We start from the raw sequence: 102,468 nt of genomic DNA, 5'->3' as shown, positions 1-102,468 counted from the left end.
CTGGTCTTCAGTGTCCTCACTTGAGAAGTGGGGCAATAACATCCACCTTGCAAGGTGGTGTTGAGGAATGCAAGTGATGTGAATAAAGCATCTGCGCTTCCTCTATGCCTGACACACTGGAAGCAATCTGTTGATGGGGTGGTGATGGCAATGATTAATAACAGTTGTGTGTATGGCCAATATATATTCCAGGAGAATTAAGTGCTTTTAGCTTCAATAGAGAAATTTTATCTGAAGAGTTAGAATGATGACCGGCACATTCTCATAGCCTCCTTTCACCTATTGATGCCCACTCACATTTTAAAAAATTCAGAACTGTCCACTTGTCATTAACATCTGATTCTCTCAGGACCTGCCCGCAGAGTTTCCTCTTATCCGGCTGGGTCACCTCAGGATCTATGGGTCTAATAAATAAGCCATTATTGACCTTGTCCTGTCCCAGGCCTGTTGTCAGCATGGCCTTCCTCCTTTTCCATGCCTGTCTGAGGCTTTTAATTACTCCAGGAAACTTTGCTGCATGTTCTGGTCCACAGAATTTGTGAAGTTCCCCTTCTTTCCTGACACCCCCAGAATACTTAGTGACTGGCCATTCATTAGCTCATTACTCATAAACTCTTCTTTTTGTAATGGTTAATCAATCTCAGCAAAGTCTTGAACTTAGGGAACATGACTTCCATTTCTTGTGTTCCATGCAGCACCCTGTCACATAGAGCTCTTTAATTATCACTGAATTAGTTAATTCGATTCAATTGCAGAAACTAAAAGGTGTTAGGCAGCTCAAACGATAAAGCTTATATAGCTTTCTAGGCAACTGTAACAGGACATGAATTTGTCCTGGAGAGAATTCAGTTTTACTTAGAAGGAAGAATGTGGATTTATCAAGTATCTCTGGATGTCCTTTCTAGGTGGATTGCTCTGTCTTATGTGTTTGCCATCTGGGCAACCCTAGGCTGTCTGTGGATGAGCTGGGGTTGACCTTTAACATGAGTCACCAGTCTTCACATCTGCTCTATCCATGTTGACTCCATTATCTCCTAAGGAGCTCACGCGCAACATGAATGGCAACACTAGCCCAAGTGCCATGTAATTCGGAAAGCAAGGCTTTTTACAATCAAAAGTAACATGAGAGATTCAAAATCCAAACAGAACGTGTTTGTGGATTATGCTCTATTTGTGCTCATGTTATTCTCCTCTCTCTTCTCCACTAACACTCACTTTCTCTAAGTTCCTTCTACTGCTGCTGTCCCCTGCAACGATGGAAAGCTTATATCAAGGTTAGTAACTCTTATGCAGCGTATTTGTAGGATGTTCATTCTGAGTCTTGAGTTTGTGAGTCCTGAAAGCAATGGAATATTCCATGTATCCCCCCACACACATGTATCCTGCTGCCCCTGGGGTCTATTTCTCATATAAAATGTCAGAGCTACCTGGCGGAGGCTAGCTGAAATCAGAAGAATCCTGACTTTCAGAAATGTGACCTAGTGTGTGAGAAATGAGGAGGAGAAGGCAATGGCACCCCACTCCAGTACTCTTGCCTGGAAAATCCCATGGACAGAGGCGCCTGGGGGGCTGCGGTCCATGGGGTCACAAAGAGTTGGACGTGACTGAGCAACTTCACTTTCACTTTTCACTTTAATGCATTGGAGAAGGAAATGGCAACCCACTCCAGTGTTCTTGCCTGGAGAATCCCAGGGATGGGGGAGCCTGGTGGGCTGCCGTCCATTGGGTCGCACAGAGTCGGACACGACTGAAGAGACTTAGCAGCAGCAGCAGCAGCAGCAGAAAGACTTGGAGTCGTTCCCCTTCTCTATAAGGGGTGTTCACAACTGTGACTGTTATTTTTCTGACTATTGCTTCATCTATGTTTCGTATAGCACTTGGAACACTACCTCTGGGCAACTTAAATGAAAGCTTGTTTTACAGCTTGAAGCAAATTGGCAGAAATTTCCGTTGTTTATCAAGTCTGTTGTAGATGATTTGCTTGAGCCAGATATTTCTGGATCCTGGGTTCGCTCCTTAAGAAATAACTGCTGTTGTTCCAAGTAGAAAGTGATCCAGGAAACTTGGAGCTTTTATTTTCTATCACTGATCTGTGAAAAGATAGCCAAATTTGTTTGAGAAGGAACAGCATTTAGCAATGCTGGATTCCCAATGCTTCCCAGATTTTGTGCTTTTTGGGAAGTTAAAATGGAGGAGGTCTCGTTCAGGATTCAGATGCAGGAGAGCAGGACCTGCCTGGACATCTGCCTGCATGCACAGCAAGTCAGGTGATACCTCAGATAAGAGAGGGAGTGGGTCTTGGAGGCATTGAACCCTGAAGGTCAGGCCAATCCCTGGGGTCTAAGAAGTCTTCTGATTCACAAGGTGAAACAAACAGCATTGTAAAAAGGTTAAGATACAATCAGAGCTGCATTTTTGCACACAAACTGATAGTGATAACAAACTGTGACCTTTGATCTTGAGTGTTCTAAACCCTTTTGATATATTTTTTAAGTATAATTTTCATTTTATTGTCTTTTCAGAAAACCAGTATTTCTTTAGTCTTTAAGGACTTGGATTCTTAGATGGGCTTTGGTGGAGGACTTGATGGAGGACGTGGAGCAGCACCCGCAGGTCTAAATCGGGGTTGAGGTGTCCTGTTTTCCCAGGCTTCCGGAGAGTGATTACTGACTCCCTTGCTGTGAATGGCACAACTCACATGGTAATGTAGTTTCACATGCAGTTGGGAAGCAAGTAGGCATCAAAAACACTTGCTTCAGAAGTGTCCCTGATGGCTGCGGCCTCTACCATATTCTGAATGATGAACTTCTTAATGGCCTTATCCTTGGGCATACAGGTGCAGCGAATAGGGTGCATGAGGCTGTGGCCCTTTTGGGCACCATTGTTCCGTCTTTTCTTGGTCATCTTGGAAGTGCAGAGACAAGAACCCTTTGATATTTATTGACATAGCTTAAATCAAATTCTAATGAAGCCCTTTTGACCTCTAGCTAACTTTGGGATGCTTCAAAGAGCCCGTGTGTGTGTGTGTGTGTGTGTGTGTGTGTGTGTTAGTCGCTCAGTCATGTCTGATTCTTTTGCCATGGACTGTAGCTTGCCAGGCTCCTCTACCCATGGAATTCTCCAGGCAAGAATACTGGAGTGAGTTGCCATTCATTTCTCCAAGGGACCTTCCTGACTCAGAGGTTGAACCCAGGTCTCCCGCATTGCAGCAGATTCTTTACCATTTGAGCCAACAGGGAAGCCCTCAAAGAGCCTGTAGGACATCCCAAAGAGAGAGATTAAACTAGTTAGGTTCATGGGAAACATTGTTAAACGCTCCTTGGAAGGAAAGCAATGACGGACCTAGACAGTGTATTAAAAAGCAGACACATTACTCTACCAACAAAGGTGCTTATAGTCAAAGCTATGGTCTTTCCAGTAGTCATATACATTTGTGAGAGTTAGACCATAAAGAAAGCTGAGTGTCAAAGAACTGGTGCTTTCAAACTGTGGTGCTGGGGAAGACTCTTGAGAGTCCCTTGAACTGCAAGGAGATCAACTCAGTCAATTCTAAAGGAAATCAGCCCTGAATATTGGAAATCACTGGAAAGACTGATGTTGAAGCTGAAACTCCAATATTTTGGCCAACTGATGTGAAGAGCTGACTGATTGGAAAAGACCCCAATGCTGGGAAGGACAGAAGGCAGAATGAGAAGGAGCCAAAGAGGATGAGACGGTTGGGTAGTATCACTGATTCAATGGACACAAATTTGAGCAATCTTGGGAAGATGGTAAAGGACAGAGGAGTCTGGTGTGCTTCAGTTCATGGAATTGAGAAGAGTTGGACATAATCTTAGTGACTGAATAGTAACAAATTGTCAAATGAGCAATAAATCTTCTCAGGTTATATTGTATGGAATATGTTATTAATATAGGTATTTTGGAAATTATATAGATTTCATAAAGATCTCACATGTCCTGGTAAAACATTATCCCGTCATAATTCTAATTGCTATCTTAAAATGCTACATGTCACAGCAGTAACCAAGTTACTTTGTCAATTGCATTGTAATCAGACTTTAAAAAAAATAATTTTAAGAATTTATTTATTTTTGGCTGTACTGGGTCTTTGTTGCTGCTTGGGCTTTTCTCCAGTTGGAGTGAGCAGGGGCTACTCTTCATTGCATTGCACAGGCTTCTTATTGCAGTGGTTTCTTTTGTTGTGGAGCATAGGATCAAGGGCACTGAGCTTCAGTAGTTGTGGTACATGGGCTCGATTGTTGGGCTTCCCAGGCTCTAGAGCACAGGCTCAATAGTTGCAGCCCACGGGCTTGCTCTAAATTGCTCTAAGGCAAGTGAGATCTTCCTGGATGAGGGATTGAACTCTGAGTCTCCTGCATTGGTGGGTGGATTCTTTAGTACTGAGCCACCAGGGAAACCCCTGTAATCAGATTTTAAACATGCCTTTTAAAGCCTTTTTTGTCATATAGAGAGCTATGGGTTTCACTCTGATGCCTTTGCAAAAATACTACCTCTTCAAGATTTATAGAAAGGATTTCTTAAGATTAAATTAAAACTAACTAGATATGTCACCCAACACATATTAATCTTGTCTGATCATAAATTCTTGTGGAGATAAAGTAATATCATGAGTGGGAAAGCTCTTTGTAAAATAAAAAGTGATTTTCAAATATGTTATTAGAATTTAGAATGTGTGTGCATATGTGTGTGAATACATGTATAGTTGGTGAAGAAATATTTTAATATGGAAAAAATTTATAATAAACAATGGTAAAGTGAAAGTGAAGTCTCTCAGCCATGTCCGACTCTTTGCGACCCTGTGGACTGTGGCCTACCAGGCTTCCTCCGTTCATGGGACTCTCCAGGCAAGAATACTGGAGTGGGTTGCCATTTCCTTCTCCAGGGGATCTTCCCAACCCAGGGATTGAACCTGGGTCTCCCGCATTGGAGGCCAACGCTTTAACCTCTGAGCCACAATTTAAATCAAGAAAATATATGCAAAGCATTGAATGCAGTGCCTGACACACAAAGCCCTCAATAAATGTCAGTTGTTATTTTGTAAGTTATAGTACTGCTGCTGCTGCTGCTGCTAAGTCGCTTCAGTTGTGTCAGACTCTGTGCAACCCCATAGACGGCAACCCACCAGGCTCCGCTGTCCCTGAGATTCTCCAGGCAGGAACACTGGAGTGGGTTGCCATTTCCTTCTCCATAAACAATGGTAGAACCTCTAAAAAAACAAAAAAACTAACTAGATAAGCAAATTTTGTTATTAACAGTAAACTGGTATTGCACTGGATTTGGTTTCCTCTCTCTGTTAAGAGAAAAAAAGTTTTCTTATCATGTGACTTTTCATAACAGAATATATGAATTTCTTTGCCTTTAAGTGATTTATATTTGTTTTTAAAATCTTTTGGTAAGTAAATATTATTTCACAATGATCTGTGAAGTTTGTGACACACATAGATAAAGCAACTTGTGTATCTACAAAAAATTAACCTTCATCATCAGACTTTTGCTATCCTGATGCCCTTAGGACATGGCAAGAGTCTACTACTAAATCAAGGAATTTAAAATGGGTAAACAATAGCTGTAAATCAAGCAGCCAGGGCTATAGGAAATCTAAGACTGCTTGGTTTTTCCTGATTCCCTGACAAACCTCATTTTTTATTTGATGGGATAAAGCCTTCCCTGGCTGCAGGGTTAATGTCCTCACAAGAAATTTCTGTTTCACTGGGTAGTAAATTCTAGTTTTGTTAGCTGAGATCTATATTGGGAAGACTCACTTCCCAGATAGTTCCTTTCTGTTATGTTTGATTACTAAAAAGTTTAATTGAATTATTCTAAAGCTCATCTCAGTAATCTATCTTTGGATGGAGATTAGCTTCCCTGGTGGCTCAGTTGGTAAATAATCCACCTGCAGTTCGGGAGACCCAGGTTCTATCCCTGGGTCGGCAAGATCCCCTGGAGAAGGAAAAAGCTACCCACTCCAATATTCTTGCCTGGGAAATGCCATAGTCAGAGAAGCCTGGCAGGCTACAGTTCATGGGGTCGCAAGAGTAGGATACAACTTAGTGCGTAAACCACCACCACCCCATGAGCTATACCCAGGGATTATAAAATTACATGTATCTATCATTGAACTATGTGCTAATTAGAGCTTAGGGAAAAAATAAGACAAAAGAATGTCCTTGGATTTCTGGAATACGAAATTTCCAGAAGCTGGAAAGAAGTATACCAAGAGTAGTCAATTTGAATTATACATAGTATGCTGTTGTTGTTCAGTTGCTAAGTATTGTTTGGTTCTGGCACCCCACTCCAGTACTCTTGCCTAGAAAATCCCATGGACGGAGGAGCCTGATGGGCTGCAGTCCATGGGGTCGCGAAGAGTCGGACACGACTGAGCGACTTCACTTTGACTTTTCACTTTCATGCATTGGAGAAGGAAATGGCAACCCACTCCAGTCTTCTTGCCTGGAGAATCCCAGGGTCTGGGGAGCCTGGTGGGCTGCTGTCTATGGGGTCGCACAGAGTCGGACACGACTGAAGTGACTTAGCAGCAGCAGCAGGAGTGTCTGATTCTTCGCAAACCCATGAACTGCAGCAGGCCAGGCTTCCCTGCACTTCACTATCTCCTTGAATTTGCTCAGACTCATGTCCACTGAGTCAATGATGCCATCTAGCCATCTCATCCTCTTTGGCCCTCTTCTCCTTCTGCCCTCAGTCTTTCCTAGCATCAAGGTCTTTTCCAATGAGTTGGCTCTTCACATCCATTGATCAAAGTATTGGATCTTCAGCTTCAACATCAGTCCTTCCAGTGAATATTCAGGGTTGACTTCCTTTGGGATTGACTGGTTTGACCTCCTTGCCATCCAAGGGACTCCCAAGAGTCTTGTCCAGCACCACAATCCAAATGTGTCAATAGCACATGCATGCATGTGTGCTAAGTCACTTCCGCCATGTCCAGCTCTGTGCGGCTGTACGGATTGTAGTCTGCCAGGCTCCTCTGTCCATGGCATACTCCAGACAAGAATACTGGAGTGAGTTGCCATGCCTTTCTCCAGGAGATCTTCCCTACCTGGGAACTGAACCCATGTCTCACATCTCCTGCATTGGCAGGCAGGTTCTTTACCACTAGCGCCACCTGGGAAACCCTGCTAACAGTAGGCTTTAAAGGAAGAAAATTTGACTGATACATATACACAGATTCTTGGTGAGTAGCCAATGGATTGGCCACTTGCCTTCCCCTGTGGGTAAAGAATGGGGCTTCGCAGATGGCACAGCGATAAAGAATCTGCCTGCCAAGCAAGGGACACAAGAGCTTCAGGTTTGATCCCTGGGTCAGGAAGACCCCTAGAGAAGGAAATGGCAACCCACTCCAGTATTCTTGCCTGGGAAATCCCAAGGAGATAGGAGCCTGGCAGGCTATATAGTCCATGTGGTCGCAAAGAGTCAAAGACTTAGAGTTGGCTATGACTTAGTGACTATACAACAACAACACAACAACAACTCTTGTGACAGATTATTCTTGGAAGCCTGACTATAATACGGATTGTCATTCACACCTCAATCTTCAGGGATACGCTACAATTAAAAGAAAAATATGAAGAGAAGTGTCCCAAATAGGTTTCTTCATATTTTTGTTTTACTTGTAGCATATCCTTGAAGGCTGAGGTGTGAGTGACAATCCGCATTATAGTCAGGCTTCCAAGAATAATCTGTCACAAGAGTTGTTGTTGTGTTGTTGTTTAGTCACTAAGTTGTGTCCAATTCTAAGTCTTTGAAACATGAGCCAGACCTAGGCTCAGGATAGTTTTGCATTCCTAGCAGACAAGGTCTGTCCTTTCTTAACTTAGACTTTCTATGGGCAAAATTTGTCTGTTTGCTAGATTACACAGTGCTGATAAAGATATAGCTCAAGCCCTGAACACAAATATTATGTGCTGATTGACTTTAATAGCTGTACCCACCTATTGATAGGCTGTGACAAGACTAGTGAGGAACTGCTATGTGGACCAACTTCTTGCCTTTAGGGGAACCAACCAACCATTGTGAATGAACTATCTTCCCTAAATCCTGTAAGAATTTTTAAAAATAGCCCCTTAATTAGTATGTATTGTAACTGACGATGTAAACACAACTTCTATATATCAATTAGTAACTCCGTTTTCCAGATGTCTAGCACATCTTTTTTTTAAAGTTGCTCAGTCGTGTCTGACTCTTTGCGACCCCATGAACTATACAGTCCATGGAATTCTCCAGGCCAGAATACTGGAGTGGGTAGTCTTTCCCTTCTCCAGGGAATCTTCCCAACTCAGGTCTCGAATGCAGGTCTCCCACATTGCAGGCAGATTCTTTACCAGCTGAGCCACAAGGGAAGCCCAAGAATACTGGAGTGGGTAGCCTATCCCTTCTCCAGCAGATCTTCCTGATGCAGGAATCAAACTGGGGTCTCCTGTACTGCAGGTGGATTCTTTACCAACTGAGCTATCAGGGAAGCCCAAAGATTGGCCCATTGCTTTGGCCAGGAAACGAACCAGAGTCAGCTGCTTGGAAGGCAGCTATGCTCACCACCATACCACCAACGCTGCACAAACACATATCTAACATACTTTGATCATTTATATTGGAGGGGGACCACTTATTACTTTCCCCCCATGAGAAATTAGGTATTATGGACCCAAATATTATTCCTTACTTTATCTGTTCCTAATATTAGCTTCTTCTTAGAACTGTTATGTAAGATTTTACAAGGAACCAAAGAGTTACAAAATTTCATAGATAAACATAATTGTACCTTGATAGAACATTCTGTTTTTACTACCATTGCTGCCAATAAGTTAATGGATGTAGAAGTTGATGTACAAAAGCGTACTTCTCATTCATGGTGGGATTTTTTCTTTTTTTAATATAAATTTATTTATTTTAATTGGAGATTAATTACTCCACAATACTATATTGGTCCTGCCATACACCAACATGAATCCGCCACAGGCATACACATGTTCCCCATCCCGAACCCCCCTCCCTCCTCCCTCCCTGTACCATCCCTCTGGGTCGTCCCAGTGCACCAGCCCCAAGCATCCAGTGTCATGCATCGAACCTGGACTGGCGATTCATTTCTTATATAATATTATATATGTTTAAATGCCATTCTCCCAAATCATCCCACCCTCTCCCTCTCCCACAGAGTCCAAAAGTCTGTTCTATACATCTATGTCTCTTTTGCTGTCTTGCATACAGGGTTATCATTACCACCTTTCTAAATTCCATATATAATGCATTAGTATACTGTATTGGTGTTTTTCTTTCTGGCTTGCTTCACTCTGTATAATTGGCTCCAGTTTCATCCACCTCATTAGAACTGATTCAAATGTATTCTTTTTAATGGCTGAGTAATACTCCATTGTGTATATGTACCACAGCTTTCTTACCCATCCATCTGCTGATGGACATCTAGGTTGCTTCCACTGGCTATTATAAACAGTGCTGTGATGAACATTGGGGTACACGTGTCTCTTTCAATTCTGGTTTCCTTGGTGTGTATGCCCAGCAGCGGGATTGCTGGGTCATAAGGCAGTTCTATTTCCAGTTTTTTAAGGAATTTCCACACTGTTCTCCATAGTGGCTGTACTAGTTTGCATTCTCACCAACAGTGTAAGAGGGTTCCCTTTTCTCCACATCCTCTCCAGCATTTATTGCTTGTAGACTTTTGGATTGCAGCCATTCTGACTGGCGTGAAATGGTACCTCATTGTGGTCTTGATTTGCATTTCTCTGATAATGAATGATGTTGAGCATCTTTTCATGTGTTTGTTAGCCATCTGTATGTCTTCTTTGGAGAAATGTCTATTTCATTCTTTGGCCCATTTTTTGATTGGGTCGTTTATTTTTCTGGAATTAAGCTACAGGAGTTGCTTGTATATTTTTGAGATTAGTTGTTTGTCAGTCGCTTCATTTGCTATTATTTTCTCCCATTCTGAAGGTTGTCTTTTCACCTTGCTTATAGTTTCCTTTGTTGTGCAGAAGCTTTTGAGTTTAATTAGGTCCCGTTTGTTTATTTTTGCTTTTATTTCCAATATTCTGGGAGGTGGGTCATAGAGAATCCTGCTGTGATTTATATCGGGATTTTTTCTTTACTAAATCCCCTACTGCTTAAAAACTGTTTTCTGCATTGTATAATTCATTTCTTGTTTCTTTGATCACTTTATTTCTTTTGACTATCTGGAATTGTTATTTGACTTACAGAATTAAGAAGACTGCCCATTTTATTTTGCCCTATTCCTATGTTATGTAGCTTAAATAATCCTAAGGCCAGCTGTTAGGGAAATTAAAATGGAGGAAGTCTTGTTCAGGCTTCAGAGGCAGGAGAGCAGGACTCTGACCTGCCTTGGACCTGCCTGGACATTGCCTGGATTCCGTGCCTGCCTACATGCATAGCAAGTCAGGTGGCACTTTAGATAATAAGCAAAGGAGTGCATCTTGGAATTCTTGAGCCCCTGAGAGTCTGGCCAACCCCTGGGGACTCAGAAGTTCTGTGATTCACAAAGTGAAATATATGGCATTATAAAAGTTAAAAAAAAAAACAGAGCTGCATTTTTGTATGCAAACTGATAACAATATCAGATTGCAGCTTGGGATTATAAATGGGGAGTCCCTGAAACTGCAATTTGAAGTCTCACCCATGGGGTGGATGCACCCTGGAACCCTTTCCCAACTGGAACTCCAGATTGCTGTTAATGAGACTTCCCAGTGCTGTCTAAGTCTGGATGTCTGTCATCCCAGTTTGGTGATGTATGTGCTGTTACTTTTCTTTATTGTTTCTATTTCTCTTCTTTTAATGACTGTATATTGAAATTAAGTCAAATAATCCTCTAATATATATTGAAATTGTATATTTGTGTGTAACAAGTGATTTCTTTTGTTAACGAATCCTTTGAACCTAAAACAAAATAAAAATTTTGGCAAAACATAAACTGGCACTGTGAGCAGGATTTGTGAAACAAAATGCCACTCTTTAAAAAGAGAGAGATTAAGACTATTCAAGTTTTTATTCCCAGGTAGGAAGATTTGCCTTACTGCTCACTAGCTACTGAATAGGGCGTATCCATTGGATTGTGTGAGAACTGGGACCTGAAATTAAAGAGGGCCCAACTGTTAGAAGTTATTGAATGTCTGCAGCTTGTGCCACCTGAGAAAGGATAAGAATGTACTGCGCTGGGTTGGAGAGGCTGGATCCTCCTCTCTGCCTACCATAAGGTAACAAAAGTAAAACTTCCAGCAGAACAGTGCTATTAGCTTGTTTTTTTTCCAGCACTGCTCTGTGATAACAGTCCCCTCCTTTCCCTGCGCTCCTGGCCCCTCACGGTGTTTTATCATGGTCCTGCTGCAAGAAAGGGTGACTATGCATACTGTAACTCTTCATCTGGCATCAAGGATTTCCCTTTGATTTGGAAAGAATACTCTTTCAAATTTCGCTATAAAATATACGGGAGGGAGAAAGAAAAAGCTCCAGGAATGTGCGCTGGTGTTGACATTCACTCACATAACAAACTGAAGGTCAGTTTTCTTTAGTATTGCTCAGATGAATGATCAATTGCTCTAAGTCTGCATTATCAGCAGTGCTGTTCACCACTAATTTATACGACATGATTTAACGTTGTCTGCATCCTGCCAGATGTTAAAAGCCAATATTCAGCAGGTACCTCCAAGACACCAGAAGCAACTTCACAGCACCCCTCATGGCTCTTTACCTGGTTTTGCCCGGAATGCTCGTGGTGAACAGTCAGCTGTCTCCTTGGCAGTGGTACCCACTTTCCTGGAGCATGGAATTATTTGCAAACAGAGGCTCACTAAAGTGTTACTAAAGGAGAGGGGCAGAGTCAAAGAGGCTTTAAAAAGGAAAGAGGAGTCATTCTACTTTTCAAAATGAGAAACCATGTTTGAGGAGGAATCGTATGTCCTTATTTTATCAAGGGTTGTGCTGGGAAGTTTCCACCAATTCTTCCCTAGTTTCCTTTTTCTCCCCTTGGCCCTGCAACTCTGCCTTGTCACAGTGAAGACAGCAGCAGGCCTCCAGTGCATGGCTGTTCAACTCTGTGTAATTTGTCGTAAGGCTGTCAGATATTTCTTACAGCTTCCCAAAAATTTAAAGTAATCTTTCCCCTCAGGCTGCATCTGGATGCTGTCTTGAGTTGAAGGAGAAGGAGCAAAAGGGCAACAGCAGAGCAACAGAGGAAAAGATACCCCAGAGCTGCAGGCCAACCTGAGTGGACACACTGAGAGTCAGACATACCTACCTTGCCAGGGCTGTGCTCAAGCAAAGTCAGCTTATTTTCTATTGAGAGTTCAAGTCCATCAACATCATGCTGCATTTCCTTGTCATTGTGTTGCTGGTAGTTTTCAAATTTAGTTTTGTTAGCCTCTTGGCCCTGCTGCACTGGAACTGTCCTGAAGGCTCTCCCTCTGGAAATGGGAATTCTACTTGTGCAGGTAAGTAATCTAATCAACAGGAGTTCACATCTTCCCAGAAACCCTTCTTATACCTGTTCGTTCCATCTTGTATACTTGGCATTTGTTTCCGATTTGTCTTTGGATGTGTATATTTGCTTCCTTTTTGTTTTCAATGCATGTTTATTTCCTTATTGGCTGTTAGGACTGTAACATCCTATTGGCTGTTAGGACTAACTATAATAATTCAAACTATTCTTCTGTGTGTGAGTGAATAGGTCTCATTTTTAACTAGTTGAACATAAACCTCTGTCTTGATTCTGATGTGATGAGTGATTAAATACTTAGTTGACCAGCTTTATATGGGAAACTGGGGAAACAGATGACTTTTTTAAAATTTTGAAACTGTCTCTAAGCCATAAAGGAAAAAACATCCTTTGAATAACTTTGTGTAGGAACTAAGAGGTTTCTAAAAACCAGTGAAAAATGAGGAGGGAACTGGGAACAAATGTGATTCCTTCATTGTGAAAGTTAAGCTAAATTTCAGATTAAACCTCCTTGCATTCTCCCCCACAGCTGTTTCTGAAGCTCTGATGCAGCGCCAGTTTTAGTAACAGGTGCATTGTAACTTTGGAAACTGCTAAGAAATGATAATATGCCACAACCCCTCTCATATTAAATGGGCTCTTAATCAAGAGGAAGTGGGAATTCTACTGAATGCAAAATAGCAATCCTGAGTAAGAATTCATTTTAATCCTTGGTGGCTCTCCAACCTGTTGCTCAAATAGGGCAGTCATTTCCATTAACTAAAGGGCATAAACTGTCCTGATATTCCTTTCTTGTCATTTTACCCTTTTGAGAAGAGGTCTGGCTCCCCAAAAGAGGTAGATAGAGGGAAACAGTAAATTTTCCAGAAGAGAAAGAGAAGCCTCTGGAAATTAGCACAAAATAATGGGAGTAAACGGAACAGTTCTGAGCCAAACTGCTGACATTGGGCTCCTGTCCTGGCTGTAAAGGAAATTACAGGGATGAGGAGGTCAAGGCTCTGTCACCAGGCAGCACTCACTGGAATGGGTGAGCAGAACCCTAGGGTATTGGAAGGAAGGACTGAGTTCTAATTATCTCTGGGTCCCCAGCACCTGGAACATATCCACTGTCATAGTTTATACTCAGCAAATTCTTGCTGAATGAATGAGTATCCCTGACTTGATAATGCAAGTCCTAAACAATAAAAGCAAAAAAGGAATGACAGAAACTTTCCTGGAGGTCCAGTGGTTATTCTCTAAGCTTCTACTGCAGGGGGCTCAGGTTCCATCCCAAGTCTCATTGGGGAACTAAAATTCCACACGTTGTGCAGTGCAGCCAAAAAAAAAAAAAGACAAAAAGCAAAAATAACCCCATGAGCCGGTGACTCAGCTGTTGGAGGCAGAGCTTTTAAGCACAGTTTTTGTCGAGTGGCCTGGACCCTCTTGGGTTGGGAGAGAGTAATTGGCAAGTGACCACAGCCAGGCATCTGCATGGGATGCAAAGAGAGAGTGGGAACCAGTCAAGAAGCAGAAACTGAGAGAGAAAAAATAAGATGCAAATGAACTTCTGTACAGGGCTTTAGAGTCTCAAGGAACTCGCTGCTAAGAAGGGAACCTACACCTTGCACTTCTCACTAGTCCCTGCTGGTGGCTCAAAAGTGCCTTCACTGGGGCTGGTTGAAGAAATAAGCCTGAAGCCCAGGATAGAAACAATGAGTTAGGAGGACTGTGTCACAAAATGGAAGGAACCAAGGTTTTAGAGGCAAACAAACCTCATTTCAAATCTATGCTACCTAGTTAATACTGGAGCTATAGTGGAATATATTGTAATTCCCTGGTGGCTCAGTCAAGTGAAGGATCCATCTGCAATGCAGGAGGCTGCCTGCAGCACAGGTGACTGGGGTTCGATCCCTGGGTCTGGAAGATCCCCTGGAGAGGAAATGGCAACCCACTGCAGTATTCTTGCCTGAAAAATCCCGTGGACAGAGGAGCCTGTGGGCTGCAGTCCATAGGATCGCAACAGTCAGAATCGACTTAACAACTAAACCACAACTACATAGTGAAATATTGCTGAAAAATAATAATACACCCTTTCAGAATTGTTGTGTGGATCCCATGGGATAATATGGGAAATGAACTTACCACAGAGGCTGGCAGATTGTGCTTAATAAATATCCTCTTGGCTCCATATCTTGGCTAAATCTCTTTGATCAAATCATGTCACAAGATGCCTTATTTGAACACTGCAGTGACATGGCCCAGACCCCATGGAGGGTGGAATGCCTGGATGCCACTTTGTGACTCTGACTCTTTGCTCCCTCATTCCTTTCAAGTCAAAAGTTTAAAGCCTCTACTTGACACTCCATGTCTTATGTTAGCCAATAACTGCCCAGGTCGCACCCTATGCCCATGCATTTCAGAGGATATTATCTCTCCTCTCTAAATAGATATGGTGCCATCATCTATTTTTCCTCTAATTAAATTCTTCTTGCCTTATTCCTCACCCTTGGCATTGAGACAGACCACCTGTGGCCAGCCTGACCCAGGAGGAAGAATCCTTTGTGGTCTGATTCAGGTAACTTTATGCCATGTTGTCTTGAATGTGACTATGAGCCTGATAAACCAAGTGGTAAGACAGACATGGGTTTTCTTTTCATTTCTCCCCTCCCCCATGCCTCCTGCTGCTATTGCTTCTTTTTTTTGTTGTTGTTGTTGTTTTTTTTTAATCACTGAGTATTCTGTTAGCTTCTGTTTGGGCTACACTACAAAAGGAGAGCAATAAGGAAAAGTAGCTTTTGAACGAGTAGCTTTTGTTGAGTAGCTTTTGAACTTTCAAGCCTATTTTCCTTGGAGGAGAAATAGCAATTGAAAAGGAAATTTTCCTGTTTGATGTCTCTGCCTGCATTATTTATATGAACTTTCCTGGTAAATAGAGTGATGAAGAAATGCAGGCCAAACCTCAGCACTAGTCAGCCATCTGGGGAGGCCACCTTTAGCAGTGAACAGTGAAATCACTGATTTCAGCACTGGCTAGGGTTTGGTCAGCTTCCCCATCACGTGTAAACCAGAGTAATTTCATGATCAAAATCTGGTTTATTTTTTCAGCTAGAGTTATGCAAAAGCTTTTTCAAAAAAAAACCTAAGTGCTCAGAAATTACAGGAATGATCTTTTATGTATACCATATGAATAAAACCATCCCCTAAGTCCTCAGTGGTTCCCGGTCTTTGAAGGGGTAGTAGAGCTTAGTGGTGAAGTCGCTCAGTCATGTCCAGCTCTTTGTGATCCCATGGACTGTAGCCCACCAGGCTCCTCCATCCATGGAATTTTCCAGGAAAGAATACTGGAGTGGGTTGCCACTTCCTTCTCTAGGGGATCTTCCCAACCCAGGGATCAAACCTGGGTCTCCCGCATTGCGGGCAGATGCTTTACCATCTGAGCCACCAGGGAGCTTAGTGGTAAAGAGCTTCAGTTTTGGAGTCTGCTGGCCTGAGTTCAGAACCCAGTTCTGCTGCTTGTGAACTGTGTGTCTCATTGTCCTCATTGTAAAATAAAGATAATTACCCCTTCCTCCCAGGACTGTTGTCAGGATTGTGTTAAAGCATTTGTTTTCAATTCTGGCTGCATGTTAGAACCACTAATAGGGTTAGCACCTGGACAATGTGAGTCAGAGACTTCTCTGGTGGTGGAATCTGGGCATATTTTTTTATTACCCTCCCTTGGTGCTTCTAACAGGCATAATGGGCAGTTTGGGTTCAGGACCGCTCAGTTATCACATAACTGAGTAAAGTGCATAAGAACATAAAGTGCATAAAATGGAGCCTGGAATGTAATGAGCACTCAATTAGTCTCGTGTGCATGCATGCCAAGTCACTTCAGTTGTGTTCAACTCTTTGCGACCATATGCACTGCAGCCCACCAGGCTCCTCTGTCCATGAGATTCTCCAGGCAAGAATACTGGAGTAGGTTGCCATGCCCTCCTCCAGGGTATCTTCCCCACCCAGGGATCGAACCCACGTCTCTTGGGTCTCCTGCTTTGGCAGGCAAGTTCTTTACCACCAGTGCTACCTAGGAAGCCCCTCCATAAATCTTAGCTTGTATTAATATTTTTATTATAGTTGACATTATTTTATTGGTGGTAATAGTAGTAGTATTCTCTAAAGCTCCAATACTTTGGCCACCTGATATGAAGAACCAGCTCATTGGTAAAGATCCTGATGCTGGGAAATATTGAGGGCAGAAGGAAAAGGGGGTGGCAGAGGATGAGATGGTTGTATGACATCACTGACTCAATGGACGTGAGTTTTAGCAAATTCTGGGAGATAGTGAAGGACAGGGAAGCCTGGCCTGCTGCAATCCATGGGGTCACAAAGGATCAGACATGACTGAGCAACTGAACAATGACAACAATTTTATAAATGTGACTTAGTTTCTTCTATAATAATTAAATTTCTTTTACACATGGAAAAATGCCATGTTGAAAAACCTGATAATAGTTTTATAACATTACAATTTGTATTCAAAATAATTTCAACATACATAGCTTGTATTTTGTGTTCAGAAGAAATGATTATTAAAAATATAAAGCCATATCAAACTGGTTTGACTGAGTGCCCTCATGGAACTGCAGCTCCAGCATTTGTCTTTCTGTGACACCAACTGATAAAAAATTTCACCAAGTGCAAAGTAAGTCTGCTTGTTAGATATCTTACCAGTGGTCATTTAAACAGTAGCAAAAACAAGCCACTATGTATTTAAATCTCTAATGTATTCTTTCCTATGTTTGGAGCCAATTTTTAAAATATTTGTAAAATTGTTGAGGGCATATAAAGAAATGATAAATTAGTTCTTTAAATGAATTTACATTTTGGAGCTTGTCGTGGTCTGTCCCTTTTATTTGACGTTCAATTTAGAAATTGGAAGGTGAGAAATATTTGCTTATTTGAGTAAAGCAAGTGCTTCCCAATAAAGATAAATGGATCCGTAATTTGGCTTTAAATTCAGAATCTTACTTTATCATCTACAAATTTGCCTTCATGAAAATCTAGTGACATATTTCCTTGTATAGTATAAATGGCTGGGTTTTTTTTTTGTTTGTTTGACCTTCCTTAACCTCCAAACTCCCTTCCACTTTAAAAAAGTTAAAATGTGAACTTATGCTCCCAATACAGTTTTATCTATCACTTACATTAGTTATATACACTATTATTATGAATATTAAAACATGTAACATTTCTGACGTTTTCTTTCCACACAATAATGAAGCATCTTACAGTCTCTAACGGGTACACATCCTACTTGGGAGAGACTGTTTCAGAGAAGTAGTAGAATGATGGAATAAATGTTACATCCTTCTTTATTAGCTCAGCTCCTTTCACTTAAGCGTGAAGAGATAAGCAAAAGGATGGCTAATTATTTTTCAAGTAAAGGGGGGTTTACAAAAAAGATCTTCATGACCAAGATAATCACAATAGTGTGATCACTCACCTAGTGTAAGGTCAAGTGAGCCTTAGAAAGCATCACTTTGAACAAAGCTAGTGGAGGTGATGGAATTCCAGTTGAGCTATTTCAAATCCTGAAAGATGATGCTGTGAAAGTGCTGCACTCAATATGTCAGCAAACTTGAAAAACTCAGCAGTGGCCACAGGACTGGAAAAGGTCAGTTTTCATTCCAATCCCAAAGAAAGGCAATACCAAGGAATGCTCAAACCACCGCAAAGTTGCATTCGTCTCACACACTAGTAAAGTAATGCTCAAAATTCTTCAAGCCAGGCTTCAGCAATACATGAACTGTGAACTCCCTGATGTTCAAGCTGGTTTTAGAAAAGGCAGAGGAACCAGAGATCAAATTGCCAACATCTGCTGGATCATGGAAAAAGCAAGAGAGTTCCAGAAAAACATCTATTTCTGCTTTATTGACTATGCCAAAGCCTTTGACTGTGTGGATCACAATAAACTGTGGAAAATTCTGGAAGAGATGGAAATACCAGACCACCTGATCTGCCTCTTGAGAAACCTATATGCAGGTCAGGAAGCAACAGTTAGAACTGGACATGGAACAACAGACTGGTTCCAAATAGGAAAAGGAGTATATCAAGGCTGTATACTGTCACCCTGCTTATTTAACTTATATGCAGAGTACATCATGAGAAACACTGGGCTGGAAGAAGCATAAGCTGGAATCAAGATTGCCGGGAGAAATTTCAATAACCTCAGATATGCAGATGACACCACCCTTATGGCAGAAAGTGAAGAGGAACTAAAGAGCCTCTTGATGAAAGTGAAAGAGGAGAGTGAAAATGTTGGCTTAAAGCTCAACATTCAGACAACTAAGATCATGGCATCTGGTCCCATCACTTCACTTCATGGGAAATAGATGGGGAAACAGTGGAAACAGTGGCAGACTATTTTTGGAGGGCTCCAAATTCACTGCAGATGGTGACTGCAGCCATGAAATTAAAAGACGCTTACTCCTTGGAAGGAAAATTATGACCAACCTAGATAGCATATTCAAAAGCAGAGACATTACTTTACCAACGAAGGTCCATCTAGTCAAGGCTATGGTTTTTCCAGTGGTCATGTATGGATCTGAGAGTTGGACTGTGAAGAAAGCTGAGTGCTGAAGAATTGATGCTTTGAAGTGTGGTGTTGGAGAAGACTCTTGAGAGTCCCTTGGACTGCAAGGAGATCCAATCAGTCCATTCTAAAGGAGATCAGTCCTGGGTGTTCTTTGGAAGGACTGATGCTAAAGCTGAAACTCCAATACTTTGGCCACCTCATGCGAAGAATTGACTCATTGGAAAAGACTCTGATGCTGGGAGGGATTGGGGGCAGGAGGAGAAGGGGATGACAGAGGATGAGATGGCTGGATAGCATCACCGACTCGATGGACATGAGTTTGAGTGAACCCCGGGAGTTGGTGATGGACAGGGAGGCCTGGCGTGCTGCAATTCATGGGGTCGCAGAGAGTTGGACATGACTGAGTGACTGAACTGAACTGAACTTACATATTGTCTCTCAGTCCAGACAGTTAAAAAATCAAATATAACACCTCAGATGAAAGGAAACAAAAATTCCTTAACTGGAAAATAAGTCTTCTAAAATCTGTTCAACATTCTTAATATTTTAGTCACTTTGATTATAGTGGAGAAAAATTGGAGAAGAAACTAGTAACCTTCCAATATATGTAAACTGCCTAATCTATTTCAGCAGTTATTTTAATGAAGCAGTTTTGTTTGTTGTGAACAAAAAAAGACTCAACAACTAGTGTGAATAGCTAGAGAACTTACAATGTACTTTTCTTCAAGGAATTCCTCAATATTTTTCAAGACATTCTCAAATTCCATAAAACAGCTTAGTGTTGTAGTAATAACTCCAAATTTGAGAAATCCTAGAGAGTTGAACACGACTGAGTGACTTCACTTTGACTTTTCACTTTCATGCATTGGAGAAGGCAATGGCACTCCACTCCAGTACTCTTGCCCAGAAAATCCCATGGATGGAGGAGCCTGGTAGGCTGCAGTCCATGGGGTCGCTGAGGGTTGGACACGACTGACCGACTTCACTTTGACTTTTCACTTTCACGCATTGGAGAAGGAAATGGCAACCCACTCCAGTGTTCTTGCCTGGAAAATCCCAAGGATGGGGGCGCCTGGTGGGCTGCCGTCTATGGGGTCACAGAGTTGGACACGACTGAAGTGACTTAGCAGTAGCAGTAGCAGAGCTAGGGTAGAGAAGGCAAAGGCACCCCACTCCAGTACTCTTGCCTGGAAAATCCCATGGACGGAGGAGCCTGGTAGACTGCAGTCCATGGGGTCGCTAAGAGTCGGACACGACTGAGCGACTTCACTTTGACTTTTCACTTTCATGCATTGGAAAAGGAAATGGCAACCCACTCCAGTGTTCTTGCCTGGAGAATCCCAGGAATGGGGGAGCCCGGTGGGCTGCCATCTATGGGGTCGCACAGAGTCGGACATGACTGAAGCGACTTAGCAGCAGCAGAGCTAGGGAACAAAATGTGAGCTTCATTATGTTGTAGTTTCTAATGTTAAAATTAACTTTAAGAAAGAACCAGGAACAAAAATAACAGCAACAACAAAACCTTGACCATCAGAGCATAATTGTCCCCACTGTCTGTTTACTTCTTGCCTATAGGTCAGTACTTTCATCCAGAATGCTAATACTACTCACCATGAAGGCAGTATTACCTGGATATTAGGTGAACCAGGAATGAAGGTTTATTTTGTAGAGATTCTTTTTTAACAATAATGTTAATAAATATTGGCTTCGTATATTATCACTCCAGGCATGTCCCCAGCTGTCCCAGTTGTTGGGATCCATGACAAGAAGATGACTGAGATCTGGGCCTGGAAGGATAAGTGATGTTCTTGTCAGGTGAGAAGAAGAAAAAATTACTTTAAATAGAAGTGAACTTTATATTTCTTGAAAGGTCTTGCTGTATCAGAAAATATTTTATTTTATATGGCCAATGTTACTAACCTCTGCGGGCAGTTGTAGACAAAAACATACAAATATGTTTTCCTTTTGGAGATCTTTCTCCTTAACATCATCATTCAAAGCTTTCCTTTGATGCTGGAAATTAGTTAATGTGCAGAAATTTCAGTCTCTTTAGCTAAATACAAGGCAGGAATGTCTGTTCTCATCACCTCTTGACCTTTCTGAGTCTGGAGTTTGAGTTGGTGTATGCACCTGTCTTCACTTATGACCTTGATTTTGGGATTCTCCCAAGCTCAGCTGTGCTAATGTCACTCAGTGTCTGGATTTTCCAGGATACTTAGTACCCTGGAGTTTATGTGAGTGTGACAGTGATTCATGGTGTGCATGGATTCATTTGCTAAGCCCCATCCAGTGTAAAATAGATGAAGGCTTTCAGAGGAACACATTACCTGCTTCCTCGCTTCAGAGCTGCCTATCAGGGTGCTATGGACCAGCTTTGTGTGTAGTGAGTAGATCTCATTCATGAGGTGGTTCTTTTTGTGGATGCTTGGTAGCTAGGACACAGACAGCTAGGATACAGACATCAGAGCAGCTGTCTTATTCTTTAGCACTTGGTTTGTCAGTTGAGAAATAGTATTTTATTTCATTCATTTCAATGCTTTTCTGGTTAAACTTTCAGAAGCTTGAAGAATCATCTTTCTTCTTCTATAAACTATCCTTGAATAAATAGGTCAAAGATGGAAGGTTCTTAAAACTTAACACTGTCATAATGTATGGCTGCTGACACCAATCCTCTGCATTTTGGGTCCTTCCCTAATGAGGTTTCAAAACATGCCCAGAGGTAGAACCTACTAGGTATATTTTGGTGTTTCTTTCCTTCCCTCTGAAGCTTACAATTATTCTGTTTACCATAGGAGCTTAATTTTTTCTTGGTTTGCAAGGAAATTGCAAAAGTTACTATCATTAATGGTGATTTACCCAGTGTGTGGAAATGTATATTTTTTAAGATTCAACCAACATTGTTGAGAATTTTTAAAGTGCTAAGTGGATTACAAGTTATTATGTTTTGGAAAACATATTTGAAACAAATTCTGAAACTTTTATATTTCTTGGCTATTCTAATGAATCATGGCAAAAATTTCATGTAAGAGGGGAAAAAAAAATAAGGTATGTGAAGAAAACTTCATTGTGAGCCTCAGTGCATTTAAGAACCACCCAACAAGGTTCATGAAGGATAATAGGAGATTGTCTTCCAACATCAAGGTGTTATCTTCTGCAACAGAAAGCTAAACAGAAGCACCTTCTGCATGGATATTCCTCTTTAATGCAGATTATGTTGACACATGTGAAATGACCAGGGTTTTGCTACTAAAGGGACAGGATAAAGTGCCATTTTCAAACAGGATATATTTTAGACAGAGTGAATTTTGGTTGGTGCTTTACACAAGTGGATTGATTTTGTCCCAGGAAAACCTGGAGCTGTTTCAGACAGGTGGTAGTTCCTGTGTCCCACTCGCTTATCACTTTGCATTGTGTGAAGGGATCCTGTCATGGCTGGTCAGTGCACCCTGCCTATCAGGTCCAGCTAGGCCTCAACTCCTGAAATGGATAAGGTCCAATTATATAGTTGATATGAGATGTTAATACTTAGCTCACAGGATTGTTGTGAAGACTAAATAAATTTGTGTAAGGTGCTTAGAATCTTGCCAAACACACAGTGTGTTCCCACTAAATATTATCTATTATCCTATCAAACACAGTAAGATAAGGCATATTAGAAACACCTTTGCTTTGTGTAAGTTTTCTAATACCTATTTCTTCAGATTTTCAACAATTCTTAGAGAAATGTGAAGTTTGTTTCTTGACATGAGCCAGGTCCTAGCAATCATCTTATCCTGGATGTTCTCTGGTAGAATATGAACAATGGAGTGGTAACTTAGGAAATAACTAAATTCCAACCCTTCTTATTTTCTTTTTGTTTCTGTCAGTCTAGAAACACTCAGAATGTAGTACCTATAGGCAAATAATTGTTCAACCTTTTGATGTGGGGAATATTGTTGTAAAGGTGGGAGGAGAAGGTAATTGTGTTAGTTATAAATAAGACCAATATCAAATTTTTAACCTTTAATAAATTTTTACAGATTTAATCAATCAGTTAATTTTTTAGACTTATTTAAAAGAGTTGAGCTTTTTTTGTCTTTTGGGGGAGGTTGTTTGTTTTAGGTTATTATTTTCTTTTCTTAATCAGAGCTCATAATGACACATTATTGATTTGGTATTTGAAGTTTAGAGAAGCAAAGAGAGGAAACCTTTCATAGAAAATAAGGGTTAAGATGGATAATATCTATTTATGATTTACCACAAGCTTAGGCTTCTTTTTTTTTCTTATTTAACTTTATTTTACTTTACAATACTGTGTTGGTTTTGCCATACATTGACATGAATCCGCCACGGGTGTACATGAGTTCCCAATCCTGAACCCCCCTCCCACCTCCCTCCCCATATCATCTCTCTGGGTCATCCTAGTGCACCAGCCCCAAGCATCCTGTATCCTGTATCGAACCTAGACTGGCGATTCGTGTCTTATATGCTAGCATACATGTTTCAATGCCATTCTCCCAAATCATCCCACCCTCTTCCTCTCCCACAGAGTCCAAAATTCTGTTCTATACATCTATGTCTCTTTTGCTGTCTCACATACAGGGTTATCATTACCATCTTTCTAAATTCCATATATATGTGTTAGTATATTGGTGTTTTTCTTTCTGGCTTACTTCACTGTATAACAGGCTCCAGTTTCATCCACCTCATTAGAACTGATTCAAATGTATTCTTTTTAATGGCTGAGTAATACTCCATTGTGTATATGTACCACAGCTTTCTTATCCATTCATCTGCTGATGGACATCTAGGTTGCTTCCATGTCCTGGCTATTATAGACAGTGCTGCGATGAACATTGGGGTACACGTGTCTCTTTTAATTCTGGTTTCCTTGGTGTGTATGCCAAGCAGTGGGATTGCTGGGTCATAAGGCAGTTCTATTTCCAGTTTTTTAAGGAATCTCCACACTGTTCTCCATAGTGGCTGTACTAGTTTGCATTCTTACCAACAGTGTAAGAGGGTTCCCTTTTCTCTGCACCGTCTCCAGCATTTATTGTTTATAGACTTTTTATAGTAGCCATTCTGACTGGTGTGAAATGGTACCTCATTGTGGTCTTGATTTGCGTTTCTCTGATAATGAATGATGTTGAGCATCTTTTCATGTGTTTGTTAGCCATCTGTATGTCTTCTTTGGAGAAATGTCTATTTCATTCTTTGGCCCATTTTTTGATTGGGTCGTTTATTTTTCTGGAATTGAGCTGCATAAGTTGCTTGTATATTTTTGAGATTAGTTGTTTGTCAGTTGCTTCATTTGCTATTATTTTCTCCCATTCTGAAGGCTGTCTTTTCACCTTGCTTATAGTTTCCTTTGTTGTGCAGAAGCTTTTAATTTTAATTAGATCCCATTTGTTTATTTTTGCTTTTATTTCCAGTATTCTGGGAGGTGGATCATAGAGGATCCTGCTGTGATGTATGTCGGAGAGTGTTTTGCCTATGTTCTCCTCTAGGAGTTTTATAGTTTCTGGTCTTACATTTAGATCTTTAATCCATTTTGAGTTTATTTTTGTGTGTGGTGTTAGAAAGTGTTCTAGTTTCATTCTTTTACAAGTGGTTGACCAGTTTTCCCAGCACCACTTGTTAAAGAGATTGTCTTTACTCCATTGTGTATTCTTGCCTCCTTTGTCAAAGATAAGGTGTCCATAGGTATGTGGATTTATCTCTGGGCTTTCTGTTTTGTTCCATTGATTTATATTTCTGTGTTTGTGCCAGTACCATACTGTCTTGATGACTGTGGCTTTGTAGTAGAGCCTGAAGTCAGGCAGGTTGATTCCTCCAGTTCCATTCTTCTTTCTCAAGATTGCTTTGACTGTTCGAGGTTTTTTGTATTTCCATACAAATTGTGAAATTATTTGTTCTAGCTCTGTGAAAAATACTTCTGGTAGCTTGATAGGGATTGCATTGAATCTATAGATTGCTTTGGGTAGTATACTCATTTTCACTATATTGATTCTTCTGATCCATGAACATGGTATATTTCTCCATCTATTAGTGTCCTCTTTGATTTCTTTCATCAGTGTTTTATAGTTTTTTATATATAGGTCTTTAGTTTCTTTAGGTAGATATATTGCTAAGTATTTTATTCTTTTCGTTGCAATGGTGAATGGAATTGTTTCCTTAATTTCTTTTTCTACTTTCTCATTATTAGTGTGTAGGAATGCAAGGGATTTCTGTGTGTTGACTAGCAATTTTCTGGTGGAGTCTTTAGGGTTTTCTATGTAGAGGATTATGTCATCTGCAAACAGTGAGAGTTTTACTTCTTCTTTTTCAATTTGGATTCTTTTTATTTCTTTTTCTGGTCTGATTGCTGTGGCCAAAACTTCCAGAACTATGTTGAATAGTAGTGGTGAAAGTGGGCACCCTTGTCTTGTTCCTGACTTTAGGGGAAATGCTTTCAATTTTTCACCATTGAGGATAATGTTTGCTGTGGGTTTATCATATATAGCTTTTATTATGTTGAGGTATGTTCCTTCTATTCCTACTTTCTGGAGGGTTTTTATCATAAACGGATGTTGAATTTTGTCAAAGGCTTTCAATTTGTTAATGTGGTGAATTACATTGTTTGATTTGCAGATATTGAAGAATCCTTGCATCCCTGGGATAAAGCCCACTTGGTCATGGTGTATGATCTTTTTAATGTGTTGTTGGATTCTGATTGCTAGAATTTTGTTAAGGATTTTTGCATCTATATTCATCAGTGATATTGGCCTGTAGTTTTCTTTTTTTGTGGCATCTTTGTCAGGTTTTGGTATTAGGGTGATGGTGGCCTCATAGAATGAGTTTGGAAGTTTACCTTCCTCTGCAATTTTCTGGAAGAGTTTGAGTAGGATCGGTGTTAGCTCTTCTCTAAATTTTTGGTAGAATTCAGCTGTGAAGCTGTCTGGTCCTGGGCTTTTGTTTGCTGGAAGATTTCTGATTACAGTTTGTATTTCCGTGCTTGTGATGGGTCTGTAAAGATTTCCTATTTCTTCCTGGTTCAGTTTTGGAAAGTTGTGCTTTTCTAAGAATTTGTCCATTTCTTCCAAGTTGTCCATTTTATTGGCATATAATTGCTGATAGTAGTCTCTTATGATCCTTTGTATTTCTGTGCTGTCTGTTGTAATCTCTCCATTTTCATTTCTAATTTTATTGATTTGATTTTTCTCCCTTTTTTTCTTGATGAGTCTGGCTAATGGTCTGTCAATTTTATTTATCCTTTCAAAGAACCAGCTTTTGTCTTTGTTGATTTTTGCTATGGTCTCTTTTGTTTCTTTTGCATTTATTTCTGCCCTAATTTTTAAGATTTCTTTCCTTCTACTAACCCTGGGGCTCTCCGTTTCTTCCTTTTCTAGCTGCTTTAGTTGTAGAGTTAGGTTATTTATTTGACTTTTTTCTTGTTTCTTGAGGTATGCCTGTATTGCTATGAACTTTCCCCTTAGCACTGCTTTTATAGTGTCCCACAGGTTTTGGATTGCTGTGTTTTCATTTTCATTCATTTCTATGCATATTTTGATTTCTTTTTTTATTTCTTCTGTGATTTGTTGGTTATTCAGAAGCGTGTTGTTCAGCCTCCATATGTTGGAGTTTTTAATAGTTTTTCTCCTGTGACTGAGATCTAATCTTAATGCATTATGGTCAGAAAAGATGCTTGGAATGATTTCAGTTTTTTTGAATTTATCAAGGCTAGATTTATGGCCCAGGATATGATCTATCCTGGAGAAGGTTCTGTGAGCACTTGAGAAAAAGGTGAAATTCATTGTTTTGGGGTGAAATGTCCTATAGATATCAATTAGGTCTAACTGGTCTATTGTATCATTTAAAGTTTGTGTTTCCTTGTTAATTTTCTGTTTAGTTGATCTATCCATAGGTGTGAGTAGGGTATTAAAGTCTCCCACTATTATTGTGTTATTGTTAATTTCCCCTTTCATACCTGTTAGCATTTGTCTTACATATTGCAGTGCTCTTATGTTGGGTGAATATATATTTATAATTGTTATATCTTCTTCTTGGATTGATTCTTTGATTATTATGTAGTGGCCTTCTTTGTCTCTTTTCACAGCCTTTGTTCTAAAGTCTAATTTATCTGATATGAGTATTGCTACTCCTGCTTTCTTTTGGTCTCTACTTGCGTGGAATATCTTTTTCCAGCCCTTCACTTTCAGTCTGTATGTATCTCTTGTTTTGAGGTGGGTCTCTTGTAGACAACATATATAGGGGTCTTGTTTTTGTATCCATTCAGCCAGTCTTTGTCTTTTGGTTGGGGCATTCAACCCACTTATGTTTAAGGTAATTATTGATAAGTATGATCCCGTTGCCATTTACTTTATTCTTTTGGGTTCAGGTTTATACACTCTTTTTGTGTTTCCTGTCTAGAGAATATCCTTTAGAATTTGTTGGAGAGCTGGTTTGGTGGTGCTGAATTCTCTCAGCTTTTGCTTGTCTGTAAAGCTTTTGATTTCTCCTTCATATTTGAATGAGATCCTTGCTGGGTACAGTAATCTGGGCTGTAGGTTATTTTCTTTCATCATTTTAAGTATGTCTTGCCATTCTCTCCTGGCCTGAAGAGTTTCTATTGAAAGATCAGCTGTTATCCTTATGGGAATCCCCTTGTGTGTTATTTGTTGTTTTTCCCTTGCTGCTTTTAATATTTGTTCTTTGTGGTTGATCATCATTAATTTGATTAATATGTGTCTTGGGGTGTTTTGCCTTGGGTTTATCCTGTTTGGGACTCTCTGGGTTTCTTGGACTTGGGTGATTGAAAACTTCCCTAAAATGGGGAAGGAAATAACCATTATCTCCTCAAGTATTTTCTTCTGGTCTTTCTTTTTGTCTTCTTCTTCTGGGACTCCTATAATTCGAATATTGGAGCATTTCATATTGTCCTGGAGGTCTCTGAGATTGTCCTCATTCCTGTTAACTCGTTTTTCTTTTTTCCTCTCTGATTCATTTATTTCTACCATTCTATCTTCTATTTCACTAATCCTATCTTCTGCCTCTGTTATTCTACTATTTGTTGCCTCCAGAGTGTTTCTGATCTCATTTATTGCATTATTCATTATATATTGACTATTTTTATTTCTTCTAGGTCCTTGTTAAACCTTTCTTGCATCTTCTCAATGCTTGTCTCCAGGCTATTTATCTGTGATTCCATGATTTTGGATCATTTTCACTATCATTATTTGGAATTCTTTATCAGGTAGATTCCCTATCTCTTCCTCTTTTGTTTGGTTTGGTAGGCATTTATCCTGTTCCTTTACCTGCTGCGTATTCCTCTGTCTCTTCATCCTGTTTATATTGCTGTGTTTGGGGTGGCCTTTCTGTATTCTGGCAGTTTGTGGAGTTCTCTTTATTATGGAGTTTTCTCACTGTGTGTGTGTGTGTGGGGGGGGGGTGGTGTATCAGTGGCTTGTCAAGGTTTCTTGGCTCGGGAAGCTTGTGTCGGAGTTCTGGTGGGTGGAGCTGGATTTCTTCTCTCTGGAGTGCAATGAAGTGACAAGTAACGAGTTATGAGATGTCAATGGTTTTGGAGTAACTTTGAGCTGCCTGTATATTGAAGCTCAGGGGTGTGTTCCTGTGTTGCTGGAGAATTTGCATGATATGTCTTGCTCTGGAAATTGTTGGCCCTTGGGTGGTGCTTGGTTTCAGTGTAGGTATGGAGGCGTTTGATGAGCTTCTATCAATTAATGTTCCCTGGAGTCAGGAGTTCTCTGATGTTCTCAGGCTTTGGACTTAAGCCTCCTGCTTCTGGTTTTCAGTCTTATTCTTACAGTAGCCTCAAGACTTCTCCATCTATACAGCACTGATGATAAAACATCTAGGTTAAAGATGAAAAGTTTCTCCACATTGAGGGACACCCAGAGATGTTCACTGAGTTACATGGAGAAGAGAAGAGGGAGGGGGTAGTTAGAGGTGATTGGAATGAGATGAGGTGGGATCAAAAGAGGAGAGAGCAAGCTAGCCAGTAATCACTTCCTTATGTGCGCTCCACTGTCTGGACTGCTCAGAGATGTTCACAGAGTTATACAGAGAAAAGGAGAGGGAGGAAGGAGACAGAGGTGGCCAGGGGGATAAAAGAGGGAAATGAAAAGGAGAGAGACAGATCCAGCCAGTAACCAGCTCCCTAGGTGTTCTCCACCATCTGGAACACACAGAGATTCACAGAGTTGGTTAGAGAAGAGAAGCTGGAGGGAGGAGACAGAGGCAACCTGGTGGAGAAAAAGGAGAGTCCAAAGGAGGAGAGAGTGGTCAAGACAGTAATCTCGCTCTCAAGTAAAAATGGGTACTGAAGATTGGGTTTTTAAAGGTATAAAATTTATAACAAATACCAAAAAGCAAAGATTAAAAATCTAGAGTAGAGGTTGGATTTTCAAAAATACAATATTAAAGAAAAGAAGAAGAAAAAAAAGTCACAAGAATTATTAGAAAACAACAACAACAGCCACAAAAAAATATATATGGCATTTGCTTTAAAAATAGTCTTTTTTTTTGAAAAGGAATAGTAGGTTATAAAAATAAAAATTAAAGGAGAAATAGAGGACTTAAAAATTTAAAAATGTTGAAAAAGAAAAAGAAAAGGAGAAAAAAAAAACAAACAACAACAACAAAAAAAGAATGATCGTAAAAATAGTAGAGGTATACTGAGACTTTCTCTGGTGGTGTTGTGGGCAGTGTGGGGTCAGTTCATTTTTGGATAGTTCCTTGGTCTGGCTTATATTTCTCAAGATCTATATGCCCCTTCCTATGCAGTTGGTACTAACGACAGGGTTTTAATCTATTGCACCTGTCACTTCCAAGGTGGTTCCCTCTGTTTTAGCTTCTTCTGTTTGCTGGTCTCTTCAGTGTCAGATTTCTGCCCTGACACAACAGGAGCGGTGGTGGACACTTTTTTTAGGCTCACTTGTTCAGTCGCGCTGTGGGGAGGGAGGGACACTGCAAACAAATAACACTGGCGTGTGCTCGCAGTGTCTCAGCCACGCTGGGCCTGCTGCCACTCAAAGCACACACCCCTCAGGCTCTAGGTTGCTCAGCTAGGGAACCGTCTGAGGCTGGCTCTGGGCTGCGTGCACCTCCCCAGTCTAAGCAGCTCAGGCTCAGGCACTCAGGTAATCCTCAGAGGCGCAGACTCGGTTGGGCCTGCGTTTTGTGCCCTTCCCAGGTCCGAGCAGCTCAGGTGTTTGGTGAGCACAGTCTCCCAGGTCCGAGCAGCTCAGGTGTTTGGTGAGCACAGTCTCCCAGGTCCGAGTAGCTCAGGTGTTTGGTGAGCACAGTCTCCCAGGTCCGAGTAGCTCAGGTGTTTGGTGAGCACAGCTTCCCAGGTCCGAGCAGCTCAGGTGTTTGGCGAGCACAGTCTCCCAGGTCCGAGTAGCTCAGGTGTTTGGTGAGCGCAGTCGCTGCGACTTATTGCCTTTCCCGTCCCTACTGCCCAGTTTTCTGGGTGTACAGCTGGCGCCCCTTCTCAGGCGGATGGTGACTGTCCAGAGCCCCAAGAAGTCTTAGTTAGCAAAGAAGCTTGCTTGCAGTTTGGTAGTTAATGTCTCTCTGGGGCTGCGACTGCCCCCTTCCAGCCCTTCTGGCTCTGGCTGCCTGTCACTGGAGGGTGATGGTCTGCAGCCGGCTAATTCTGTTCTGTCCTTTGTGCTGTGCATGGTCCTGGTGGTGTCTTATGTTAGAGCTTTTTGCATGGTAAGCTTAGGCTTCTTTACAAAAATTATGCAAACAGGGAAACTATTGAGTTCTGTAAGACAGGCGGGATGGGAATTGATACGTTAGATTAGAAAGGATCTTCAAAATCATCTAACTCAACTGCCTCATGTTACAGATGAGAGGTTGAAATCCAGAGAGATGAGGTAACTCACCAGGATCCTAAGAGAACTAGAACTTAGGACCCTCAACTCATTGTACAGAATTTACCAAGAACATGCTGCCCACCACAAATGGTTGTTGAAAGCCCACCAATGTAATGATTTCATTACTTCTTTCTACTGAAAAGTATTAATAATGTTAATTTGGCTTTATTAGGTCTCTATATTGAAAGCATTTGGAAAGTAGGACTATGTCCTCATAAATACACAAATTACACCAATGAATTAATTTAAATCAACTCAACAAATATTTATTAAACATCAGTTGTATGTTTGGACAGACAGTGATGACATCACTGACGATGACCACTATCCTGAGGGGACAGTGAGGTTCCCAGCTTAGAAGGTGAGGTGCAGGGTAGGCTACAGTTTACCTCATGATTTATGGACTTTTATCAAAACTAACTCTTACAAAATCTGACAAGTGACTTAAAAACCCTCCTGCAAGGAAATAAATATGGCAGATAATGCTAATAAGCCCAAAAGGATAATGAGTGAAGAACAGCACTGACCTCTTATTCCTTGTTGACTGCATAAGGGATAAAAATGTTTAGATTTGACAAAAAAAGAGAAACTAACAAGAAGGAAGTCTTGGATTTACACTTATTATAGTTATTATTAGTGATAAATCTTGAAACAAGTGAAAATTTGCCTCAAAACATTAGCTAATGAAGCCATCAAGACAAGCAAGATATTTGGTAATGAGAATCCAGAAGGTGAAAATTAACTTTTTCTGATTTTCACAATTATATTCAAAATTACAATATGTAAGACTACACTTATTAAACTTACTGATAAAATGTTCCAAGGCTTCCTTGAGGTTCTTGACTTTATAGCAAAAATGGTAAAGCCTCACACTATTAGGAAAATACTCGTTCTTCCTGCTTTCCACTATGGTAAACATGCCTAAAACAATACATGGAAAACCACATAACAACAGATTAAATGTGTTCTTTTGTCAGCAACTACTACTGAAAGCTTCACGGAAAGCATTACTAAAATTTTAAGAAAAATAATACAGTTTGAGAGTAAAAGTGTTTCTGATATATCTCAGGTTATGGTATTTTCTAGGGACTACTAGGGAACATTTTGGAGAAGCAAATGGCAACCCACTCCAGTACTCTTGCCTGGAAAGTTCCATGGACTGAGGAGCCTAGTAGGCTACAGTCCATGGGGTCGCAAAGAGTCGGACACGACTGAGCGACTTCAGTTTCAGTTTCAGTGAACATTCACTGAGAACTCACTATATATAGGGGAAAATTCTAAGGACTTGGCATGAATTTATTTAGCCTTCATAATAAACCTATGAATAAATACGATTATCATTTCCAAGATGAAGGAACCTATGCACAGAGAGGTTAAGTAATGAACTGAGAGTCACACGGCCATTATAGCTAATAGCAGAGCCAGTAACGAGTCCACATGGGTATTCTGTCTCCAGTGCCAGTGATCTGAGCTACATTTGTGTCACCTCTCTGCTTCAGCAATGAAATGTACAAAGAACAGAGATACCTTTCCATAAGCCAGTAAAAGAAAAACGCATCAGAGAAATTTTTTCAGTAGTCAATGACTTCTTGACTTCTTTATGTATTAACAAATATATTATGAAAACAATAGTTCACCTGTGCCCAGAAGCAGTAGAGCCACTGCGTTTACCGGAGCAGCAACAAAAATTCTTGGGTGAGATAATAGTGGACCCTACAGTACAGTCTCCACAGTTTTGCAGGGAAACAGGGCAGCAAAAACACTGAAACTGGAATTCCACAAAATGCAGTGGGATGTCACTCATGTCATTACTCCTATGAAAGCAAGACTAAACTAGATTCTTTATAATACTTTGCATTGAATAGGGAGTAACCATGAAAATGTTAATATTTGCCCTACATGCTTTCTGCAGAGTATCTGGAAGTAAAGCACTTATAATAATAATAATATTATATATTATTACGTATTATGATAATAATCAAATATTATGTATTTTTCTTTTAAAAAGAGACAAGTATTTAAATTTTTTTTTTACCTTTTCTGTGATAAGTTGATGTCACAGGTGTGCTACTCAAAAAATAACTAAAACAACAGAAATTTATCCCTCCAAGTTAAAAGTGATATTCTAATTGTTGAGAAAGTGATTTGCTGATTGTAGGCAACTTATGATGAAGAAAGTGGTTTGAAAACTGATGTTGGAAATGTTTTTTTTTTTCCCCCGTGTGATTTGGTTGTTGAATCAATGTCAATATGTCATTTATTAAAGACACTCAGGTATGCATTCTTTAAATTACTCCTGTATGCAGAATTTTCCAAACTGTTTTTAAACTTCTAAATAAAGAATTTTTGTCCCTTCAATTCCACTTGCTTAAAATGTAAAATGCAACACCTGGTTAGTTTATATTTACTGATTAAAATTACGGGAAGGAAGAAATTTGCTAGTCTAATTCAATAAAATTTGTGAATAGCTGAAAGATATAATTAAAAAGGCATATTCTACAATTTTATAAATACAGCCAGTGAAGCATTTTCTTGTATTTGATATAGATATAATTGTGAAATATCCTTTTTGTCTATTACAGTTATCAAAGACTAAATAGCAAAACACAGTGAACTTTAAACCAAAATTTTGAATTCCTATATCATATTTACCCTGGAGGAGGCATGGCAGCTCACTCCAGTATTCTTGCCTGGAGAATCCCCATGGACAGAGTAGCCTGGCGGGCTACAGTCCATGGGGTCACAAAGAGTCGGAACAACTGAGTGACTAAGTATGTATCATATTTAATTTTTTAAGTCGATGCAAATGAATCAGGAAATGATGCATACTCTCAATTTACAGCATGCAGAAGGACTTTTGGGGCTGTGTAACATCCCCAGTTGGAAATGTCCAGCAGAAAATAGAAAATATAAGAGCAAAACTCAGAGAACAGGTCAAGATAGTGACTTCTGAGTCGTGTGGTGTGTGTGTGTAACATCTGGAAAAACTTCTGATGCTTTAATTTTTTTTAATTTAAATTTATTTATTTTAATTGGGGGCTGATTATTCTACAATATTGCATTGGTTCTGCCACACATCAACATGAATCCGCCACGGGGGTACGCATGTTCCCCATCCTGACCCCCCTCCCACCTCTCTCCCTGTATCATCCCTCTGGGTCGTCCCAGTGCACCAGCCCCAAGCATCCTGTATCCTACATAGAACCTGGACTGGCGATTCATTTCTTATATGATATTATACATGTTTCAGTGCCATTCCCCCAAATCGTCCCACCCTCTCCCTCTTCCACAGAGTCCAAAAGACTGTTCTATACATCTGTGTCTCTTTTGCCGTCTCGCATACAGGGTGATGCTTTAATGTTAAGGGAATGCATTTTAGTCTGGTAGCATCAATCTTTAAATAAGATTGAGCATAGTTTATGCTGATGAGCTGAGGGATAAGCCTGCTTACTTAAGATGAACAATTACCTATAGCATAGGAACCTTCTAACAGTGTTCACTGCTCTTCAAAACAGCATTATTTTTTAAAATATTTATTTATTTATTTGGCCTTGCCAGGTCTTAGCTGCGGCACATGGGGTCTTGAGGCTTTGCTGCGGCATAGAGGATCTTTAGTTGCAGCATGTGGGATCCACCTCTCTGGCCAGAGACTGAACCTGGACCCCCTGAAAGCAGAGTCTTAACCACTGGACCAGCAGGGAAGTCTCCCAATCTGCATTATCATTAGTTTTTGTAAAAAGTTATACTGAGCTGTGGTATTAGCAGAGTGATAGACACATAAATTAATGGAACAGACTAGAAAGTCCAGAGATAGACTTACATAAAAAGTCATTTGATCTTTGACAAAGATGCCAAAGCAATTCAACAGAGAAAGGAGAGTCTTTTGAACATGATGTTGAATCTATTAGACATTTACAAGCAAAATAATTAACCTCAACCTAAACTGCACACCTTATTACAAAGGTTAACTCAAAATGGATCATAGCTCTAAATTTAAAATGTATAAGTGTAAAGCTTTTAGAAGAAAACAGAAATCTTTATGTCCTGGAATTAAGAGTTCTTAGAAATGACACAACAAAAGCATAATATACAAAGGAAAAATTTTGTCAAATTGTATCTCATAAAAATTAAAACTTCTGCTCTACTAAAGGCAATGTCAAGAGGATGAAAACACATGCTATGTGCTGGAAGAAAACATTTGCAAAGCATGTGTCTGTCAGAGGGGGTTCCCAGGTGGCTTAGTGGTAAAGAATCTGCCTGCCAATGCAGGAGACACAAGAGCCTCAGGTTTGATTCCTTAGTCAGGAAGATCCCCTGGAGTAGGAAATGGCAACCCACTCCAGTATTCTTGCATGGACTGAGTGAGCACACGCACACATCTGACAAAGGGCTTGTATTCAACATATATTAAAAAAAAAACTTTCATATGCAATAATAATAAAGAATCTAATTAAAAATGAGCAAAAGATTTAAACAGATATATTCTCCAAAAGGATATAAGGATGGTAAATAAGTCCGTGAAAAGATACTCACCATTGTTAATTATTTCAGGCTGAATATGGACCCCCAAATATATCTATGTTTTAATTACTGGAACTTGTGAATGTGACCTTACACAGCAAAAGGGATGTCACAAATGTGATCTTGAGATAGGGCAATTATTCTGGACTTTTAGGTGGATCCCAAATGTACTCACCAGCATCCTTATGAGAGGGAGGCCAAAATATCAGAGGAGGGAGATGATCGAAGCAGAAACATTTGAAGATAATAAACTGATGGCTTTGAAGATGGAGAAAGGGACCATGAATGCAGGGGTTACATTATATGTGGGTTGCAATATATTATAGAATTAGGTATAAAAATATACAGGTGATATAGAAGCCATTGAAAGAACCCACTTTCTAATTAGTTCCTAGAACACGGATGGATGCAGAGAACCCAGGCTTTTGGTGAGATGCCTAGAAAATGTGACCCAAAGTGGGTGTCTGGACAGATATGAACTACAAGATGCTCAACAATGAATTCCGGATGAATTCAGTTCAGGATAAGCATGATATTTAAAAGTTAAACTCTGTGATCAGAAAGACATGGCTTTAAATCTCCAGTTGTTATTTATTGGACATGTAACTTGTAGCAAGTTAATGGCTCTAAACTTCAGTTTCTTTTGTAAAATGAAGATGCCAAGAGCACCTACTTCCTAACATTACCCAGTGAAACCAAATAATGTGTTTAATGTGCCACCCCAGAGGTAACACTCAAGAGGCTGGCTCTTCCTATTATGGTGATAGGCACCACCCACCCTCTTGGAGAATCAAAGTGTATGATAGCACAGGAAAGGCTGAGCAACTCTGTTGAACAAGTTCAATTTTGTGGAACTTGGTAGCCTCGGTTACTGTCTTGAGGACCTGGCGATGGGTCCTCTTTAGCTGATAATCAGCAAGAGGTTGAGGGTCAGGAAGGGGCTATTTTTTGCTTCAGGTGATTTTTACTACCATTTTACCACAATTCAGGGTTTAGAGTGGCAATCTTCACATTTTTCAGAGCTTTTCTTACAGAATTAAGATTTTGTAACTGAGCAGGACCCGATGGGACCCCTCCCCCTTACCCTCTGCTTCAGGTCCTCTCTGAAGTACCTACATAACAGATTTGATGCACTTTTCCTGAGTTGTTTTACAGGTGTTAATCCCCCCCACCAAATGGAAGTAAATAACTATTTGATGACCATGAGCATGTAGCCCTCCCTACACACACCTATTGGTGCCTAAGGATTGATATGTTAACCCCTGGGGCACTGCCCAATTACCTCACCAATCAGAGAATTATGTGCGAGCTGATCTCACAGTCTGGGACCCCCCCCCCCCGCCCCACCCCCTCACCTTCCATTATAAATGCTTTGCAGAAACCATGGGGAGTACAAGGTTTTTGAACACTAGCTGTTCCAGGCTTTGTATGGCTTCCTACAATAAACATTGTGCTGTCCTTCACCACAACCTGGTATCAGCAGCTGGGCCTTACTGCACACAGGTGAGCAGACCCAAGTTTGGTTTGGTAACAGTTTAATTTCACATCTCTTTTCTCACCTTTCTAGATGTGTTATTATTTTCTAAAAAATTTTATTGAAGTATAGCTGATTTTCAGTGTTGTGTTAATTTCTGCTGAATAGTGATTCAATTATACCTATATATTTATAGTCTCTTCCATTATGGTTTATCACAGGATAATTCCCCATTATGACCTTACTGTTTATCCATCCTATATATAATAGTTTGCATCTGCTAATCCTAAACTCCCAATCCTTCCCTCCCCACCCCTCTCTCCACACCCCGCCTTGGCAACTACAAGTCTGTTCTCTGGGTCTGTGAGTCTGTTTCTGTTTTTTGTAGTTATCTTCATTTGTATCGTAGTTTAGATTTCACATATAAGTGATACCATATGGTATTTCTTTTTCTTTCCTTCTTACTTTGCTTACTATGATAATCTCTAGGTCCAACCATGTTGGTGCAAATGGCATTAGTTCATTCTTTTTATGGCTGAGTATATTCCATTGTATATGTGTACCACGTCTTCTTTATTCCTTCATCTGTTAATGGACATTCCACATCTTGGCTATTGTGAATAGTGCTGCTATGAATATATGGGTACATGAATCTTTTTGAATTATGGTTCTCTCTGCATATATGCCCAGGAGTGGGACTGCAGGATCATATGGCAATTTTATGTTTAGTTTTCTGAGGGCCTGCCATATTCTTTTGCCATGGTGGCAGCACCAATTTACACTCCCACTAACAGTGTAGGAGGGTTCCATTTTTTCTATACCCTCTCCAGTATTTGTTATTTATAGACTTTTTAATGATGGCCATTCTGACTGGTATGAAGTGACATCTTTTTCTTTCCTACTTACTTTGCTTTTCTCTAATAATTAGCAATGATGAGCATCTTTTCTTGTGCCTATTGGCCATCTGTATTTCTTCTTTGGAGAAATGTCTATTTGGGTCTTCCCATTTTTTGATTGGGTTCTCTGGGTATTTTTTATTATTGAGTTGTATGAGCTGTTTTTATTCAATGTGTTACTTCTGAGTCATCCTGCTTCTCTTTCACCTGTCCTGAGTTTTGACCCTAATGAATAAGTTGAGAATAAAGCTGTGATTTCCCAAAAAGTAAATGTATGTCTTTTTAAGTCCTGTAATTGAAAAAAGAGGATAGACTTTTAGAGTGAAGTAAAACTTTTGCACTTCATGAGACATAGATAATATTCAAGTCAGCTCCTTGCCGGGGAGAAACAAATTACTCCTATCGGGAGCTTAGGCAGGAACAGGTGAGGAGGCATCAGGCTTTTTTACACCAGACCCATCAGTTTAAATCTACATTCTTTTCCCAGGGTGTCATTGAATCCTGAAGGTCCAGAGCTCTATTTTCTCTTTTGTCCTGTGAGCCTTCTTCAACCTGTCTCTAGATTTAGAACAAGAAAGCTGTGGTGTTGAAGGCAGGTGACTGTGTGGGCCTGAGAAGACCAAGGTATCTTGCTAATATGCTTGCCAGTATCCTTGATGTGTTCACTTGGTCCCATGACCTTTAGCCCCCAAGGCTCAAAGTAGACAGTTGATTCCTCTTCTCATTTACCTGGGTCGGGCTACTCTCCCAAACTCGGAGCAGATGAAGAGGTGCTGGTTGTGCAATAGTGCCGCCCACCCACCTACCCCAAACCCCGCTTTTTGTGATTAACCTCTGTGCTATGGAAGCCCCAGATCTTCAATGTGCTCCAAACATCCTGGACTCCTTTCTAATTCCTGACGATCCCCTATTAATCCCCAGGTTGAGAGGTCAGAGTTTCCGTTTGATTTGCTGGGACCTGTTTGCTGTCTTTGGGTTTGTGTTGCTTAGAAGTGATTTTCTATGCACTTCCTTCTCACTGAACTGCACCCAAAATAAATGCTGTAGGCTTTGACATGGGAGAATTTACTTGTTCAAACAGGCACACCCTGCCAACACATCCACAGATTGTACCACTTACGAGTCCTTGACAGGACTTAAAAACCACTAATGTATTTATCATTTCCAGCATAGTACAGACTAATGACTATTTCACCAAGACTAATCTTTTAACTTTCTTTTAAATCATATTATAATTCATTTTTACAATACTCAGCCTAGGCTCTGGTTCACACACAGCGATGCTGACAGTATAGGAACGGTGTTTGGAGGGGAGAAGAATTAAAATCAGTTACTTGAGTAAAATGAAGCTTGTGATGTCTTGACTCATGACAAACCAGAGCGAGGCAGGAGAGAGTGCTGGATTGAGAAGATAGTCCTTGAGTTCTAAATCTAACTCTGCCACCAACTGTTGGTGGGACTTTGGGAAGCATCATCGAATTTCTCATTTGAACTAGATCTATGATTTCCACATTCAGTAGGATAAAAGAATCATCTGGATTATCTGTTCAAAAAACAGATTCCTAGTCCTCAGCCCAACCTTACTGAATTGGAATCTCCGGGGAAGTGATCTGCCAAAGACACACACACAACACCCTGTGTGATTCTTTTGAACAATTTTGGGAAACACTGAGCTAGGTAATGTCTAGGTCTTCTAGTTCTGAGAGCTAGGATAAAGCCCTGGATGCTAGAATTCGCCCATGAATGAGAAAAATCTTGAGATAATATTTGCTATATTTAGTATTTTTATAAATATTTTTGAAAAGCTGTTGAAGTTAATGCTATGGTTTATTTTGTGGATTTCAATGTTTTTCAGATTTCTTTTTTTCCTCTTTGATTCATCAAATGTGGTATATGGCCTATATAGCCTGTGTTGTTATATTAAGGGTAAATGAGATCAGGATGTAAAAGTTCATTATTATTATTGTTAGTAAAATAACTACCATAGGATAGATTCTGCTTTTATTAATTTGGTAGGTCTGCTAGTTTCTTTGACTTTGTTCCTATTGGTGAAAATATTAAAACAGAATGGAGTCACCCTGGCAGTGCAGTGAGAATATGTTGGAATTCTTTCTTAATCCTCCACTCATCTTTGTGGTTACCTGGTATTGTTATCTAAAGGCAGAGTGGCAGAAACCTCCCCAACCTCAGTCAGGAAAGATCAAGAAAACCAACCTTTTCTAACCCTGGATGCAGGGATTGAAATTGTCCCCTGTCTTGGAGCATCACAGGCAAGCTCTATGTGAAGTCAGCTAGAATTTCTGCTGAAATTTCCAGAGAAAGGTATCAAATTCCCAAGCAAGTATTGAGTACTTGGGAGTCAAAATGGGTAGATGGTTATCACCTAGAACAGAACAGAGTCTCAGGTATGGGGTTAGGATACAGGGCAAGGCCTTGTAGAAATCAAGATGTCCAGTGAAATCCACTACTCAGATTTGGCAAATAAAAATATAGGCCACTCAATTACTTGAGTTTTGAATTTCAGGTAAGCAGGGAACAATTGTTAAAGGTAAAGGATGTCCCATGCAGTATGTATGCAATTTGAATTTAATTAGGTGTCCTAAATTTTATGGCTTCCCTGGTGGCTCAGAGGTTAAAGCGTCTGCCTCCAATGTGGGAGACCTGAGTTTGATCCCTGGGTTGGGAAGATCCCCTAGAGAAGGAAATGGCAACCCACTCCAGTATTCTTGCCTGGAGAATCCCATGGATGGAGGAGCCTGGTAGGCTACAGTATATATGCAATTTGAATTAAATTAGGAGTCCTAAATTTTATGTGGCAATGTTAACAGGAACAAACTATTTCAGAGCTTTCATGGATGGCATTTCAGTTTTTCCTGCTTCTGCCTAAGACCTCTAGGTTTCACCATGTTCTTCTCTGTCAGTAACCTGGAGGATCTATTCATAAGGTAAGACTAGAGGAGGGAGGGAGAAGGCAGTGGCCCCCCACTCCAGTACTCTTGCCTGGAAAATCCCATGGACGGAGGAGCCTGGTGGGCTGCAGTCCATGGGTCGCTAAGAGTTGCACACGACTGAGAGACTTCACTTTCACTTTTCACTTTCATGCACTGGAGAAGGAAATGGCAACCCACTCCAGTGTTCTTGCCTGGAGAATCCCAGGCACAGGGGAGCCTGGTGGGCTGCCATCTATGGGGTCACACAGAGTCGGACACGACTGAAGTGACTTAGCAGAAGAGGGAGAGATCCATTTCCCAAACAGTAATATCTGCAATTTTATTTCGATTTACATAATTAGATTTGACACTCATACAGACCCTCTGTATAATAGAATACAGTAGGTGGTTTTTCTTTGAACATACAATATTACTAAGCCAGGAAGTATCTTTCTCTTCAGTCGTTTTTCTTTTCATAATTTGGCAACATTCATTTCTTACAATCAATTTGTGGGATGATTTACAAAATTAACTGTGAACATCTACAGGCATTCTTTATCCTCTAAACAATGGTATTTATTTAAAATATAAAACCAGGACTTAAAAATTAATTCTGCTTGTGTTATTTGTCATGGGGAAGTATTTTGTCTAAATCAGATAAAAAAGCATTGAAAATACACTGTTTGGTTTCTTCCCATGCAGGTCTTGTGCCCTTCTTAATTTTCTCCCATGGAAATAGTATCTTTAGGATTGACTTGGAAGGAATGAATTACGAACAGTTGGTGGCAGATGCTGGCGTATCAGTGATCACGGATTTTTGTTACAATGAAGAAAGAATCTATTGGGTTGATCTACAAAGACAACTCTTGCAAGAAGGCAAGAGGTAAAGTACCGTTTCCTGTGTCATTTGAGGGATTTTTGAACAGGCTGTCAAAAATGATAAAGCAAAATTTGTTAGTATTCAGATAAATGAAAATTATTACAATGCAGATATGCAGCCAGCATATGTAGGTATTTAATCTGCATCTGTGCTGTCATGTTATTGAACAAGCCCATGCATGCGGCGTTGATATTCAGAAGTCCCCAAAGGAGAAAGTGAGGATGTCAATGTAATTTTGGAAAGATATAAGTTTAATAAGCCAGATCACCATTTAATGATTAAGACAGATTATTTGCATCATTATTTTCTATTCTAGTGGTTCTCAGCTGGTGGCAGTTTTGCCTCCAGGGACCTTTGGCAATGTCTAGAAACATTTTGGTCGTCACAACTAGAATGGAGAGAAGAGAGAAGGTGTTAGAGGCCAGAGGCACTGCCAACCATCCTACAATATATAGGACAGTCCCCCAAACAGATAATTATCAGGCCCTAAACATCAGTTGTGTTGAAGCTGAGAAGCCCTGTTTTATTTGTTTAAAATCTGGCATGGGTTTTTGCACCTGAAATTTAGGAAGAAAATTTTTTTTCTTCTCAAGGTATTTGCATGCTGGAAAAAAAAAATAAAGCAGGTGATATAGCAAAGACTTTGGTTCAAGAACATACAAAAGATCTTTAATCTTTCTTCTTCATTAGTAAAACCCTTAAATGAGTCCCAATAGGAATGTTTTCTCCTGGAAAGTGAATTATAGAGAGCAGGTGGCTTCATGTTCAGTATTTATCCTCAACAAAAAGTACACACTGTTTGCTTTTGTGTTTTTGTTTAATTTTTGTTTTTAAGCAAAATTTTCGCCCTCCTAAAGCCTTCAGTTAGGTGCTAATTTGTTTTATCACATCTCTAATACTTGCTAATCTCACTTTTAACAAAAATGGCCACTCATTACTCTCCAGCCATCTGTAGACTAGCTTCAAAATCTTGACTTTAAGAATCTGGAGGGTTTACTGTCACAAAAAAAAACTGGAAAAAACCATTAGATGGTTGGGAATTTGTGGCAAATCATTAGGAACAGATTGGCCTGGAGCCTAAAATCCACTTGTATTAGTCCGTCCTTTGGGTTAAAACATTGTTTATAGAAGATAACCATTAAAAAGCAAACAGTTTACCTGTGTGAATTAATATATTAGCAATTGATTAAATGGGTTGGCTAGATTACTTTGTATGAGATGTGGGAATAGCACAGATTCTGGAGACTGATTTCTGCCCAGCTCTGTGGCAGAGAACTGTGGGACTATTTCCACCACGGAAATTTGCTGTGGTGCAAACCAGGGCTTCCTCCTGTCTCTCACCCGCCACCCTGTTAGAGGACTGGTTTACTTGCACAGCCTGAAATGAGAAGAGGTTTAGTTAAGTTGTTTTTATCACAAGAAAATATAAAGAAAAGCCCTGCTATGAGGATCCTGGAGTCATAGCCGGAAGGGTGAGGGCTTGTAGAAAGAGCAGGACCTGGTGGAGGAGGTGCTAGAAGAAAAGTGGGCGCCCTAATGCAAAATCTACTTCATGACCCTATGCACAACCTCCAAGGCAGTCTTGCTAGAATTTAGCAAAGCTTGAAACTGGATTCAGGTGAGAATCTGGGAAATTCCACTGGCACATGGAATTGAATAGACTAACTGTAAGGTAAAATTGAAATTCGGCCATTACTGTAGTTAAAATTATTCACACATTATGACTGACTGCCTAATTTACATAAATAGAGAATACATTTTCATTTCAAAACTGTGATATAAATACTATGCCCAGAAATATTCACATGGGAGAATGAATATTGCTGCATCTGAACAATGGCACAGTATCTACAAATAGTTTATCATTTAAATAATTTTGGGAAAGTACAAAAATGACAATTACTTAAAACAATAAAGCTTGTTATATAAAATAAACAATTTTGTTGTGAATGAAGAAATAATAATAATTTTAAATTTTGGTTTTACAGAAAGTATGAGATATAAATAAAAATGTTTCAGGAATGGCAATAAATTGGATCAATGAAGAACTGATTAGGTCAAATCAACAGGAAGGAATCATTACAGTAACTGATATGAAAGGAAACAATTCCTGGGTTCTCTTAAGTGCCTTAAAATAGCCTACAAATACAGCAATTGATCCAGTAGCAAGGTAAATTCTGTTGGCTTTGGACATTGAAATATATTTCAAAATCTGATGAAAAGTCAAGGAATCGTAACATTTTGACTCAAAGGGGCCTCCTAATAGAGACAAAGACCCTCTTTTATGGTGCACAAACCCCATTTTCATTAGGGCATTTGCCTGGATTTCAACCGAAGCAGGCTTCCTCTACCAATAGCATCTTGACTACCAAGTGTAAGAAACGCAGCGGGAAGAAAGAGCCACCCCTATGGACCGTTGATAAGGGCCTTTTATTGGGCGGTCTCTCTAGGGCAGAACTCCCGGAGCAAGGGAGCGAAGGGGGTCTGCGAAGCAAAGGGAGTCTGCGAGGTGTGAGGGGTGGGGAAGGGTTTTATAGCCCCGGCCGGGCTCCCATATAAGGAAGAAAACGCAGGCTCAGCGGTGATTGGTGTCCAAGGGCTCCGTGTCGGCTCCTGATTGGACGGCTCGGATGTCGGCCCGCCTCCGGGGCTTGTCTGCGGCTCTCTGCCGGGACATGTCCCAACATGCCCAGACATGCCCAGGCATGCCTCAACACACCCGACCTTGCCCTGACCTTTCACCAAGGTTTCCCACTAGAGAAGCAAAATTCTCCTTCTAACTTGAAATCACATGGAATTGCAGTAAGTATCTGTTGAACTGAATTTTCATTCAAACAGTCAAACTTGTCCTGTGCAGACATCTGCGGACTAAAACACTGAGAGAGTCGACCACTTAAGTGGCCTGACACTCACTGAAGTGTCTCTGTGGTATGCTGGCCCTCAGGTTTATGTTTTGGTCTTCAAAGGTGGCTGGCAGCCTTCACAGAGCAGCTCTTGGTGGTATGGAAGTGAAGCTTCTGTTAGAGACATCAGGGAAAATCAGCTGTATCATTGGATGAGCTTGATAAGCGGCTCTTTTGGATTCAGTACCACAGAGAAGGAGGTGATCCTTGTATTTGTTCCTGTGATTATGACGGAGTTCTGTCCTTTTTAGCAAATACCCCCTGTGGTAAGTTTTGCTTTTGGTGTAAAATAAAACACTTGCCATTTGGAGTTTGTGTGATAAATAAATTTTATTTTTGTCAGCTAAACTGGTGTAGTGGTTTAGCACAGATTTGGGGGTCCAAAAGACTTGAGTTCAAGTCCCAGATATACTATTTATTAGGTGAGTGACTTAGATAGGTTGCATGACTTCTCTCATCCTGCTTCCTTTAATGTGGGTATTGGAGGATGGAGAGAACAGAAAGTGCCCACTGAATTGAAAAAGTATCTTGAGACTGAAAAAGAAGGCAGGCCACTCCATACAATCAGTGGATCAGTATATCTTTGGGTAACTTACAGGGTGGAATCAGGTGGAAATGATCCAAAAGCAATTGTAACTGCATACTGTGGCTTCCATACTGTGAAGGGGCTGTTGAGACAAGTTTATAGTTAACCTAGGGTCTAGGAGTACATACTTGGAAACAGAAAGTGCATTCCTAAGTCAAGAGTCATGAATGAGTAACTTAGTCTTGTGGGTGCTGGAAATACAACAGTGAAGGTCCTCATCACTTTTTGGTGACTAACAGAGCATAGAGACTACTCGATCCTAATGATTATTAAACCATATCTGTTGATTACAAGATGCACTGGAGAAGGAAATGGCAACCCACTCCAATATTCTTGCCTGGGAAATCCCGTTGACAGAGGAGCCCGACAGGCTATGGCCCATGGGTTGCAAAGAGTTGGACATAACTTAGCGACTGAACAACAACAATTAATTACAAAACCCTTGACAACAGAAGTTATTTGCTGCACAGAACAGTCCTGAGTAGGGTAGGGTCAGTGGAAAGGCAGGAGAAACTATACAGGCCTGATATGTTATCAATTAAGCTGACAGCCATACAGTGGGATAATTTGTTGTTGCCCAGTTGCTAGGTCATATCCAACTCTCTGTGACCCCATGGACTGTAGTATGCCAGGCTCCTCTGTTCCCACTATCTCCTAGAGTTTGCTCAAATTAATGTTCATTGAGTTGGTGATGCTTCCGAACCATCTCATCCTCTACTGCCCCTTCTCCTTTTGCCTGTACTCTTTCCCAGCATCAGGGTCTTTTCCAATGAGTCAGCTCTTCACATCAGGTGGCCAAAGTATTGGAGCTGCAGCATCAGTCCTTCTAGTGAATATTCAGTGTTGATTTCCTTTAGGACTGAGTGGTTTAATCTCCTTGCAGTCCAAGGGATTCTCAAGAGTCTTCTCCAGCACCACAGTTTGAAAAGCATCAGTTCAGCACTCAGCCTTCTTTATGGTCCAACTCTCATGTTCATATATGACTCCCGGGAAAACCATGGGCAAAGTAATATCTTTGCTTTTTAATATGCTATCTAAATTTGTCATAGCTTTCCTTCCAAGGAGCAATTGACTTTTTTTTTTCCTTTTTTAAAAAAATTATTTATTTTAGTTGGAGGCTAATTACTTTACAATATTGTAGTGGTTTTTGCCATACATTGATATGAATCAGCCATGGGTCTACGTGTGCTCCCCATCCTGAACCCCTCTCCTACCTCCCTCCCCATCCCATCCCTCTGGGTCACTTTTAATTTCATTTCATGGCTGCAGTCACCATCTGCAGTGATTTTGGAGCCCAATAAAATAAAGTCTGTCACTGCCTTCACTTTTTCCCCTTCTATTTGCCACAAAGTGATGAGACGAGAAGCCATGGTCTTAGTTCTTTGAATGCTGAGTTTCAAGCCAACTTTTTCACTCATCCTTCACCCTTTTATTAAGAGGCTCTTTAGTTCCTCTTCACTTTCTGCCTTTAGTATCTGCATATCTGAGGTTGTTGATATTTCTCCCAGCAATCTTGATTCTAGCTTTTGATTCATCCAGCCTGGCACTTCACATGATGTACTCTGCATATAAGTTAAATAGGCAGAGTGACAATATACAGACTTGTTGTACTCCTTTCCCAATTCTGAACCAATCAATTGTTCTATGTCTGCTTCTAACTGTTACTTCTTGACCCACATACAGGTTTCACAGGAAACAGGTAAGGTGGTCTGGCACTTCCATCTCTTTAAGAATTTTCCATTTTTTTTGTGATTCATTCAGTCAAAGGCTTTACCATAGTCAATGAAGCAGAAGTTTTCCAGTAGGAATAATAGTAGCACCTATTTCTTGAGATTATTGTGAAGATTAAGTAAAGAAATAAAAAAATAATAGAGTACTTGGCTTATAGTTTTCACAAGCTGGTTAGTTATTTTTAATTATTATGTCCTGTGGTTTGTAAAACATCTGTGTTTCATTTGATTTGCTATCTTGCCAGCAACTAATCTAGCTGCCTTTAGTGAGAGCAGAAATTAAGCCTGTGAAAGGGATGAAACCAAAAATCCACTCTTATCCTGTGTCTGTTTTCTTCAGTGTTTTATTTTCAGCACAATTACATGCTGAGTAGCAAAAAAATAAAAAAAGAGATATTGGATCTGAAGCTAAAAATATATCCTATTAATTCAGGTTATGGCTACATAAATACAAATTTAAACTTAATGTTTGTTTCTAACCCTAAATGAGAAACGATTGAAAATGTAGGTGATTAAAATTCAGACCGTAAGTTGAAGTGAAACTGTAATAAATCCAGGAAGAAATATTCTGCCATTCTTTATGCTTTTCTCCTGTTGTTTTAGGCACAACCTGCTTGCAGCCTCCCTCTTTGGTGATCGTATCTTCTATTCAACATGGAAAAAGAAGACAATCTGGATAGCTAACAAGCACACAGGGAAGGATATGGTTAAAATCACCCTCAACTCGTCATTTGTGCCACCCAGTGGAATTAAAGTGGTTCATCCACTCGTACAGCCCAAGGCAGAGGGTGATGCTTGGGCATCTGGTGAGTCATCTTACCTCAAACAAGGTCCGGCACGTAGTCCCCACTTCTCCACGTACTCAAGACAGACATTTAGGAGTCATCCCTAATTTCTCCCACTGCTGCTGCTAAGTCGCTTCAGTCGTGTCCGACTCTGTGCGACCACATAGACTACCTCACCCCAATTTTCAGCCTCCTGCCAAATCCTTTCCATGCTACATTCTAATATATCTCAAATGTCCATTTCTCTCTTCCACTGCCACCACCATAGTCCAAACAGCCAGCTTGTCTTTTCTGGCCTGTTGGAGCTGCCTCTTAATCTTTTCATGTTCTCCTCTTGCTTATAAATGGTAAATCTGCTGGGTTAAGTCCTCTACTTAAATTCCGTCAAAAGCTTTCCTTTGCAGTTAGATTGTAATTTAACATTTAACCAGGCCTATCACTATTTGACCAATTTGATTTAGCATTCTTTCCCCCTCCCCTCATTGGACTCTAACACAAAGCTTCACGTAGTTGCTCAGACATGCCAAGCAAGAGGGCACCGTGGATGTACATATTCAGGCTCAGCTCACTTTTGCCTCTCAAGGCCCACGAGCATTATCTGCCTTCTGAGCATTTCTACTTGGATTTCTTGCAAGTGCTTCAGGTACAGAAGGAATAACTGACTCACTCACTTTCCCTTCCATTCTGCCCAGCTCTTTTCCCTCCAGTGTCTGGTTGAAGACCTCCAGGTGTAGGCCTCGGTGAGTGGCATTTTATCTCCATATCCCCAGGCATAGATCCATCCCTGTGAGATCACTCTCCACCTCCTAGCAATTCCACCACCTACCGTCTTGTGCCCCTCTCTGCAGCTCTCCATCCCTGGGGTCCACTTCATTAGTGTCCCTGACTCCCTCTGCCATGCTGCAGGGGACATCACCCTTCAAAAAGGAGAACCCAATCTTGTCATTCCTGGGTTAAAACACTCTCAGTTGCTAGTAATAAAACCCAGTGTCTTTTTTATTGAACTGGCTCCCCAGGGCCCCTGTTTGTTTCTCAGTTTCATTTATAGTCAGGGCTGCAGCCATCCTCAAAGTTTTGATTTTTCTCTGACCCTAGGAGGCACACTTGCTCTCTCCTCCAGCCTTTCAGCATGATTGGGAACATGGTTTCTCCTTTTTTTTTTGGCTGCACAGCTTGCAGGATCTCCGTTCCTTGACCAGGGATTGAACCCAGGCTGAGATAGTGAAAGCCATGAATCCTGATCACTGTTCCCTGGTGGTTCAGACGGTAAAGAATCCGCCTGCAGCGCAGGAGACCTGGGTTCAATCACTGGGTCAGGAAGATCCCCTGGAGTAGGAAATGGCAACCCATTCCAGTGTTCTTGTCTGGGAAATCCCATGGAGAGAGAGCCTGGCAGGCTACAGTCCACGGGGTCACAAAAAGCTGGACATGACTGAGCAATGAACAATTTCTTTGACTTTCTTTCAGGCTACCAGGGAACTCCCTGGGAACACTCTCTCTCATTCACAGCAGTGACTTACTCTTCATCCTCTAAGAAATATTAATAGCTCCAATATCTCCTTTCAGGAACCCCTTCCCTGACCAGCTCACTGGAGCCTCAGTAGCTCTTTTTAGAAAATAGCAGATTTCCCATCACAGAGCACCTATCATGGTTTGCTATAATTGTCTGACTTCCTCAGCTTTCTTAGTCCTGTGAGGACAGAGAATACATCTCTCCATTGTATTTCCAGTGCCTAGAGGACATTTAATAAACTGTAGTAGGAAAAAAAAAAATTACAAAAACACCCTTTGACACCTTCTCCCCTAAATAATACCACAAGGAACAAGTTCTAAAGATATTTAATATCTGAGTACATGCTGCCTTCCTTACACGTTATAAGCCCTACCCCCACCCTTGGCCAGATAGTCTTCAGGGGGCTGCTCCCTTTTGTATATTATGAATGAATCCCAGTGTTTTAAATCAATTTTCTCTGCAACAGATCTTTGCAGCTCAGCTCTGTGTTGTGCTTTAGTCACCCAGTCATGTCTGACTCTTTGCGACTTCATGGACTGTATAGCCTGCCAGGCTCCTCTGTCCCTGGGGTTCTCCAGGCCAGAATACTGGAGTTGGTTACTATGCCCTCCTCCAGGGGATCTTCCCTGGAGGGTTTGAACCCAGGTCTCCCTCATTGCAGTAGGATTCTTTACCATCTGAGCCACTAGGGAAGCTCTAGTGAGAGTCTTTTTCAATCTTTTAGACTCTCTTGTGCTTCAGAGACTTTTTTTTTTTTTTTTTAATTCCTTAGTTAAGTGGTCTAGGTTTCAGGGAAAATATCTGGGCTAGGAATAATAGATTTGGGGATCACATAGGCTGCTGAATAGGAGATAAAATAGAAAAATGGCACAGGTTGTAGTGCTCTTAGAAATAATAGTAATAGGTCATGACCATAGAATGGATGCAGAATGATCTGCTCTTAGCTATGTTATCTCATTTAATCTTAGTATTAGTCGCTCAGTCGTGTCCGACTTTTTGCGACCCTATGGACTGTAGCCCGCCAGGCTCCTCTGTCCATGGGATTCTCTAGGCAAAAATACTGGAGTGGGTTGCCATTTCCTCCCCCAGGGGACCTTCCCAACTGTACATAAAGGAGACTTCATTAATGTGCATTAGAGGATACCCCAGGTTAACTTGTTATAGGAAACTGTCTCTTAAGTCTTTAAATTCTATACCTCTGGTTGGCCGATTGTTTCTTTATTTAGGTTTTAAGATGAATGACCTGGGGCTATTTATTTCTATCCATCTGATTGTGAATCTAAAGGCACAGTTGAAATGTCTATTTTTCATGCTATCCTCAGAAGAGACTGCTACAAATCTACTCTATGATTCTTGTTCTTTTCAGCTTACAATACAAATAGCTTATTTATTTTTTGCAACCTATGTCTTATAATAAAGCAGTGCTGAAAAATTAAATAGAAGAATGTTCAGTTGCCATATAGGCTACGAAAACGATTTTCTGGTGGTGATTTTTAAGCTTGATTCTAAATAGATTTATGAAGAATGGCACTTGGAAGACGTGGCTCAAATTTTGCTATTTAAGCTATCTTGAAATTATAGGCTCACTCTCCCTAAAATTTCAAAAAGCGTAGAGCTTAGGCTCTTAAGGGTATAGCAGTGATAAAAGCTTTCATAGTCATTTCTAAAAAGCAACATTTCATAGTTTTCTGACTCCAGTGGTTCTCTAATATATTTAACCTTAAAGTGAAAGTGAAGTTGCTCAGTCATGTCTGACTCTTCAAGACCCCATGGACTGCAGCCTACCAGGCTCCTCTGCCCATGGGGTTTTCCAGGCAAGAGTACTGGAGTGGGTTGCCATTGCCTTCCACCCTACAAATCACGTGATTATTAGTGCCATTTTATAGATTAAAAGCTGAGGTTCAGCAATGTCACAAATGCTTGTTTAAGGTCACGCTGGGGTAGACCTGGAATTTGAACCCAGGCAGACTGACACCATGCTGCCTCCTCAAATTTACTCTCGCTATTGTCTATAATTTCATATCTTAGATTTGCCTTGCTTGTTTTGGGAAAATCTGTAATTTGGCATATTCTTGTCTATCCATGGCATGCTTGTGGTTAAAAGCTTCCATTTACACAGATCAATGGGACCCAAATCTTATTTTTTCTTTTAAAAATGTTTTCTATTTAGGAACTCAGGAAATCAATCTCTCTCTCACACGCCCACGCACGCAGAGTCTCTCTCTCTCTCTTTCTTCTCCTCTGGCTCTCTGAAAAGAGACTGACTTGATCTCACATTTTCGTTGTCATGAGTAAACTAATGAGGCAACAGTGGTCTTGTGGCTGCCCTGACAGCTGTACAATTACAGCCATCCCTCTGTACCCGTGGGGATTTGTTCCAGGATTCTCGCCAACATTAAATCCAAGGCTGCAATAGTCCCTTATAAAAAACAGAATAGTACTTGCATATTACCTAAGATCCTTATACTTTAAATTATCTCAAGATTACTTATCATACATAATACAATGTAAATACTGTGTAAATAGCTGTAAATGCAATGTAAATCCTATGCAAACCATTGCAGGTGCACGGCAAATTCAAATTTTGCTTTTTGAAACTTTATAGAATTTTTAAAAAGAATACTTTCAATCCATGGTTGGTTGAATCTGCAGATGTGGAATGCACAAACATGAAAGGCAGATTGTATATGAATCTCAGAGCCAGGGTGGGAACTTTGCATATAATGTTAATGACATTATTTCAAGTTCAACATTTGGGGAATTTGCAACTATAGTTTTGCTGCTCACAGATGTTCTTTTATAAAAGGTGCAAATAATTCTGCATTCTTCTGTAATTCTTTAAAATGTTTCCAGTTTAAAATTCATAAGAGAATTTCAAGAGCATATTCTTTAGAAAATATAGGACATCTGTCATAAACAGTATTTAAAATACTTTGCATTCATTTCATGCACAGAAATATTTCTGAATGTCATTAATTCGGAGAGGAGAATTGCTTCTGCCTAAAATGGTGGGCTGCAGTCCATGGGGTCGCTGAGGGTCGGATACGACTGAGCGACTTCACTTTGACTTTTCACTTTCATGCATTGGAGAAGGAAATGGCAACCCACTCCAGTGTTCTTGCCTGGAGACTCCCAGGGACAGGGGAGCCTGATGGGCTGCTGTCTGTGGGTTCGCACAGAGTCGGACACGACTGAAGCGACTTAGCAGTAGCAGCAAAAATGTACTTGTTTATGAAAGAAGCTAGTGTAGCTAAAGCTGTCCAGGTGCAACTCTGATTCATTTTGATTATGTCATTGCTAGGGTTTCTACTATAAAACCTTGGGGGTTTTGTGAAACTTCTAGAAAAGAATCATCCTAGATATATATGTATCTTTTTTCATGTAGTTTTTCTGAAATGTGAAAATTGTGGTAAAATACATATAAAATTTATCATCTTAGTTTTTTGTTTAACTGTGCCGTGTGGCATGCAGGATCTTGGTTCCCTAACCAGGGATTGAACCCATGCAGTGGAAGTACAGAGTCTTAACCACTGGGTCACAAGCGAAGTCCCTCATCTTAACCACTTTTAGTGTACAGTTCAGTGGCATTAAGTTCACTTATGGTTTGTGTGTGTGTATGTGTAAGCAACCATCACCACCATTCATCTCTGTAAATGTTATCATCTTGTAAAACTGAAACTCTCCACCCTTTAAATAACAACTGCCCATTTCTGTCTCTCCTCGGTCCCTGGCTCCCACCATTCTATTGTTCTTTCTGTTTCAAGGATTTTGACTCCTACTCTAAGTACCGTCTATAAGTGTAATCATGCAGCATTTCTCTCTTTGTGACTAGTCTATTTTACTCAGCATGATGTCCTTAAGCTGCATCTATTTTGTAGCATGTGTTAGAATTTTTTTTCCTTTTTAAGCCTGAATAATACCCCATTGCATGTATATATTCCATTTTACGTACCCATTTACCCATTGATGAATAATTGGGTTTCTTCCACCTTTTAGCTATTGCGAATAATGCTGCTAAAAATGTGGGTATACAAATTTCTTTTTGAGACCCTGCTTTTAATTCTTATAAACATATAGTCAGTAGCGAATTACTGGATCACATGGTAATCCTGTTTTCAGTTTTTGAAGGCACGTGACACTGCCTTCCACAGCAGCTGCATCATTTTACCTTCCTACTGACAGAGCACGGGGCCTCGTTTCTCCATGTCCTTGCCTACACTTATATTCTGTTTTCATAGAGTTTAAATGATCAATTTGAGTACCCAAATCTGTTATTTCTTCTAGACACCTTAGCAAATTGTGGATTTCTATATCTTCCTAACATTTATAGATATAGATATTTTCTTAATGATAAGGATCACATTTGCAAAGATTACACACCACTGGGGCAAGAATAGGACTGATTTGAGGCAAAGCTGGTTTTTTTTAACGCAAGTTTGCCCTGACACCAAATGGCTGCCATTTGAAAGGCCTTTTAAATACTTTGAATAGCTCTTTTATCATTTTTTCTATCTTTCTTGCCGTTGTCTCTTCTTGTTTGGTTTCCATATGCCTCGCTGTGGCCTCTGTTTATTCTCTGAGGCTTTTCCCTGCCATTTGTTTGTTGAGGAATCCAGATCTTGTCCCTTAGAATTTCCCACATTCTGGCCTTTACAGATTCTATCCCATGGTATCATTTAGCCTGACTGTGTATAAACTGGCAGTTTTGGCCTAGAAGCCTGATCAGATTCAGATTTTTTGCAAGAGTACTCTATAGGTGGTACTGCAAGTAGTACTGGGTGCTGCTAGCAACCAGGCCAGAGGGCACGTAGTGGCGGGGTCTCCATTCTCCTTGTGATGCTCAAAGATAGGTCAGGGATTTAGGTGTTACCAGCCCAGTCAGTCCATTGTAGAGTTTCCTCTCAGCCTTTCATATAATGGCTTTACAAGGTATTGATTATCATTGTCTAGAGCCATTTTTTCATTAGAAGGTTGATGTAATGACATTCTAATTCTATTACTGCTTTATTAGTTGAAGAACTTTTCCAATCAGGTATATGATTTCCCCGAGGAGCATCTTTTATTAAAAAAGGTAAATTAAATGCTTGATTTAATCTTTCTCTTACTTTATCTGTTTTCAGAATAAAGGGTTAGTGTATCCTCCAGAGGTGACCTTTTTATTTTTTTTTTTGTAAGGCATCTTTATAAATTCAAGGATGTAAAAAATATTTAACATGTTTTTATTCTTTGCAGTTATCATTTTCGCACTCTACATTATGCCATCTTTCTTCAAGAAGAGTCGTGGCGTGAGGATATGGTGGTGGGAAAAGTGACCAGTAACTAACCCTTAGTGGTCTGCAGTGCTGGGCCGAGGCTGCGTCTGGGCTCAGCAAGAAAGAACTCTGGAATCATGCAGCCACTTGCCTTGTGGGGAGAGAAGTGAGGGGTGGCAGTGAGGAGATGGGCAGAGGCCTGCACACCATCATCGTGTTGTGGGCGGGCCAAGCTCCTCAGAAACAGGTCTAAAGTACACAAAGACCGAGTGGGCCTTTAGTTAAGGCTCTTCTGTGAGTGAGAGGCTTTCATTTTTTAACTGCTCAGAGGCTATTGATTTGTTTACTTTCTGGTTCTTAGGTTTAGATGGATAATGATACCAAGTAGCTAAATTCTGGCTAAGTGATTTCCTACTATAATTAGGAATTGCAATAGCACAGAATAACTTTTCTTGTTTCTTCCTCTTTCTTTCTTATTAACAAAGAACTCCTATATTATACTGTTTGCGAAGTTTTTTGAGCAAGGTGAGTGAGCCATTGATTCAGGAAACTCACTAATGAAATAGACAATAAATAAAACAAAAATCATGGACATTTATAGAAAAATATACTAGGTACATATAATTTACATATTATATAAAAATATAGTATAACATCTGTTAATATGTTAATAACTGATATATATCAGTAAATGGTATATATTAATATATAATATCACTAATATAAATGTGTTTTTCTACAAAACCCATTGTTCTATATACATACATAAGTATACATATATACATGTACACATACACACATGTTATCTGTATTAAAGAGATGGGGTGTATCACTGAAGACTGGAATTTGAGTCCCAGTCCTACCCCTTATTATCTATATGTGATCTTTAAGATACTATTTCATAATCTATAAATGAAGGCAATAATTGCTGTACATAGCTCAAGGGCTTGTTATGAAAATATACATGTGACAATATAAATGCTTTATAAAACATTATTCAAATTTTGTAACCATTGGGGCTGCTAAATATTTAGTTACAAGAACGACTCAAGTGAATGGTTTCAAATGGAAGAGACTGGAAAGGCTTTGTTGATGATGTGAATCTGACACTGAATTTGAGGTTGAGAAAAAGGTGTGATCAGTGGAAAGAAGCAGGCTTGGGAATCCCACGTGTGTTGTTTCAAAACTGGCCCAAGGTAAAAATCTATAGTTTTCTTGGCTGTAGCAAGGCTCATGAGGGTGTGCTGGACAGTTATTGAAGGCGCAGTTGGGGGTGGACATTAAATTGCATGATTAAGAAGCTTTAATTTGATCTCAGAGGTAATCAGGCTGCACTGCTGAGCTCCAGGAGGGGTGTTATCTGAGGTCAGCAGCAGCATTCTGAGTGCTGGCTTCAACCTAATTTGAGGCTAAAGCACAGCAGAAGATTAAGGAGATTAAGCAAAATGCAGCTCTCAATCCTCTATTTTGCCACTTCCTAAAATGGCTTTTAGGTTTTGAGTGTCTGAATTCAGGTCACTTCATTAGCACAACCATTCAGAGTAGAATAGTGATTGCTTTTCTCATATGTTCACCATTGAATAATATCGTATATTTTTAATAAGTATCAGTAAAACCATCAGCATTGGTATAGTAAAAAGAGTACTGACCATCTGTTTTGAGTTCTAACTCTGAGGTTGACTGGATATTCAAGGAAAAGCCGAAGAAGGGAGTTAAGTTGCAGGTTTCACTAGCACAGATTTTTGTGCATGTATTCCAGATATTTGTAGCTCCCCTGTGTGGTGAAAGGCACCAGGTTAGGTGCTACTTGGACTATAAATGTGAATGGGATACGTGCCATATCTTCAAAAGCTTATTGATTAATGAAAAAGAGATACATATATGCACATGCATATACATATAGAATTGTGGTGATAAGGGCAATGTTAATGATGAATAAACACACAAAGAGCAAGTAAGAGGTAACAGAAAAGTACAAGAAGAAAAGAGATAAATAACAATGGATATAGATGAAAGAGCAATTTCCTATACCCTATACACTCACTGTTTTCCTCGTAAGTCAGTTTGAATATCCCTTAACATTTATAAGCAGTAATTAAGGTTTGAGAATCTTTAAAGATGTAAACTTGGAGGAATTTACAACAAACATCTGATTTGGTATAGAACCATAATGTTTTTTCAGTGAGAGATTTCAGGAGCTATCTTCTTCAACACTTTTATTTCATGGAAACTGAAGTCAAAGAGATAAAGTGATTTTATATAAAAGCAGTACTGAGACAGAACTCAGTTTTCCCAACTCTTAAGTTCAGTGGCCATCTATCATGCTTGGTTTGGAAAGATTTGTATAAAAGATATTTATAGGAAGCATGATCCCTCAATTTTTTGTTACCTCAAGAAAGTGGTAGCACTTTGGTGCTATTAAAAGGCTGGATCAGACCTTGCTGGATTTTTGTTGATCCTTACTTGTAAATATTATAAAAAGTACAGTTAAAACAATCACATGCTCTTTTTTAGAAATTGAAGTAGGTGCATTTTGTCTCCAATACGTCTTTGAGTTTCTGACTTTAGTCACTTACTTTAAAAACTGGGATCATTTGGTTCTTAATTTTCTTAATTAAAATGTTGATATGGGAAGCATGTAGGAACATGAACAATGTACTAAATGTGTAATTGGCATAAAAACTGTGGACAAGAAACAAAAATTTTGGAATCAATATCCAAAACTATTCTATGTAAATCTTACCTGACTTAGTAGGTAGTATTGCAGTAGTATTAAATAATCAGAAATATTGTGCTTTTAACTCTATCAAGAGATCTGAGTAAACAAGTTTAAAACGACCAGAGAAATAACACAGATTAGCTAAAAGGTGTCAGTAACTTAGGTGAAAGTGGGGTGCTCCCTTAGCATATTAGGCCAGTGTTTCTTAAAGTGTACTGTGGAGACTCTTACCATCAGAGTTGATGTAGATTCTGGTGAAGATGAGCCTTTCCCTTCATTTATCAGGTCAGAATCTCTAGTAGGTGACATGCCCCCCACGATATCTCAATGTACATTAGAAACATTTTCAATGGGACAAGACTATGTTTTCAACATGTGATGCTTTGGGCTTCTCAGGTGGCTCAGGGGTAAAGAACCTGCCTGTCAATGCAGGAGACCTGAGTTCCATCCACAGGTTGGCAAGATCCTCTGGAGAAGGAAATGACAACCCACTCTGGTATTCTTGCCTGAAGAAGCCCATGGTCAGAGGAGCCTGGCAGGCTACAGTCCACAGAGTTGCAAGGAGTCGGACACAGCTTAGTGACGTATGCACGTGTGATGGTTTGTTGGTCAAGGAATGTGTTTAGTAACTTGAAGGAGAAGGAAAGGGGCAGAGTCAGGGTTAGGTGCCATCATTCTAGGTACTAATAGATGAACAGAGACCAGGGAAACAAACCTACATGGAGGACAGCTTAGGCCTCTCACACTGCCGTGCGTAGGCTCTCACTGACTTGTTGCTTGTTTCTTTCACAGAAGGCTGGATTTTCAGTGGTCCTTTTCGTAGGTCCTTGGCTCCTCACATTACTCAGGCTGTCACTGATCTCAGTTATGCCAGGACTCCTGGTCCATGGCCCCAGTCCTCTTCCCCTGCCATCTCCTATTGCCAGAGCTCTGGCCTCCAAAATGCACCTTGAGAGCTGCCCTCAAACTCAAGCTTATCCCATAGTATTTCATAAAATCATTAAAATTGGTAGGAAAAAAAATGAGCAAATTGTGAAAAGGGATATATGTGTTGCCAGTTTAGCCCAGGACTCTGATGACCGAAGGTGCCAAGTTGGCCATTTGTTGTTCAGTGTATTTGGCTAATTTAGCCCAAGAGCCTACCTCACTGAGCAGATTTTACTACGCACTCTGGCTATTTTATGAAACAAGGAATGCTGGCAGCAATAAACAGAAATCTGAGGATACGACATATGGCAATGGAATATATTGTCTGAAATATGCTGTTCTTTACATAATGACCCTAAAAATAAATAAATATATAGATCTGACCTGCAAATATTATACTTAAGAAAACGTGTTCTTAATTTTGTACCTTTTTTGCTTCTTAAACATACTTCATTTCCAGCATTTTCAACAAGAAACAGCATCAGAAAAACAAAAAAAATTTGTTTTGTGCCTTGTTTTTTTAAATAAATACATAAATACATATTTTCATAAAAGCAGGTCAAAAAGATAAAGCTATTAAGTTGTACTTAGTGTTTATAACCCAAAGAATGACATTTCCATTTAATTTTATGTCCTAACCTGAGAACTAGGACTTCCCTGTTTGTTCAGACAGTAAAGAATCTGTCTGCAATGCAGGAGACCTGGGTTCTGTCCTTGGGTCAGGAAGATCCCCTCGAGAAGGGCATGGCAACCCACTCTAGTATTCTTGCCTGGAGAATCTCACAGACAGAGCAGACTGGGGGGCTATACAGTCCACGGGGTTGCAAAGAGCTGGACAAGCCTGAGCTACTAACATACATACTTTGTTCACTCTGAGAGCTACTGTGGGAGGAGTGCAATTAGAGAAATAAGTGGGCTTTGGAATGCTGAGTAGTCTGGGCTATGGTTTGACCCTAGAGCAGCGCCACCACTGTGAAACAACACTCCTGCTGATGTCGCAGGAAGATTGGAGTTCTTAAGAACCAGGCAGGGATCATGTAGCATCCCTGTCAAAACACACCTCTGCTCCAAATTAACTGTCTTCTCTTTTAGATCAGAAACTGCAAAGTGAAGAAAGGTAACTGCAGCCGCAGCATGTGTGAGCAAGAGCCTAAGTCCCAAGTGTGCATGTGTGCACACTTTAAGCCAAGATGGAAAGAACTGTGAAGGTAATCTGTGGTGAGCAAGCTCAGCTCAGTTTAGCCAGTGGCTGGTCTTCAGTGGGTCATCAAGAGCTTCAGTGTGAAACCAAATTAAAATTTCCTCATATTTCCCCCCCAGAAAAGGAATGTTATTTTTCCCCCCAGTTTTAAGTGTTTGTAGCACTTTCAGCTCTCCTTTATATCTTCTGTTCCTAGATCAAATACTTTCAGAGGCTTCGCAGGGATGAGTATAAGGCAGGAATTCTCTGAGTGGACTCCATGGACCACCGTGGTTTGGTTTGACGGTGTGCAAAATGTCAGTATTGTCAAGTTTTTTAGCTCTCATAAGAGATCCTCAAAGAGTATGTGATTCCCGCATCTCATCACGTAACCGTTTGTTCAGAATCTTGAGACTGTGCCAGGGCCAGTTATGTTAGGCTTTTCCTGTTTTGAGACTCCAGACTCAATGTAATGAACCTAGGGAGAAATGCTGTGTCCCTTCTCCTGGGATGGCCAGTGAAGTACTGACAAAAAGAATTCAGTGGAATTAGTTGGGGTGAGACTTTAGGTAAACCTGGGATCTGCCTGTTAATTGTGGCTCCCTGCTTTCATGGGACCAGTAGATGAGCGCCATTGCGTAGAACAGTGATCTGGAAGGCTGGGTTTTGGCCAGACTAAAACTGCTGGGGAATGTTCCCACCTTCAGGTAAAGGGCCCCTGTCAGCATTGAGAAGGCTGAAGAGCAGAGCATGGGATGTCTTATCCTTGTCAAGGTCCTTTCTTAATGGCTATATCTTTTCAGGGGAAATAGTGCTACTTTATCCCAAGAGTAATTTTGATAAGAAAATCTATATTTGAAAGAATAAACTGTGACAGTTTAAATGGCGGCTTTCAGGATACTTGAACTTTCTTTCACCCCTTGTCAGAGTAGCAAAAACTGTCTTGCTACAGTTATAGCAGGTAGAGGTGTGAGATACCCTACAGATTGCTGACATATTAATGATACTACAATTTATTTTCAAAAATTACCTTCTGACTGTTTTGCTGTTGCCATGGTGTAGATGTCAGTGAGTGTGCTTCTCGGAATCATGGCTACACAGAGGACTGTGAAAATATCCCTGTTTTTATTCTTGTACCTGTTTGATAGTCTGCATACTAAACTGAAAAGGAACTTTGTACTTGCAGGGTATGTTCTGTTGAACAAAACTGATAATTTAAAATGAAATTATATATTGTTAGAGATGAAAGGAACGTTAGCAAATATCTCATCTGATTTTGTGATTTTTATAGCTGAGAAAATTGAGATTAAATGACTTAAATGAACCATGCACACTGTTATTAGGAATGTAAATTGGCACAACCACTGTGGAAAACACTATGGAGAGTTCTCAATAAACTAAAAATAAACCCAGCAATATAACCCAGCAATTCCTCTCCTGGGTATATATCGGAAAAAAATAAAAATACTAATTCAAAAAAATACATGCACCCCAATGTTCATTGCAGCATTATTCACAATTGCCAAGATATGGAAGCAACTAAGTATCCATCGACAGATGAATGAATAAAGATGTGGTATAAATAAATAAAACAATATAATAATAAGCCATAAAAAATGAAAATTTGCCATTTGCAACCACATGGATGGATATGGAGGGTATTATGCTAAGTCAAATAAGCCAGACAGAGGAAAAAAATACTATATGATATAACTTATATGTGGAATCTAAAAAAATACAACAAACTAGTGAATATAACAAAGAAGAAGCAAGCTCACAGATGTAAAACAACAAACTAGTGATTCCCAGTAGGGAGAGGGAAGTGGGGAGGGGCAATATAGGGGAAGGGAATTAAGAGGTTTAAACTATTATGTACCATGTAAAATAAGCTACAAGATACACTGTACAACACAGGGACTATAGCCAGTATTTATAGTAACTATAAGTGGAACATAAACTTTAAAAATGGTGAATCACTATATTAAATACCTGCAACATATAATATCATACATCAGCTATACTTCAATTTAAAAAATATACAAATAAGTAAAATGATTTAACCAAGGTGATCAAACAAATAAATGCCAAACAGGGAGATGAAGCCTTGTGCCCTGACTTGCAGTGAAATGGAGTCCTGTAGATCAAGCCGTGGAAGATAAACCTCAGCTTACAGCCCCCATTAAACTGCTCATCTTTGCTCCCTTTCAGACTGTAGCAGCCGTTAGAGTTTAAATATGATGGCTTTGTTATTTTCCAGTGATTAAAGGTGAGCAAACTACCTGGAATAGAAATACGTGCCAGGCACAAGGCTAAGGGTGTGTGTGTGTGTGTGTGTGTGTGTGTGTGTAAAATTAATGCACTTGATAGCATTATTCCCATTTTGCCAATAAGGAAGCTGAGCTTCTGAGACATTGAGTAATTTGCTTAAGTTTATACACATCTGGGAAGCAGCAGAGAGAGAGTTCAGTTCCAGGTGCATTTATCTCCAAAGCCAAGCTCTGAATGATTATACTGTATGATACAAAGATTTACTAACCCTGTTTGTATATATTCCACGTTAAGTTTTTAAACATATCAGACTGTAGGCCTGTGTTCTCTTTCGTAGATATACTTTGCCCATACAGTCCTGAAGTGGATAGAAAGAGCTAATATGGATGGTTCCCAGCGAGAAAGGCTTATCGAGGAAGAAGTAGGTTTAGCAGAAGGTCTTGCTGTTGACTGGATTGGCCGTAAACTCTACTGGACAGACAGAGGGTATGTGTCCTCTTTTGTTGCTAAGTCACATGGGATGGGAGTGATGGATATGCAGTACAGTTGGCCTCCTCCTTCACTTGAAGAACAGGAAGATATTGCTGGTCTCCTGACGGGCATCAGAGGCAGATGCCCCAGTGCTGCTCACAGTCCCTCCCTACCCCGCTCCCCACCACCAAGCAGCACCTTCCTCCTTTCATCAAGATTGTGTCTTTCATTAAGGGTGAATGTTGAGGACCAAGAAAGCAGCGTGTGTTTTTGCACTTCAGGCTGTTGTAATCAGAGAAACGCAAAGGCTGTCTGGATACAGTCCGCACGCTTTTTCTGAGGATCTGCTATGGGTCAGCTGTTACCTAGGTGGCAGGGAAGATACACAGGAGCATGAGGAGCTCCATGTTTGCAGTCAGCTTAGTGTAGCCAGGGAAACAAAGTGCATATACACAGGAAAAACTAATGCAAACACTTGGTCTGAATCTCAGTATAAAAAAATGTCATAAGGTCATGCATAAATAATTGCCAAATGAAGGTGGGTACTCCCCGAGGGGGCTCTGGAAGGAGCTTCGGGGACCAACTTCCCCTTCATTTTACAGGTTGCGGAGGCAGGGGGAAACTAAGCCTCATAAAGCTAAGTGATTTATTCAAAGTTGTACAGCATTCAAAGAGCAAGTCTTGCTGGAACCCACATGTTGGCTCTTTTAAATGAGTGTGAAGGAGGGAGCAAGTGCTTCATGCTGGAGTTGTGAGGAAAGTCCTCTTCAGGGCGGAGAGATGGTGTGTTTTCTCTTTGCTGGGAGACAGGAGGACCAGAGAGAAGCTGTGGTGTGTCTGCCCTCTGGGCACACTGCTTTTGGGGCTGCAGGAAGCACCGCTGCACTTGAGTGTGTGTGTGTGTGTGTGTGTGTGTCCTGCGTGAGCCCCAGAACAGTTGGGGTGGGAAGGAGGGAGGGGAGAGAAGTGGCTGCGTCTCTTGTGTTCGCTACTGAGAGTCCACTTCCTGCTTCTGAGTGAGAAAGAGCCAATCGCAATACCTCACCGCAGAGGCTTAGAGACTCTAGGCCCTGGGACACTGTCTCAGAGGATCTTAAAGCTATGGAGCGACCTGGCGGCCAACTCAAACCTCTGGCACCTCCGCAGCCACATTAAAGTAAAAGAGAGAATGAGCTGGGATTTCACTTCAAACAATGGTCCCAACACAGAGGAAGAAGTCCCAGGGAGTGGGTTTAAATGCCTCAGGGCAGGTTTTCTATGTCCCAGAAAATCTCTTTTGGCCTTGATAACCCATGGGAAACAAACGGGCTTTTAAAAAATGAGCCAGATGTATGATGTGGTGCTCAGCTATGAATAATACGGTATTTCTCTGTCCAGACCGAGTATATTTTAATTAATTTGTTCACTTATTTGCTTATTCATTTAGCCATACCTTTATCCCATTTCTTTATTCTTTTTGTATTTATTCATTTACTGAATAACTAAAATGCACCAGATACTGCACTAAGAGCTTCGTATCCATATTGACACCCCAAAAGATAAGTTTTCATATCCCCAACTTAAAAATTAAAAAAATTGAGAATCAGAGAGGTAACACAACTTTCCCAAGGTCAAGCAGCTAGAAAGTATTGGATCTGGAATTTGAACTCAAGGGCGACCATTTCCGAAACTTATGTTTTTAATAATCATAGGTATGTGGCTGCCTCCAGCAACCAAGGTTGATTAAATGTGCTCGACCCAGAGTCCTATAACAAATGAAAATCAACTTCAGTTGTAATAATGATAAAAATCATAATAATGGTCTTCTCTGTTTTGAACCTACTTAAAAGGACATTTAAAATGTTACCTGTGCATAATGACAGAGCTTGTACACGGCTGTTCTCAGAAACGTTGATCAGGACAGCAGATGTCAGCCACTTTTGGACTCTCTAAGGATGCTAGGTCTCCTCACGTTTCTCACATTCTCATCGCACCTCTAATTTTACATGTTTGATTAATAGTACTGTAGTACCTACTGCTAAGGCAGTGCCTTCAGGAGATAGACAGGCACCACCCTATCCTGGAGTATCAGACCTCAAATTCCCTAGTTCATTGACTTGAGTAATAACAAGCCCTTCTCAAGTCCTCTCCCTCTAAAGGCAGCTGCTAAGAGAAAACCTTTAATTTGTCTGGAAATGAGAGGTTTATAGTGTGAAAACCTTGATATTAGCTAGAAATTTGATTTAAATAACTGGGATTCCTAGCTTGTGATATTAGATTATATAGTAACTCTTAATCAAGTTAAAAAAGAAAAAAAGCAGAATGGATGCTTATGGTTTATATTGGCTTAGGAAAAGACAGATTCATATTAACATCTAACTGTAGGAAGGAAGGAAGTTGGTAATTCCCCTGGCAATGTTATTATTTAGTGATAAGGGGTCCTGATTCCTAAAGTCAGATCCTTAGTGAAAAGAACCAGGAAGAAATCTGTTTGCTCATCTTTCTGAGGTGACAAAAACCACTATAAGGTAAGAAAATCACTCTTCTAGAGTTCTGGATGGACAGCTCTTGCCCTGGAAACAGTGGATTTAGGTCAGCATCCCCAACCTTTTTGGTACCAAGGACCAGTTTCGTGGAAGACAATTTTTCCATGGACCAGGGTGGAAGGATGCTTTTGGAATGATTCAAGTACATTACATTTATTGTGTACTTTATTTCTGTTACTATTAGATCAGCTCTGCCCCAGATCATCAGGCAGTAGATCCTAAAGGTTGAGGACCTTTGGTTTAGAGGATCCCAGTGGTGGCATTGAGACCAATTAGATAACGACTCTAAAAAGAAAGATGTTCCACTCAGTTGGGGGTTATGCTTGAACTCATGTGAACCCAAATGTTTGTCCTTGTCTTTGCTTTCTCATGACCAACACTGGAGTTCAAGATGTGCTTTCTGGCTGAATCAAGCAGAAGTCTGTTTTGGGTGACCCCCTTGGGGAGCTTTGAGAGCAAATACCAGCCGTCCTGCCTGAGACAGCTCCAGAGTCAGGAGCTTACATCTGTGTCAATTCTCACCCCCTCACTCCCGCTCAAAACTGAGGATTTAGAGATGATATAACTAACAGTGAGATCAGAACTGACAGCTGTATCCCCTCTGGTCACAAGCAAGTGGCTTCAGAATTCCTTGCCTCCTACCGAGGGCACAGGCACAGTGACAGCTGTGACTGAGTGAAGCTGACACATTGAGTTCAAAAATGCCTTCTGCCTACCAGTACCCTTCCGACAACCTCTTCATCTAGGAATGAAGTGGCACTGCAGTACAAATAATTTCCAGTTATCCACTGCCCTAAGTTGATCCTTTGCAAAGTGTGCTTGCCCCAGCCCAGGCCCTGAGCCAGTGTTACCTTTGTCTCCCTCTTGCATATGGCATGTGAGGAAGAAGAAATCAAGCCCCTTCCCCTGTCTAGAATGGGCACTCGAGCAAGCCACCTGGAGAGGATCTCCTTAGCGTTTGTTCTGTAGGACAGGGAGGAGGGAATGATCCTGCCCTGTGTTTCTGGGCACGTTGGTTTTGTGCACACACTGCCTGGAAGAACAAGGGCTAGGCCTTTCCAGATGTTTATTGAATGACATATAGCCGTACTTTCTAGGTTGCAGTGGGAAAACTGGGCAAGCAGGCCTCACATGGAAGGGAAGGGAGGTTCTTTTTTATCCCTTCTGTTTGTGATCCTGCCTGTTCCAGGGAGCTGCTGGGGCTCATGGTGCCCTCCAAGCCATGGCCCTGAATCTGCCAGTTGCATTCTTTTTTGTTTGCTTGTTTTGTTTTTGTTTATTTTTAATTGTAGAATAATTGCTTTACAAGGTTGCATAGGTTTCTGCCACACAGCAGCATGAATCAGCCATATGTATACACATGTCCCCTCCCTCTTGAGACTGCCTCCCACCTCCCACCCTATCCCACCCTTCTAGGTTGTCACAGAGCATCACGCTGAGCTCCCTCTGCTATATAGCAACATCCCACTGGCTATCTATTTTACACATGTTAATGATGTTGAGACAGAAACTCCAATACTTTGGCCACCTGATGCGAAAAGCTGACTCATTTGAAAAGACCCTGATGCTGGGAAAGATTGAGGGCAGGAGGAGAAGGGGACGACAGAGGATGAGATGGCTGGATGGCATCACTGACTCGATGGACATGGGTTTGGGTAGACTCTGGGAGTTGGTGATGGACAGGGAAGCCTGGCGTGCTGCAGTCCGTGGGGTCACAAAGAGTCGGACATGACTGAGTGACTGAACTGAACTGAGTGTATACATGTCAATGTCACTCTCTTGATTTGGCCCACCCTCTCCTTCCCCCTCTTTGCCCACAAGTCTGTTCTCTGTGTCTGTGTCTCTCTTCTTTTCCTGCATATAGGTTTATCAGTACCGTCTTTCTAGATTCCATATATATGCATTCAGTTCAGTTCAGTTGCTTAGTCATGTCCGACTCTTTGCCACCCCATGAATCGCAGCACGCCAGGCCTCCCTGTTCATCACCAACTCCCGGAGTTCACTCAGACTCACGTCCATCAAGTCAGTGATGCCGTCCAGCCATCTCATCCTGGGTCGTCCCCTTCTCCTCCTGCCCCAATCCCTCCCAGCATCAGAGTCTTTTTCAATGAGTCAACTCTTCGCATGAGGTGGACAAAGTACTGGAGCTTCAGCTTCAGCATCATTCCTTTCAAAGAAATCCCAGGGCTGATCTTCAGAATGGATTGGTTGGATCTCCTTGCAGTCCAAGGGACTCTCAAGAGTCTTCTCCAACACCACAGTTCAAAAGCATCAATTCTTCGGTGCTCTGCCTTCTTCACAGTCCAACTCTCACATCCATACATGACCACAGGAAAGACCATAGCCTTGACTAGACGGACCTTAGTAGGCAAAGTAATGTCTCTGCTTTTGAATATGCTATCTAGGTTGGTCATAACTTTTCTTCCAAGGAATATACGATATTTGGGTTTCCTTGCTGGCTCAGATGGTAAAGAATCTGCCTGCAATGCAGGAGACTTGGGTTTGATCCCTGGATTGGAAAGATCCCCTGAAGAAGGGAATGGCAACCCACTCCAGTATTTTTGCCTGGAGAATCCCCATGAGCAGAGGAGCCTGGTATGCTGCAGTCCATGGGGTTGCAAAAAGTCAGACACAAATGAGCGGCTAAGCACAGCGTACGATACCTGTTTTTCTCTTTCTGACTTACTTCCCTCTGTGTCCGTTGCGTTCTTACACATTCCATGATATAATTCCCGCTTCCTCTTTTTCTCTTCCCCCCTGGCCTCCCTCCCTCCCCCTCCCTCCCCCTCCCTCCCCCTCCCTCCCCCTCCCTCCCCCTCCCTCCCCCTCCCTCCTCCTCCCTCCCCCTCCCTCCCCCTCCCTCTTCTGTGGATCTTTAAGCTCTTTAAGGACGGAGCTGGGTTTTGTATACTACTGTGTCTCCAATGCTTAGGGCAATCCCTGGCACACATTAGGTGCTTCATAAGTATTAATTTGATAATAAAGACTTGTTTGGCAAATGGAAAATCTTAGAAAACGAAAGTTTTCTCCCCAGCCAGATTCCAAAGAGTTGTTATCATTTTTTAATGTGAAGGGTAGCAAATAATATTTCAATTCTCCCATTTGTCTTAGAATCACACGGAAGAAAATTAAAGTCCATATAGCGCTCCCTTTCCCGTCCTTGTGTTGGCTGACTCTGTGGCCCTGAGAGATCTGCTCTCCCTGCTCCCTGGGGTCTGTGACCAGAGGCTGGTGGTTCCTCTGGCTCTTACTGGTTTCAGCAGGAGCTGGGAAGTTGTGAAGAGAAAGGAATGGTGGTATTTATTTACACATCCTGGCTTTAACCCTATCGGGCCACTGACATAGCCCCTCTTACCTTACCTTTCACTGCATATTTTAATAACGTGGGTTGAATATTGAGAGACTAATTAAAACATTGTGTGTGTGTTTTTTAAAAAAAAAACCAGACTGTGAGAGTGTTTCTCCTGACTGTGTATGAGAATGTGTATGTGCTTGTGCACGGGTGTGATAGGGTAGTTTAGAATGCCTATTTTGCTCTTCAGTAAGCAACAGAGAAAGTATTTTTGTTTAAAAAGTAAAGTTGGTGTAACAAGCCCCTTTACATGCATTTTAGGAAATCTCTCATTGAAGGGAGTGATTTAAATGGAAAGTATCATGAAATAATCATTAAGAAGGGCATCTCTCAGCCACGAGGAATTGCTGTTCATCCAATGGCCAAGTAATTGTGAAAATAAGGTCCTTTTTGCAGAGATCATAGAACACTTCATGTTTGATGTGCTAGTGTCTAAAATTTGTCTTAAGATCTCAGGTAATCAGTGGAATCAGAAACCAAGAAAATCCATGAGATGTGTTCAAATGTTTGGAAATTATATGGCTAGCATGACTTCCTCCTCCTTTTAATGTCTTTGGATTTACTTTTCTTGTATAAAATTTTATTGTTTAGAAAACCCTTCATTTTAAGCAAATTCAATTTCTTTTTGAAAAGAAATGGGTTGTGATTCATTAATCAATGAAGCATAAGGCCACTATACTCTGCACTTTCTTTAAAAACTATACTATTCCAAAAACAAACAAACAAACAAAAAACAAAAAAACTATACTATTCCCTGAGAGGATGATATTTGGATTGCATGGCTTATGAATTCTCTTCAGAAAAATCATGCGTTGCCGTGATAGGTCAGTCCTAGATTTAGAGAAGAGGAAAGAGAAATTGGGAAAGATTACAGGGCTCTAGTTGTTAATTGTGAATTGGTGACAAGTGTTGGTTTATGTTTAGAGAATTAAGAGAATAAACAATCCTTCCTCGTTAAAAGTTGAAGATAAAAACCAACACTATTTTATGTATGAGAATGTTATGATGGTCTATAGAAAACAGTAAACTGAGAAAATATATCATTAATTTGGAGCTAGCCATGTGATTAAAACAGTGAAAAGATATTGAACCATATTGAACTCAAAAAACTCTCAGCACCTGACTCACAGAACTTAAAACTGACCAAGTTAACCAAGTTTATCATATAAAACTGGATAATAGACAAATACGCTCTTGCCTTTATGTTGTAACTTTGCATAACCAGTGAATTTTACATATGTATAGCCAAGGGAGAGACTAGCAAGATTCCACTGTCTTTTGCAATGTAAAATACTAATAAGAATATGCACTCAAAAACTTCTGATATATTTGTATATTTGTAATATACAATATACTACATTTTTTAAAATGAATAATTCCTCTTTATCTAATTATCAGAGCTTAAATTCAGTATTTCCTGTCCAAGTTGTTGTACACAGAGAAGATAATTTTTTGATTTTGAAAAGTATTTGTCCAGAATACAGTGCTGTGTTTTCTGTATTCCTTGGTGTACCACTTTAGTTTATCCTAAAGCGATTTACATTGATGTTTTTAATAATAAAAGAGTATGGGGAACTCATGTACATCTGTGGCTGATTCATGTCAGTGTATGGCAAAAAAAAAAAAAAGAGTAAAAGAATTTTTTTCCTTGCAAATTTTATTTGTTATATGTTTCCTTGATTAAAGGAGATTATTCTGGACTGACATGGGAATTAATCCATGAATTGAAAGTTCTTCTCTTCAAGGCAGTGGCTGACTGGTTATAGCTAGCTCGGATCTGGTCTGGCCCAGTGGAATAGCAATTAATTACTTAACTGACGAGTTGTATTGGTGCAATGCCAAGCAGTCTGTGATTGAAATGTCCAATCTGGATGGCTTGAAATGCCAAAGACTTGCCCAGAAGGATGTAGGTAAGGCTCTGACTGTCTTTTTGCCAGTATGCATGCATGCGTGCTAAGTCACTTCACTTGTGTCCGACTCTTTGACCCATGGACTGTAACCTACCAGGCTCCTCTGTCCATGGGATTCTCCAGGCAAGAATACTGGAGTGGGTTGCCATGCCCTCCTCCAGGGAATTTTTCTGACCCAGGGATCGAACCTGTGTCTCCTGTGGCTTCTGCATTGCAGGTGGATTCTTTACCACTGAGCCACCAAGGAAGCCCTGGTAAGGCTTTGGAATGGGGGATTTCTTTAACTTGACTGAGTGTTGATGAATGTTAACACCCACATACACACTCACACACACACTCACATACACTCACCACCCCCTCCCCATAACTACACACGTACCCTTAAACACAGGGTGAGAAAGAAATAGAAACAAACAGGCTAATAGATTTCTCCAGGGGCTTATAAGCTATGAAGATTATTTTAACATTGAAATATTAGATTGAAAAACAGTGCTGCATTATCATTTCTCTTTGCCAAGATTTCTTAAAAGCAGAATGAAAATATTAAACACTTTAAAAGTTTTTTAAGAACTTGTTCAGCTGTTATCATTTCTTATGTTTTATAAAATGTCATTTTCACAAGTGATAACATTCCCTTTAGCCATTCTGTGCAAAGATTAATAAATGTTCCCTTCTGTTATATTTTCAAATTTTGCATAGGATGTCATGTATTTTCAAAAATAGTTTTGAAACACTGTAGACTATGCTATCTGTTAGAAGTACAGATGGTTATGAGATGAAGTAACAGTGGGGGATTCACTTTGACTGTATTTGAACTGGACCCTGCAGTAAATAAATGCTGATAAAACACTATCATTTGAAATAAGGCTGCAAAATTTGATCTTTGTAGTCCTGCCAGAATACGTTAACTGAAATTCATTCTGAAGGTACTGGAGAGCCCCTGCATGATTCTTGAGCAGGAACTGTATCTGATAAAATTGGTATATCAGGATAGCCACTTGGGTAACAGTACAAAGGTTGGATTGGAATTTGGAGAGAAGGGAATGAGCTAGGAGGTTACAGCAGTTGTTCAGTCAACAGTTAATAAAAGCCTGAACTAGAACATTGCCATTTAAAAGTAGAATGGAGGATTAGAGTATTAAAAAAAAAAAAAAAACACTGGGAATGAAAAACAGATTTAGTAACAGATTGGATGCCAGAATAAAGGCCAGAGAGATGTTAAAGATGCTTCAGAAATTTAGAAACTGGTTGGTTGAGAAGATGAGAAAACATGGTCTCTCTCTTCTAGGAAAGAGCTAACAAAACTAATAATTTGTATAAGGTATTAATTTTGCCCTTTGATGATGAATTTCTAGATTTGTATTATACATTAAACAGATCAAGATAAATATAATTTAAAATTCTACCTACTTCCAAGCTTCTTAAAAATTGACATACTTCACATGTATGTAATCATAGGCTTTATCGTCCATGTGCCCAACAGATATTTATAGAACCTTGTAGGAAGTAGAGATACAGTGGAGGGTACAATGTGGTTCCTGTGAAGTCACCGAGTCTAGTAAGGAGACACACATTGTTAAAAAATGAATCTCCCAAATAAATGTAAATGTATAGCTTTGATATAGAAAGGGATTTGAAAATTCCTTACTAGAATGTAAAGACACCATATTCTAAGCCAAAAAGTATAGCAAGTATTTTATAAATAGTTTGCATTGCTCTACTGTATGACCAATGCAACTTCTTATTAAATACGTTCACAAATACGAATAATTTGGTATGAAAATATCTAAATAACCATTCTCATCATTATAGTGCCACCTGCCGGTATTTAAATGGTAGCATCTCAACGACCAATTCAGGGTTTTTCATTTCAAGATTGAAGGAATTCATTCTTAATTTAACACACAATTGTGGCTCTCCTGTAGACAAAAAATAAGAAAGATGATATCTAGTTAGGGGTTTATGATGAAAAACTATAGCTAATTCTGACACATACTACCACATAGGTGAACCTTGAGGTTGTTTATCTGCTAAGTCATGTCCGACTCTTGCAACCCCATGGACTGTAGCCCGCCAGGCTCCTCTGCCCATGGGATTCTCCAGGCAAGACTACTGGAGTGCCATTTCCTTGAGGAAGTTTGGCTAAATGAAATAAGGCAGTTACAAAGACAAATGTTTTTAACTTAAGGTATTTATTGAATAGAATAATCACACTTACAGAAACAGAAAGTAATATAGGGTTTCCAAAGGCCTGGCTGGGCAGGGACTGAGAAGTTGTTTAATGAGTATAGATTTTCAGTTTTGCAAGATAAAAAATTTCTGGAAATTGGTTGTACAGCAAAGTGAATATATTTTACACTATAGAAACTGTGGGTTAAGTCTTAGGCTTAGAGGGTAACTTTTGTGTTAGGTATTTTTTTTAAATCTCAGTAAGCAAAACAAAACAAAAGTTATGTAAAAAGTTCCCTTCCTGCATTAATGGCTTTATTTGGAACAAAGACTAGATACCGAAATGAATCTTAAGGGCCCCCATCAATAATGATGGGCGCAGACTCATTTCACCAGGACTAATCATTTGAGTTTGCTGCCACTAGAGGGAGACATTCATGCTAGTCCACCAAATCATTGCTCATTTGTGAGAACGACTGGCCTGGGAAATGTGACTGTACATGCAGTGATTAAAAAGCTTCCGAACTTAGGGCTCCTTAGCCGTAGCCTCTAACCACTTGACATAGTATATTAAAACATCTCCCAGCTTACTTAACACTGGCATATTTTATCAGAGCAGTTTCAGTGGCATGGAGAGGTGGGTTTAGTTGAGGTAAGATGGGAAGAGCCCACTTGGGGGTTGATTAGAACCGTGGATATGGAAGCAGCGGATAATAAATGACTTCCAAAGAACTTGGCTGCAAAGGGTAAGAGAGAGACGAAAAGAAGAGAGGTCAAGGGGATGAGGGAATTAACATGCAGAGACCTGGAGATATTAATCAGCTAAAGGAAAGAAGCTGGAGAGACGAAAGGGAATGAATAAGTGAAAGGGGTAATTGACAGAACAAGGTCCTAGAGTGGGAAAGGAGGTAGGGGTTTAATGCCTGGAAATGTGTTGGAGATGGGAGTTTGAGGAGACTGTTATTCAGTTACCTTAGATTTTTAAAAAATTTTACAAAAACCTGTGAATTTAGTCTACTTATCACTGCCATTCAAAAGACAAGGAAGCTAAATTTTTTTTTAAAAAGAAAATAAAAATGCCTTATTACTTTATATTACTTTTGGTAAACCATATCTTCCCATTTCAGCTCCAGTTAAGAGTCAAAATACTCCTCACAATATTGCAAAGGGAAAGTTGGCTTCCAATTGGTACTAACTTAGCTTAAGAAGAATGTATTTTTGCAGGGTAGGCAGATATATAGTCCTAACAGCAACTTGTTTTTTATTAAAAGGAGTGCCAATTCAAATCATTACTGGTCATTATGTAAGTCAGTAAATAAATAAATAAATAAATAAATTCTGGAAAAAAAAAAAAAGACAAGGAACCTAAGACAAAGAGGAGGAAAATAACTTACACAGTCAAGTTGTTTAGTCTATAAATAGTGATAGAATCACTGAACACGGAAACATTCCTGCCCGGGTCTCCTTCTTGGTCGTATTACGTCAATCACCCACATTCTCTCACTCTCTGAATGCTGAATGACAACAGGCTTTGCTAGGACTTTGTACCACCAGGCTCCCCTTCTAACAGGTTTCCTCATCCCATGGGTTCTCCTTGATGTGGGTGGCTCATTACATTGTTTCAGTTCAGTTTAGTCGCTCAGTCATGTCCGACTCTTTGTGACCCCATGAATTACAGCACGCCAGGCCTCCCTGTCCATCACCAACTCCCGGAGTTCATTCAGACTCATGTCCATCTAGTCAGTGATGCCATCCAGCCATCTCATCGTCTGTCGTCCCCTTCTCCTCCTGCCCCCAATCCCTCCCAGCATCAGAGTCTTTTCCAATGAGTCAACTCTTCACATGAGGTGGCCAAAGTACTGGAGCTTCAGCTTTAGCATCATTCCTTCCAAAGAAATCCCAGGGCTGATCTCCTTCAGAATGGACTGGTTGGATCTCCTTGCAGTCCAAGGGACTCTCAAGAGTCTTCTCCAACACCACACTTCAAAAGCATCAATTCTTCAGTGCTCAGCTTTCTTCACAGTCCAACTCTCACATCCATACATGACCACTGGAAAAACCATAGCCTTGACTAGACGGACTTTAGTTGGCAAAGTAATGTCTCTGCTTTTGAATATGCTGTCTAGGTTGGTCATAACTTTCCTTCCAAGGAGTAAGTGTCTTTTAATGTCATGGCTGCAGTCACCATCTGCAATGATTTTGGAGCCCCCAAAAATAAAGTCTGACACTGTTTGCCCATCTATTTCCCATGAAGTGATGGGACCAGATGCCATGATCTTTGTTTTCTGAATGTTGAGCTTTAAGCCAACTTTTTCACTCTCCTCTTGCACTTTCATCAAGAGGCTTTTTAGCTCCTCTTCACTTTCTGCCATAAGGCTGGTGTCGTCTGCATATCTGAGGTTATTGATATTTCTCCCAGCAATCTTGATTCCAGCTTGTGTTTCTTCCAGTCCAGCATTTCTCATGATGTACTCTGCATAGAAGTTAAATAAGCAGGGTGACAATATACAGCCTTGATGTACTCCTTTTCCTATTTGCTTAGCAGCTTATTAAAGAATTGATTTAGTGTAGGAATTGGGTATTCTTTGTCCTTTGAAAAATATTTATGATAAAAACAAGATGTTTGTAATGGATTTGACTGCTTCCAGGTCACCCATTTTCTGTGGCTATGTTTGAGGATCCTGTGTGGTTCTCTGATTGGAGTAAGGACAAACAGATAATAAGGACGAACAAGAGAACTGGCAAAAAATAGTGTACGTCTCCAAGGCAGCATGGTGAAGCCCTCATCTCTGGTTGTAGTTCATCCATTGGCAAAACCAGGTACACTGGTCTGTCTTTGACTGGCATGTGCAACTATTTAAATTGTTTGATGGCAGGGAAGGGAGTGCGGTGTTGCAATTCTCACTAATTTGGGTAGATGTTAGGATTTCCTGAGACTTGAATTTTGTTTAAATTAAGACAGTCTAGTAATGAATTTGGGCTTTATCCCTCCATGCTCATCTTTGCTTCTCCTAATTGGTTTTTACTTACTTGCTCCTTTTCAAAGACTTGGGTTAAAGGCATTACGTCCAGGAGCAGGGATGGGCTGGGGGAGCAGTTTAGAAGCCTGCAGCGGAAGCTTCTACCTACACTGGGCTTTACCCCACCTCCTGAGAATGCCAGTGAGTTAGCTTCAGCCAGGAGTAGGTAGAGCAAAATGGAAAAGCTACTTGGTTTTCCATTGTAACTCTTCTTTCTGAATCACCCTTTGTCAGTTTGATTGGATGATGAGTCAGGAAATCTGATTCCTATCTTCCCAAATAGCTTCTTGAACAAAAGTACTGGCTAAATTCAATAAATACTCATAAGGTAATAACCTTCTGAGCTTATCTGAGAACCAGTGGCTCTTCACAGGAACTCTCCTGAAATAGCTCTTGATATAAACTCCACTTAGATACAGGGTCTCTCCCCCAAGCTGATGCTGTAGTTTGCATCACTGGCAACCTTTTCATCTCCAAGCCCATCTGTGAATGCGTGTCTTCTCCCTGCTAGGAGCAGATCCCTGCTTACATCGAAATGGAGGCTGTGAACATATTTGCAAAGAGAGATTTGGAACTGCTCAGTGTTTGTGTCGTGAAGGTTTTGTGAAAGCTCCAGATGGAAAAATGTGTCTGGCTCTCGATGGCCATCGGATATTGGCAGATAATATGACAAATTGTGCAGCTGAATTATCTTACTTTGGCTCAGGAATATCATTCTATATTGATTCCTATGCTTGTGCTGATTTTTAATATTTTGTATTATAAAAAGCTCCCTTACTTTTAGGGATGCCAACTGTCTTTTTTTCTCTTTCTCTCTCTCTGATGAGTTTCAGCTCCTCATTACAAATTAAATTCAACCGGCCTCCCTTCCCTGATGGTAAGAGACCCAGATTCAGTCCCTGGGTCTGGAAGATTCCCCGGGAGGAGGGCATGGCAACCTACTCCAGTCTTCTTGCCTGGAGAATCCCATGGACAGAGGAGCCTGGTGGACTATAGTTCATGGGGTCGCAAAGAGTTGAACACACCTGAGTGATTTTAACTTTCACTTTCAGCTGTAAAATTAATGAACAAAGATAACATTCAAAGTCTTCCAATGCTTCAGCCCCCCATTTATGATGTAAGAGACCCAGTTTTGATCTCTGGGTCTGCAAGATCCCTTGGAGTAGGAAATGGCACCCCACCTCAATATTCTTGCCTGGGAAATCTGAAGGACAGAGGAGCCTGGTGGGCTACAGTCCATGGGGTCACAAAGAACTGGACATGACTGGGCAGGTATGCATACACAGGTTATTCTCAGAAATAAACACCAGTATTTTACCAACTCAGGAAATGTTCAAAGACATTTTGTCCAGAAGTTTTATGGCCTCTATTTTAAAGGCAGTCATATACAACTCCCCAGCCACATGACTGTCTCAATATGAAAAGAAAAGTGTTTTATAATAAATAAGTTGAGGATACCAAACAAGTGCAGGGAATCCAGACTGGCAAGGTTTGTGACCCACATTTTAAACATGACTTTGAGGAAGAATAGATCTGATATGACGTGTAACCAGAGGTGCTAACTTACTTCCCTTGAATGTGCATCCAGACAAGTAAGGTGCATTTGGATTCATCTCTTGACAGACATCTAATAAGAGAGAACCTCAATTTTATTTTATATGTTTCTAAAATTCATGTTTATCCAATAGGCGTGATCTAAGTTAGGTGACAGATTGACAGCAAACGGATTAATTTTTCCATGGACCAGAACTGGATATTTTGGATTTTCAGATCTATTAATTGGTGCCTTAGGATAACAATTCTCAATCTTTTTGATTTCAGGACCTTTTTATGTTTTTAAAATGATTGAAAAACTGAAGGTTTTTTTGTGTGTGAGTTTTATCTGTTAAGATTTATGACATTAGAAAGTAAAACTAAAAATCTAATATCTATTAAAGTTACAGTTATCTATTATATGTGAACATGTTTTATGAAAAGGAAATCTCTATTTTTCAAAACAAAAATATGTACTGAGAAGCATGGCATTGTTTTACATTTATATTTTTAATGTCTGGCTTAATAGAGGGCAGCCAGATTCTCCCATCTGCCTCTCTGTTAAAGCTGTTGCTGTGTTGTTTTGTTTGGAGCCTATGAGGAAAATCTGGCCTCAGACAGACATGGAGCTGGGAAAGGAAAGATTGCTTAAAAGCCTTCTCAGATGCCCTTTTTGTGTATATTCTTTTGATATTATTTCAGAACTAGACAGATGGTAGTTTCTTAGAGCCTGTTGCAGTGTTGAATCTGAAGTCATATCAATGAACTTCTTGTCCTCTGCTATATTAAAACCCAGTATTCTTGTTTTATATTTTGCATGAATCTTTTTCTATGCATGATTTTGTTGTGTTTTGGTCATTTAAAAATATTGATTGATTGAATTATGCAGATCTTCTGAGTGTCATACTAATATACCTACAATAATGTTCATGAGTTATCAAACTCATCAGAAAAGTCTTTGAGTGTCTGGATTTTGTCAAAAACTTTTTGTGGAAAATTTTGTAGAAAGGTACTTTTCACTTGAAAACTCCAATCTTATTATTGGCAACAAGCACTGTGAGCTAATTTTCCCTGAAGAGACAGAATAGCTTCATTCATTTTGGAAAAAAATGCCAAATCCTCAAGTGTTACTGACATAGTTTATCAAACATTCTTTCAGGTAAAAATCAGGTTCAGTGGGAAAAAAAAAGAGGCTAGTTTCAGCTCAAACATCTAAGAGTTCATTTCACGAGTGCCTTCCTTCCAGACAGACATCAGGAGATCCGTCTGTGCAGTCTTTCACGTGTGCTTCCCATTGCATTACACAGGATATTGAACAGCAAGTAGTCCATAGTCAAGAGTTTTAAAAATTGAGAATTTTACTGCTCCGTCCTGGTTTTTTAAAGGTGAAACTAGAGTGTGTGTGTGCATGCATGTGTGTGTGTGTGGCAGTGAAGAACACGGCCACAGTAGAGAGGCCATGACTTGCTTCATGCTCAGGCACCACGCTTTCACCCATCATTGCTTTTGCCCCCTTGGTCAACACAGTGAAAATAATAACGGAGTTATCTGCCTTTTATGAAAATAGCTTTGACCTTCTAGGTGGCAGGCAGTGGGACCCCAGGGATCCATGGACCATGCTTAGAGGATACGCAGTGTTTTAGGGGATCCATTTCTCCTGTGTTCTGGGGAGTTGCTTAGGTCCCATGCCTATGTTAAGTTATGGTTTATTTATGCTCTTCCACGTTCTAAATACCGGCAAAGTCAGGCTAAAATAAATGTCAAAAGCAGCCTGAAGGAGAAAGTGTATTATGAAGGCAGGTTGGAGAGGTCAGTTTGTCCTCCATAATGGCAGACTGTGATTATGAGCTGATTCTGTGCATAAGGATTTTGGTGTTCTACTTTTACCCTTTATGCCAGTACCTAAAAGAGTCCTGTTTTTCTTCCTGGCTCTCCCCACCCTCAATATCAAGTGCATAGAGGGAAGCTGAGAGGGTGTGGTGTGGCGGGGAAGGTTTTCCAAGCTAGATCCTGTGAGTTTCTCTGAATCCTCCTACTCTAAGTATGAGTGTGAACTCATCACCAACAAGCAGCCATAAATATTAATTAACTCAAACATTTCTTAAATCACAAATGGTAAACTAAGTGTATCTGTTGGCCTTCCATAGGTAGTGGAGCCAATCTGAGTAGTGAAGTTGCACCATTGGACGTCTTAGCCGGCAGCAGAGAGCTTGACTATAACATGAGAGTCTCAGCACCTGCTAGTGGCCGAGATCATGGTGTCAGGTATGAATCAGGATATCTTTGCTACAGCTTTGGTTCCAACAGTTTCCTCCTACTGATTCGAATTTCTGAATGATCTCTCTAACTCAGTGTTGACTAAATCCGTACAAAGTGAGTGATGCCAGACTTTGGAATCGAACTTTGGTCCTTCTCTTCCTAATGGTTTGCCATATTAGATGGCTCCACATTAGACTGGACATGAACTTTACTTGATGAGAGTTGTTGGACTTCTTTTTTTTTTTTTTAAGAAATCTAACTTAGAGGCAAAAGTGAAAAATAGGCGAGAACAGACAGGGAGGCCGGGCGTGCGATAGTTCATGTGGTCGCAAAGAGTCGGACAAGACTGAGCGACTGAACTGAACTGATTCGAGTGGATCCTCATCCATGCCTAGTATTTTTGGTATTTGACCCATTTAGCATTACTTCCATCATTGTGAAAAGCAGGTGGTAATTGATAAACAAATGTAGGTTGATTGCTTCAGCTGCTCCAGGAAGTCCACAAACAACAAATGTTAGATTTTATTCTATATTACACACTTATCACCAAGATAGTAATGTGTTAAATATGTATACAACAATTCAATATGTAACAACTTTAGGGAACCTAATTCTTTTATACTCTGTTCACTCATGAAGCCACTGCTGCTGCTGCTAAGTCACTTCAGTCACATCCGACTGTGTGACCCCATAGACGGCAGCCCATTAGGCTCCCCCGTCCCTGGGATTCTCCAGGCAAGAACACTGGTGTGGGTTGCCATTTCCTTCTCCAGTGCATGAAAGTGAAAAGTGAAAGTGAAGTTGCTCAATCGTGTGCGACTCTTAGCGACCCATGGACTACAGCCCACCAGGCTCCTCTGTCCATGGGATTTTCCAGGTAAGAGTACTGGAGTGGGTTGCCATTGCCTTCTCCGACTCATGAAGGTAGTGGTTTTCAAACAGGGCTTAGCTCAGCCCTAAAGCTCCTACAAACCCCACCTCTTCTTCATGATAGGTCTCTGCCATTCAGTCAGTGCAACTCTATTTGAAACATTTTATTTATTTGTATTTCTGAGTGTATCTTAATTTTAACACAGTATGTGGCTTAAACATCAATTGGAGAACTCCGTATTAGGACCTCATATACACTCAACTACAACTTTTGTGGTTGGCGAACTATAGTTAACAAGGCCCTGGAACCTCTTACCCCTCTTTATAGGAATTTATCAGTATGAGTTTTGATATAATAAAAAGGTGAATATTTTTAGTAATAATTTTTACAGAGCTTTAGAGTTTACCAGATCCTTTAAATGTATTCTCTAATTTGACCCTTATCACAATATCTCATTTTACAGATTTGAAAACTGAAACTAAGCTATATTATTAAGTTAATGACTTAACCAAAGATTTTGAAAATTATGACTCAGTAGTTATCAGTAATTCATGTCAAGAACAGAAGTACTGGAAACATAATTACGTTAGGAATATTATTCATTTGGTGACTATTTATTTGCCGTACGCTGTGCTATGTGCTGGTGATAGCATGCTGTGCTAAATGCAGCCCCAGCCTCCAAAGTCACAGTCTGATACAGAGACAAACAATATGATAGAATAAAACAGTAGAGATAATAAATATTAGCAGTATAGAGAACCTTCCTCTAAGCTGATAGAAGATATTTTGAAAGCCTAATGTTTGGGGGACTCAAAAACCAAGGTGAATGACAGATGGTAAATTAGGCCCCTTGGGTGGAATGAGCGAGTGACAAAATGGCCAGAGGTGTGGAATACACATATAATAGGCTATGTTTGGCTTCCTACCTAGAGACTGTACTCTGCCTCCTGCAGAATAAACGAAATTGTCCTGGTGAGTTGCCTCATCTTTCCTTCCCTGGATTCTATTTTGTCTTAGCCTGTGAAGTTTTAGTTCTATCTGTGTGAGGTTAAGAGGTCTTACTTATGTTTTGTAGTGAAATTTTCATTTCAAGCAAGTAGCTGTAACAAAAAGAGTTTGAAAACTTTATATTAGATTTTAGGTCAATATGTTTTTATTCCCCAAAGTCACATAATGATATGTGGCAAGTAGATCTGTTTGCCACATGGCAAAGCGATTCAATCATAAAAAGTTTCACTGTCAAATTTATTAAAATCACAAATTCTTATAAATTCATGACTAAAATGTAAAATTCTTAATGTAGCCTGTTGAGCCCTGGAGAAACTAACTTGTGTCCACCTCATCAGCCTTAGTTTGTGCCCTTCTATCCCCCCTTTTGATGGCCTTCTTCCATTACATAGGCCTTGCCTATAACATGCAGGTGTTGTTTTCTTGACTTACAGTGCTCTTTCTAACCCCCTCCCCACCAAGTCCTGTGAATCCTTCATATCTCAACATAATATGCTCTTTCTCAGAAAGACTTTCCTAGTCTCCTGACCAGCCAATACGAGAGCTGTTTCAGCCCTCCTGGAACCCAGTATTGTTTTTGATTGTGCTCATTACACATATACTTCAGTAATTAATCATGTAAAAAAGCAGAACTCTCATCTATATCCTCCACCACTGTATTTTTGGCCCTCATGAGGATCTGACACATAGTAGGCGTTTTGGAATGAATTAATTTTGTTAGTTTTACTAACAGACTGCAGAGTCTTTTCTAGTGTGATAAGGCTAATTCTGATACAGGCCATCACAGTGCTTTTCTCCTTCATCACCCTTATCTAGATATGTATATTTCAAAATTCTCAAAATGTTATCACTTTTTGTTCAAGTTCTTAAAACAACCATGTGAAGTAGACTGGATGGAAACTGTCACTGTATTTTAGAGAGGAGGCACGTGGAGCACAGGCTTTCATTCCTTCTGGGGCCAGAGGGTGGCAAAAAGAACTTTGGCTATGGCCTAACCCCCAGCTGCAAACGCATGTCAATTGCTTTTCATTGCCTGGGGGATTGCAATTTACCAAATAATTCCTGAATCATTCTAATTCTGCTAGTGACTTAAAATGTCTTGGGTAATTGGATGCTGTCCACCATATGCTCTGAATAGCCTGTGATTTGGGAGCTAGTCTTCCAAATAAATGCTGAATCCAATGGATAATTGATTTAGGCTGAGCTTATCCACCTCAGAGTCACGAGTGATAGGAGGTGACCAAGCAAGCATGAAAGGCATGTATTCCCACAAAAGAAATCTTTTCGCTCAAATAGCTAAGCAAGTCAAATGCAATTACCCGATGTCTGCATTCGCATGGGACTTGGATCCTACTTAGATCATTTAACTTTCTTTAATTTATGGGCAACTTTGGAGAGTTTCTTGACCTCTTCTATACTCAGATGAGCACGTTTACAGTGAAAAGACAGAAGATAGTTTATATCCTGCTGTGGTATGTCAGATACCCCTAACTCCAACAGAGAGGAGGCATTTGGAGAATGATTTCATACATAAGTAGCTAAAGGAAGAAAAAAAAACTTGCCCATGTTTATGGCTCAATAGACAACTCTGTTCCCTGAGGCATTTGCATTTCAGTGGAGTATGAAACGAAATGATCCGTTTACAGCATTTAGTTTGTATGGTTCATGACTCTGTAAAAGTGCCTAGAGGTTTGCAAGTCACGGCATAAATCTTGACCGTAAAACATACATTTTTGACATACATATTCTATTATATATGAAACATACTTTTAGTAAATTGACAGTAAATATTTTTATGATGAAATCTCTTTGCCATGTTGGTACATAGACTTATTTGCTACATATTATCTTTGGGAGATAAGGATATGTTGAGCCTTTCATGATGGTTGGGAATTCTCAAATAAAGCAATACAATTTAAAAAATTTGAGTCCATTTACTCCTAGAAATGTTATAGTTCAAATTTGCAAATTCTTTAAAAACTCATAAATAAGTTCACAGCAGGGTTTTGAACACCACATAATTCTTTAAGACTAAAGATTTGTTGAGAGCATGTAAACAGAAACATATGGCTTGTGGATCCTTTGATATAGATAAGATTACAGATCAACATGGTGTTTCTGTTTGGAGGCTAACCTGTCCCAGAACTTGACAAAAGAAGTTCTAGAATGTTCTGTAGAATGCAAAGCATTAAAGTCCATTTTTTTCCTCTGAGATCTGAAAATAATCTGATAGGGTTCTTGCTGTTTGCAGATAATAAAGACTGATGCCATGGGATGCAGTACACGGGCTGAGTGTGTTTTAGAGGGAGCGGATGTCACATGTCAGAGTTTGAAAGGATTTGCTGGAGATGGAAAACAATGTTCCTGTAAGAGCAAAATCCAAATACACATATCTGGAAAATAGTGAATAAAAAAGACTCTCTGACTCAAAATTGTATTGACTCAAAATCTGCAGAAGGATTTATGTTATCCTCAGGTGTGAGTAAATTATTTGATATTAGCTAAAAGGCAGTGGATATATGAATAGAAAAAAATGAAACATAGAATATATGCTCTAATACATTGAGTTTATATTAGAATTCCATAATGTATATAGTTGATATTAAGGAGAAGAATTTATAATTAGCTTTAGAAGCATGAATGTGAGTTCAAGTCAAATTTTGTTCCAAGTTCCAAGAAAAACAACTTTTCCCCTCAAAGGCTTAGATCATAAGTTTTAATTTATTAAATCTGTTTTTGCTGGATAGGTTTCTTTTTTTAACTTTTAATTTTATGTTGGAGTACAGCCAGTTGACAATGTTGTGGTAGTTTCAGGTGCACAGCAGCAGAGAAACTCAGCCATGCATATACATGTATCCATTCTCCCCCAAACTCGCCTCCCATCCAGGCTAAATAGGTTTCTATTTTATTTTGATGGCCATTGTTGTAAATGTTCTCATGCTTTGAAACTCTGGCACAAAGTGATTTACTTACACATGCTTAGCTAGTCAAACACTGAGAAATCTGTGAAAATTGATTCGGAAGTGAACTTTAGGTCCAAATGCAGGGCTTGCATTATGTTTGCAAACGTTACCTGTAAATGGCTAGATGAGTTTATGTAAGATTATACTATTCTTTCCTAATATGGGCTTCCCTGGGTGGCTCAGACAGTCAAGAATCTGCCTGCAATTCAGGAGACTGGAGTTCGATCCCTGGGTTGAAAAGATCCCCTAGAGGAAGGGAATGGCTGCCTACTCCAGTATTCTTGCCTGGAGAATTCCATAGACAGAGGAGCCTGGCGGGCTACAGTCCATGGGCTCACAAAGAGTCAGGCACAACTGAGCGACTAACGCTTTCACTTTCCTACTACAGTAATTTATACCAGGATTGCGTACATATTTCACTAGCTCATTGTTTTGCCCACAGATGTAGATGAATGTGAGATGGGTCTCTTAGTTTGCCCTCCCACCTCCTCCAAGTGTGTCAGTACAGAAGGTGGCTATGTCTGCCAGTGCTCAGAAGGCTACCAGGGAGATGGAATCCACTGTCTGGGTAAGAAAGCTGTGTGTGGAGGGAAGTGGGTAGGGGCAAGCCTTGGAGAATCACTGAATGCTGGGTGTGGCGGTTTTAGAAGACACAGGGTATAACTGGTGATACATGTTAAGTTGAAAAGGGGAGTTGTGTGATCTGTTCAAACTGACATATTTCAATTCTTGGTAAATAGTCAAGTCCGTGCCTTTTGGCCATGACCGCACTACTTCGCGCCTACACTCTGCAGAGGCTGTTTTCCCCTCTACCCTTCTAATTCTTTCTCTGGGGGATGAGTGACATCAGTACCTGATCAATACTCCATACTTTGAGCCATCATGGGGGAAACCAGACTGAATTTGGCAACTGAACTGTGGTGAACTTCAGAGCTGACATGGGTTTGTTGGAGGTCACTGTTGTGCGTGAAGATTCTATGAAAGGGTTCGCTGGCTGGCTCTTGATCAGTTCAAGCCACTGACATTTAAATATAAGCAGCGAATGATTAAGACCTCTTTCACAATCACCATCCTCTGCCAAGGTCTGGGTGTGGCTGGTTAGGTTGGGAGTTCACATAGTGCCTGTCATGTACCATTCCAAGTGTCAACAGCACAGCATCACTATACAAGCAAAGACCTGACTTGAAGCCATCCTGGCCCAGTAAAATAGTTATCTTAAGTTTTATGGGGCTTTAAAATGTCTCTTCCAGTGTTTTCTTTTCCTTCTGAAAACATGAAAATCTTTTCACGGTGAGAGGCAGATGCCCTGATAACAAACTGAAATGGCACTGCTTTCTCCCACATGTTGAGGTTAAAGATGAAATATCAGTCATAACTACCAATTTTCTGGATCTGGTTGATTTAAATCAGACCTTTATCAGATTAGTTTTGTGGAGTCCACAAACATCTGTAAATGCTCTTTTAAGCACATATTTGGCTGTCAGTCAGGAAAATGTCACTGCTCTAATTAAACAGGCTCATAGATAATTTAGACAAACAGGCTTTATATTTCATTTACTTTGAAGAAAAAGGAAGGTATACTTTCTTGGATGTTTAAAGTCAGTATACTCTGGATTCCCACTCTATTACTCACATGCCTCCTTTCATGTAGCAGAGCGTTATGGCCCAGCCTGTCTGACTGGTGTGGAGTCCTCAGGCCACATAGAAACAGTGAGCTTGTTCTTGTTCTCTGCACTGTCCCCCACCTTTAGAATATAATCTAAAATCAATGCAGCTGTGATAAGTAGTGAAGAAAGATGTGCATCATAACAGAACTAAAAATGAAGTGGGAGTTTAGAATAGGTAGAAATACCTGTTTGAGGCATTGGGAGGGGCTTCGTGGAGGAAGTATCATTGTGGATGAACCTGGCGCATGAGTACGTTTTATCCGGTGTTTGAGTCAGTGGTGCAGTGATGGGAGATGTGGCTGGGGAAGATCAATGTGGCACTGATGCTTAGGAGAGGTGTAGAGGAGAGACGGGACATGGGGAATGTAGGAAGGCTACTCCTCTTACAGCAATGGAAAAGTGAAGAGAGGAAGGACCTAAAGGTTACGGTGGTGATAACTGAGAATAAAAAAGATGGGTAGTTGGGAAAGAAAGAGATGATTTCATTTATATCTGGGTTAAAAAGGCAAAAATATTTGATTTAATAGGAGCTGAACTTCTAAATGCTTACCTAGAGGTAGTTTACCATCTCCAACTTTCCCACGGGGCTATTTGTGCTGGGAGGTTTCCTCTCCTTCCAAGCAGCAGAGAAGCTTCAAGCCTGACATCAGGAGTTTACCTGCTTGGGTATGCACCACAGGGACCCAGTCCATCTCTCTTTCCAACATGGATAATAGAATTTTGAATCTAGAAATGTACAGAGCTTTGAGAACATGTATCATGACACAAATTGAAGGTGCTTCTTTTCCAGAATATTGGGTGTTTCAATTACTATTTGAACCTCTGATCTCCTCTGCACCTCACTTTTCTCTTTCCTACTCCTTTTTCCTGGCAGATATTGATGAGTGCCGACTGGGTGTGCACAGCTGTGGGGAAAATGCCACCTGAACAAATATGGAGGGAAACTACACTTGCACGTTTGCTGGCGACTTGTCTGAGCCTGGACAGGTTTGCCCTGGTAGGTTGGTGGGTGGTTTGGATCCAAGGGGAGGGACTTGATTCCAAAAAAAATCTCTGCTTAAGTGTGTTTTCATTAGAGCTTCGAGAAATCATTTGGTTCAATCAGGCTGGTGAGTTTCCTCTGCTGATTAGATTGATGATGGGGTCGAGAATGAAATGGTTCAAGTTTTCTTAATTTAATAGCATCTGGAATAAATCTTTTTTCATTATTCACAATGCAATATAGGTGAGAACACAGGTGGTTCTCTTTAACTATTCAGCTAATGTCCTGCTTTGTAATGTTGATTTTGGGGGCCGCTGGGAGAACTTGGCAGGCTAGACAGGTTGGGAAGGATGTCTGGACTTCTGGCATTTTGAATCACTTTCAAGGATTTTAAAGTATTACTTTAAAAAGTCAGTATTTCTTGAGCAGAATGAGAACTTTTAAAATTGTTGATTGTACTCCATTTCTGCTTCCTGAACCCTCCCCCTGCAAGAGCAGTATCCTCACCATCGGCACTTCAGAACGGGCAGGGGTGGTCGGAGGGTGGCTTTGAAGCCAGAGTTGGCTTCAAAGACACCAGAAGCCAGAATCAGCTGAGTCACTGCCAGCCATTTATCCATCTCAGTTCTGCAAGCAGAAAACATCCTGAAATAGGAAAATTCTGCACTTGTTTAGGGCTCTGGTGTTTTACTATATTATTTTCTCAAATAATTTCATCTTCTTAGAGGTACTGAAAGACTGCTAATATTTATGTAGTCAGCTACACACCCTAATGTTTTTTTTTTTGAAAGAGCAGTGAACCATTCAATAAAAGGGATTTTCCACTTGGGCATCCCCTCTGTTATGGTAACATTTCCTCTCTGTCAAAGTTGCTAGTCCTGTCTTTGAGGGCTCCCCTGAAAGCTAAATTGCTTTTAGAAGCAAGTATCCTGTGGGATAAAATTTTGAGACTCCCAGGGAACTGGGGGTAATGGACTGTATAGTGGTGGGTGGTTTATAAGCCATGAAGAGAGACGGTGGTTCAGTGAGACCCTCTTAAGCTAACTGTTGTTTTACATGGTATGTTTCTATATGACAGATGGCTTTTATAATGAGATCTGTACTCAGGGTTCATATGTTCTTAGGACTGACCATTCTCTTACTTGCCTCCAATATACTTTATGTCAAATAGTGCTGAACCTCAAGCAAAATGGCTAACTCCATAGCAAATTCCATAAAGTCTGGTTAAGAAAGTGAAATTATTGTTCCACATGACAAATTGTTCACAGAAACTAGTTCCTGATGCTGATATCTGAAAGACTCCAGTCACTTCAGAAAGTAAAAGAAATGCCTTTGATTCTTCTAGTCTCTACTCCGCCGTCTCACCTTGGGAAGAATGGACACAATTTTTTGAAAAATCGTTTCCCTGAATGTTCCCCGAATTTTGAAGGGTACTGCCTCAGTGGTGGTATCTGTGTATATTTTGGCATTGCCAACCTGTTCTCCTGTAATTAAGTCAAACTGTTTTTCTGCAGAGATATGATAGTGCAGCCCATAACTTTTAGTGAATTCAGAAAATTTATATTGAGATTTTTCTATAATTAAACTTTTCCATAGTGAAAAATATATGTAATTTATATATGTAAATCTGGGCTTCCCACATGGTGCAGCGATAAAGTATCCGCCTGCTGTGCAGGAGATGCAGGAAACTCGGATTCCGTGCCTGGGTCAGGGAAGAGCCTCTGGAGGAGGAAGTAGCAAGTCATTCCAGTATTCTTTCCTGGAGATGGACAGAAGAGCCTAGTGGGCTTACAGTCCATGGGGTCGCAAAGAGTCTGACATGACTGAGCACACACACATATGTAAATCTGTTATTTACATATATATATATATATAATGTGTGTGTTACACTCTTTCTGAATATTTCACACACACCTCAGGTGTCAGTGGCAAATATAAAATTTAAGAAATTGGGTGATTTCCCCTCTGACTTAAATAACTTGCTATTACTAGTGGTACAGTCTGGGAAGTAAACAGAGAATTTCTTAAAACTTCTACTTTACGCCAAATAGATGGGGGGCATCAATGCTACATTTCTAAATTTTAAGAAGTGTGACGTACGGTCACACTGGGCTTCCATTTTTCTCCCTTCACGTCCTAGCAGCTGGTCTTCACGTCTTTGTTGTTAACGGCTGGTAAACGCAGCCATGGCTACCTTTGCTCCCGCTCTGTCACCGTGATGGTCTCGGCAGGTTACGTGTCAGCCTGCTCCCGCCACCCGCGCTCAGAAACCGTGCACCTCAGCCTTTAGTAAAACCACACCCAGAAGATCTAGTTCTGTACCAAACCTTACTTTTAGTAACTTCTATAATCTGAAGGCAATCTGAGGGGATGGATAGATGCTAAAAAATAAATAGGTCTCTTCTGGCTGGCCTCCAGACTCAGTGATAATTTCCTCTGTGCCTAATGATGCAGAGTCGGACACGACTGAAGCGACTTGGCAGCGGCAGCAGCAATGATGGAGTGAGAGAATACTTTGATCCTCATGAGTAGATGCTATAAGCTTAAAAGCTTTGATTATTAATAATAATTAGTCTAAATTACTAGAATAAATTATATTCTGTGATGAAGAATGTGGCCTTGCATTAGAAATCACATCAAACTGACAAAAATAGTGGAAAATGTTGGCGAATATTAGCAAAAATGACTCAGTCCTAATAGAAATCTGTTTTTATATTCATATTTCACGCTGTGGTTTTCTAACCTAAGATAAATTTAGTACTTGATGATAATCCTCTTGATTTTGATAATAAGGATCAAATTGTTTTCATCTGTTCATGGCTTTTTATTATTCCCAGTAATGAAATTGTGAAAACAAGTATCCTAGCAATGGTTCAGGTTTCTCTCTGACACTTTAATTTTGGATCATTAAAGGCATTATAAGAAGAAGAAGGGTACTGCAGAGTTATGTATTGTAGTTAGCACATTAATTTCACTTGGAACTGATGGCACCAATTCATTAAATGACTTGTGAACACTCTTTAGCACACTGCTTCCATTCCTGTCATTAAAACCTGATGAAAATATCATATTCCTCTAATAATATTTTATTTTATTATTATTTTTTTAATTTTTAAAAATAATATTTTAAATACGAGTTGCTACAAAATGACAATTAAACTGGGTCTAACATTTAAATTTAAGCATCTTTAATCAAAAGCAATATTTAAAATACCACCAGAGTTCCCATTAATCTGGATCATAACTTTGTGTTTGAATTCTATATCTAATAAAAACATGGATTTGTCAGATGTCCAATCCTTCCGTCCTTCCATGCCCCAATGACCTCACCTTGTATTTTTAATTCCATAAAAGGAAAACATTTTTAGGGAGTGCTTCCCAGTCCAGTGGTTATTAGAAACATCTCACAGGCATCATTCTGCACGTGTATACGTGAGTGCTAAGTTACTTCAGTCATGTTCAACTCTGTGCGACCCTGTGGACCATAGCCCACCAAGCTCCTCTGTCCGTGGGATTCTTCAGGCGAGAATACTAGAGTGGTTGCCATGCCTTCCTCCAGGGGATCTTCCCAACCCAGGGACTGAACCCAGGCCATCTGCACCTTCTGCATTGGCAAGGTGGGTTCTCTGCCACTAGCGCCACCTGGGAAGCCCAGACTGTTCACAATGTTGTGAGCAGATTAGTAAAGGAACTTTCTTCCTTCCTTGCTTGGAGGCAATGGAAGCTCCCCTCCCAGATGTAGGAACTCCCAGCTGCCTTGGGGATGCAGAGGATATGAGAACCGGAATTCTCCACACCCACAGGCCTCCTCAGAGGGCCCCTGCTCAGGGGTTTCTCAGAGGACTCCAAACCTCTTGAGTGCAAAAGAGGTCCTTATTTATTCTGGTTTGGCTCTGAACCAACCCACAGCCTCTAGGGCAGGTCTTCTTCAGCCCAAGTTGCCCGAACTATGGTGCTGTGAAATGGGTCACAAGAAAAGGACTGTGTGGCCCAGTTTAAGAAATGCCGCATACGCTAGCCTTCAATTCTTGATTCATGGTCACTACAACATGTGAAAAAGTCTTGTTGACCTTTGTTTAGTCCAGAACTTGAAATTGTTTGACCATGGAACCAAGCTTATTTGGCTAGGAAATTTTCTGTTTAATGTAGGAGAAGAATTAATCAAAACCTAAAAATTAGTGATGTGTGGCCTGCCCTTGTGAAATGATGGCTGATTGCTCTGGGCCTTAAAGGCTTTGATATTGCAGCCAGCTTGGCTCTCCAGACCTCTTATCATGTGCTTATTACTTGAGACTTTACAGTCTCTGAGAGGATCAGAGGTGTGGCCTGTTAATATCCACCAGTTTAAAAATGGCTGCTAGGTGTTAATAGTGGATGTGTATAACCAAGGACAGTTAGAATTAAAACAGCATCACGAAAGCCAGGAATAACTGGATGATCCTCCAAGGGTCCTATACGCAGATCGTACATGTTCTTGCAGAGTCAATTCTAGAAGAACAGTTTTCCAGAGGTGCATGGAACTTAAAACTCTTTTTGAATGTGGCCCAATGTAGTAGAAAGAATACAGACTTTGAAATCAGAGAACCATTTGAATCAAAACTGCCATTCACTAGCCGTGTGACCTGGTACAAATTATGTAACTCCCCTGCATCTCACTTTCCTCATCTGTAAAATGGAAACCTACCATTGAGAATAAAACAAAAGTGCCCAGTGTTCAGTTGTTAGGTCATGTCTGACTCTTTGCAACCCCGTGGACTGTAGCCCGCTAGGCTCTGCTGTCCTACACTATCTCCTGGAGTTTGCTCAAATTCATGTCCCTTGAGTCGGTGATGCTACCTAACTATCCCAGAATCAGAAACATAAGGTGTATAACAAATGCTAATTTCTTTCCCTTCTGTCTCTGAAAGGGACTTGCGAAAGCTCCTATGGCTAACTTCAAGCTACAACTAGGACTAGACTTGGGATCTCTTCTGGGGCTTCACCCACGCAGTAGATGCATGATTCATCTAAAGCTTGTCCCTTGCTGCCTCTTCCCATCATGGGGACTGATGTCAGTTCTCTGTGTATTCATTCCTTCATCTCCTTCTGGAATAAAGTGGGGGCATGGGTATATAGTTGGTGGATCCAGGGCCAAGGGGAAGAAATTCCTAACAAGTGAGCATCACAAAATGTTTAATAGGCTATTTTTAAAGTTTATGCTCTTCCAAAGAATAATTAATTCTACTTAAGGTCCTGAGAGGTTCTGGAAGCATGCATTCCCAGTAGATGGCAGCATTGTTTCATTTACTTTCACATAAAAGTTCACAGCCTGTGTTGGTTGCTGATAGTGTTAGTCACTCTGTCCCCTCTTCTGCCTTGGACTTCTTGAGACCCCATGAACTGTAGCCCGCCAGGCTTCCCTGTCCATGGGATTTCCCCAGGCAAGATGGAGTAGGTAGCCATCCCTTCTGCAAGGTATCTTCCCAACCCAGGGATCAAACCCAGGGATCGAACCCAGGTCTCTACTGCAGGCAGATACTTTACTTACTGTCTGAGCCACCTGGGAAGCCCCATATGAACAACAATAATTCCAGTAACAATTTCACTAATGAACAGCAGGATGTTGGTGAATGCCTCTTTTCCCTCCACTTAGTTTTTCTCTCTTGAAGAAAGTAAGCGCTTCTTGTTACCATTGAGACCTTTTGGATCTATGACTTTTAAGAAAAAAAGTAGAGAAAAATGGTTTCCTCTGCTTCCTGTTCAGAGGCTACTCACATTCCTTTATAACCTGGTCTCAAGTAAAAGACTTTGCTTTCAAATTCTTCCTTCCTTCCTTCCTTTGACTTATATTGATTGCAATCTGGCCAAACATTTGTTTGAAAACTCCCTTTGCTCCTAGGGCAGGGTTGCTTTGTGTTGGTCTTAGAGAGAGGCAGTTGTTCCTTTAACGGAAATTGGTCTTTAATCAGTGTTCTGCAGTGCCTTATAGAGGTGGTATGCAAATAACCTCGAATCAATCCCAGGGCCAACAGACCAATGGGGGAAGTCTCTGCTGCAGTAGCTTGTACATCAGAGTGCTTTCAGCTGACCCACTTGGCTTCGCTGGTGTCTCGGTGGTGAAGAAACCGCGTGCCAGTGCAGGAGACACGGTCTGATCCTTGGGTCGGGCAGATCCCCCTGAAGAAGGCAATGGCAGCCCATTCCGGTATTTCTTGCCTGGAAAATCCCATGGACAGAGGAGCCTGGTGGGGTACAGTCCAAGGGGTTGCAAGAGTGAGACACAGCTGAGTGAGTGAACAACAGCAGCGACTGACCCCTGATGGATTTTTCCATATTCTTCCCGAAGTATGAGGCTGAAGTGTAGAGGTTGAGAGCTGACTGGCCAGTGAGGACAAAAATACAGGTGTTTTGGCCATGGCTCACTGCTGACTTCTGTTTGTGCGTTGTCACAGCTGACCCTTGGCTACCCCGGGAAGTGACGTGAGTGCGCAGACCTCGATGGGTGGGATCTGCACTGCGCTGGCCGTGGGCATCAGCGGAACGTCAGCCCGCTGGCTGTCGGCGTGCTGCTGCTGGCTTTCCTGCTGCTCCTGGGGCTGTGCAGAGCTCAATTCTACTACCGGTGGTTTTGCTTCCACTGGAGCTTTCCACCTCCTTCAAGCTCCTCCCAGGGGCTCTTGGAGATGAGCTGCTTCTACATACTTATTTCATTTAAAAACTGGAAGAACAGTAAAAAGAAAACAAAAACAACAACAACAAAAATGATCCAGGGTTTCACTGCTCTAAACCATCTGTGGTTTTATTGTTCCTTTCCAGTCTTTGTCCATAGACCTATGTAGTTTATTGGGTGGCTATTTAACATCATGCATTTTTATATTCCACCTTTTTCTTTTAGCATCACAGGCTTCCCCTTACCCCATCCCCAGCCTGTATAACTATAATTTTTCACACATCCTGTCCATTGAGTTGATTTCCCACAAAATATTAACTTCTGTTCAAGAAAATCAGTATCTTCCCTAAATTGGAAGGAAGTTTCTGGTTCTTGGAGTTTGTGTTTTTAATCATTTCCAATTAAAAGCTCAGAACTGTGGAATAATAGTATTTACATATTTATTACACACAAAACCCCACTACATTGGGGATCACATTGTTTGCTTATTTTCCACTTTCTTAAAAAGTAGGCCGGCGTCATCCACTATCCTCAATATTAAAAAGCATTTTATGCACTATTGTGGTTTATCTGGCTAATTTAGGGCTCAATAAATGCTTTCTGTTCTTATTGTTATGATTTCCCAAGAACTGTAAGCTTCCCCAAGGAGTCCCATGTTCCAAACCCTTTTCTATCTTGAGACGCAGGATTCATGGGCAAAAATTTGACATTTTAATTCAGTGGTCCATCAGTAAACTTTGTCCTTTTTAGCCTAGTGTTCAATCAATATGTTGGATGTTTGTAGACAGAATACTGAATAATCAGCTGTTCATCCATTGGACAGAATGTCAGAAGAAAAGCAGATGTTTGGCAAATACTGTAAAAAAAAAAAGTGGAAGGAAGAAACTTAAGTCCACATGTACTATAATTATTAAGTGTTGTTTTTTTTTTTTTTTCCTTATTCTGTGGACTACAACATAGTAAGATTCTCTTGGGATCAAATTAAAACTGCCAACTTAAATATTGCCACATCACTGATGTAAACCAGTAAATACAACTCCAGCACTGAGTTTGTCAGTTAGGTGTGTTAAGCAATTTTCTTTAAAGAGATAAAATCAGTTATTCCTCCCTTTGTGTCAGTCTTGCCTGTCTTATTTAGATTAACTGTCCAAACACTATTTGTTTTGTGTATCTCTGAAAAGGCTATTTGTGAAACTAAATAATTTTTTAAAGTATGGTAGTGTAATTACTTCATGAAACTTGATTTCTTGCAAGGCCTGCTTTGTAAGAAAATCAACAGGAAGTAGTATGTTCCACAAACTATACCTTGAAACTTTGGAACTGTTCATATTAACCACTTCGATTGTTCTCCTTGATGCCTTTGGTTAAAAATAATAGCCCACACCATTTTCCAGTGGGTTCCATCTGCTACATGGAATTCACAGCTCCTGGCATGGGCTTCCAGAGCAGCCCCTATCTTCCTATTGCCCTTCCTCAGATGGGCAGATGGGAAGATCCTCTGGAGAAGGGAAAGGCTCCCCACTCCAGTATTCTGGCCTGGAGAATTGCATGGACTCTAAAGTCCATGAGGTCGTCAAGAGTTGGACACGACTAAGCAATTTTCACTTTCAGATGGGCAGACAGGGCTGTGTGGCTGACGGCTGCACTCCCAAAGGGAACTGAGCTGCCATCTGCCTTGAACTAGTAGCGCTGTTTGGGAATCTTGAGGCTGGCTGGTGTCTTCCCCAACACCTTTCCTTCGTTGCCTTCCCTTAGATGGCTGCTCAGATGTGATGTACCTGCCTCTGTCCCTCTTGAGGCTGGGCTCTGAGGACAGGGGTCCCTGTTAGATCTTCTTTCCTTTTGCCCCCTCCCCTGGGGCATGACACCATGCCTAACATAGACCTGGATGGAGCCTAGGCTTTATATCTGTTGATTGAAAGCAAAACAAAACAAAGCACAACAGGAGAGTTATGAGTTGAGTTTTATCTGGAGCAAAATGAAGACTATAGCTCAGGAGACAGCAGTTCAGATAGCTCTGAGAAACTGCTCCAGAGAGGTAGTGGGGGACGTCAGATATATGTGATTTTGGTGAAGGCAAGGGGAGTACGTGGGATAAAGCACATTTTTTTTTTTTTTGCAGAAGGTTATTGCTAGTCATAAGGAGCAAACATCACCATGAAGAATTTTAGTATTTTTCTAGGTAAAAGGAGATGCAAGAATTTTGTTCATAAAATCTTTTCCTGAAAAAAATTTAAGTCTCTGAAGATGTGTCCTGCCAGATTTTCCCAGAGCACAGAGTGCCTCACTTCTGCTCTTCACCCGGCACTCCTTCCAGGGGGTGCTGAAGGTCGGCAGCTGCAGCAGCTCATGACTTAGTCCGTATAGAGGCAGGTGGCTCATGCCAGTTTGCAGTTGGCCCATCATTGTGACCCAGCCCCTGGGCTGCCCTTGGTAGCCATGTGCCTTGGGTACATCACTTCTATCTTCCAACGCTGCTGGCTTCACTTATAAGATAGAGTTAATATTGTGTGTGTCACACAGTTGCTGTGATAGTGTCTCTATAGGCACTCCCCTCTCTACAAATTCAAAGTCCATTTAAGCAGAGATTTTGTTGTTTTTTCCATTGCTATTTTCCAGTACTAGCACAAGGCCTAGGATATAGTTAGTCCTCAGTCGATATATCCATGAATGCATGCGTGACTTCCCCTGCCTCCCATGCCCTCCTCCTCCCTTCTCACAGTACCTTGCAAATAGTGAAACATAATCTGTAAAATAATGCAGGAAAGAAGGCTTTGAAACCCAAAGTTATGCTCCTAGTCTCCTTAATACTTCTCTTCTCTCATGCATCTTAGGTACCTAAATTTCAGTAACAAAAGTAATTACCTGACCATTGCTGAATGGGCTACTGTTTTGTTCTGAGATCGTCTCACATTTTGGCTTTATTGCAGGACTCAGAAGTGGCTATTAAAAATCCAAAGAATCCTTGTGAAGAACTGAGAGGAGATGTGATCTGTAGCAGGCCTGCAGATGGCGAGGCTGGGATGCCTTCTTGCCCCCAACCTTGGGTAATGTAACCAAAGTACATGAAGCAAGAAATTATCTTTATATTAATCCCAATTCATTTTTTTTTCTTTGCTGAGAGAGACTGGAACCTATTATAACTTCCAGCTGGTGTTAATATTACCCAACACCACAACAACTGGGAGGTCCTGGGTGGGCAGTGGGGCTGGGGAAACTGTGTCCTAAATTAATCAGACAAGCTAAACTAGTGCCATAATGTAATGGCCCAAGACATGTATGGGATCCTTTTTTTCTATCAAGTATACTTTCTTGCTATAACTTAGCTTTTTATATGTTTGTGAAAAGTCTTTCCAAATTTTTAGGTGATCCCTTTCAGATGGATGTCTTACAAACTGAAAATTATGCTCCTAATTTTCTTAAAACTTCTTTTCTTACACACATTTTAAGTCCTTAAACTTCAGCAGCAAAACAGTTTGCCAGCTTTAGCAAATAAAAATACAGAACACCTGGTTAAATTCATACTAATACTGAAAGTTGAATTTTAAATTTAAATATTCCTAGGTATCCTGTATTTTATCTGAGAACCCTGTATATTTTCCAGAAAGCATAGTAACTGCAAAGTTCAAACAAAATGCTCCATAGATCGTCCTCTTCAGTCACTGATCTTAGTACACTAGAGGGCAGACATGGGACAGGCTCTCTTACAATGCTTGGGATTTCCATTTCCAGGATCCTGTCAGAGACATGTTGACTGGTTCAGTGTGTGTTGTTGGTATAACTTGTGGCATATATTGTGGAAGAAGCTGGAATATATGGCAGGCCCATGGGGAAGTGAAACCTGTGGGCACATAGAGAAAAGCTTATTAAGGGGGTTTGGAAGGTCACAGGCATTATTTGGGGTCCTTCCCATATCGCATTTCCCTGCCTCTACCTCATAGGCATTTCAGAGAATAGCTTTCCTGTGGCTGTGCTTTTGACGGACAAGCAACCATCTGTCTCTGCCCGTTGTAGGCATTCAGTGTGTACTTATTTTTTGGTTGAACTTGAGTACAGAAATGCAATAACAAATGAGAATTCTGACTTTACTCTTCTACCAACTGGCTAATTTTCAGCAAGTCACTTAACCCCTGTTTCCTCATCAGGACTCCAAGGCATTTGGATTACATGGGCTGTAAGATCCCTTCTGCTTCTAGTGATTCCCTAAATGTGTGGTTCTGGGTGAACTTAGTTACAGAAATGTCCTCAGATCTTTGAAGCTTCATGTCTTCAAATCCTTAATTACCCTGATTTCATTGTTAGTCTATATGGTACTTCCTTCAGGTTTTAGGTAGCAAGTTTAGTTCATTTTATTTAAATCATAGGAGAGAAGGAAAAATGCAGTCTGTGTGTATCTTCTTATTTAAAAACTCAGACACTTGCTGCCGCTGTCTTGAGCAGCGTACAGACACAGGGCCATGGTGAGAGGCTGACCCCCAGTGGTCAGAACCATCTTGACACCACCTGCTGCTGCGGGCATCAGTGAGAATGGGTGGGGAGCACCTGAACGAGGAGGAGAAGCAGCAGAAACAAATCTGGTTCCATCAGCTGCCTTCCCCAAACCAGGCCAGAATCCTGGAACCTATGTTCTTCTAGCAGAGAGGCATGTGTTTGGAAAGTTTGCAGTGCAGAGGGTTGAAGTCTGGCCTGAGCCAGACAAGTGAGTGTCATTTCTGCTTTGGCCCAGACTCTCCGTTCATTCATTTCTCCACTCTTCCCCAGTAGCATATTGGACACTTCCTGACCTGGGGGACTCATCTTCTGGTATCATATCTTTTTGCCTTTTCACACTGTTCATGGGGTTCTCATGGCAAGAATACTGGAGTGGTTTGCCATTCCCTTCTCCAGTGAGAAAAACGGGCATGTGCCCTTAAACAGTGGGTCATGTATTAATTTTGCATTGTGTTACTGCAGGAGGCTATTGATGAGGAGGAGGTGGCAAGGATGCTTAGTGTTGTGGAAAATAAGAAAATGAAAATGTCTTCAGGGATTCATCATTCTCTCACCAATATTTCTTTCCCTAATCAACCACTCATTCTTCCTATACTTTTCTCTAAAGGAAATGTGGTCAAGGAAACTTTTTTTTCCTTTTATTCTCTATATTTCTAAGTTGTGGGCTCATTATGTGGAGGGCCCATTTCTGAACCAATGGAGCATAATCAACCAGAGCCTTGGGGCAGCCTCTCTGCTGGGTTACTGATTGGCAAGGAAGGACTTGACCAAACTGTGTCCTTCATCCTGGGGCATGGGGTAACTTCTTTTCTTTTCTTTCCTTTTATCTTTGACCTATTAATACTTTGATCTCTAATCTATCTTGTGTGAAAGTGAAAGTCGCTCAGTTGTGTCCAACTCTTTGCAATTCCATGAACTATATGGTCCATGGAATTCTCCAGGCCAGAATACTTGAGTGGGTAGCTGTTCCCTTCTCAAACCCAGGTCTCTCGCATTGCAAGCGGATTCTTTACCAGCTGAGCCACCAGGGAAGCCCAAGAATACTGGTGTGGGTAGCCTATCCCTTCTCAAGTGGATCTTCCTGACCCAGGAATTGGACTGGGGTCTCCTGCATTGCAGGTGGATTCATCTCTTGTGAATGTGAGCCAATTAACTCTGGTCAGCCTGCATTGCACATGCCCAATCAAATGTGGACAGTACAAACAATGACATAAAAAATAATTCTGTTGACCGAAGAGAAATAATGTTGTTTTCTGGGCCTGTCTTTTAGAATTTTGGTTCCCAAGCTGTTCAAGCATGAGAAGATATTTCATGGATCCCTGAAAAATAGTAGCTGCATTTATGAGTGCTTATTAGTCACTAATGAGCCCAGATTATTCAGAGCTTGGTATCATATTTAGGTGAATTTTATTAAGTAAGCACCTACACACATATTTGGAAAGTTGGAGCAGATACATGTAAGAGGCATTATTTATCTGGTCTAGGGGCAACCTTTAGACCTCTTGTAGATTCATGGGTTGCTTATGGGAAAAAGTAGTTCCTAGGGATCCATGGCCCAAAAGTTGAGATTCCAGAATTAGGATAGATTCTTCAGTAAAGGTATTAGTAGTGCCTAGTTGCTTTAACAGAGAGTAGCATAAGGCTTCTCACTGAAAACTGAACCCTTCACTAGCCAGAGAAACAAATTTGATAGGGCCTTCCTTTTGGCTTTCCCCTCCTACAGGATGAACATTACAAAGCCATAGACTTTAATGTATGTTGAGATAATTTATGAATTTTAACAATGTTCTCTCTCTCCCTTTTGTTCTCTGCAGTTCGTGGTTGTAAAGGAACATTGAAACCTTGGAAATGGGAGTCCACCCAAGGCCCTCAAGGAAGGCCTGGCAGCAGATTTTGGCCAGTTTTCCCCCCTGGATCCTGGTGAATGATTATCTTTATCTGGATCTTGATGTTTTCCTGACTGTGAAAGTCTCATCTATGCACAGAAGCATAGGACTTCCCTAGTGGCTCAGACGGTAAAGCGTCTGTCTACAATGAGGGAGACCCGGGTTAAATCCCTGGGTTGGGAAGATCCCCTGGAGAAGGAAATGGCAATCCACTCCAGTACTACTGCCTGGAAAATCGCATGGACAGAGGAGCCTGGTAGGCTACAGTCCATGGGGTCGCAAAGAGTCAGACACGACTGAGCAACTTCACTTTCTATGCACAGAAGCAATAGTGAAATTGTATAAGCTATGTGAACAACTGGCTGTATTGGAATGCCACAGAGCTTAGAGAAATATATTTGGACCAGATTCCTGTCTTATGTGAGGTTACCACGTGCACTCAAAACTCTGGTCACAGAGCAGTCTGCTAGATCCCTTAAAGCAAGCACACAAGGAGTGCCACCTTATTCTTGGCATAAGAATTCTTGGAATTACGCTGGAGTTTGAGGTCATCCTTGGGGTTACGGATCTATATTGGCTGCTGTCAGTATGGTTCCAGCGAAATTGCAAATGACTCCAAGAAAATGTGTTTCAAGTTCTAGAATAAAGGGTTCTTGCTTATTTAACTTGATCTGGGGATTCTCCTAGGGATTGAGGGCTAGTTAAGTCTTATTAGGGTCTAGCCCTCAGCCAGATGCCTGGCCATCTGTGAAATCCAGTCAGACCCCTAGAAGAGGGGCCATAAAATCAACTCATATTTTCAGGCTGTTGTGGAGCTCAATCTGCTTCAGGTAGAAATGGAGTTATATATGATTTGACATAATACTTTTACCAAGAGTTGCATTATGATAAGCTTCTTGGGCTTGGGTCTTAGATATATATCATAGTCGTATTTCCTAACTCACATGACAAGGTTGAATACACTTTGTATCATAAACCTTTAGAAAAGTCCAAAAAAACTTTGAGACAATAGTTTCTTTGCTCATGAGAGGCACTTCAGCCCCTTCATATTTAACTTCAGAAAGTATATTTTCTGACATTTGCCCTTCATAAATACACTGATTACCATTCTCTCCTCCTAGAACTTCCTTGTAGAGAGAACACTGGCTTCTTGTTTTGAAAAACTTACTCCAAATCCCCATCTCATTCATGTTGCCATGTAACCCAGATTCAGTATGACTTTATTTCCTAATTTGAGGAAGGCTCTGGATACTAAAGTATATTTCAGAATTGAACCTTAAAACTACAGTAAATATTTTACCTATTATACATATATGTTAATAACATATAAAATATATACTATATAATATTTATTGTAGTTTTAATGTGTTGTTAACCTGGATAATGAAAATATTTCACATTATCAAAAGTTGCTTAGGGTTTTGTAATTTTTAAAAGTAGTGGAATACCTTGCTTAGTACTTTTTCTTGAGCTAAAAGCGAATAATTTTTTGGTATGAAAGTAATCTTCTTTAGAGGTACATATAATGTAATTTTGCAAATGAAAGAGTATGGTTAAGCCCAGAAAACACTGAGGACTCAGCTGAGTATTTTCAGGAATAAATTAGAGTCTCTCTCTTTTTGCTTATTCTGTTGCAAACAGTTTGGCCCATTCTGTATGAGCCACTTATATACCTGTCTCCCAATACGAGTCATCACTACCCCAATCATGTCTAGCTAGCTCATAAATGTTCAATACCTATTATGAAAGAGCATGTAGAGATTAGAGGTAGAGTGGAAAATGAGATAAAAGCTCAGGATTGGCTCTGAACCAATTCTTTCTCTACTCCTGGAAAACCCATTAAACCACAAGGTATACTAGTAGTGCCTCCAAAGTTACTTATTCATTGACCTGAACCAGCATCAACTGACGCAGGTTAAGGGTAGAATACCATGTCAGGGAATAGGACTGCAACTGCATTTAAAACCTGAGCTCTGTTTTCAAGTCATTTATGGGCCAAATGGAAAGAGAGACAGTTCACAGAGAAAGCTAAATAGCAATGTCAGGTAGCACAGTCCATTGAATCCATCTTAACTAACCAAAACTATTTTAAATTTTTAAAAACTGGGTTCAGAATGGCTTGAGAAATAGGGTCATTTGTGTCTCATATTTCAGGTCTACTCTCCAGCCACTGTAAGGGTCTCACTTACTGCACACTGCACATGATGGGAACACTGAAATGCCTTTTTTCTGTGGTATAGAGTCCTTGGAACAGTCATCTTGGAGAATGGAGCCCCAGATGCATATGGGCACAGAACACGGAAGCTGTATTGCATCATCCAATGATAGAGGCTCCGGTGACCAGGGGATGAAGTGTAGCTTTCATCTTGTCTCTGAAGGGGCATGGCCCAGTGCTGAGGGGACTGAGAAATCCTGTCCTCTCCCATCAGCTCACCCTTTGTGGCAACAAAGATCTCCACACCAAATGGAGCTGATTCAGTGAAAACTTGAATTAAAAGTAAGATCATGAGGAATAAACTGTGTTGATGGATGGTAATACTTCATTTTAAAAGTAGAGGAAAAATACAGATTTTCCATTTATAATCTCTACAACAAATCACCTACTCAGTGTTGAAGGCAAATATATATTGTGTGTTTGCTTCTTCCTTCAAGTAGTCTTATTGCAGACTTTCCAGTAAACTAGAGAATTATTTGGTATCTCATTAGACACCAAAATGGAGAAAATAGTACTTTATAAATTGTGTTCAAGTGTTCAATAATCCTGAATTTTTTTCCTTCCCAGAAGAAATCTGGGGTTAAAGCAATCAATCATACTGGTTTGGTCAGTTATAATTTCTTTTATTTGGACAGAATATTTAGCTCAATCTTATGAAGTGGTTAGAATATTAAAATACATTATAATCATTATAATACATTGTAGGCATTTAACATCATCGGCGTGGTCCATGATGGTAATTTTGCAGAATGAATTTTGATAAATTAATGAAAAATCTACTGACTTAGAACCTTATTTCTTCAAAATTACATGGCTTACTTTTTCTATTTTAAAATCTTTGAAGGAAAACTTTTAAACCATTACCCAAGAGATTTCTCTGTTTCTGTCATTACTATCATTTTCCCCACAGAATTTTTTCTTCTAATGAAAATGGTAAATTCCCCCTCTCTATGTTTGCACAGAATTTTTACTTATTTTCAAAATATGAGATTATAAGCAAATTGCCTGATTTATTTTTATTTT

General features: G+C 40.4%; 1 protein-coding gene and 1 pseudogene across 1 annotated transcript; one reads left to right on the top strand and one right to left on the bottom strand.

Annotated features, from left to right (window-relative positions):
• On the bottom strand, positions 2,561-2,904 carry LOC102182390 (annotated as a pseudogene).
• On the top strand, positions 12,362-102,095 carry EGF (epidermal growth factor). Its single transcript, XM_018049910.1, is given in 29 exon segments — positions 12,362-12,488; positions 41,434-41,631; positions 43,610-43,781; positions 44,556-44,651; positions 44,653-44,747; positions 44,750-44,780; positions 47,434-47,636; positions 53,125-53,150; positions 54,140-54,199; positions 59,119-59,201; positions 59,203-59,234; positions 60,269-60,339; positions 61,812-61,960; positions 68,084-68,188; positions 69,509-69,732; positions 74,550-74,644; positions 74,646-74,721; positions 75,433-75,597; positions 78,611-78,677; positions 78,679-78,719; positions 82,015-82,064; positions 82,844-82,958; positions 83,998-84,123; positions 86,097-86,219; positions 87,550-87,690; positions 95,115-95,182; positions 95,784-95,900; positions 99,159-99,264; positions 101,471-102,095. Coding segments are annotated over 29 exon segments (3,204 nt in total). The 3' UTR covers positions 101,713-102,095.

This window comes from Capra hircus, chromosome 6, assembly GCF_001704415.2.
Source record: "Capra hircus breed San Clemente chromosome 6, ASM170441v1, whole genome shotgun sequence".
NCBI lineage: Eukaryota > Metazoa > Chordata > Mammalia > Artiodactyla > Bovidae > Capra > Capra hircus.
The sequence above is the reverse complement of the archived record's forward strand: the minus strand, read 5'-3'. Positions and strand labels throughout refer to the sequence as shown.